Source organism: Silene latifolia, chromosome X, assembly GCF_048544455.1.
Source record: "Silene latifolia isolate original U9 population chromosome X, ASM4854445v1, whole genome shotgun sequence".
Lineage (NCBI taxonomy): Eukaryota > Viridiplantae > Streptophyta > Magnoliopsida > Caryophyllales > Caryophyllaceae > Silene > Silene latifolia.
Genome location: NC_133537.1, coordinates 100,877,468 through 101,021,646, shown reverse-complemented (window position 1 = coordinate 101,021,646; position 144,179 = coordinate 100,877,468). Strand labels below are relative to the sequence as shown.

Sequence of the window (144,179 nt, the reverse complement as noted above, 5' to 3'; positions counted from 1 at the left end):
ATAAAGGTTGATTTTGATAACTTTGGCTTTGGTTGTAAAAGGGTCTTTGAGCTTGATTTCTCATTGGAGGTGGGGTGTATGTTGGTTGAGGGTTTTGAACATTTTGGCTTTTGTATAAAAGATTAGGATGGAATTTAGTATTCTCATTGTAATAGTTGGAATAAGGGGTGCCACGCTTGTATGCTTGGAAAGCATTCACTTGTTCACTTGTTTCCCTATATTCACTTTGGTCATGTCCCAAAGTTCCACAACTCTCACATACTCCACTCGGAATTGAGGATGATGCCACCATAGCATTATCATTTTGTTTGGGTGATTTGGAAGCTTCATCAAGCTTAGTCAGGGCCTTCTCAAACTTCAAATTGATGGTGTCAATATGAGCACTTAGTTGAGCACCAAATTGTGTGATGGAATCTACCTCATGCTTTCCTCCTCTAGTTGCATTTTGAGGCCTACTATATTGTGAATTATGAACCGCCATCTCTTCGATTTTGGCCCATGTTTGATTGTCATCAACTTCGGTAAACATACCATTGGATCCCATATTGAGAATGTTGCGGGAGTCTTCATATAGACCATTCCAAAATTGTTACACAAGGAACCACTCGCTAAATCCATGGTGTGGACAAGAACGACAAGTGTCCTTAAATCTCTCCAATGCTTCATACAATGACTCCTCATCCCTTTGTTTGAACCCGGTGATTTGGGCTCTCAACATGTTAGTCTTCTCCGGAGGATAGAATTTCTTGTAGAAGGCAAGTGCCAACTTCTTCCATGAGTCAATACCAAGGGTAGCCTTGTCTAGGCTTTTCAACAATTGCTTTGCGGTACCAATCAAGGGGAAAGGAAATCATACCCATCGGATTTGATCTTGAGTAACTCTTGTTTTAGAAATCGCATCACAATAGTCACAAAAAGTCTCCATATGTGAATGAGGGTCTTCACTAGGCATCCCTCCAAATTGACTTCTCTCAACTAGTTGTATGAATGCGGATTTGGAAATGAAATTACCGGTTAAATGTGGTGGTGTAGGAGTACTATTTGGTAGGTTCTCCTCGGTTGGTACGGAATGTGATGAAAATTTAGGCATTGTGGGTTGATTTTGTGGTGGGTTTTGTATTGGGTTGTCCTATCCTTCTCTTGCAAAAGGGATGGTAAACTCAATGTTATTTGGTTGAATGTCCATAATCTCTCCAATACCTACAACTCTCGAAGTACCTCTAGCAACTCTTCTATTGTTGGTTAAGGATCTTTAAATTTCAAGATCAATAGGCAATGGATTACCTTATGATCTACTAGTCATGCAAAATATCAAACAACTTGAAAACAATTAGATCAACCTTAAGGAGATTGACTTCCCCAAGGTAAAGAAAGACACAACTAAAACAATTAATGAAAATCAAATCAATTTAATACCGTCCCCGGCAACGGCGCCATTTTTGGTCCAGTTTAAAACTCGTCGTCAAAAGCTACCAACCAAAATAATATTTATAACTTCACAAACTACTCTTAGCAAAGAGGCAAGTAAAGGTCGGATCCCAAGGGACGGGTATTGATGTAGGATTCTCAATTGCAAATGGTTGTGTCTTAGGGTGTCACAATTTGGGTTGAGATGAAATTGGTCTAAACTAATTAACAAGATAAAAGTAAAGCAATGAAAACAAGCAAGATAATTAAAAGAGGTTGTAAACAATTGATTAAAGGCAATAGGGTGTCATGGGTTCATAGGGGATTCATGGGAGTTAATCATACAAACATGTTCTCAATTATATAGCAAGCACTTATTGTTGTGATAGGATCGAGTTGGTGTATAAGCTTACAATCCCTAAGAAGGTTTGGGTCCCGGAGCCTAGTCGATTAGATTGTATAACACCTACAAGTCGACTTAATCCTTCCTATTCCACTATATGCATGGTCTAATGAGGCTCGAGTTGGTGTATAAGCTTACAAGCCTCATTGAAAAGATAGGTGATGGGTAAAAAATGCAAGGATTCATAGGCTCGCATTTCATCAAACATAACATGTGCATAAGTTGAAATCACAACAAGCAAGCAATTTAATTATGAAAACATATTAGATTAAGCATGAATTATTCCTCGTGTTTGTTTCCCCTAATTCCCCATTAACCCTAGCTAAGGAAACTACTCACTCATCATCAAGTTTAACATGTTAATAAGGTTGTCAATCATACTAACAAGGCAAAACATGATGAATAAATGAAGGTGATTAACAATAATTAAACAAGGTTAAGAGAGAATTATACCTATGAAGATGATTCCAAATAATAAAGCAAAGAATAATAGAAGTACTTGATGATTGATGGAAGGTTGTCAATCCTCCCAATAAACCCAAATAATCTTCTACTTACCCAAAATAAAGGAAGAACAATAGAGAAATTAAGGAAAGATTAAGATGTGTTTAATATTGAGAAATTGTATTACAACTAAATTATGACTAATTTAATGAGATTAAGAGAGTATAAGATATGATTAAGGGTGCATTAAGAAGTTATCATAATCTAGGTAGTACAAAGGGGTATTTATACTAAAGATTAGGTACAAAGATTAGGGTTACTAAGGGCTTAAATGTCCATTAAGACCCTAGGAAAAGTTGAGGAAATGCTCCTCCCGAAGGAAATGAGCGGATTCCCATGCTAGTCTTGCCACGATCCGCTCGTCTTGAGGTAAGGCACGGGCTCTTCTGTCTTAGGATCCATTCGGATCCAGGGGAAGACGCTCGGCTCCTTGCGCTGCAATCCGCTCGTCTTGGGCACAAGACGCCCGGATCTTGCTGTTGTGAGACGCCTGGATCGTGCCTGATCCGCTCGAATTCCTGGGCAGACTGCTTCTCTTCTTTTCCTCCTTAATAATCCGCAAGGATCATTTTGGAGATGCAAGGATCCTTTCATCATTGCCCATTTCACTTTATTATCTACTTAGGCCTCTAGTATTGGTCTTCTCTTTGATGCTTGGTCATTAGATGCGATCAATTTAGCTCCATTTCGCCTTGTAAATGCAAGGTTAGCAATCCTTCCCAACCAAGGAGACAAAACCTCAAAGAATATGCAAAATGGGAAACTAAAGATAGTAAATGACCCAATTATGCACTATAAAGCATAGGAACGAGGTTAATTCGGGGACTAAATGTGCTCAAATATGAGTCACATCATCGACCAGCTGAGTGGCGCAGGAGTAGTTTCTAAGATCGATTTAAGGTCGGGTTATCACCAGTTGAGGATAGCGGATGAGGATTGTTGGACCATATAGATATATGATTAATTTTGATAATGACAAGTGTGTACTATATATTATATACTCTTGCTTGTAATCGTTTGTTTAGTCTTTAGTATATTGATTAATGTTTACAATTTAAGCAAGTAATGTTATAGCAACCTTGGCTATAACATTGATGATTTGTGAAGCATCGTTCAAGTAATGTTATAGCGGCATGAGCTATAACATTGAAGATTCTTAAAGTGTCATAGTAACTGTAACAAGTTTCAAGTATGATGATCACTCAAGCAAAAGGCTTAATCAAGTCTATAACAAGCTCAAGATGAAGAGCTTATGATCAAAATAAAGAGATGATCCTACCACTGAAGATCTCCAGGAAGATTAGCTAGTAAGGACATCGTTTAATAACGGTATTTTAAGAAGTAATTTTGGGAAGGTAAAGTTATAGCTATTTCACCTATAACTTTACTTACTAAACTTAAGGTTATAGCCATTTCTACTATAACTTTGGGTTGCTTTTTAAAGGCACGATTTTAATAATTTTAAAATCAATTTTCAAAAGATAAAATTCTTCAAATATGTTTCGAAATCATGTGTGTATATGATAGCGATGAAATACGGTTTGCTTAGAATGAATAATTTATGTTATCCTATTGGTTAATAAAACGACTTATGAGTCGTCATGCTACCTAGGGTTTGCTAAATTATCTAAACCTATCCCTAATCTACACCTTGATATTTTGACCTAGGGTTTCGGGTAAGATGGGCTTATGAGCCGTGTGGATGCCGAGTTAACTCCCTATGCAAGTAAATATTATTAGGTCAAATCAATAATATACTAGTTTTAAACTTGTGCAAAATTGCACGGGTATGTATTTGGGCCGGTATTAATGTTTTTGGATGTATTTTTTTTTTTTTTTTTTGCATTTCTATTGTAATTATCTAGTTGGTCTAAATCAACGATCTACATAATTAATGTATAAACTTGTTACAAATACGTGTTCACATGCATTGGTTTTAGAGGAAATAACAAAGGATATATTTTTTTAAAAAAAATATATCGTACTATCTAGTTTATAAAAATTATGTATGTAATTTATTCGCATTATATGTAATTCAATCCCGTTATTAAATGTAATTCCTTCTCGTAATTATGTAATTTTATTATTATTTATTTTTTTAAAGAATTATTTAATTCATTTATTTGTAGTTAGTTTCATTTATTCCGATTTGTAATTTATTTCACTTATATGCCATTAATTTCATTTATTCGAAATGTATAAAATTATTTCATAGTATTTCTTCTAAGATGGAATTTGTCGCAAGTTGATGTTTGCATAGCCGGAATTCTGAAGAAATAAATACATTGCACACTAACGGGCCCCACAATAACATGTATTTCCAAACAAAAAGTTGAATTAATGACGTGGCACGCCCTGGATTGAGTATTGTCTTCTGAATTAATAAAGATAAGATTGCTATAAGATATTTTCATATCTTATCAATTATATTAGATTTACTTTATTTACTTAATCAAACTATTTTGGAGATTAAATTAAGAAGAGATAAGATTTGTTTCTTATGAGACAAACTACCATGCCTCGCGGCACACTTAGGGTTTCGACCAAAACCCTTGTTTCTCTCTTCTACTATATATACGCATGATGTTCATTGATTCAAACAAGCTTTTCGAAATATAAATATTCCTTGTAAACAAATTATGTTTAAATTCTAATCGAGTATTTTATTTGTTTTGCATTTGAAATCTTTTACAAAAAGTCGTGCTCTTTAATTTGCGTATTAATTCTTATGGTTACGTTATAAGATAATAGTACTTCATACTGTTTCTACTCGTTCAATTGTGTGAACACCTAGAAGAACACTCAAGTGCTTTCTTAGTAACTTAAGATAGTCAAAATCGATTATCTAGTGATATTCAAATTGAGTTATAGCTAGAGTTAGTTATACGAGTGGGTTGATAATTTTGTAATCCGGAGAAAGGTACTAAAATTATTAATCGAGAGTAGTGGACGTAGGCTTCAACGTGTGAAGCTGAACCACTTCAAATATCGTGTGTCCTTGCAATTTTATTTATCGTTCATTTCATTACGTTTATAAATTGTTTAGTTAATTAGTTATAAAGTTTAATCAATAAAATTTAAGTAATTAATTATTTAGATATAAAATAAAAAGTGGGCATAAGTTTTAAATACTCAATTCACCCCCCTCTCGAGTATTTCGACTTGGAGAGACTCTTCAATTAGTATCAGAGCCTCATGCTCTTGATTGCCTAACCACAAAGAGGCTGATCCGTCTATCTCTTTATCTTTTTATTTTATTCCGCTGCCTTACACGTATGAAATGGATTCCAAGTATCTTAAGTGTCCTATTTTTGATGGGAAAAATTATGGACTATGGAAAAACATGATGACACACTACATAAAAGGACATGAATGAGAGTACTGGAAGATCGTTCAAAACGAACCAAATAGAATTTTGGTCGTTATATCTACTAAAGGCACACTACCTATGAGAAGAATGAAGAAGACTATATTGAGGCTGATTACAAGAAGGCTGAAAAAAACTCGAAAGCAATAAGCCTGTTGCAAAACGGCATGACATCGACTGAATTCGATCATTTTTCTTCTTGCACTTCGGCCAAGGAAATATGGGATGGTCTTGAATTGGCCTATGAAGGGACGTCAGCTGTTAGAAAATATCGTATTGACTTGCTGATTCAAAAATACGAACTTTTTAAAATGGAAAAGAATGAATCACTCAATAGCATGTCAGCACGATTTTCTACTATCATTAATGAGCTCAAAAATCTTGGTAGAACTTTTAACTCCGAGGATATTGCTAGGAAAGTACTTAGGAGTTTGACCAAGAAATGGCGCCCGAAGGTCACGGTTATGGAAGAAGTTAGAGATCTCACCTCTCTACCTTATGCAAAACTAATTGGAGCTCTTATGGCTCATGAACTCGTTCTGGATAACGATGAGGCCAAGTCCAGTAACAATAAGAGCATGGCTTTACAAGCTTCTGCTAAGGAAGATGTCGATGCTGAAATAGAGGACAAAACGGTTTTGTTTGCTAAACGATTCAATAAAAGATTTTTTAGAAATAAGCAAGCAAAATCGTTTAATAACAACAACAAGTCCTATAATAAGAAAACCTCTGAGTCTAAGAATACCTTTGCTAATAGAGGATGCTTTAAATGCAGAGAATCCAGTCATATGATTAAGGATTGTCCCACATGGGAGAAAATTAAAGACAAAACCAAGTGTGAGAAGACTAAGACAGAGTTCAAGCAAGTAATGATGGCATCGTGCTGGAGATCTTGACACGAAGGATGACGAAGGATCAGAAAAAGAAGAAGTTGCTAACCTATGCCTAAGCAACGTAAGCCTTGAGCTATTTTCAGATGATGATAAAGATAGCGTGGACTCCTATTGCTGCTTCCTAGGAGATTCAGAAGAAGAAGAAGAAGAAGAAGAAGAAGAAGAAGAGGTAAGCTATCTTGAACTCAAGAAAAGCGTTAAGAAATTGTCTAAGAATGCTTTAATCGAATACTTTGAGCACTCTCTTGATAAATGTCATGAACAAGATCTAGAGTTCAAAGATTTAAAAGAACAAATTCTTTATATTGCTGAAGAGAATCATCTCCTTAAAGCCAAGGCCAAGAAGCTCAAATCTAAAGTTACAGCCAATTTGGCTACAACTTCAGATGTGACAAATGCTGAGAAAAAGGTTCTTAAGTCTAAAGTTATAGCTAATGAAGCTATAACCTCAGATCTGAAACTCAACATTAAGCATCTTCAAGCCAAGGTTACAGCTAGTGAAGCTATAACCTTAGAATTAAGGAAATTCAAAGAGCTTCTTGAGTCAAAAGCTACAGCTAGAGAAGCTGTGATCTCAGATCAAAAGAAGGAAATTGACTCTCTAACTCAGCAATTGAAGGAATCTAAAACCTTACTATCAAATACAAAAGAATACATACTGAAATGGTACGAGTTCTTGACGAGAGATTCCAAAACTTTCGTGGCAATTATGAAGAGACTCATCCTCCCAAGGTTGTTGAGTCAGACCATTCCAAATGTAATAAAGAGATCCAGTCTTTAAAAGACTTACTCTTACATGCTAGAAAGGTCCACGAAAAGTGGGAAGGTAGCGCACGTGTCCTAAACTTCCTAACTGAGCAATCAGATAATACTATAAAAATGGGATTAGGACATGAGTGCTATGGTCGTAGAGACCACTCCACATGCAAATAAACTCCTTCCGAACGAGATTTTAGGAAGAGAAAATATGTCAATCTACCAGAATATTTGATTTGCAACTACTGTGGTCATACGGGTCATATCCAAGAAAACTGTGTCAAATACGTTCATGATTTAAGAAAAGGAATCAACTTTGTTAAAGCAACAGACACTGTTTTAGAGGATAATGACTTCCCCCCATCTGAACCTAGTACGAGTGAAGAATGCAACAATAATCATCGTTGGTTCTATGATATGATCTTTGACTTTAAGAAGGCTACCGAATCAAAACAATCACCTAAGTCTAAAGAGTCTTTCAAAACTAAGGCTTCCCCAAAACAATCTGAAAGACCACATCAAAAAGAACCTAAAACACAACCAAAGACGGTTCCCAGACAAGCCTATTCGTTTCCAAAACGAAAGTTTATTACATAAGTTTGGGTTAGAAAAGAGTTAGTTTTTAGAGTGACTAACGTCAAAGGACCCAACTTAGCTTGGGTACCTAAGAACTGTATCTAATTATTTTGCAGGTTATGGTGAAAGAAAATAATCTATGGTACCTTGATAGTGGATGTTCATGGCACATGATTAGAGATGTTAATTTATTTCTTTCACTTGAACCCTCCGACGGAGATAAAGTTACATTTGGTGACAATAAGAAGGGTAAGGTTATTGGTATTGGTAAAGTTTGCATATCCTCTTCTCCTTCTATTAGTGATGTTTATCTTGTTAGTGGTCTCAAGCACAATTTACTGAGTATCTCTCAATTATGTGACAAGGAAAATAAAGTTGTTTTTTCATTCAGATTCTTATCGGATAATAATTGAAGGAACAAGTAGTGTTGTGCTTGAAGGACAACGTAAAAGGAATGTTTATATGATTGATTTAAATAACATTCCTACTAACTCGTTTACATGCATGAAAGTTACAAAATGGATGATCCTTGTCTTTGGCACAAAAGATTTGCTCACATTAGTTCAACAATTTTGAATAAATTAAAGAGATGGGATTTGGTTGAAGGACTTCCCTCAATCAAATTTGATCAAGAAACTTTATGTGACTCGTGTGCTCGTTGAAAACATGTGAGATCATCGTTTCAACCTAAGAGAGTGGTAAGCACCAATGAACCACTAGAACTCGTGCATATGGATCTATGTGGCCCAATGAAGGGAAGAAGTAGAGGCGGATCCATGTATGTCTATGTTCTAGTTGATGATTACTCTAGACATGTTTGGCCAATCTTTCTCAATTCAAAAGATGAAACTTTCGAAGAGTTTGCAGTTCTAATGAAGCTTACCCAAAATAAGTATATATCAAAATTAGTCTCTATTCGTACGGATCATGGCACCGAATTTGATAACCATGCCTTTATAAAATATTGTAGCGAGAATGGTGTTGGGCATAACTTTTCAGCACCACGAACCCAACAACAAAACGGTGTAGTTGAGCATATGAATAGAACATTGGAGGACATGGCATGCACTATTTTGTTATGTAGTGGTCTACCTTGTCATTTTTGGGCTGAAAGTATTAGTACTGCATGCTATGTACATAATCGTGCTTTGATTAGACCAATTCTCAAGAAGACTCCTTACGAGCTTCTGAGAGGACGTAAACCCAACATATCACATCTACGTTGCGTCAGTATTAAGTGTTTTGTCCACAATAATGGTAAAAATAGACTAAGCAAATTCGATCCTAGAAGTGACGAGGCTGTATTTGTGGGTTACTCTAATCATAGTAAAGCATATAAGGTTTTCAAAAAGAGAACCTTATGCATAGATGAAAGTGTTCATGTTGTGTTTGATGAGAATTACATGTTTGACAAAGCTGAATAGGATGAAGAAGAGGATATGAACGAACCTGATTTTCGACTATCTAGGGATGATCTTCCAGAATTGGATGAGGAAGATAAAGAAATTGAGGGCACAAATGATGAACAAGGAAGCCCTTCGAATGATAAAGTAAAGATTACCGAGACTATAGTTGATGATACTATAACCTCTTCTCAATCCAAGCAATTAGAAACTGAAGTTATATCTAATGATGTTATAACATCAAATCCAAATCAAAGAACATGATCTAGAGTTATACCTGATTCTGTTATAACTCTAGGATTAGATTCAAGGGGGAACGAGACTTGGACCTCAATCATTCAAAGAAGGTGAGCCATGTTCAGATGACGATGTGCCTCCTGTCTCTGAGAAATGGAGATATAAGGATTCTCATCCAATGGAAACTATCCTGGGTAATTTAAATGAAGGAGTTCAAACTCGTAGAAAGCTTAACAACTTTTGCTCTTTTTACTCCTTCCTCTCCACCAATGAGCCAACAAATATCAAAGAAGCACTTGCAGAACCAGATTGGATCGTGGCCATGGAAGAAGAGCTTCAACAGTTCAAACGGAAAAAAGTTTGGCATTTGGTTCCGAGACCTAAAGACCAAACTGTTATTGGTACAAGATGAGTCTTTAGAAATAAGTTGGACGATACAGGAGTTATTGTACGAAATAAAGCCAGATTGGTTGTACAAGGGTATAACCAACAAGAAGGAATTGACTATGATGAGACCTTCGCTCCCGTGGCCAGACTTGAGGCTATTAGGCTACTAATAGCTTTTGCAGCTCACAAAGGAATTAAATTATTTCAAATGGACGTTAAGATAGCATTTCTTAACGGTTATTTGAATGAAGAGGTTTTTGTTGAACAACCTCCAGGATTTCTCGATAGCAAGTTTCAAAACCATGTTTTCAAATTAAATAAAGCCTTGTAAGGTTTAAAACAAGCTCCCAGGTCTTGGTACGACAGATTGTCAAAATAACTTCTTGAAAGTGGTTTTGAAAGAGGATCCGTCGACAAAACCCTATTCTTGAAATCCGAAAATTCCGATCTATTAGTTGTACAAATTTATGTTGACGATATTATTTTTTGTTCAACTAATAATCATTTGTGTAAGTACTTTTCAGAATTGGTGACCTCTGAATTCGAGATGAGCATGATGGGAGAACTCATGTTCTTCCTTGAGCTTCAAATTCAACAAACTAGTGAAGGAATAATGATACACCAACAGAAATATATCAAAGAGTTGATCAAGACATTTGGTATTGAAAATTCTCATTCTAAGCCAACTCCTATGATTACATACAAAAAGTTAACCAAGGATGAAGACGGTAAGTCTGTCGATGAGATAACTTATCGAGGTATGATTTGCTCACTTCTTTATTTAACTGTAAGTCGTCCTGATATAATGTTTAGTGTATGCGTATGTGCTCGATTTCAATCGTGCCCTAAAGAATCGCATATGATTGCAGTTAAGAGAATTTTGAAGTATTTAATTGGTACATCGAAATTATATCTGTGGTATCCTCTTGGGTGTGATTTCGATCTCATAAGGTATTCAAATGCAGACTATGCAGGTTGTTCACTTGATAGAAAAAAGTACTTCTGGCATAGCTACGTTTGTTGGACCTTGCATTATTACATGGGTCAAAGAAACAAAATTCCGTTGCGTTATCTACAGCTGAAGCCGAGTATATTGCCATTTGTTTAGTATGTTCCCAACTTTTATGGCTTAAGCAACAGTTATGTGATTACGGTATTAACGTTGGGCGTATTCCCTTTTTATGTGATAATACGAGTGCTATAATTATATCTAAAAACCCTGCGCAGCACTCGCGTACTAAGCATATAGACATTAGACACCATTTTCTACGTGACCATCTAGATAAGGGCAACATAAGACAACAATTTTGTAGTACAGAAAAACAATGGGCTGACATTTTCACCAAAGCATTGACTAGAGAACGTTTTGAGATTTTACGGTTGGAAATTGGTTTAATTGGTGGCAACTAAACTTGTCACAAATATTTTACTATCCTTATGACTGACTAGATTTGACGAGATTATATGACTGTGTCCGTATTTCTCGTTTCAAGTATATTTATGTTAATTGTCATATTATATTGTGAGAATATTCCGTTTGCTAGTCATATATATTTTGTGTCTTATTACGAACCATCTTTTCAGCCATAATTTTCCTTATTCTCTTGTTTTGGCCGAAAATCTTATCACTTTTACCAACCAAAATCCTTACCAAATATTAACCATGTGATTTACCTAAAAGTCTCCTACCATATATATGCCATATCTCTTAGAAGATTTACCATAACCTATCTTTCCTAATCTTTTATATATATAATAAAAAAAAGGGAAGAATCCTAAACAAATCAATAGCCGCCTATACCTAGCCTAATTTTACTATAATACAAATTGCTTCTACCACTCATAAATGGCCCACCTCCCTTACGTCTCCATCACCCTCACAACTCTCTAAAAATTAACTTCCTCAAAACTCTCAAACACTCAACCTCTCAAACCGTCATCCCCATGAACCTCAAACCAAAAACCCATTTTCATACACCAACAACTCGGTCATACCGTAATACCGAGACCTTAAAACCCACATGCAATCCCTCCAATCAACCCGAAAACACTCTTTCACCTCCATCAAACCCAAAATCGACCAATTCCGAACATAACCGGGAGGATACGAGAGTCAAGGGCAAGCGTCACAAGCTCAATAAGGGAAAGAAAAAGATGGTAGTAACAGAGGAGTCGGAGGAAAACGTGGAAGTGGTGATAAGTCGAGACGGTCAACAAAGAACCTGGTTTAGGTCTCCTATGCCGAATGATACAGCGGTTGGGTTGGATATGCTTCGTCTCACAACACTTGAGAGACAACGAATTAATAATGTTCTTCGGTATCATATTTATGGAGGCCGTTCTTATCCACCGGCATGGTACGAAAAAATTGAGGCTTTGGGATTTTTCAAGGATTTCTTAAACTTTAAAGAATGGAGAAAGATAAGTGCTTTGACCAGTCCCATCTATCCGATTGAGGTAATCCGGTTTTTCGCTTGTTTCAGTTAGAAAGGGTGTGATGCATACGGTTGTTAATGGGTCAGAAGTGAAAATCTCCGTCGTTGATTTTTGTACTCAGTTTTCGGTCCCTGATGATGGGATCCAAATTAACCCGAGTGCTGAATGGGGAGATGTGTCTGATGAGAAAAAATTGTTAATCAAGAAGTATTTTGATGATGGTGACACCTCACCAATACCTCTCAAATTTCTCCTAGCAAGTCTTCAATTGGTTGTCAAAGTTCTTTCAATTTTACGATCAAAGGGTAACAAGTCACCTTGTGACCTTCTAAACATGCAAAATATCAAACAACTCGAAAACAATTAGAACAAACCTTGAGGAGTTTTACTTCCCCAAGGCAAAGAAAGACACAACTAATAACAATATAAGAAAATCTAAATCAAGTTAACGCCGTCCCCGGCAATGGCGCCATTTTTGGTCGGACTATATCTTTTTGGTAACTTGTCGTTAGGAGCACCTAGACCAAAACACAATTTATAGCTTCACAAACAACTCTACAATTAGTAAAGAGGCAAGTAAAGGTCGGATCCCAAGGAACGGGAATTGAGATGAGATTTCTATTGCAACTAGCGGTGTCTTAGGGGTGTCACAATTGGGTTGATGTAGAAGGTCACTAAACTAAATAACAATGAAAGTAAACAAGCAAGATGAATTAAAAGGGTTGTAAACAATTGATAAAAGACACTAGGGTATCATGGGGTCATAGGGGATTCATGGGAATTGATCATACAAACATGTTCTCAAATCATAAGCAAGAAATTATTGTTGTGATGGATTGAGTTGGGTTATATCTTACAATCCTAGGAAAGTTAAGGTCCCGGAGCCGAATCGATTAGATTATACAACACCTACAAGTCGACTTAGTCTTCCCTACTCAACAACATGCATGGTCTAATGAGACTCGAGTTGGTTTATGTCTTACAAGTCTCATTGAAAAGATAGGTGATGGGTAAAAAATGCAAGGATTCATAGGCTCGCATTTCATCAAACATAACATGTGCATGAGTTGAGATCATAACAAGCAAGCAAATAAACCATGAAAGCATATTAATTTAAGCATGAATCATTCCCCATGTTGGTTTCCCCTAATTACCCATTAACCCTAGCTAAGTGACTACTCACTCATTATCATGTTGAACATGCTAGCAAGGTTGTCAATCATACCAACAAAGTGAAACATGATGAATAAATGAAAGTAATTAGCAATAATTAAAAAGGGATTAAGAAAATTATACCTACTAATGATTCCGATAATAAAGCAAAGAATAAAAGAAGTACTTGATGCTTGATTGAGAGGTTGTCAATCTCCCAATAATAACCCAAATAATCTTCAATTACCCAAAATAAAGGATGAACAAAAGAGAGATTAAGGAAATAAAACTTCTATTAAAACTTGATTAATTGTTGATTACAATATTAAAGAGAGATTTGATTGATATTAACTACACTAAAGATTGCTAAGAAGAACATGCTCTTCTAATTAGACTAATGGGGTATTTATAGTGGGGATTAGGTGTAGGAATTAGGGTTAACTAAGGGTTTAAATGACGATTAAGTCCCTACTTAAGGAAACACCGGTATTTTTGGAAGGATGGGCATCTTTCTTGAAGCTTGAAGAAACGAAATTGTCTGCCTGGGAATCCGTGCGTCTTTAGCATGGGACGGCCGGATTCGTGGGTCTCTGCCCGGGTGTTTTTGGGTGAAGACGGGCGTCTTCTGGGGTTGCTGCCCGGGCGTCTTGGAGTGAAGACGCACGGATTGTGAAGGTGGAAAACGGGCGTCTTCAGGACAATCCGCACGGATTGCTGGACAGTCTCATTTCTTCTTCTTTTCTTCCCTTTTCTTCATAAAATCCTTGGCGATTTCCTCGGGGATGCAAGGATTTTTTCTCATCATTGCCCATTTTTTATAGTATGTACAAAGGTCTTCTAATCTTGTCTCTCCTTGATGCTTGGTCATTAAATTCAATCAATTTAGTCTCGTTTTGCCATGAAAATGCAAGGTTTGTACTCCTTTCCTACCAAGGACACAAAACCTCAAAGAATATGCAAAACAAAGAACTAAAGACAATAAATGACCAAAATAAGCACTAAAAAGCATGGGAACAAGGCTAATTCGGGGACTAAATATGCTCTAATTATGGTCACATCAAATATCCCCAAACCGAACCTTTGCTCGTCCCGAGTAAAGAGGTGACAAAGACTAGGACCATTATTTAAACTAACCTATTAATATAGCCGATATGAGACAATTAGCGGGTCTCACTCCGCCCCTTCAACTCACAACAAGACAATCGTGAGGGAGGATGTCTTCTTGTACGGCAAGGTGGGTCTTGCCAAAATGGCGACACATCAAAACATTAAGCACACAAAATCAAATAATGGATGCATCTACAAAAGAATAACCACATTCCTCATCTAAGTGGCGGAAATTATCTACAAGGGAAGCAATTAAAGGGTACACACTCCTTCATAGATATGGTTTCTTCAAACTACTAAGCCTAGAAGGATACCAATAAATCACCTCCAAATTGTGTCAAGCTAGGGTACCTTTTTCCTCAATCGTTAAATGCTTTTGTCAAGAGTAGACTCCCTATGGTGTTAGAAACACTGGAGGATCGCGGAATTCCCCTCTTGCCTAGACAAGAAGAAGGGTCGTCCCCTCTCTACCATGCACAAAAATGGATACGATGGATAAAGGGATCGATAGATATTTGAGTTTCACTTTGGGAGTTTGCTTTCATTTTTGTTTTTCCCCCCAATTTCATGTGGCATATAACATTTGAGAACACTTTCTTACCATTTCTTTTTGATTTTTGGCATTTCAACACTTGACAACTTTCTTTGCATTTCTTTTGAACATTTTCAAAGTCACCCCATATGTAGTGAGGGTGGCTTATATTCGAAGCTTTAGGAGTTTTATTTTTGCTCCAGTTTTCATTTGATGCATTTTTTTTTTTTGCAATCTTTCTTTCACTTTTCATTTCATTGAACTCATATTAATTTCTTTTTGCGCCCATTCCCTTTGATGACAAAAATATGGTAGAACATGGATGATGGATGGATGTATGCATGGTTTCAAGGGTCACCTTGGAATAAACGGTAGCCAAGGAGTTATCACACCACAAGGTACTCTTGACTAGGCCTTAAACCATGGGTCAAAGGATACTAGCATGAGACATCCTAGGGTGTTTTACAAGTATTCTAACAAGCAAAGTCTTAAGAAGAAAAAGCATCTACTAGGGCCTATATACGCTTGTCAAGCTTCCCAAGTAGACGGTTTCGCAAAATTTTTCTAACATGCAACTACATGCCATGATGCCACTAGCATATATACATACTAATGCAAATGATTCTACCAACTAATATGACATATAAACTAAATGCAAGTCCTAAGTTCACATTGTTATACCGCATCAATCAAAATAAAGCCACATAGTCATTAACATAAAGAGGAAAAAGGAGATTGGAAAGATCATACCATGCGGTCTTCAATATCCTCATGTCTCGGATGTGGCGTAGTCGATCAATGTGAACAAGGGTAAAACAAATACAATATATACAATGATATATACATGACTATACTACAAAGGAAATGAACTTGTTTTTGGTTTTTTCAATTTTTCAAATTTTTATGGTTTTTTGAAATTTTCAGTTTTTTTGGATTTTTGAAATAAAAGTTAAGTTAGAATTCCCCATCCCCACACTAATATGGGAATTGTCCTCAGTGGCCAAAATGATGGGAAATCATGCAAGCATGATGCATGAATTCTACAATAAATGCAAGCTACACTAATCTACACTACATGATGCATGGTTTTTTGTTTATGACGGAGAGGATAATTTAGATTACCTCCCGTTGTGTATGTATGTACTTCCCCAAACCGAGTTAGACATTATTTCTAATGTCCTAAGGTTGGGTGTAGTTCATGCACACACGATGCAATGCATGAAACTAAATTTGTCATTTTGGATTTTCAAAAGTGGGAACAATGAAATAAGAACACCTCAATAGGGCCGAGGTGTTAGTCCTCTATGTTGCTAGGACTACTCCAATCATGATCAAGATAAATAAATAAAACAAAGAAGTAGATAAACCTCAAGAGGGTAGGAGCCTCCAAAGCTTGCCAATCTTCCATCATATCATCACTATCATCATCTTCCTCAATAGAAGTGGACTCATCACCACTTCCCTCTTCACTTTCTTGTTCACTTTGTTCATCATCCTCTTCTTCTTCTTCTTCTTCACTAGCCTCTTCATCAATGCTATCAACAACCGCATCACCGACAACCTCATCGTCACCCGGAATCTCACCCCTAGATGCACTCGGAAAGAAGACTTCCCTATCCGCCCAACTAGGCAAAGGACATAAAGGATCAAGTAGTCCTTGCCTAGCTAAATGAAGGAGGGGTGGATATTGGGCTAAGTAAGAATCTTCCCGATCCTTAAAAGCTTGCTTGTGCATCTCTTGCATAAGAAGAGTCATATAATCTTTGCTTGCTTCAACACCTTCGGGTTTGAACTCTTGGTACTTGAAAGGATAGGGTGGTGTGACAATGGAAGAGAAGGGCATTTCAATTTCATCCCTTTGTTGTCGGATAATGTATTAGGCCTCTTTTGAGAGGGGAAGGAGATAGTTGGTCCGATGGACACTTAAACGACAAATCTTTGAAGGCAAAGTAAAAGATCTAGCCTCACTAGTGAGCCATCCATACTTGGTGTCAAGAGGGTTATGAAAGACCCACTTGTATTTGTTTATCATAGCATCAATATCAATGAGATGACCACCCTTTTTCGCCACATACTTGCTATCCTTGTTGAAGTTCGGATCAAAGTATTTAGCCAAAAGAGTGACTAGACCTCCATTCACAATAACGGTAGTGCCTTGCTTCCCGCAATCAACATTTAGCCATCTATCCACCAAAAGCCTTAGAGAGTTGAAAGGCTTGGTAAATTCCCTTCCAATGTTTAAGGCCGACTCAAGAAGAACAAAATCGAGCTTGGTAAAGTGGTTGGTGTCTTTTCTTGCAATGATGGTATTCCCTATGACCTTGTGCCACACTCTAATGCCCGGATGGTGGACTAATAGAGCACGACTAGCATGATAGTTCTCAAATTTCCTTCCGGAAATCGCCTCCCAAAGAGGAGCGGGGTCTTACTTGCCAACATTCTTGAAATAACTAGGTGAATCACTAAGACCCAAAGCTTTACTCATTTCCTCAAAGGAGATGCACCTACTCACATTAGCTAGGCGGAACTCGATGCTTTCCATAGTCTCAATCTTTGTAACTTTTAAAGAACTCAAGAATTCTAAGGTAAGGGAGGGGTATGTCAATTCTTTTGTTGTAAACAATTTGCCCAACCCCATGGCTTCAAAGAAGGCTCTATTTTGCTCAAGGACACCCAACTTATCTAAGGCATCTTCACAAATAAACTTGGTGGTTAGAAAGGATTTTCTAGAATACTTGGCAAAAGTTTCCCTATGGGAGTTAGAGATGAAAACTACCTCCGGATAGTTCGAAAGTTGAGAAATTTCCGGAGTAGTAGAAGTTGTTGCTTCCAAGGGAGGTTGTTGTTGTTGCACTTCCAAGTTTGAGCTAGCTATCACCATAGCCAATGAGGCTTTCTTTGCTTGAAGGCTCTTTTGCCTTGTTGAGAGTGCCTTTGCCTTTGGTGCCCTTGTTGCTCCTTTTGTCCTTGCTATTGATGCTTGAACCAAGAAAAGAGTGAAAATCTTCAATTTAAAAGTGTACCCAAATCGATTTTAAGAAGAAAGGCTTTGCCTTTATAAATTCAAAAATCGACTCAAAGGTTGAAGATTTTGGTGCTTGGTTTGATTTTTGTTGAAAGAGGAGTGATTATTTTTTTGTTAAAAGGATGTTTTGATTTGATTTTGATGAATGTGGTTGAGGAAATCTTGTTTTTGTGATGGAGAGGATGAGGGTTTTGAGTTTTGGGGTTTATGGGCAGTGTTTTGAATGAAGGAATAAAGAAATGAATGTGGGAGGGGGTTTATAAATGACCCGAAAAATTTGAATTGCAGTGGGAAGACGGGCGGCTTTCCATCGGGACGCCCGGATTCTGTCTGTTTTGGGCTTCAGGAATCTCGCCTAAAGACGGGCGTCATTGTGCAAAGACGGTCGGATTGTTCAGCTGCGAGACGGGCGTCTTTCAGTGAAGACGGGCGGATTCTTTTCCAGGGAATTTTCTTGTTTTTCTCAGCCAAAAAGACGGGCGTCTTCTCTTGCAAAACGGGCGTCTTTTTGAGGACGGGCGGATTCTTTTGCAGGACGCCCGGATTTGCTAACAGTCCTAGAATTTTTAAAATTCAGCTCAGAGGGACGGGCGTTTTGTGACAAATACGCCCGGGTTGCCTGAAGACGGGCGGATTCTCTTGAAAACGCTCGGATTCTGCCCCTTTTACCCGGATTCAGTTCCATCCGTGTACTTGCATATCCCGTGTCATTTTTTCATTCTTCAAAATCTCGTGTTCTTAATTGTGGGGGCACTACTAAGGCATGAATAGCCTAGGCAATTGCTATCCCCACACTAAGCTAAAGCACTACACATCAATTGAAATCATTAGTCCCTCCCTCACTTCTCTCAAAAATGATAATTATCTTGATCAAGGCATAAAAATCCAAAATTGACAAAAATGCAATACGAGAATTAAAATGCGAGTTAGGGAGTTAGAAATATTTACAAATGGTGGTTTAGGGAGGAGTCCACCAAACTCTCATCCTTAGTGAGATGTCATGGGGGCATGTCCAAGGTGTTGTTGATGTTGCTCAACACCTTGAAGAAGTAATCAAAAGCTTGTTCATTGTCATGATAAAGATCTTCAATAGATCTTTGCCCTTGTTGTCGGTCTTGATCGATAGCATTACCAATATAGGGATTGAAAATACCTTCAAACTCATCGTCCCAAAGACCACAAACTTCATCTACTTGATCACTAAAGATCTCTTGAGTTGATAGAGACAACTCTCCCATTTTCTTATCTTGGCCAATGAGGCCATCTTCTTCATTGCTTGACTTTGGTGAGCTTTTCAAGCTCTCTTTGTTATAATTCACTTGCTCTTTGAATGGAGCATCTTCAATTTTCTTCTTCCATTGCAGTTCCGACTTCTTCCTATCATCCTTCCGGCTATAATGATCAATCATAAAACATGGTTCATGTAAATGGGGAGCTCTCATGGTCTTGTCAAGATTGAAAGTTATGCTCTCATCTCCCACTTCTAGAGTGAGCTCCCCATGTTTTACATCAATCACCGCACCCGCGTTGTGTAAGAAAGGTCTTCCTAGAATGATTGAAATGTTGGAGTCTTCTTCCATTTCAACAATGACAAAGTCCACCGGGATGAAAAATTTCCCAATTCGTACGGGAACATCTTCCCATATCCCTAATGGTGTCTTCGTCGATCTATCGGCCATTTGGAGTGTAATATTGGTGCATTTAAGCTCTCCTATCCCCAACCTTTTACTCACCGAGTACGGCATAACACTCACACTAGCCCCTAGATCACATAAGGCTTTGTTGATCGTGGTGTCGCCAATGGTACACGGTATTGAGAAGCTTCCCGGATCCTTGAGTTTTGGAGGTGAACTCCCTTGAAGTATTGCACTACTCACCTTAGTGAAGGCGATAGTCTCAAGCTTCCGGATCGACTTCTTCTTTGTGAGGATGTCTTTCACGTATTTCGCATAGGCCGGCACGTGATTGATTAATTCCATGAAAGGAATTGAGACTTCCAAATTCTTCACAATTTCCATAAATTTTCCAAGTTGGTCATCAAATTTGGGATTGGCTTGACAACTTGGAAAAGAAAGTCTAATCACAATGGGCTCTTTCTCCTTGACCTTGTCTTCATTTTTCTTTGAAATTTCTTCTTTTGATGGTTCTCTATCCTTGGCGTTTTGCATAATTTCTTCTTTATCACTAGCTTCCACAACTTCATCCTCAACTTGCTTCTTCGGTGCTTCATACCTTGTACCACTTCTCAAGTGAATGGCACTAACCGTTTCATGTCTTGGGGGATTACTTTGAGGTGGTAATTGCCCCTTTTGTCTTTGTGAGCTTGAAGATGCTAGTTGAGTCAATTGGGTTTCTAACATTTTGGTGTGAGCTGGGATGTTGTTGATGGTGGTTTTCTTTGCTTGACTATCTTTTTGCATTTGAGTGAAAAACTCTTGTTGATTCTTTTGCATTTGAAGGACCGATTTTTGAACATAAAAACTTTGGTCATTTTGTTGATTGTATGGAGATTGATTTTGGTAGCCTTGGTTTAGGTTGTAAAAAGGTCTTTGGTTTTGGTTTCTCATGGGAGGTGGGGTGTATGTTGTTTGAGGGTTTTGAATATTTTGGCTTTTGTATGAGAGATTTGGATGGAATTTGGTGTTTTCATTGTAATAGTTGGAATAAGGGGTACCATTCTTGTATGCTTGGAAAGCATTCACTTGTTCATTTGTTCCCCTACATTCACTTGGGTCATGTCCCAAAGTTCCACAATTCTCACATATCCCACTTGGGATTGATGAAGATGCCGTCATGGCATTAACATGATGCTTTGGTGATTTTGAGGCTTCTTCAAGTCTAGCCATAGCCTTTTCAAACTTCAAATTGATGGTATTAATGTGAGCACTAAGTTGAGCACCCAATTGAGTAACGGAGTCCACTTCATGCTTTCCTCCTCTAGTAGCCTTGCGAGGTCTACTATATTGTGAGTTATGGACCGCCATTTCCTAAATTTAGTTCCAAGTTTGATTGTCATCAACTTCGGTGAACATTCCATTTGATCCCATGTTGAGAATGTTCCTTGAATCTTCATAAAGACCGTTCCAAAATTGTTGTACCAAGAACCACTCGCTAAGTCCATGGTGAGGACATGAGCGACAAATTCCTTTGAACCGCTCCCAAGCTTCATACAAAGATTCTTCATCCCTTTGCTTAAAACCCGTAATTTGAGCTCTTAGCATGTTAGTCTTTTCCGGTGGATAGAACGTTTTGTAGAAAGCTAGAGCCAACTTCTTCCAAGAATCAATTCCGAGAGTGGCCTTATGAAGGCCCTTCACCCATTGTTTCGCGGTGCCAATTAGAGAAAAAGGAAATAAGTCCCATCCAATTTGGTCTTGAGTTACACCGGTTTGAGAAATCGCATCACAATAGTCACAAAAGGTCTCCATATGAGAATGGGGGTCTTCACTAGGCATCCCCCCAAATTGGCTTCTTTCGACTAATTGGATAAATGCGGATTTGGCAATAAAATTTTCGGTTAGATGTTGTGGTGTGGGAGTACCATTGGGTAGGTTCTCCTCGGTGGGTACGGAATGTGATGAAAACTTAGGCATTGTGGGTTGATTTTGTGTTGTATTTTGTGTTGGATTCTCTTCACCTTCTCTTGCAAAAGGGTTGATGAACTCAATAGTTGGTTGAATATCTACAACCTCACCAATACCTCTCAAATTTCTCCTAGCAAGTCTTCTATTGGTTGTCAAAGTTCTTTCAATTTTACGATCAAAGGGTAACAAGTCACCTTGTGACCTTCTAGACATGCAAAATATCAAACAACTCGAAAACAATTAGAACAAACCTTGAGGAGTTTTACTTCCCCAAGGCAAAGAAAGACACAACTAATAACAATATAAGAAAATCTAAATCAAGTTAACACCGTCCCCGGCAATGGCGCCATTTTTGGTCAGACTATATCTTTTCGGTAACTTGTCGTTAGGAGCACCTAGACCAAAACACAATTTATAGCTTCACAAACAACTCTACAATTAGTAAAGAGGCAAGTAAAGGTCGGATCCCAAGGGACGGGAATTGAGATGAGATTTCTATTGCAACTAGCGGTGTCTTAGGGGTGTCACAATTGGGTTGATTTAGAAGGTCACTAAACTAAATAACAATGAACGTAAACAAGCAAGATGAATTAAAAGGGTTGTAAACAATTGATAAAAGACACTAGGGTATCATGAGGTCATATGAGATTCATGGGAATTGATCATACAAACATGTTCTCAAATCATAAGCAAGAAATTATTGTTGTGATGGATTGAGTTGGGTTATATCTTATAATCCTAGGAAAGTTTGGGTCCCGGAGCCGAATCGATTAGATTGTACAACACCTACAAGTCGACTTAGTCTTCCCTACTCAACAACATGCATGGGCTAATGAGACTCGAGTTGGTTTATGTCTTACAAGTCTCATTGAAAAGATAGGTGATGGGTAAAAAATGCAAGGATTCATAGGCTCGCATTTCATCAAACATAACATGTGCATGAGTTGAGATCATAACAAGCAAGCAAATAAACCATGAAAGCATATTAATTTAAGCATGAATCATTCCCCATGTTGGTTTCCCCTAATTACCCATTACCCCTAGCTAAGTGACTACTCACTCATTATCATGTTGAACATGCTAGCAAGGTTGTCAATCATACCAACAAAGTGAAACATGATGAATAAATGAAAGTAATTAGCAATAATTAAAAAGGGATTAAGAGAATTATACCAACTAATGATTCCGATAATAAAGCAAAGAATAAAAGAAGTACTTGATGCTTGATTGAGAGGTTGAGAGGTTGTCAATCTCCCAATAATAACCCAAATAATCTTCAATTACCCAAAATAAAGGATGAACAAAAGAGAGATTAAGGAAATAAAACTTGTATTAAAACTTGATTAATTGTTGATTACAATATTAAAGAGGGATTTGATTGATATTAACTACACTAAAGATTGCTAATAAGAACATGCTCTTCTAATTAGACTAATGGGGCATTTATAGTGGGGATTAGGTGTAGGAATTAGGGTTAACTAAGGGCTTAAATGACGATTAAGTCCATACTTAAGGAAACGCCGGTATTTTTGGAAGGATGGGCATCTTTCTTGAATGAAGAAACAAAATTATCTGCCTGGGAATCCGTGCGTCTTTAGCACGGGACGGCCGGATTCGTGGGTCTCTGCCCGGGCGTTTTGGGGAGAAGACGGGCGTCTTCTGGGGTTGCTGCCCGGGCGTCTTGGAGTGAAGATGCACGGATTGTGAAGGTGGAAGACGAGCGTCTTCAGGACAATCCGCACGGATTGCTGGACAGTCTCATTTCTTCTTCTTTTCTTCCTTTTTCTTCATAAAATCCTTGGGGATTTTCTCGGGGATGCAAGGATCTTCTCTCATCATTGCCCATTTACTATAGTATGTACAAAGGTCTTCTAATCTTGTCTCTCCTTGATGCTTGTCATTAAATTCAATCAATTTAGTCTCGTTTTGCCATGAAAATGCAAGGTTTGTACTCCTTTCCTATCAAGGACACAAAACCTCAAAGAATATGCAAAACAAAGAACTAAAGACAATAAATGACCCAAATATGCACTAAAAAGCATGGGAACAAGGCTAATTCAGAGACTAAATATGCTCTAATTATGGCCACATCATCTACCTTGGACTAGCCCTATGGTGTTTGGATCTCTCGGTTGTTGGAGCACAAGGGCGTTGTCAGTGGAGAAGGTTATGGTGTTTTAATCATGGATGAAATGAATGACTCGGTGTTGCAAATGATGAAAATAGGCGCAATAGGACCTGATTTGGTGTTCTTGTCGAAAGGGATTGTGGTGGATAAATCATCCGATGTTGTTGTGGCTTTGGAGAAGAAGATGGACTCGTTTATGGCGAGTGTGGATGCTAAGATGGATGTTCAAACCAAGTTGTTGGAGCAATTGGTTTCGGGTATGGCTAAGGAATGGGTTGTGGCTCCTATGGATTTGGGCCGTGGTTATGACGAGGTACTAGCTCGATTGAAGGAGTTAGAGGAGCGTCTTACGGTTGTGGAAAGGGTTGTTGATTCATGCATGCATGAGGCTATTCGCCAATCCACTTCGTTGGCCAATTTGTGTAGTCAAGGAGGAGCGGTGATGCTAGTGGGACGAGCCGTGAGAGCCGAGATGCATGGGGCAAATCTTTAAGGCTACTAAAGCCTTGTCTATGAAGGTGCTCAATTTCGATCGGTGTCTCACAGCCTAAGCAACTCAATTGGGCTCGTGTCTTGATCGTCTTACCTTGCTTGAGTTTCGTACCCGTCCTGGTTATATGAACCCTCACCGTGTCAACCACAACATTCCCTAGACCGTTCTTATCATTGCCTTGCCTTTTGTTTTGCTTCTTAGACGTTTATTTTGGATAATTGTCTAATTCGGCCCATTTTGGCACTCTCTTTTTATTCGGCCCATATTCATTAAACAACTCGGTTTGTATTAGACATATCATATGATGCATGCTTATCGTAGATTAATTTATTGTTTTCTAATATGCGTTTTCATGCTTATTTCTTGTCTCGGTCGATATCACCCTAGCATTTTATGTTTGTTCTCGTCTTTTCGATGATGTCAAGAGGGGGAAGAAAATGACCGTGACTTAAGTATTTGCCTAAGCTTGCTCCTTGTCAGAACCTTTAATCTCTTAAGGTCCTTAGATGCTATACTTTATATATAAGTGGATTGTTCCTGCGTTCAACTGACTATGACTTTTATAGTATTATGTTGAGGGGGAACTTACTTTTAGTCACAACTCGTAAGAGACTTGTCATCATCAAAAAGGGGGAGTTTGTTGGACCATATAGATATATGATTAGTTTTGATAATGCCAAGTGTATACTGTATATTATATATACTCTTGCTCGTATTCGTTTGTTTTGTCTTTAGTAGATTGATTAAAGTTTACAATTTAAGCAAGTAATGTTATAGCAACCTTGGCTTTAACATTGAAGATTTGTGAAACATCGTTCAAGTATTGTTATAGCGGCTTGAGCTATAACATTGAAGATTCTTAAAGCGTCATAGTAACTGTAACAAGTTTCAAGTATGATGATTACTCAAGCAAAAGGCTCGATTAAGTCTATAACAAGCTCAAGATGAAGAGCTTATGATCAAAACAAAGAGATGATCCTACCATTGAAGATCTCCAGGAAGATTAGCTAGTATAAGACATCGTTTAATAACAGTATCTTAAGAAGTAATTTTGGGAAACTAAAGTTATCGCTATTTTACCTATAACATTACTTACCAAACTTAAGGTTATAGCCATTTCTACTATAACTTTGGGTTGCATTTTAAAGGCACGATTTTAATAATTTTAAAATCAATTTTCAAAAGATAATATTCTTGATTTATGTTTCAAAATCATGTCTGTATATGATAGAGATGAAATACGGTTTGCTTAGAATGAATAATTTACGTTATCCTATTGGTTAGTAAAACGACTTATGAGTCGTCATGCTACCTAGGGTTTGCTAAATTATCTAAACCTAACCCTAATATACACCTTGATATTTTGACCTAGGGTTTCGGCTAAGATGGGCTTATGAACCGTGTGGATGCAGAGTTAACTCCCTATGCAAGTAAATATTATTAGGTCAAATCCATAATATATTGCTATAAGATATTTTCATATCTTATCAATTATATTAGAATTACTTTATTTACTTAATCAAAATATTTTGTAGATTAAATTAAGAAGAGATAATATTTATTTCTTATGAGACAAACTACCATGCCTCACGGCACACTTAGGGTTTCGACCAAAATCCTAGTTTCTCTCTTCTACTATATATACGCTTGATGTTCATTGATTTAAACAAGCTTTTCGAAATATAAAAATTCCTTGTAAACAAATTAAGTTTAAATTCTATTCGAGTATTTTATTTGTTTTGGATTTGAAAATCTTTTACAAAAAGTCATGCTCTTTAATTTGCGTATTAATTCTTAAGGTTACGTATAAGATAATAGTACTTCATATTGTTTGTACTCGTTCAATTGTGTGAACACCTAGAAGAACAATCAAATGCTGTCTTAGTAACTTAAGATAGTCAAAACCGATTATCTAATGATATTCAAATTGAATTATAGCTAGAGTTAGTTATACGAGTGGGTTGATAATTTTGTAATCCGGAGAAAGGTACTAAAATTATTAATCGAGAATAGTGGACGTAGGATTCAACGTGTGAAGCTGAACCACTTCAAATATCGTGTGTCCTTGCAATATTCTTTATCGTTCATTTCATAACGTTTATAAATCGTTTAATTAATTAGTTAAAGTTTAAATCAATAAAATTTAATTAATTAATTATTTAGATATAAAATAAAAAGTGGGCATAAATACTAAATTCACCTCCCCCCCCCCCTCTCTCTCGAGTATTTCGACTTGGATAGACTCTTCAAGGATACTCCAAATACAGCTTTCGGTCACGATATGGTCACTATATGAGTATGTGGTGATGCCTTTTGGGTTGACGAATGCACCAACAGTATTCATGGATCTTATGAACTGGATCTTCAGCCCGTTCTTGGATAGGTTTGTGGTCGTCTTTATTGATGACATCTTGGTCTACTCTAAGACTAAGGAGGAGCACGAGGAGCACCTAAGGTTAGTACTACAGACCATGCGAGATAATCAGTTGTATGCCAAGCTATCTAAGTGTAAGTTTTGGTTTGAGAAAGTGAATTTTCTGGGCCATGTGATCTCAAGAGTTTGAGTGTATGTGGATCCTAGTAAGATTGAGACAATGTCCAACTGGGAAGCACCGAAGAATGTTGTTCAGATCATGAGTTTCTTGGGTTTAGCTAGCTATTATAGGAGGTTTGTGAAAGACTTCTCTAAGATCGCTAGGCCTATGACAGCTTTGATGAGAAAGGAGACCAGATTTCGTTGGGATGACAGTTGTGAAACGGCATTCCAAACCATGAAGGAGCGTTGACCACAGCTTCCGTTCTAGCTCTACCTAAGGGAAGTTAGAACTTTGAGGTATATACCGATACTTCAAAGAATGGGTTGGGTTTTGTCTTGATGTAGAATGGCAAAGTTATCGCTTATGCTTTGAGGCAGCTAAAGTCGTACATGAAGAACTATCCTACTCACGATTTGGAACTGGGTGCCGTGGTTTTTGCTCTAAAGATTTGGAGACACTATCTCTATGGGGCGAACTTTATGGTGTTTTCGGATCATAAGAGCTAGAATTACATCTGTACACAGAAAGAGTTGAACATGCCTCAGAGGCGATGGATGGAGTTGATTGGAGACTACGATATGGAAATCATCTATCATGAGCGGAAGGCTAATGTGGTGGTAGATGCTTTAAGTAGAAAGAGTGTGCATTCGTTGTGCATTGTTATGTCTTTGATGAAACTGAGGGATGAGATGACTAAGATGGGGGTCCATATGAATCGAAAGGTTGATGCAATCGGTGACCTGACTATCGAGCCTGATTTGTATGATGACATAAAGGGGAAACAGGAACTTGATCCCAAGATTTAAGAGTGGAAGTCAAGGGTAGAGAGTGGCACAGGTTCAAGGTTTTCTATCCACACAGATGGGAGTGTTCGTTTTGATGTGAGATGTGTGTATCTAGTGACGTGGACTTGAAAACGTTGACCATGACGGAGGCTCGTTGCACTCTTTATTCCATACATCTGGGTGGTGACAAGCTCTATAAGGATTTAAAGAAGACGTTTTGGTAGCCCGGTATGAAGAAAGATGTTGCTGAATTCGTGGCTCGGTGTTTGACTTGTCAGAGGGTAAAGGGAGAGCAACGGAGACCACAAGGTAATATTCAGTCACTTTAGGTGCCGGAATGGAAATCGAAGTCAATCTCTATGGACTTCATTATGGGGTTACCAAGGACTCAGCAAGATAACAACATGATTTGGTTATCGTCGACCGTTTAACAAAGTCAACTCACTTTATTCCAATGAAAGATACTTGGAGTAAGATTCAGCTAGCTTTGGGGTACAGGAAGCATGTGGTTCGGTTACATGGGGTACCAAAGGATATAGTGTCGGATCCAGATGTGCGGTTCATCTCACGGTTTTGGCAAGAGCTGCAGGAATTGATGAGAACTACCTTAAAGATGAGTACGACATTTCATCTTGCGAAAGATGGTCAGAGTGAAAGGACTATCAAGACTCTAGAGAATATGTTATGAGCTTGCGCTATGGAATTTGGTGGAAGTTAGGAGGATAGGCCGGACTTGATAGAGTTCATACAACAAGAGCTATCACTCTAGTATTAAGATGTCACCTTTTGAGGCTTTGTATGGCAGGAAGTGCAGGAGTCCGGTGTGTTGGGATGATAGTGTTGATGCTGTGGTTTTGGGGCCACAGATGGTGCAGGACATGATTGAGCAAGTACACTTGATTCGCCAGAAGATGAAAGCAGCTTAAGATAGGCAATAGAGTTACGCGGACTTGCATCGTAGGGACATTGAGTTTATGGTGGGTGACAAGGTTCTCTTGAAAGTGTCACCTATGCGAGGAGTGTTGAGGTTTAGCAAGCGAGGAAAGTTGAGTCAGAAGTTCATCGGTCCTTATGAGATTTTGGACCGGATAGGTGAAGTAGCCTATCGGCTAGCTTTACCACCATCGCTTGATCGGATTCATGATGTGTTTCATGTATCACAACTCGGGTAGTATGTGAGTGATCCGTCACATGTACTTGAGGTTGAGAATATTGAGTTAGATGAATCTCTAACTTATGCAGAGGTTCCTAAGGGGATCTTGGATTGTAAGGTACGCAAGACAAGGAATGGCGAAACCGTCTTACTTAAGGTACTATGGTATAATCACAATGTGGAAGGGGCCACTTGGGAACCCGAGGATTCTATGAGAGAGCGCTTTCCTCACATTTTTGACCAGGTATGTGTGGTTACGGGGACATAACTGTTGTCTTTTAAGGGGGGTAGGAGATGGTCACATGTTTGTTTTAGGTTAGTTTGAGATCGAGATGGTTTTGTTGTTGATATCTTTGAGCTATAGTTGGGCTGTTTTGTTGGTCATAGTCGGTGTTGTTAGTAGCTTTGAGTATTTGTTGTTGCCCTTGAGTAGTTGGTGTTGCTTTTGGCTTTGGGTATGGTATGAACTTTGGGGACGACGTTCGTTTTTAGGAGTGAAGACTGTAATACCACGGTTTTCTGATCCTAGTCTACTCGGCCGAACAGGGGGAACTCGGTCGAGTAGATTGTCGTGTGACTTCTGGTCAGGCTACTGCCCAGGAGCTCTCGGCCGAGTAAGTCGTACACGGCCAAGTACCCCAGGTACTCGATCGGGTATCCTGTCTGACTGGATTTATTTCAGCGGTTTGATTAAGGTGATTACAGGATATAAATAGTTCGTTTAACTGTTACTAATCCTTTTTATCAAAACCTAATCAACGTACATAACCTCTCTAATCACCCTAATCATTCCTAAGGCAAATGCGATCAATCGTGAGTCTAACTTCCGTCTTTTTGTCCCGATTTTGTTGGTAAGTTTTGTAGACACAGCCGTCCGTGCCGCGCGCACCCGCACGTTGATCGAAACAAGTGAAAGGTTTGACAAGCATGCATTTGTGGAGTCGCCATCAATTTTTATGGAAAATTGGAACCGTTCGAATACTTCACGTCATGTCGAGACACAAAGTAGTGACATGAATACTAATAAATTCGTTACGCTTAGCATTCTATGTCTAGAATGACTCTCGTGATGCCAATGAACACAGAGAGAGATCTTGAGTAAGGGGTGAGGGTACATATTAGGAAGCTCTTTTATTCGAACACCTAATCCCGCCCGCCTCGATACCAGCCTCTACTAATGATCAGGGAAGTTATTTATATTCGATATGTTGTCAATTGTATGCATGGAATTCAAAAAAAAATTGATTAATCCTAGCATGTGAAATTAGACTATGTCGGTTAACAAAAAATTTAGCACTCGATTGGGTCGAAGTTGAAATTAGATTTGTTACATTTGAATATGCCAAGTAAATCATACAAGATAAATATGAAAATACGATGATATAAATTACAATGGACTAATTACATTAGATTAACTTGAATTTATATCATAAATACGCTCAAAAAGGATTTGAAGAGGAAAAGAAAAGAAGAAATTAAGAGTTTAAATTATGAAAATATGTCGAATTAAGAGTGATAATAAGGATAATAGTCGATTAGAAACCTAATAGAAAGCCTATATTAAAACGAGACGAGTTCAGAGGCAGAAACCAACCCAGAACAGACGCAATAACAATTGCTTCCTCTGGAAGAGGCGCATCAAACCATGCGTTTTTTCTTGGGCTGGGTTCTGACTGTGAAAGTCAGACCCGTTGATTAGTCATTGTTCGTTGGTTAATTTATAATGATTATTGATGTACGACTCGAATAGAAGTGATTTAGCATGTTTATGTATTGAAGATCGTCGTAAAGCGAGAAAAGGGAATTAAAACGAGATATTACAACGATTTTTCGAGTTTTGGTTATTTATGACGTCGGATTTTACGAAGGTTGAAACTTAAACTATAAAGAGATGAGAACAGAGTTAAAGGTTAATGAAACTGAAAAAATAAAATAAAGTATGTACAAAAGACGAATTCTAAAGACTCGATATGGAAGAATCGAACCTATAAAATCGAGGTTTGTTTTAAGATGACGAAAACCCGCAAATATTAATTATAAGGGATTTAAGTCCAAAAAAAGATTTTAGGAAAGGATTTTACAAAATAAACTTTAGAAACAGAAACTCGAAAAAAGGTTTGGAGAAATAAAGAAGAAAAAATGAAACAACAGAAACCCGAGGAAGAAGAAGAAGTGCAGCAACTGAAGGTAGCCTCTGGAAGAAGCGTAGTAGATGTTGCGGCCTTTCCAGAAGGCGTATCAGTTGATGTGATTCTTCCCCACGTCAGATCTCTACTGTTTCCGTCAAAAGGTTTTAAAAAAGACGATTTGAAAGACGGTCTTGAGCATACTTATGGTATAAATTCTTACATATATAATATACAGAAAACTAAAATAAATAAAATTGGTATTTACACCCCCAGACTTACATGTTTGACGAAACGAGATTGACTAAATTGTCGTTTAGTGATTGCCCGACTTGATGTATGAATGAAAGTGCCCTTAAAAAGGATTTGAAACAGGTTGATTTGATTGATTATGTGGAGTTGGTCAAATTGATCGGTCTATGCAACGTGACTGGTACTCAGAATAATCTGAACTTACATGGTCGCGTAGAGCAAGCACGTAAGCGTCGAAAAGCAAGAGCGCGGTCTTGGAATGCAAATGAAGAAGAGAAGGGCGGACACTCGCGTGAAAAATATTGAGGCGGAGGCCTCTATTTATACTAATCACGTGGAGGAATTTAGGTAAAAGAAGGATTAGGAAAGAAATCCGGAAGAAACCTAGAAACTAGAAAAAAAACTAGCCCGGGAAGTGGCGCAGCAGGAACTGTGACCTTTCCAAGAGGCGCAACTCTTGCTGTGTTTTCTCTCGGATGGTTTCCTCCTAAGCAAGAAAAATTTATGCGGTTTATAATTAGGAATTAGGGAAGATGTATTCTTCCTTCTTCCGCAAAGAAGATATTTTCGTGATAAAAGATAAAATTTAGGAAAAAACAATGTAGAAAATTCTAGAACATTCCGACTCGGTTTTAAGACGGTTTTAGAAAATGGAAACGGTATTTGACCCAGACTCCATATGTACTCTAATTACTGTCAAAACGACCGTACCAGCACGTTGATGACGACCATGAGGTCGACTCGACTGTTTGAGCTATCACGTGTCGACGAACTTACGAAATGTCATAAATTGCTTAGCGTGGTTAAAGATACGGCCCAATCATCATTGAGTGGTTGGCGGGAGGTGCAGAAACGAGGTGTCTACAGAGCCGCCACTTTGACTGAGGCTTGGACAAGGCAAAAGTCAAAGTATAGCCCTCAAGTTAATCAAAGATTACAACTTGAAGACTATGGTAACGCAAGGCGGCTCAAGGGGTCTGAGCCAAGGACCTGTCGTCGGGAACATTTTAGAGTCTGTCGACTATCTAGAAGGGTCATTTAAAGTCCATTAGACTACGTAAGGAAGCTCGCCAGCCATAAGAAGAAACCATATCTGGGCCTTCATAGGCACGAAAACATCTTATGTCGACAGCATACGTTTAGAAGAAAACTGCTGGGATAGAGGTAGGACTTTCTGAGAACCGCCGAATAGAAGGGCAAGACTTTCTGAGAATCGCCGGTGACGAAGGCAGTGATTTCTGAGAACCGCCGAATAGAAGGGCAAGATTTTTTGAGAACCGCCAGATAAAATAATCAATCTTCATAGAAGGCGTGGCTTTCCGAGTGCTGCTGGAGAATAATAAGGTAGGACTTTTTTAGAACGTCTGATAAATAATCAAATTGGGTAGAATGCGGGACTTTCCGAGAACCGCTGATAAATAATCAACTTGGTAGAAGGTGGGACTTTCTGAGAACCACTGAAAAATAATCAACTTGGCAGAAGGCGGGACTTTCCGAGAACCGCTTAAAAAAATTTGCTTGCATCATCTCAAGCAAATCGTACTTTATTCAAGAAATATACGGGCTGTATAGTGACAATAAACTCTCGCTAGGGAATAAAATATTGCAACCGCGCGGGAAAATGTAGACTGACTGGGTGAAGAAATACACCCGTAGAAAATATACGGAGTAAATGCACTCTAAGCACTAGAGGAAATATCCAAAAGCGGGAAAATATAGGGCATGGGCCCACCAATAACGAACTTGTTTAACGAATTGAAAGCATGAGCTGGTATGAAATATGTTGCAGAATAGGCGCAGTAGGCATATGGGTTGGGGAAGAGGCACAACAAATCATGCGTTTTTTCCCGAGCTCGTTCATACTGTTGGGAAATGTGTCCTCAACAATAGTGCGATCACATGATTTAAATATCATTATTAAATCTCATTACAAGAATACGGAAGGGATGATACATAATATATATAGTCAACTGGTCCACACATATCGGTAATGATTGGCTGGCTAGAGTTTGACATTACTGTCGTGCGACGGTGGTGATCAGTTGATCCCTTGAGGTCACACCTAAAGGACGATTCCCTTAATTGAAAAGGTTAATTAATTGTATACCGATACAGATTAATTAATTCCTTAAAATTGAACAATTCAATTTGTGAGAGAGAATATTGATATCTTATTGTAATAGGATTAAATAAGATATATTTTAGTAAATAAAATGCTTTATTGCTAAAATTGTTTATTGTTTGAGAAACAATAAAGATAAGAATGAATGGTTGATTATAATTACAAGATATTGTGAATTATAATTATATGACCCATTTTATTTATGTGATCAAGTATCACTAGTCAATTTGTTGAATGTAATTTAATTAATTTATAAAATGATATTTATGTGATAAATAGGCATTTAATTAATTAGTAACATGTATCATACTACATGTGACTTATTGTGTGACAAATGACAAATTGACAAAATAAAATGGTAGTCCATTTTATGCATATATGGACCGAAATATGGAAAGAGTTAGTGGTTTAGGTTGTTTTATTTTATTTAATAAAATGGCATGATGATGCCTACCTACAACTAGCCTTACACCTACTCTTACACATCTATTTCTTGTAAAGACAAAAAGTGAAAATAGATGCCCTATTTCTCTTTATTCCAACCGTGAAAATGAGAGGGGAAATGGGATTAATTCACTCATCATTCATTCTAATAAATCACATGCAAGTTGTTCATGTATTTTCCTCTCTTCTCTCTCTTTTATCTTCATCAAAAAGATGAGATTTTAATTGAAATTGTTCATGTAAGATTACTAAAATTATCAAAGTAATATATGAGTATTAGTAATCAAATTTAAGGTAAACCACAATATAAACATCTAGTACATGTTAGTTTGTGGGATTAAGGGATTGTCTTGGGTGCTACTAATTGGAGAATCTCTACTTTGAGATTTTGTATGTTCATCCATTATTGGAAAGCTCAAGAACTAACAAGAAGGAGATCTTGTTGGTGCCCATATGATGACCGAAATTTATATGGTGAGAATATGATTTCTTCATTTAATTTTTTTAGTTTGCATGCATAAGATTTGTAATTTATTTTATGACTAAATAAATTTGAAACATATAAGAATATGTTAAGAATGAGATATAGATTTCCAACAAGCGGTATCATGAGCACAAGGTTGTTTGCATGCAAATCGGTTATTGTTTTTCCGAGTTATATGATTAACAAACAAAACTTGTAAATTTGTGATATTATGATATATCACGAAAATAATTTATGCATGTTAAAGTTTCTGATCCTAAAATGTATTTAGGATATTTTGGTTAATTTATGGATTTTATTGTTCATTTTATATAATATTGACATTAAAATGTGATTTTTATGATAAAAATGTCATTTTTGGACGAAAATTAGCTAAACTTCGAATTTTCCAGTGGTTTTTGGATATGTTTTCACACATATTATTTTTAGATGATCTGGAAATTTTCATAATTTTATGAGTTCTTATGCTCGAAAAATGGATTTTTCATGATAAAAATCGGATTTAGATGAAAAATAGGTTAATATGAGAAATATTTCGAATCTGGTCATAGAAATTTAGTATGTTGTCACATGCAATTTTAAACGATGTGTGTAAAATAATTGGCTATAATGAAGTCTTTATGCATGATTTATGGATTTTTGATGAAAAATAGCATAAATAGTGACTTAATTAGTGAATAATTGCTAAAACATACTTCATGACTAAGGAAAAACGTCACATGTTGCATTTTATTATCTTTTTCAGATCTAAAATTGAAAAGTTGATGAATATAATTTTTCTCATATTTTTATGATTTTTATTGATAAATCCGATAAACCGCAACATAGTTTTTCCGATAATTTTACGAAATTTTAACCTAAGTTTTTTGAACATTATGAGTGTCATGGTATTTTTCCAGAATGTTCATAAGTTTAAATTTTGAATTTTGAGTTTATTTGGAATTTTTGTGATTTATTTGAAGTTTATAGCATTTTATTGTATTTTTTAAGTCCATTAATGAACAATTTTAAGAAATATGAGTTAATTATAGTCAAGTAATTAGTTAAGACTAATTTTGAGTCCTAAGAGGTTAGGGTAATTAACTTGTGCATAAATATGAATTTATGTAATTTTTGTGATTATAAAACGTTGAATCACGCAAATCCGTAAAAACCGTGTAATATACGATATTGGCTCCTTAAAGGCGATTTAGCATAAAATTGGGCATGTTCATACATATTATAATGCTGCATTTTCTTTATGATTTTCATAATTTTATTTTATGTAATTTTTGAATTATGTAATTTTTACTTAGTATGACCTTAGTTTTTAATTGGTATTACCCGAAATGTATGGGAATATCGATTCGGTTGTAATTTTATTGCGATCTCGTATCACCGTCTTGTAATTTAATAGATTTATTTTATTATAGTTACAAATGTATAATAGGAAATTATGTAATTTATTATGCAATTTTATTCTTTTCGGAGTTCCCAAAGACGGATTTCTTCAAGATGGCGATACATAAAGACGGTGTTACCTCGAGATGCGTGCCTCAACCGAAGATCAAGGGACCAATGGAGTTGGTTTCCGAATATGTAATAGTTAAATAGTTTTTCTATTTTAGGAAGGCCATACTAGGATTATTTTATTTATGCTTTGCATTTTATTTTTATGTCGCATGCATCGCTAAATCGCCATAACTAAAACATGCATTATCTTTTTAATCGAGTTTATCGACCGTGTCAATTACAATTATCGTAGTTCACCGCTTTAGTTCACTTAAAATGTGATAGATAATAAATTGACATGACCTCTCGCTAAAATAAACAATTGAGACATAGCCTTACCAAATAGTAGAAACCATGAAAACCTATTTCGCGAGGGAGTGCACTCGGCTACCCCGGGGTACAAACCTTGTTACGTAGGGGAAGTGGGTGATAAATGTATATCCACCGAATTCATGTTGATGAGGGTTTCATCGGCTACCCCGTGCCCAAGTTAATATGGGTTTGGATCATGGACACATTTATTCGAAATTTGGATTGAACTCAACAAAAGTTTTTTGATAAGGGTTTCATCGGCTACCCCGTGCCCTTGTCGAATGTGTTTTGGGCTATAGATAAATATTAGAGTAATTTTATCGACCGAGAGTTCTAAAAGTAGAATCGATTAAAGAGTTAATCCACCGAGTTATATTGATAAGGGTTTCATCGGCTACCCCGTGCCCAAGTTAATATGAATTTGGATCTTGGAATCATTTATCATAGTTGGGTAGAGGTCACTATGTAAATGCTATACTTGTTTACAAGTATTATTATAACGATGAATGTTTTGTTTTCATTATTCCGTTATCATATTGTTCTATTTCTTTACCACAATTCATATACGATATCATTTCGATTTTTTATTCAAATCTCCATTAAAACATCGTAACTAAAGACAAATATGAATTTTCTTCTAAAAACCTCATTTTATCCATTGGAAGGATCTCTTGTAAAGAGTATAGATAAAAGTTATTCATTATCAAACAGGTTTTTGATTCTTGATTAACACATCTACTTACAATGGATTGTTTTTCATGTACTTAAATGAATTAAGTACATTGAAGCGATAAATTGTTTTGGTAATTAGTTTTGTCAAGAATTCGTAATTGACCAAAATAACGCAACCACTTCAATGAAAGTTTTAAGACTAAAACGAACAAATGAAGAGTAATCTTCATGAATTCAATTTTGCTTCTCAAATCAAAGATTCATTGAATTGAGTGGGAGCATTATCTTAAACCGTTAAGATGAGGACGAGGTTCAAGAAGTAAAGATTATAATGGAATTGATACAAGGTAATGTTAAAGGTAAAGTTGTTGAGAATGACGATACTAAACCTATCAATCCCGACCGATAAAGTTTCCATTGTCTTAAATGTTAGACACGAGAAAGGAAACTACCCCAAATTATTGAAGAATCAACAAGTTAGTTGTGGGACATCTAATGGGACCTTCTTCGTTAAATGTTTATTTGATTAAACATAAATTTTGCTAGTATTACTTAAATCAATATTAGAAACCGGTGGTGGTTTTCATCATTATGTTTGATACATAGGATGATTAGAATATGACGACTAGCAACAATGAAGTCAAGAGATAGAGTCATTGTGTACTAAATCTAGTTTTCGGGTTTGGAGTTGTACTTAATTGTGACTATTAAGTACATAAACTCAAAATAAGAATACAATTTGTTAAAGATACAAAAGAGGTTTCACTTTTGTGACCCTATACACCATGATTTGATGTATGGCTAGCCCATCATCAAGGTGATTATATTCTAAACCAAACTAGAATGATATATCATGAAGATGATGCAAGACTCAAATTGGTAACCCAAGATTAAACCTTAAATTTTGGAATGATGAACGCAAAGAGTTATCGAGTACTCTTGAAACCATTAGATTGTTAATGGTATATGCGTATCTTGTATTCAAAGCAAGATATCTCGTACCTTTTGCTTTAAAAGGAGATCGAGGTTATAAATCATCGATCCAAAATAGGTTGATCATCATCTTTTACCAACGATTTAAGTTGACACTAGTGTGTTCACTTAATAAGGTAAATAGAGAAATCTTTGAAGAAGTTCAAGAGTTCAAGGAATCACGATTTAGTCATGATGGGATTATCAAAGTGAAAACTTTGATATAAGCCAAATGAATTGTGATATAGTATCACAAATTAATCTCTCTTAACACGCATTATGGGATAATGTATGATTGGATAAGAATTCAAACGCTATTCGATAAGGTTTGGACTTCGATCAAGTTACTTTGAGTTACTTGATCCTTTTAGGTATTTAATCATTTTGTCTAGATTATTTTTCCACTAAATCGAATCATATGAGATATGAAATGGTAAGGGTACCATGCTTGTAAGTTTTTACAAGAAACAAATGCTCATTTTTCCCTTTTCAATTATCACGAGTACACCGGGTTTGTGGCTCGTGAAGCTGTCTTTCTAAAATACAAGTTTATTTCTAGAAGACAGAGTGGGAGAAAATTATTCAAGAGCCACAAAGAATGTTATGTCGCAAGAAACTGGTATTTCTTGGCTACATGAGACGTTTTGTGTAAAATATTGTTTCTTTAAAACCTAGGAGGTTAAATTCATCACTTGTTAAAAATGATGAATTCATGCTACTTTTAAGAAAGTAAAGAGCTTATAACTTACAAAAGAAATTGTTTGATTCAAGTTGATTACTTCTAGAAAGTAATGAACATATGACTTACATAAGAGTGTTTAAGTCACAACTCAATATAAGGCTTAGAGCCATGAAAATCCGAAACAAAAGGGCTTGATTAGTGACAAAGGGTTTTGCACTAATAAAGAGATATTTCAAAGCAAGATTGGTTGCAAAGGGTTTTGCACTAATTGAAATGATTAAGTCTATTTGGATCTTCTTAGGGATTGTGTTTCATTATGAGGATATGCATACAGCAAGTGAATCTAAAACCCAGTTCTTCAATAGAAGGAATGTATTCAATACATGTCATGAGTTTTATAGATTCTTGCAATCCTAAGATAATGTGAAACTTAAGAGAGGATCTTAAGTAGGACATCAATGAGTTGGAATCAACATTTTGATCATATGATAAAACATTTCTCGATAAGTCGAGAAGTTGTGTTTATACATGGAGTTTAGTGGGAGTTACGGAATTTTTAATTAGTCCGATATGTGGATGACATATTGATCATTGAGAATGATTTAAGACTTTTGGAGTATTATAATACATCTTGAATATCCGGATTTATGAAGATAAATCCACATGATATTAGCGTCAGTAAGAAGTCTTATGTTGATAAGATTCATGACTAGTTCAATTAAATTGAACATATTTGATTGATTTCATTTGCTTCCGTTGCTGAATCAATTAAAAAGAAATGATGTATAACACTTCATATGCTTTGAGTATGATGAATTGTTTTCAAAATCGAATTTAAGTAATCTTTACCAAGTAAGCCATAAAGATTACCCTTAAGTGCTTGCAGAAGCATTAAGGCTATGATGCAAAGTGTTTATGATGCAATTTTGTGTAAAGGTGTTACACAAGTGACAATTGACAATTGAGATTGCGCATGGTTTCCGACAAAACCATAATCAAAACACATTAGGATGGTTAAGATACCATTGTGGCAATGTTAATTAAGAAGTAGATTTTCTAGAATCGTTCTAGGCAATAAAGAACAATGAGAGATATTTATAACGGAAATTGAGTACACTTGAAATCATGAGATGTGCAAGAAGGATGAGTCCCGCACACTGTGAAAACAGTGGGAGCTATTCTTAGGCTAGAGGGCCTATGTCTTGATTGGATCTCGACACGTACTCAGAAAGTTTTGTAATGCAAATGTATACATTACAAAGGAAAACGAGTATGTAGTAAGGTTGAGTAAGGTACAAGAAGTTGATAAAACCTACTAACCAAAGCCTTCTCATAGGCTTAACATGATGAGTCATGTCATTTCAACTAAATTGAGATGAACAACTACATTCAAGATCAAATTAGATTATAGAATATGAAGTAGTAATCAGGCATTGACTATTCATATGTGATAATCGCATTTGTCGTTCGAGTTTTTACTTTAAAACTCTTTTATTATACTTTGTTACATCCAAATGGGTTATAGAGACAACATTGAACCCCGTTAAAGTGAACACGGATTAGCATTGTATTCGCCCATAGTCACTTGTATGAGGTGACGTCTCGAAGTGACTAGAGTGTGATGCGATTGATGGCAAGTTCAAGTGCCATAGAGTCATGTGAGATGACTAGTCGATCACATAGGCAGACTGTTAGGAACACTTTGTCGGGCAGTGACCGCTTATAGAGTTCTGGCAAATTTATAAAGCCTGGTCGTGGCGAGAGCTACTATAGTATTCCAATGAGTCGATTCTTTTGACTAAAGACTGTTCGCCTAAGATGGCACAGTTTCAGATTAGCTTTGATTTATGTTACTACGACCTTCGTAAATGGGGTCAAATGGGCATATTTTGGGTTATGATGGCTGTGGCTAGTCGAAGGGAATAAGTGCGATAGGAATTGTCCACCCCCTTGTCAGGGTTAAAACAATATCTCAGGGCCACTCGAGGAGTAATGAACTGGAAATGCGTGGCCACGCTCGGAAGGTATCTATGATAGATAAATCCGGTCAATCAGTTATTCTCCAGATCGAGGAAACCACTCTCGATATGATCACTTGCAAGTACGACCCGAAAGACACCTTGCATTGAGTGGGAGATAGTAATAGGACAAGAGAATTGGTGACGCACAACTTGTCGAGGACAAGTGGGAGATTGTTGGGAAATGTGTCCTCAACAATAGTGCGATCACATGATTTAAATATCATTATTAAATCTCATTACAAGAATACGGAAGGGATGATACATAATATATATAGTCAACTGGTCCACACATATCGGTAATGATTGGCTGGCTAGAGTTTGACATTACTGTCGTGCGACGGTGGTGATCGATTGATCCTTGAGGTCACACCTAAAGGACGATTCCCTTAATTAAAAAGGTTAATTAATTGTATACCGATACAGATTAATTAATTCCTTAAAATTGAACAATTCAATTTGTGAGAGAGAATATTAATATCTTATTGTAATGGGATTAAATAAGATATATTTTAGTAAATAAAATGCTTTATTGCTAAAATTGTTTATTGTTTGAGAAACAATAAAGATAAGAATGAATGGTTGATTATAATTACAAGATATTGTGAATTATAATTATATGACCCATTTTATTTATGTGATCAAGTATCACTAGTCAATTTGTTGAATGTAATTTAATTAATTTATAAAATGATATTTATGTGATAAATAGGCATTTAATTAATTAGTAACATGTATCATACTACATGTGACATATTGTGTGACAAATGACAAATTGACAAAATAAAATGGTAGTCCATTTTATGCATATATGGACCGAAATATGGAAAGAGTTAGTGGTTTAGGTTGTTTTATTTTATTTAATAAAATGGCATGATGATGCCTACCTACAACTAGCCTTACACCTACTCTTACACATCTATTTCTTGTAAAGACAAAAAGTGAAAATAGATGCCCTATTTCTCTTTATTCCAACCGTGAAAATGAGAGGGGAAATGGGATTAATTCACTCATCATTCATTCTAATAAATCACATGCAAGTTGTTCATGTATTTTCCTCTCTTCTCTCTCTTTTATCTTCATCAAAAAGATGAGATTTTAATTGAAATTGTTCATGTAAGATTACTAAAATTATCAAAGTAATATATGAGTATTAGTAATCAAATTTAAGGTAAACCACAATATAAACATCTAGTACATGTTAGTTTGTGGGATTAAGGGATTGTCTTGGGTGCTACTATTTGGAGAATCTCTACTTTGAGATTTTGTATGTTCATCCATTATTGGAAAGCTCAAGAACTAACAAGAAGGAGATCTTGTTGGTGCCCATATGATGACCGAAATTTATATGGTGAGAATATGATTTCTTCATTTAATTATTTTAGTTTGCATGCATAAGATTTGTAATTTATTTTATGACTAAATAAATTTGAAACATATAAGAATATGTTAAGAATGAGATATAGATTTCCAACACATACCCGAGTAAAATAGAACTCAGCGCGAGTTCTATGTTTATTTCAACATAAACTATTCTTCTTCTTCTTCTTCTTCTTCTTCTTCTTCTTCTTCGACATAAACACAAAACCCAATAAAATTTCATTAAAATTTGATCAAAACTCACCATAAATCATGACTAATCCAGGTATGCATCTCTTCTTTGCTTTAAACTTGCATTTGTAGCTTGAATTAGTGGTAGAAAATTAGGGTTTTTGCCCAAAAATGTCAAAAAATTGGGGATTTCATCCCAAATGAATTTGTCCCTTTAAATTGACATTAGAAATGTGCAATTGAACATGCTAAGATCATAACCATGTATTCATTTTGAATTTTTGTTGAGTATTGATGAAATGAGACAATCTTGTACTATGCCGCTTAAAATGGCTCGAAAATGGTCTTATACTAGTCGGTTTTTATAAAACGTGATGTTTTGAAACCCTTGGATAATGGGTAAACTTGCTATCATATCAGAATTTCCGTTTGTGACAGGTCTTTCGGGACACTTTTTGCATGGGTTTATGCTATAGTAACGAAATACTGTCGAAATTTCGGCTCGTGGCTATGACTAGGCTTAATTTAGGCACGTAGGAACGCAACTTTATTACATTTGTTGACTTGCCCGATAATAGTGAAAGAATAGCTCGAACAAACGGCTTAAATAGCCTCTAAATGCCTTGGTTTTCTCCTTTTTTTGCAGAAGACGTGCCTTCTACTTCGAGGAGAGACCCCATTGAGGTGGATATTGATCCCCTTTCGGCCATAGTGGTTCACACAGGGGTCGCGGAGGAGATGGAGGAAGACGAAAAGGTTCCTAATAGGGTCACCGTGAGGAGGAGGGGCGTGAGCTTGTGCCTGCGCCTCAGTGGGCCGATAACTGAGATGACCGACATCTCATTTGGGCAGCAAAGAGGCACTTGTCGTTCTGTACGGCAAGAAGTATGGTGAACTTTTGATCTGGCTTTGCATTGAGTCATTTCTTTATATTCTATCTGCTTTACTTATCTTAGGAGCTAATAAATCTTTGAAATGCAGGAGGCGGGAAATATGAGGTCATTTTCTGGGTAAACGACCATGATGGAGGCCTTCAAGAAGTTTTCGGAGGAGGAAAAAGTGATCATCGAGCGTGGGGCTTTCAGAGCTTTGGTGAGGGGTTGGCGTGAGATCAAGAGAAAGAAGATTTGGGCCAACATGTGCGTGATTCGAGCCTTCCTGGATCATTTCTGGGATACAACCTCGACTTTATATATGCCTTTTGGAGAGTTTGGGGTCACCTTGGAAGACTATGACATAATCTCCGGCTTGCCTTGTGGAGAGGAGCCGATAGTGTGGCCTACGACGCCCATGAGAGTAGATTCAGCTGAGGCTAGGGGTTTGATCGGTTGGAACCTGGCCAGAGCCGCGGCTAGGGTACCCGACCTAGTTCCGAGTTCTTACGTCAATGATTACTTTGATGGTATGGTTCCGGCGAGGGTGCACACGACTGCAGATGGTGGAATGGTGCCTCCTCCACCGTTGTACAACTGAGCAGCTAGCCCGTATGTGGCTCTGGTGGTTTCTGTCTTCGATTTACTTCGGAGACAAGGGGGAGAGTCTATCGATGAAGCTTATTCCGCTCCTTGCTGACTTGAGTAGACTGGGTCATCTGGACTGGGTTACTCCTAGCTTTGCGGTTCTCACGCAGTACATGAGGGCCATGGTTCGTCCTGAGCTGATGGAGAAGTGGATTTCTCCTGCTACTGTCGGTCCAGGTCTCATTTTATAGGTATGAACCTTCCTTTATTTCTCTTTTAATTTTTTAGAGATGATAGATCACTTTATAAATGAAAGATCCTTTAGAAATGAAATGAATGATCAATTGAATATATTTCCAAAATAGACAATGAAGGATTATTTGAAATGAATTTGAATTTTGAAAAATATGAAATATGAAAGATCATGACTTTTTGAATCAAATAAAGGATTATTTTTAGCGGAATGAAAGATCATTTTGAATAAAATGAAGGATCATTTTGAGTGATTTATTCTTTTTCGACATGGTTGTACACGTACTTCCCTGGCTTTGCTCCTACAAGGGCCGCGGATGTGGCGAGAGAGTACCCCGTGGTCAGATACTGGATCATGTGTCGGCAAAAGAGTCAGCGGTCTTCCTACGACTTTTGCAGGAGGGGTGTCAATATCGTGCAGCTTAACCGTGTAAGCACTCTTGTTTGCTATCAATTTTATTCGATTTTCTTGATTAATAGTGATCATATAAATGACCCCTAGTATCCATTTTAGTGGGTGTCGAGACCCTGGTAGAACTACTCTGGCACTCCAGCCTTCGTAGCCGACGTTCTTCACCCTAGGAGTTCGAGTAGGCTGCTTTTGACGACGCCCATGGGACCTGTGTGGTACCTGGGTGAGCAGTTGGCTCGGCAGTGCCTCCATGACGTCTTCGTGGTTCTTATTGACCCTCCACAGATGATATTTAGGGAGCCTTCGGAGGCCGAGAGGACGGATGACCTGGCCGGAGCGAGTGGTAACACTCTTTTCCTCCCCGAGCTCGAGTACTCGGCACTTGTGCGGAGGAGCCTGGCGTACTTGTCGATCGTGGTGAGTATACTTCTTTCTTGGCTGTTTGAAATGATGAATTATTTTGAAAAATAGCTGGTAAAAACAAACTTTATTTGGCAGGAGATCGAGGTGGTGGGCGTCGTGCCCCCAGTTTTTCCCGAGATGTTGGAGTACCCGGGCCCAGCTGGTACGACGGTGCCCATGGAGATCCCATCTTTCACTAAGGCGGTGAAAGAGGATGGACTCGACAAGTGGCAACATGTCGTGAGGATGGAAATCCCCCAGTTTAGACTTGTCTTATCTTCTTTTTGAAGTGATCGTGTAAGAACACGATATTATGTCTTTGTTTTTTAAAATGGAAATGCAGGTGGCACCGTCGAGGCATGTGGAGCTGTGGAGGATGGCCAATCGGCTATGAGCGACGGCTGTGGAGGCTCTTTCGGGTGGCCGAGTCTGCAGGTATGAACCTCCCTTTCTTTCTTTCTTGATAAACATGAGATGTTTGAGATACTTTCAGAGTACTTGTCTTTCTATGCTTTGTCATTTATAAGTTTTCTTCATTTCCGAGGGAGTGTGAGCTGGAGAAGTCGCGAGAGGAGACGACCCGCCTGTCCAGGGAGCTGGAGGTTTGAGATGCTGATATCGCAATTATCGAGGCAACGGTGGCAGAGTTGAGGGGTCGTCTGGCTGATCGTCGCAGGTAGACTTGTATTTTGTACATTTTACTTTGCTTTCAGGCATGAGCTCAAGTTTCGTTGTATATATTTACATTTTGCTCTGTATATATGGTGGCCTGAGAGCCATTTACTGCTGCTGGGTGTAAAATCCATCGTACGTGCAGGTTAGCTTGGAAACATGTTTGGCATAATGACGATTTACGCCGTCATGCTGCCGAATTTCAGGTAGAAAGACGCAAACAAAAGCGTATGTATGAGTTGAGAGGTCCCGAGTTCGACTACCAGTTAGGGCGATGATCACTTGGCCACTGCATCCTCCGAAGGGGGTGGCTTACATGGTCCATGTGGTGGTGCAGGAATGCATGGACCCGGGGGGATTCAACCCCTCGTCATCAAAAAAAAAGCGTATGTAGCAAAATAAAACTGGCCTAAACAGTACAAAATGTAATTTGACCAAGTCGAAAAGAATGTAAAAAAAAAAAAAAGTAAAAAAAAAAGTGCCACATAGTGAGCAAAAAACTGACTCGACGTGCGACGGACAACGGGAGTGCTTCCCCCTAAAAAAATAATAAATGAAAAAAAAGTAAGTGTAAGGAAGTTGAAAATAATAAAAAGGTGAGGGAGCGAAAGGATTCCCCAAAAATAAAAAAAGAAATGAAATGAGTAAATGTGCTTGTGATGAACTGTGAAATGATGATATCGTCTCGAAAAGCGAACCCGCGTTGGAATTGGATTCTACGGCGAAAAAGGAGTTGAAATTTGGTAAGTATAGAAAATTTCCGAATTTACGAAATATATCCCTATAGGAATAGGAAATAATAGCTAAAACCGTAATAGAAAAGATCCCACGGGAATTAACAAAGAATAAAGCTGGGGAAGAGGCGCAGCTGTTGCTGCGTTTTTTCTTGAGTTGGTCTCTTCCTGAGTAGAGTTAGGAAAGGCCGAATAGTATAAATAGAAGCCTCGGGTTAGTTTCTATTCTCACAATTCTCCCTTTTATTACTCCGTAGCTCATCAAATATGTATAAGTTCTCTCAAAAATAATTCCAAAAAAGATGGATGCTCTTGAATCCCGACTCAAAGAATGGACTAACGAATTTTCTAATGTGGAGAAGCATGATATGGGCATTTTCGGATCGATCATCAGTTTTAAACAAGTAAAAGTAATAAGACCGTTTCTTAATGCTTGTCTTGAATATTGGAACCCAGATTATCACGTATTTGCCTTTCCCGGAGGCGAAATTTGTCTTTTTCCCGAAGAATTTGCAGCGATTGGAGGATGGGATATAGAAAATCTTCCGGCCTTACCATCTAGCTCCCAAGGATATAAAAATTAATTTAGGGACCTTCTAGTACTGACCAAAGCTGAGGTGGACCGTCTTGTAACCTCTAAGAGTGTACGAATGTTTGACTTTGAAGACCGTTTCATAGATAGCGAAGACACTTCCATTTCCTATGCTGCGAGGCGCAGAGCCTTTGGATTTTGTCTTCTTCACTGCTTTGTTTTAAAGGGCCATATTCATGCGGAAATTAAAGGTGACCCGCGATTCTTGGGCATTATCGAGCAAATAGAACCGTGCAAGACCCTAGCTTGCTTGGTATTAGGAGAGACCATCTTAGGGTTGGATAACCGAAAGGCGAACCGTGAGCTCCTGTATCTAGGAAGTCCAATCATTTTATCGGTAAAACGATCTCGTCTTCTTTCTTTTCGTTTTTTTTTTCGTTTTTTTTATATTTTTTTTTTTGATGTGAACATGTGAGACGGAGGGGCATTAATACTTGTCCCCTTTTTGCAGGTTTGGCTGATGGAGAGGCTGCGATTGATCGAGCCCCCAGTTGATGTTCCTGGATATTGATCACGATCGATCGTGATGAGGACAAGGCTATACATGGTAGATTTTACTCGAGTTTGCAACTACTGGGAGAACAAGCTAAAGAACGAAGGAGGTCCCTTGATTAGATGGATCGTCCCTTGGTTGCACCTCAGAGCATTGACAGGAGTATCATCCCTTGATCCTACACGATCTGTTCGTGTCCCAGGCTTGGAGTTCATGCTCAACATATTCCTGGAGAGGTTGATGAGGCAAGTGGGCATGAAGGAGAAAATTCCGAAGTTTGACACCGTTCCGCAGACAGCACTGGCGCACACCTCTGAGTCATGCCGCGAATGGGCATTGTGTTGGGCCTAAAGGAACATTTGGTATATACGTGTCCCAGTTAGTTCATTGTCAGTGTCGGATTCTTACTTGCAGTAGACGAAGGCTAGCACCTTGGAGGAGCGCGAGAAGCTAAGGGAGCATGAGCCGATTGACTACAAGATCTGTGAAGTCGCGAAAGAGAACCATAAATACTTGACCGAAGGAGAAGAAGAAGCTGGATTCTGAGTCGTCCACCCAAACAAGAAGACAAGGAATGCTCCTATTGAGAAGATGGTTGTGGATCGAAATAGAAAGATTAGGCCTCGAGAAAGACCATTGGTGATTAGGTCAGAGATAACGCAAGAGTGTCCTCCTCGAGGTCGAGACAAGAAGTATGATAAAAATGACAAAGGCAAAGGGAAGATGGAAGAATAGGAATAGCCTAAGTATTTATTAGAATTCATTATTTATTGTTGTTGTAATAAACGACAGGATTTTTAGAATTCTAACATAGCATTTATTTCAGCATTTTTTATTGGATGTATTATTTGGCGTATTATTAGTATATGAATAAATTGGTCATTTTTAGTTGGAAACTTAAAATCACGTCCCTTTATTTATTCTTTCGAATTTCAAGTGTCAAAGAAAATGTCCTGCTATTTACATTTTGATTAGAGATAAATTGGGTTGTATCCGGTGAAGAATTGCCTATGTATTCATTGAAAATGAAATCAAACCCAGAACGTAGTTCGAAATAGAAAATGTAAAGGAATAAATGTTCGAAGCAAGAGTTTGTAATGAACTCAAGGAATAAGCACGGTGCTTTACTTACTCTTAAGAATGCAATTAAGTTATTTTGATGATACTTAGGATAAAAAAAAAAAGATGTCAAAATGCAAGAGCGAGGTGACATGTATTTCAAGGTCGGCCGGGGCCGTGTATTACGTGTCGCAAGAGCGGCATGTAGATCCCGCGTGTCGCGTTTTTGAGGTCTATTCTAAGGGTAATATCGCTTGAGTTGGTCTAGATTTGTCGAATTTGAAAACTTATTCCCTTCTAAATCTGTAATTCTAACTGCACCCCCTGAGAGTATAGATGTGCCTAGATAAGGTCCGCCTCAATTAGGCTTTAATTTTCCCCTTGGGTCGACTGGTAGAAGAGCTCAGACATATTTAAGCACTAGATCTCCCTCTTTAATGTTTCGGGGTTTAACTTTCTTGTTGAAGGATCTCCTAATCCGTGCTTGATATGTCTTGACATTATGCAAGGCATGAAATCTTAGTTCGTCCAAGAGGACGAGTTCTTTGTACCTATCCCTATTCCATTCTACTTCTGGGATTTGGCTTTCTAGTAGAATGCGAAGAGACGGGATCTCTAACTCTACTGGTTGTACGACTTCAATGCCATATGTTAGATAGAAAGGAGTGGCCCTAGTAGGCGTCTTGACTGACGTTCGATATCCCCATAATGTGAAGGGTATCTTGCTAGGCCAGTCTCGATAATTGTCGATCATTTTCTTGAGAATCATGAAGACATTTTTGTTTTCTGCCTCTACTGCACCATTGCTCTGAGGTCGATAGGGTGAAGAGTGATTATGCTTGATTTTGTACTTGGCCAACAACTGTTCAGCTTCAGCTTGGAAATAGGACCCGTTATCGCTGATTATCTCGTGTGGGCACCCATATCGACATATGATATTGGTTTGTATAAATTTAGCCACATGTTTGGATGTAAGAGCAGTATAGGACGCTGCTTCAACCCAGTGTCTGAAGTAATCGATGGCTACCAAAATGAAACAATGACAACCCGTTCCACCTGGAGTGATATTCCCGATGATGTCAATTCCCAAGTAGAAAATGGCCAAGGCGATGTCATCGTGTATAGCAGAGATCGTGGGGCGTGTTATACATTCCCCAAGATTTGGCAGTTGTGGCAATGCCTTACGTATTTGATGCAATCTGTCTCCATCGTTGTCCAACAGTATCCTAGACGCATGATTTTCTTTTCCATCATCGGTCCACTCATATGAGGACCGCATTCTCCGTCATGGACTTCTTCCATAACTTTCTTTGCTTTTGAATGATCAAGGCAAAGAAAAATGACGCCTTGTGGCGTTCTCTTATATAACTCTCCTTGATTTAGGACATATTGAGATGCTAGTAAACGAATCGCTCGTTGTCCCCTCTTATCCATATCGGGTGGGTATCCACCGTTGAGCTTGTAATTCAAAATGGCTTGGTACCAAGGCTCTTCCTGATTTTCGTTTTCATCGGTAAGTAAATTATTTGTTATTTCTTTTAAATAATTAAAGTGTTTACTAAATGATTTAATCATTTGTTGCGTAATATAGCTTTTGCATTGTTATGACGATATGAATCATGTTGAGTACTTAGTTGGGTTGAATTTGTATGGTGTTGTATGGTGTTGAATTTGGTTGGTAAAATGGAAGTAATAGTTTCTACCTATGTATTTTAATCTTTTGTATCTATGTATCTTTTCGGTTGTTAACATTTGGATGATGACTCGTGATGAAGTTAGGTTGTGATAGTTATATTCGCGACAAATGATAATGATGATTAGTCGGCATGGGAGGTTAGGTAGTATGTTCCGGGTATGCTTATAGTGGTTCTTGTCGGGCTGGGTTGTTGTTAGTTATCTTGGCTTAGGATATGCTTTCGGGTCGTAGGAGGCGATGAGTTGAATTTAGGGGATGAAGTTCTTTTTAAGGGAGGAAGACTGTAACACCCGCCCTATTAGAGACCCGTTGACTGCCCGTTGACTGACCTTAGACACATGTTAGACATCTGGGAACTTTTACTCTTTCAGCCTTACGTCATAGTAACCTTTGCGATGGGGGAACTTGGTCTAGTTTAGGCTACTCGATCGAGTAGTCTAGTGACTCGATCGTGTAGAGGCCACTCAATCGAGTAGGCTACATACTCGATCGAGTGTGGCGAGTCCAGCATTAAGTTATAAATCGTGAGTCGTAACCCAAATCAGTTTCTTTTTCATTTCTCCCAAAGCCTAATCGACGACACACCTTCTCCGTCACCGTCCTTCAACCTTTTTAGATCCCTTACACTTGGAGACGCCATGGGGACGGATACTTGAGTCGAGTCGCGGTCTTATCGCCGGAATGCCGAGCATAGGTAAGTCATCATCATCATCATCATCATCCTTGGGTTTTGTTGTGGTTAGGGTTGTTAGTAATAGGGTTTTTCCTACTAGTTATGATAGGTGTGGATAGAGGTTGCCTTGTCTTCGTATGGATGTTTACGATGTTGCTGCTGTTTGCTAAAGATAGGTTTTTCAACTCAGTACTGTCGCTTGGTTGTCATGTGTGGTGCGTGGTATCTCCGTTTGTGTAATAGTATCATTGTGTTTGCGTGCGGGGTGCGTCTCAAGCTGAGTGGAGTCATCGTCGGGAATGGCTTCACGCCCTTGATTTGCCCCTTGTGGTTCCCGTTACTAGGGGTATGTGCACATTAATGGTCATTGGGTAATTTGCTCTATGGTGTTGGGCGGGGCTTAGGTGCTAAGGTTGCGGTCCCCACTGACCGTGTGGATTACCGATTGCGATTGGTAATCTGGCATGACTATACCTTTGTGTTAGTCAGATGATTAGTGGAGTATTGGCGTTGGAGGTTTATGCTTGTGTTGTACGATGTTTTGTATGTTGTTCTTCAGTTACTGACCTAGTGTGGTTTTTTCTATGTTTCTTTCTTGTTATATGTCTGCAGTGATCCATTATGGTGAGCAGTCAGTCTTAGCAGGTGTTGATATGTACAGATTATCTGAGTGCGTTGGAGGGACGAGTCTTTCACCGAGTCCTGGCATGAATAGTATCACCGTAGTTGGTTGTTTATCAGTTGTATCTTTCTTTTGAGTTAAAGCTTGTAATAAACTGTAATAGTTCTTTTATTGACGTCACGATATACTAAACCTTGGGCAACCAAGATGGTAATGCCCGTATATGCTATGGAAGGTATTGTTAAGACTCCTTGGTAAATGGGGGTGTTACAAAGTAGTATCAGAGCGGCGATTTTGGAACCTGTAACTAATGAACATAATGAACGTAGTGAGTCAAATAAAATGAACTTGGTGTATCTATGTTAGGAGCTCCTTTCGTAATTGATTTTGGCTGAGAAGACGCCCTCATTCCAAAATACTGGCCCCAATGTGCTTAAGCCAGCCACTTTGAATGGGAATATTGAGTCGGGGATTATATGAGCATATGTGTGTATTGTCCAAGATATATGTATTAAGGTAATGTCATGTGTGTACAGGATAGCATATGTGATGCGTAATTGTTTTCGTAATTGTATATGTGAGTATGCGGATGGACAAGTAGGGTGTACTACAAGTATACATGAGGATATCTGGTGACAAGTAAGTTGGTAACTGGTTTACAAGTTTGCAATATTTGATGAAATTGTGTGAGCATGTTGTGTTGTATAATTTCATATAAATGGGAATAAAATAGAACATCATTATCGCTATATGTGAACTAAGGTACATAAAAACAAGTTTGTATGTTATGTGGGACGCAAAAGAGTAGTGTATAATGTTGTGGTTTCCATAGTTTTGTTATATGTAAAGTGATGAAAGTCGATAGTATTAGAATAAAGAGATAACTAGTGACGAGTTCTAAGTATGCCTTAGACTCCGAACCATTTGTTATTTTGCAGGAATGACCAATCATTTCATGATCATACGTTGGTTATTTTGACTTACTCGAGCGAGTACGAGGAAGTACTCGACCGACTAGGCCTTACTCGACCGAGTAGGTGGGTAACTCGATCGAGTTCGCTGAAAAATAAAATCGATGTAATTCTTCCTTATATCAAAACTCGACCGAGCACCCCTAACTCGGTCAAGTAGAGGCTACTCAATCGAGTACCTCAACTACTCGATCGAGTATTGCTGCTACAGAACACGGGTTTCCTTAAAAAATTTCAGGGCTTATATCTTTCATTCTTCTCATTCTTTACTTTTATCACTTCTTTCTTAACATAAAAACTTTCATAGACCTTCCTCTGTACAAAAACTTGGTGTAATTGTGCTTGATTTCTTCCAAACCATCTTAAGTTTATCCATCAAATTCGATTGCAAACTAATTCAAAGTAACTTTTTACTTTTTCTTTGACTTTGAACAATTTGAAGCATATAGTAGTGTTGTAATTTCTGAAAATTCAATTTTTATGCCTTCGTATTGTGTAATAATTGCTAGATATTGATAAAACTTCCTTGAATCCTAGTTATTTGATGTTAGAAATAATAATTTTGAGCCCAAATTTTGATATAATTGGACCCGGATTTTTCTAAGGTTTGCCCCAAATATTCGATTTTGTTCATCTTATTCATCTTTAAAGGTTGGAAAAGGGTGAGGAATGCTATTGTTGTCATAGTTAGTACTTGATTTTTGTCAATCTCATCGAAAATTCCTTCTTAAAGCTCCATCTTTTAAGTATACAAGTCTGAACTTTTGTCCCAAATTTGCCTACAAGAGTCGAATTGTTAAGCTTAATTTCGGTATTTTGATATTTTAATCGAACCCGAAATACTTCTATAACTTGTTTTAACTTTGTATTTTGAAATTTTAGTCCATCTTTTATGATTTGCAAAGAGTAAAGGAGGTTAGTAAGACCATCTTTTGCTTCCAATTTCACATGTTTTTGGCAAAAGAAATCCATCTAAGCATCGTCTTTTTCATATATGACAATTGAAAGTTTTCACTTTAAGTTTGTAAAACCCGATGTTTGGCTAACTATGTTGAAACAGATCCCAAGAACAGCTGCCACATGGCAGACCAAGAGAACCCGAGCGAACACTGCTGCCGTGGAGGAGGTATGAGAGGGAAGTCCAGGGCCCGTTGTTTCGCCGGTACCCGAGTATCCGACGATAATCTTTGCGGATTTCAAACAAAGGGATGCCTTTGTTAGCTTGCTAGGCCCACCTTGAAACCAACAAGGTGTGTAGATCCGAGTGTTTTGGAGGAGTTAAAGATTGAGGTGGATGTTCGTCATATCTTTGAGATCTGGGTTTGAAGGGGTTGTATCGGTTGAGGAAGCATGCTTATGCTTTTATGACCCTTGAGTTTATGAGTTCCTTTACTTATGACGTAGTTGGGAAGATGGTGGGTTTTCGGTTGATGAACACCAGCTTTTATCTGACCTTGGACAAGTTTGCTGACCACTTGAGGCTTACCCGACCCAAGAAGGCATATCTTAGTGATGTCCTGACTTAGTGTGGAGCTAGTAGTTGATACGGTCGTTCTGTACCAAAAATAAAATACCTAAGTACTACTAACAGAAGTCAGCGGTAAGTAGGGTCGATCTCCACAGGGAGGCGGTTTACTATCTACTTGTCTATTCTAACTGTCTAATGTCACTAATGGGAGTTTAAATTGTTTTACTAAACTATAAAGAGATTAAAAGAGAGAAATGAATGCAAGAAATTAACAATAAGAGAAGGGAATATGCTAGGAGTCGGTCTACCGTGGCAGCTACACTATCGGGTCAATTGAGTCGATTAAACTATTGATAAGAAGAGCTATGGTCGTCACCTTTCGGTCCTTAAACCGCCCTAGGGTCTCCTAACTTAGCTTTCGCCCTAATTAGGTATTACCTATTGTAATTAAGCAAACTTTCCCTTCCAATCTTTCGATCCAGGTCGGGGTTAACTAGATAAATTGGTCTCCTGCATGCATTCATTCAACCTAATAACAATTATATTGCTTAATACAACTCTTATCTCAAGACTAATCTAATCAAGTCGATCCTAACATATTACTACCAGGGCTTCCCTAATCCTAGCATACTAAGAGAATTAGCTAGACATGATTAAGGGGAAAACAAGAAATAAAGGAAGAACAAATAACATAAGCATGAATTAAAGAGGAAAAGAAAGGGAAAGAAAGAAATACTGAATTAGATCCGGAAGAAAGTAACAGTAGCAAAGTAACAGTAACAAAGTGTTAAGAATATAATTAGAGAGGAGAAGCCCCCTTATTATGTCGAAATCCCTCCTATTTATAAGAAAAATAAGATTATTAACTAACCTAATGACGGAAATAAGCTTAAAAGGCCCAGCCCATAGCAAATCCACTCGATCGTGTGATTTAAAACCACTCGATCGAGTAACTAAAGCTTAAACCACTCGATCGAGTAGAAAAAGGACTCGATCGAGCAAAATTCTACTCGATCGAGTACTTTCCAGCAACAGTTTCCTACTTTGCGCACTAAAATTCAAACGGCTGCCATTTCTTCGTTACTTGGGCAAACAGGGTGATTCCGGTGGCGTTGGAAAGCTAAGAGGACAAGCTTTCATTTCCAATTAGAATCACCTGAATATCTGTTGTAGAAATCGAGATATAGCTCTTCAAAATAGGCACTAGCAATTTGAAGTTCTTCCTTTGCTCGCCTAGCTATCCATCTTCTTTGCGCATCTCAAAATAGCTACATTACCGCTCCAAATTCACTCTTCTTACAAATGCATGCTAAACGGACGGTAAAAGGCTTGATTTCACTACTTTCCAGTTCATTCCTGCAATTAGGACAAAACAAGCCAAAGTAGCATATTCGGGGCATTTCGTAGCATAAAACCACGATAAAAGCATAGAAATACGTGCATAAAATAGGCTAAAAATACTATATAAAATGCACGTATCAAATCTCCCCAAACCAAACCTTTACACGTCCCCGAGTAAACTAAAATGCAACTAATGGAACGGAAAAACATAACTCAAAGCTAGCTACAAATGCCCACCTAATCCAATTTAATGCAAGCAAACTAGCACTTATAGCAAACAGTCAAATGCAAACGAGTTATAGGATGTTTATGAAAGTAGCTGAACCGTCGACCTTGCAAGACCTTTAACAATGGACTCTCACGGGTCACTCTTCTCTCATGAAGCAAAGGGTGAACATATATATGTAAGAGAGAAAGAAAAATAGTCGCTCACCTAGACTACGACCCACATAAACATGCATGCAACTAATATGATAAACAATTCTAGCTACCGTACACACATTCCAACCCAACAAGGTCCTGTCACAGCTGAGGGCTTACAAAAATATGGTAAAGTGAGGCAATGGGTAAGAAAAGGCAAAACAATTATGGGAATGTGGAGGTATAGGCGGCCAAGCTAGTACCTAAACAGAACCATATGAAACATATCCATTTCCAACTCAATTATGAATTAAGCACATGCCCTTCATTTGGCACAAAACCTCACCAAACCGAACTGCAAAAACTCCTCAAATGATATAAGATAGAACATAGGAGCAGAAACCGACTACAACCATTTTTTCTCATTTTTCTTTTCTTTTTCTATTCTTTTTTCGGTTTCTTCTTTTCTTCTATTTCGAATTTTTCTCTTTTTCATTTTCGAATTCCTTTTTTTTCAACTTTTTTTTTTCTTTTTCACGTCTTTTTCATCCTCCTCCTTTTCTTCATAAGTTACCAACTCCGAATCAATAGATACAAGCCAAACTTGATATAATAGACAATATACCGCAGAACAATCTAAACTAGCTTGACAAGGCAGGCTAAATTTGGAATGTAGCTAAGGGTCAACAGGAAAATTTGGCTAATGTGGAGTTTAATGGGTGAAAATGAAAGAAAGGGAAAATGTAAGCACCTCCCTGCATGTGACACCAACCACTAACCCGAATGTATGAAGGCAAAAAGCAATTGAATTTCATATACGTGCAAATTGATGATACATGTTATGCAAGGAGTAACTACTCACAATCCTACATGAAACAGGTCATAAATGACACCAGTTTATAAGGCTCTAATTCCTTAGAAATTATAAGTAGATTGCCAAAAATTCAGGTCAAGTCTATTCGTTCAGCTAAATTAAACATTAACTCGTAGATATGCAATAAGACAAAGCTAACAAGATAATAGTTCAATGCAAGGCTCAAGCAAAAAGACAGATATAGTGCAATTTCATCATTGAAATCTACCTTTCCGACTCAACTTATATGCAAAAATAAACATGAAATTTTTTGAATTTTTAACAATTTTTCAATTTTTAGGGAATTTGAATTTTATGGAAATAACAATGCAATGCATACAGAAATTAAACGTGATAACAGAAATGCAATAAAAACAACATGCAGACACAGATATGGATGCATAACCTCCCCAAACCAAACTGTGCAATGCCCCCATTGTACCAAAACATGGAAAGGAAATGCAAACTGAAGGAGAAAGAGAGTAAATACGGAAAAACTTACAAAATGCGCGAATAAAGGGACCTCCCCAAACCAGCCAGCAACGTGGGAGGTCACTAATAGCTCCGAAACATCGTCACAAGAAGCTATCCAAGCAATGGGCGTCCAAAACAGCTCGATCGAGAGGAATGGTGGTCGATCGAGTAGAAAAGTGGTCGATCGAGTAAAAGTTTTTTTTGTTTTGTTTTTTTTTTTTACTCGATCGAGTAACTCGTCTTTCTGCAGCTTAAGGATCGAGTAGAATTTCTGCAAAGACGCAATGAAAAACAGCCCGCAAACTAACTAAGCAAGCATACTGATATAGGTTTATGGTACAAAGACCATTTATTACAACTGAAATAAAATAAGAAATTAAAAACAAATCTTCGGGTTGCTTCCCGGGTAGCACTAGCTTCAGACAGGTCCCAGCTCGACCTTTTTTTTTTCTTCGAGCCTCTCTAAACAGTCATAATCAAAACAGCTCAAAGCGCGCAGCATTAAATCATAAATCTGCGCATGTGCTACACAGAAATGTAAGTAGCACCACAGTGGAATAAAGAAATAGGAAATAAAATTAAACAACCGTTTAAGTCGAACAAATTTCCTATGCGAGCTCCTAAATTTATCCACAAAATAAAGGAGCGCGGGAGCAATAGATGATAAATTAAGGTCCCGAATTAGATTAACAATTTTAAGATGACATGTACGGTGAAAGCCATTCAATTTATATGTCCACATGGGAGGGGATATAGCATTAAAAGAAATAGCTCGAGTCAAACGAGGCAATATACTAATAAAACAAACAATAATAAAATTATCGTTTACTACCTCAGGTTGGTTGCTCTCAACAATGGAATCACTGACAAAAGAATGTAATACCTCATCCGTGCTAGGAGCAAATACCGACTCAGCTGTCCTTTCGTCGCCCTCAGTGGAATTCGTCCCGTAAATCTCAGCCTCAAGTGCATCTAACTCGGCTTTGAATAAGGGGGATTCACCGTAACCGTTATCATCGTCAAAATCGCCATCTAAATCAAACCCACATGAAGAATCATAGCTCCCAATGGCCAACTCACTCGATCGAGTAGAATTATTACTCGATCGAGCACTTTCCTCTTGATTTCACTCGATCGAGTGATTTGAACTACTCGATCGACTGATTCTTCTGAAATTTCACTTGATCGACTAATATAAGTCACTCGATCGAGTGATATTTCCTGGACAGGGCTGAAATCTTCGCGTAAGGCATTGAAATATGATAGAAACTCGTCATCCGAGTCATAGAGGTCATCCTCAGCATTGGGCAACACGGTTTCCTCAGGGGTAAAACTGCTCTCAGTAAGGTATACCTCTTCTTCTTGCATCTCAGCTACTAACTGAGCAATGTCAGTTTCGAGCTTATCAAGTAGCGAAAAAGTGCATTTATCATAATCTTGCCTCACTTGCATTTGAGATGCAAGTGTCTCCAATAGGGATTTCACTCATGAATTTCTTCTTCTTGTATATCAGGAGGATCTTGTTGCGGTGGCCATTGATAGGGTGGATGTGGCGGCACTACAGTTGCTTGACTAGCTCGACTACGCTGTTGGAACGCGTAAACTTCGTCATTCTCTGTCAAACAAAAAACTGCATTATGCCCTAGCAGCACCACATCTCCCGCAGTAAATCACCTGATGTGCCATATAATGGGACATAGGTGACGGGTCAAAGGTACACAAGCCTTCCCTTTGACGATCTTTCACCTAGAACTGTCTAGGTAGAACCTGTAAGGCCTATCAAAACAGCACTCAAGGAAAAAGATTAGAACGACCTCAAGGGAAAAATCCCCTGAGGCTAAAAACAGACAAAATTTAAACAAGTAAATAATTATTTGCCTCCCCGGCAACGGCGCCAAAATTTGATACGGTCGTTCTGTACCAAAAATAAAATACCTAAGTACTACTAACAGAAGTCAGCGGTAAGTAGGGTCGATCTCCACAGGGAGGCGGTTTACTATCTACTTGTCTATTCTAACTGTCTAATATCACTAATGGGAGTTTAAATTGTTTTACTAAACTATAAAGAGATTAAAAGAGAGAAATGAATGCTAGAAATTAACAATAAGAGAAGGGAATATGCTAGGAGTCGGTCTACCGTGGCAGCTACACTATCAGGTCAACTGAGTTTGCTCGACCTGGCATTAGATAGCACTCTGAACAGGAGATAATCGATCGAGTACCTTCAACTCGATCGAGTACCACGTATGTTGCATTTGAATAAGCATTCTGACCTGCACATACTCGATTGAGTATGTCTAACTCGATCGAGTACCTTACTCTGCACTCGATCGAGTATATCTAACTCGATCAAGTGCCCCTGCATGTATTTAGAGACCGTGTTCTAATTCCACTTGGGACCATGTGTTATTTTGGATAACTCATATGTTGTTATTAAGATCCTTAATAGTCACCTTTATGCTTTCTACTTCTGTAAGAATGGTATCAATCAGTATGCAGTAATTATAGCTTTATGTGGTTATTAATTTTTGCTAGTTGTCGTTCTATGGGTTATGTTGACATGGCATTGGCCGCAATGATACCATGTTGTCACATAGGTGAGCTAATTTTCCAAATTCTATTTATCACAAGTGGTATTTGTGGGCATGATGGATTCGTTGTTATGTTGATTAATTTCCACCATATATGTTAAATGTATATATCCATTTTTAGTTTCGTAATGTCAAAGGATAGGTTGTGATGTCCATTTCATTATCATATAGCTCATCTTAAAGGTGAACTTCGGGGGCAAAGTTTGTTTCAAGAGGGAAAGAATAATGTCGCGCGTGAAAATGACCAAAAATGTCGTCTTTTAAGTAAATTATTAGTAAATTATTTGTTATTTCTTTTAAATAATTAAAGTGTTGTCTAAATGATTTAATCATTTGTTGAGTAATATAGCTTTTGCATTGTTATGACGATATGAATCATGTTGAGTAATTAATTGTGTTGAATTTGTATGGTGTTTTTTGATGTTGAATTTGCTTGGTAAAATGGAAGTAATAGTTTCTACCTATGCATCTTAATCGTTAGTATCTATGTATGTTTTCGGTTGTTAACATTTGGATGATGACTCGTGATGGAGTTGGGTTGTGATAGTTATATTCGCGACAAAGGATGATGATGATTAGTCGGCATGGGAGGTTGGGTAGTGTGTTCCGGGTATGGTTATAGTGGTTCTTGTCGGGTTGGGTTGTTGTTAGTTATCTTGGCTTAGGATATGCTTTCGGGTTGTGGGAGGCGATGAGTTGAACTTCGGGGACAACGTTTTATTTAAGGGGGGAAGACTCTAATACCCGCCCTGTTACAAACCCGTTGACTACCTGTTGACTAACCTTAGACACATGTTAGACATCTTGGAACTTTTACTCTTTCGGCCTTACGTCATTGTAACCTTTGGGATAGGGGAACTCGGTCTAGTGTAGGCTACTCGATCGAATAGTCTAGTGACACGATCGTGTAGAGGCCACTCGATCGAGTAGGCTACATATTCGCTCGAGTGCGGCGAGTTCAGCGTTAAGTTATAAATCGCGAGTCGTAAACCCAAATTAATTTCTTTTTCATTTCTCCCAAAACCTAATCGACGACACGCCTTCTCCGTCACCATCCTTTTACCTTTTTAGATCCCTTACACTTGGAGACACCATGGGGACGGAGACTTGAGTCTAGTGAAGCTATAACCTTAGAATTGAGGAAATTCAAAGAGCTTCTTGAATCAAAAGCTACAGCTAGAGAAGCTGTGATCTCAGATCAAAAGAAGGAAATTGACTCTCTAACTCAGCAATTGAAGGAATCTAAAACCGTACTATTAAATACAAAAGAATACATACTGAAACGGTACGAGTTCTTGACGAGAGATTCCAAAACTTTCGTGGCAATTATGAAGAGACTCATCCTCCCAAGGTTGTTGAGTCAGACCATTCCAAGTGCAATAAAGAGATCCAGTCTTTAAAAGACATACTCTTACATGCTAGAAAGGTCCACGAAAAGTGGGAAGGTAGCACACGTGTCCTAAACTTCCTAACTGAGCAATCAGATAATACTATGAAAATGGGATTAGGACATGCGTGCTATGGTCATAGAGACCACTCCACATGCAAATAAACTCCTTCCGAACGAGATTTCAGGAAAAGAAAATATGTCAATCTACCAGAATATTTGATTTGCAACTACTGTGGTCATACGGGTCATATCCAAGAAAACTGTGTCAAATACATTCATGATTTAAGAAAAGGAATCAACTTTGTTAAAGAAACAGACACTGTTTTAGAGGATAATGACTTCCCCCCATCTGAACCTAGTACGAGTGAAGAACGCAACAATAATCATCAGTGGTTCTATGATATGAGCTTTGACTTTAAGAAGGCTACCGAATCAAAACAATCACCTAAGTCTAAAGAGTCTTTCAAAACTAAGGCTTCCCCAAAACAATCTGAAAGACCACATCAAGAAGAACCTAAAACACAACCAAAGACGGTTCCCAGACAAGCCTATTCGTTTCCAAAACGAAAGTTTATTAGATAAGTTTGGGTTAGAAAAGAGTTAGTTTTTAGTGTGACTAACGTCAAAGGACCCAACTTAGCTTGGGTACCTAAGAACTGTATCTAATTATTTTGCAGGTTATGGTGAAAGAAAATAATCTATGGTATCTTGATAGTGGATGTTCATGGCACATGATTGGATATGTTAATTTATTTCTTTCACTTGAACCCTTCGACGGAGATAAAGTTACATTTGGTGACAATAAGAAGGGTAAGGTTATTGGTATTAGTAAAGTTGGCTATTCCTCTTCTCCTTCTATTAGTGATGTTTATCTTGTTAGTGGTCTCAAGCACAATTTACTGAGTATCTCTCAATTATGTGACAAGGAAAATAAAGTTGTTTTTCATTCAGATTCTTGTCGGATAATAATTGAAGGAACAAGTAGTGTTGTGCTTGAAGGACAACGTAAAAGGAATGTTTATATGATTGATTAAAATAACACTCCTACTAACTCGTTTACATGCATGAAAGTTACAGCGGATGATCCTTGTCTTTGGCACAAAAGATTTGCTCACATTAGTTCAACAATTTTGAATAAATTAAAGAGATGGGATTTGGTTGAAGGACTTCCCTCAATCAAATTTGATCAAGAAACTTTATGTGACTCGTGTGCTCGTTGAAAACATGTGAGATCATCGTTTAAACCTAAGAGAGTGGTAAGCACCAATGAACCACTAGAACTCGTGCATATGGATCTATGTGGCCCAATGAAGGGAAGAAGTAGAGGCGGATCCAGGTATGTCTTTGTTCTAGTTGATGATTACTCTAGATATGTTTGGCCAATCTTTCTCAATTCAAAAGATGAAACTTTCGAAGAGGTTGTAGTTCTAATGAAACTTACCCAAAATAAGTATATATCAAAATTAGTCTCTATTCGTACGGATCATGGCACCGAATTTGATAACCATGCATTTATAAAATATTGTAGGGAGAATGGTGTTGGGCATAACTTCTCAGCACCACGAACGGAACAACAAAACGGTGTTGTTGAGGGTATGAATAGAACATTGGAGGACATGGCATGCACTATGTTGTTATGTAGTGGTCTACCTCGTAATTTTTGGGCTGAAAGTATTAGTACTGCATGCTATGTACATAATCGTGCTTTGATTAGACCAATTGTCAAGAAGACTCCTTACGAGCTTCTGAGAGGACGTAAACCCAACATATCACATCTACGTTGCTTCGGGATTAAGTGTTTTGTCCACAATAATGGTAAAAATAGACTAAGCAAATTCGATCCTAGAAGTGACGAGGCTGTATTTGTGGGTTACTCTAATCATAGTAAAGCATATAAGGTTTTCAATAAGAGAACTCTATGCATAGATGAAAGTGTTCATGTTGTGTTTGATGAGAATTACATGTTTGACAAAGCTGAATAGGATGAAGAAGAGGATATGAACAAACCTGATTTTCGACTATCTAGGGATGATCTTCCAGAATTGGATGAGGAAGATAAAGAAACTGAGGGCACAAAAGATGAACAAGGAAGCCCTTCGAATGATAAAGGAAAGAGAACCGAGACTATAGTTGATGATACTATAACCTCTTCTCAATCAAAGCAATTAGAAACTGAAGTTATATCTGATGATGCTATAACATCAAATCCAAATCAAAGAACATGATCTAGAGTTATACCTGATTCTGTTATAACCCTAGGATTGGATTCAGGGGGGAACGAGACTTGGACCTCAATCATTCGAAGAAGGTGAGCCAAGTTCAGATGACGATGTGCCTCCTTCCTCTGAGAAATGGAGATATAAGGATTCTCATCCAATGGAAACTATCCTGGGTAATTTAAATGAAGGAGTTCAAACTCGTAGAAAGCTTAACAACTTTTGCTCTTTTTACTCCATCCTCTCCACCAATGAGCCAACAAATTTCAAAGAAGCACTTGCAGAACCATATTGGATCGTGGCCATGGAAGAAGAACTTCAATAGTTCAAACAGAAAAAAGTTTGGCATTTGGTTCCGAGACCTAGACCGAACTGTTATTTGTACAAGATGAGTCTTTAGAAATAAGTTGGACGATACATGAGTTATTGTACGAAATAAAGCCAGATTGGTTGTACAAGGGTATAATCAACAAGAAGGAATTGACTATGATGAGACCTTCGCTCCCGTGGCCAGACTTGAGGCTATTAGGCTACAAATAGCTTTTGCAGCTCGAATTAAATTATTTCAAATGGACGTTAAGATAGCATTTCTTAACGGTTATTTGAATGAAGAGGTTTTTGTTGAACAACCTCCGGGATTTCTCGATAGCAAGTTTCAAAACCATGTTTTTAAATTAAATAAAGCCTTGTAAGGTTTAAAACAAGCACTCAGGTCTTGGTACGACAGATTGTCAAAATATCTTCTTGAAAGTGGTTTTAAAAGAGGATCTGTCGACAAAACCCTATTCTTGACATCCGAAAATTCCGATCTATTAGTTGTACAAATTTATGTTGACGATATTATTTTTTGTTCAACTAATAATCGTTTGTGTAAGTACTTTTCAGAATTGGTGACCTCTGAATTCGAGATGAGCATGATGGGAGAACTCAAGTTCATCCTTGAGCTTCAAATTTAACAAACTAGTGAAGGAATAATGATACACCAACAGAAATACATCAATGAGTTGATCAAGAAATTTGGTATGGAAAATTCTCATTCTAAGCCAACTCCTATGATTACATACAAAAAGTTAACCAAGGATGAAGACGGTAAGTCTGTCGATAAGACAACTTATCGAGGTATGATTGGCTCACTTCTTTATTTAACTGCAAGTCGTCCTGATATAATGTTTAGTGTATGCGTATGTGCTCGATTTTAATCGTGCCCTAAAGAATCGCATATGATTGCAGTTAAGAGAATTTTGAAGTATTTAATTGGTACATCGAAATTATATATGTGGTATCCTCTTGAGTGTAATTTCGATCTCATAAGGTATTCAGATGCAGACTATACATGTTGTTCACTTGATAGAAAAAAGTACTTCTGGCATAGCTACGTTTGTTGGACCTTGCATTATTACATGGGTCAAAGAAACAAAATTCCGTTGCGTTATCTACAGCTGAAGCCGAGTATATTGCCACTTGTTTAGTATGTTCCCAACTTTTATGGCTTAAGTAACAGTTATGTGATTACGGTGTTAACATTGGGCGTATTCCCTTTTTATGTGATAATATGAGTGCTATAATTATATCTAAGAACCCTGCGCATCACTCGCGTACTAAGCATATAGACATTAGACCCCATTTTCTACGTGACCATCTAGATAAGGGCAACATAAGACTGGAATTTTGTAGTACAGAAAAACAATGGGCTGACATTTTCACCAAAGCATTGACTAGAGAACGTTTTGAGATTTTACGGTTGGAAATTGGTTTAATTGGTGGCAACTAAACTTGTCACAAATATTTTACTATCCTTATGAGTGACTAGATTTGACGAGATTATATGACTGTGTCCGTATTTCTCATATCAAGTATATTTATGTTAATTGTCATATTATATTGTGAGAATATTCCGTTTGCTAGTCATATATATTTTGTATCTTATTACGAACCATCTTTTCGGCCATAATTTTCCTTATCCTCTTGTTTTGGCCGAAAATCTTATCACTTTTACCAACCAAAATCCTTACCAAATATTAACCATGTGATTTACCTAAAAGTCTCCTACCATATATATGCCATATCTTTTAGAAGATTTACCATAACCTATCTTTCCTAATCTTTTATATATATAATAAAAAAAGGGAAGAATCGTAAACAAATCAATAGCCGCCTATACCTAGCCTAATTTTACTATAATACAAATTGCTTCTACCACTCATAAATGGCCCACCTCCCTCACGTCTCCATCACCCTCACAACTCTCTAAAAATTAACTTTCTCAAAACTCTCAAACACTCAACCTCTCAAACCGTCATCACCATGAACCTCAAACCAAAAACCCATTTTCATACACCAACAACTCGGTCATACCGTAAGACCGAGACCTTAAAACCCACATGCAATCCCTCCAATCAACCCGAAAACACTCTTTCACCTCCATCAAACCCAAAATCGACCAATTCCGAACATAACCGGGAGGATACGAGAGTCAAGGGCAAGCGTCACAAGCTCAATAAGGGAAAGAAAAAGATGGTAGTAACAGAGGAGTCGGAGGAAAACGTGGAAGTGGTGATAAGTCGAGACGGTCAACAAAGAACCTTGTTTAGGTCTCCTATGCCGAATGATACGGCGGTTGGGTTAGATATGCTTCGTCTCACAACACTTGAGAAACAACGAATTAATAATGTTCTTCGGTATCATATTCATGGAGGCCGTTCTTATCCACCGGCATGGTACGAAAAAATCGAGGCTTTGGGATTTTTAAAGGATTTCTTGAACTTTAAAGAATGGAGAAAGATAAGTGCTTTGACCAGTCCCATCTATCCGATTGAGGTAATTCGGTTTTTCGCTTGTTTCAGTTAGAAAGGGTGTGATGCATACGGTTGTTAATGGGTCAGAAGTGAAAATCTCCGTCGTTGATTTTTGTACTCTGTTTTCGGTCCCTGATGATGGGATCGAAATTAACCCGAGTGCTGAATGGGGAGATGTGTCTGATGAGAAAAAATTGTTAATCAAGAAGTCTTTTGATGATGGTGACACTGGAACTAGTAACATGCTTGCGGGACTCTTCTTGCCAAAAATTAAAATTTTCTTAAACTTTATGTGGAATACGGTGGTTCCTCGCCATGGTGGTGGAGATAAGTTGTCAAGTTATGAGATAGTAGTTGTGTATAGATGGTTGGAGGGGCAAAAGGTGTATCTTTTTATGGTTGTTTGTCATCGTATCCTTCAAACGAGTGTCCTAGTTACCGAGGACAAGTTCTACTCTACCTTGGACTAGCCCTATGGTGTTTGGATCTCTCGGTTGTTGGAGCACAAGGGCGTTTTCAGTGGAGAAAGTTATGGTGTTTTAATCAAGGATGAAATGAATGACTCGGTGTTGCAAATGATGAAAATAGACGCAATAGGGCCTGATTTGGTGTTCTTGTCGAAAGGGATTGTGGTGGATAAATCATCCGATGTTGTTGTGGCTTTGGAGAAGAAGATGGACTCGTTTATGGCGAGTGTGGATGCTAAGATGGATGTTCAAACCAAGTTGTTGGAGCAATTGGTTTCGGGTATGGCTAAGGAACGGGTTGTGGCTCCTATGGATTTGGGCCGTGGTTATGACGAGGTACTAGCTCTATTAAAGGAGTTAGAGGAGCGTCTTACGGTTGTGGAAAGGGTTGCTGATTCGTGCATGCATGAGGCTATTCGCCAATCCACTTCGTTGGCCAATTTGTGCAGTCAAGGAGGAGCGGTGATGCTAGCGGGACGAGCTATGAGAGCCGAGATGCATGGGGCCAATCTTTGAGGCTACTAAAGCCTTGTATATGAAGGTGCTCAATTTCGATCGGTGTCTCACAGCCCAAGCAACTCAAGTGGGTTCGTGTCTTGATCGTCTTACCTCGCTTGAGTTTCGTACCCGTCCTGGTTATATGAACCCTCACCGTGTCAACCACAACATTCCCTAGACCGTTCTTATCATTGCCTTGCCTTTTGTTTTGCTTCTTAGACGTTTTTTTGGATAATTGTCTAATTCGGCCCATTTTGGCACTTTCTCTTTATTCGGCCCATATGCATTAAACAACTCGGTTTGTATTAGACATATCATATGATGCATGCTTATCGTAGATTAATTTATTGTTTTCTAATATGCGTTTTCATGCTTATTTCTTGTCTCGGTCGATATCACCCTAGCATATTATGTTTGTTCTCGTCTTTTCGATGATGTCAAAAGGGGGAAGAAAATGACCGTTACTTAAGTATTAGCCTAAGCTTTCTCCTTGTCAGAACCTTTAATCTCTTAAGGTCCTTAGATGCTATACTTTGTATATAAGTGGATTGTTCTTGCGTTCAACTGACTATGACTTTTATAGTATTATGTTGAGGGGGAACTTACTTTTAGTCACAAATCGTAAGAGACTTGTCATCACCAAAAAGGGGGAATTTGTTGGATCATATATATATATATGATTAGTTTTGATAATGCCAAGTGTGTACTGTATATTATATATACTCTTGCTCGTAATCGTTTGTTTAGTCTTTAGTATATTGATTAAAGTTTACAATTTAAGCAAGTATTGTTATAGCAACCTTGGCTCTAACAGTGAAGATTTGTGAAACATCGTTCAAGTAATGTTATAGCGGCTTGAGCTATAACATTGAAGATTCTTAAAGCATCATAATAACTGTAACAAGTTTCAAGTATGATGATTACTTAAGCAAAAGGCTCGATTAAGTCTATAACAAACTCAAGATTAAGAGCTTATGATCAAAACAAAGAGATGATCCTACCATTGAAGATCTCCAGGAAGATTAGCTAGTATAGGACATCGTTTAATAACAGTATCTTAAGAAGTAATTTTGGGAAGCTAAAGTTATCGCTATTTCACCTATAACTTTACTTACCAAACTTAAGGTTATAGCCATTTCTACTATAACTTTGGGTTGCATTTTAAAGGCACGATTTTAATAATTTTAAAATCAAATTTCAAAAGATAATATTCTTGATTTATGTTTCAAAATCATATCTGTATATGATAGAGATGAAATACGGTTTGCTTAGAATGAATAATTTACGTTATCCTATTGGTTAGTAAAACGACTTATGAGTCGTCATGCTACCTAGGGTTTGCTAAATTATCTAAACCTAACCCTAATATACACCTTGATATTTTGACCTAGGATTTCGGCTAAGATGGACTTATGAACTGTGTGGATGCCGAGTTAACTCCCTATGCAAGTAAATATTATTAGGTCAAATCCTTAATATATTGCTAAAAGATATTTTCATATCTTATCAATTATATTAGATTTACTTTATTTACTTAATCAAAATATTTTGTAGATTAAATTAAGAAGAGATAATATTTATTTCTTATGAGACAAACTACCATGCCTCACGGCACACTTAGGGTTTCGACCAAAACCCTAGTTTCTCTCTTCTACTATATATACGCATGATGTTCATTGATTTAAACAAGCTTTTCGAAATATAAAAATTCCTTGTAAACAAATTAAGTTTAAATTTTATTCGAGTATTTTATTTGTTTTGGATTTGAAAATCTTTTACGAAAAGTCATGCTCTTTAATTTGCGTATTAATTCTTAAGGTTACGTTATAAGATAATAGTACTTCATATTGTTTGTACTCGTTCAATTGTGTGAACACCTAGAAGAACAATCAAATGCTTTCTTAGTAACTTAAGATAGTCAAAACCGATTATCTAATGATATTCAAATTGAGTTATAGCTAGAGTTAGTTATACGAGTGGGTTGATAATTTTGTAATCCGGAGAAAGGTACTAAAATTATTAATCGAGAATAGTGGACGTAGGATTCAACGTGTGAAGCTGAACCACTTCAAATATCGTGTGTCCTTGCAATATTCTTTATCGTTCATTTCATAACGTTTATAAATCGTTTAGTTAATTAGTTAAAGTTTAATCAATAAACTTTAAGTAATTAATTATTTAGATATAAAATAAAAAGTGGGCATAAGTTTTAAATACTAAATTCACCCCCCCCTCTCTCGAGTATTTCGACTTGGATAGACTCTGCAAGGATACACCAAATACAGCTTTCGGTCACGATATGGTCACTATATGAGTATGTGGTGATGCCTTTTGGGTTGACGAATGCACCAACAGTATTCATGGATCTTATGAACCAGATCTTCACCCCGTTCTTGGATTGGTTTGTGGTCGTCTTTATTGATGACATCTTGGTCTACTCTAAGACTAAGGAGGAGCATGAGGAGCACCTAAGGTTAGTACTACAGACCTTGCGAGATAATCAGTTGTATGCCAAGCTATCTAAGTGTGAGTTTTGGTTAGAGAAAGTGATTTTTCTAGGCCATGTGATCTCGAGAGATAGAGTGTCTATGGATCCTAGTAAGATTGAGGCAGTGTCAAACTGGGAAGCACCGAAAAATGTTGTTTAGATCATGAGTTTCTTGGGTTTAGCTGGCTACTATAGGAGGTTTGTGAAAGACTTCTCTAAGATCACTAGGCCTATGACAACTTTGATGAGAAAGGAGACCAGATTTCGTTGAGATGAGAGTTGTGAAATGGCATTCCAAACCATGAAGGAGCGTTGACCACAGCTTCCGTTCTAGCTCTACCTAAGGGAAGTTAGAACTTTGAGGTATATACCGATACTTCAAAGAATGAGTTGGGTTTTGTCTTGATGTAGAATGGGAAAGTTATCGCTTATGCTTCGAGGCAGCTGAAGTCATACAAGAAGAACTATCCTACTCACGATTTGGAACTAGGTGCCGTGGTTTTTGCTCTAAAGATTTGGAGACACTATCTCTATGGGGCGAACTTTATGGTGTTTTCGGATGACAAGAGCTAGAAGTACATCTGTACACAGAAAGAGTTGAACATGCCTCAGAGGCGATGGATGGAGTTGATTGGAGACTACGATATGGAAATCATCTATCATGAGCGGAAGGCTAATGTGGTGGTAGATGCTTTAAGTAGAAAGAGTGTGCATTCGTTATGTATTGCTTTGTCTTTGATGAAATTGAGGGATGAGATGACTAAGATGGGGGTCCATATGAATCGAAAGGTTGATGCCATCGGTGACCTGACTATCGAGCCTGATTTGTATGATGACATAAATGGGAAACAGGAACTTGATCCCAAGATTTAAGAGTGGAAGTCAAGGGTAGACAGTGGCACAGGTTCGAGGTTTTCTATCCACACAGATAGGAGTGTTCGTTTTGATGTGAGATGTGTGTATCTAGTGACGTGGACTTGAAAAAGTTGATCATGACGGAGGCTCGTTGCACTCTTTATTCCGTACATCTGGGTGGTGACAAGCTCTATAAGTATTTAAAGAAGACGTTTTGGTGGCCCGGTATGAAGAAAGATGTTGCTGAATTCGTGGCTCGGTGTTTGACTTGTCAGAGGGTAAAGGGAGAGCAACGGAGACCACAAGGTAATATTCAGTCACTTTAGGTGCCGGAATGGAAATCGGAGTTAATCTCTATGGACTTCATTATGGGTTACCAAGGACTCAACAAGATAACAACATGATTTGGATATCGTCGACCGTTTAACAAAGTCAAATCACTTTATTCCAATGAAAGATACTTGGAGTAAGATTCAACTAGCTTTGGGGTACAGGAAGCATGTGGTTCGGTTACATGGGGTACCAAAGGATATAGTGTCGGATCCAGATGTGCGGTTCATCTCACGGTTTTGGCAAGAGCTGCAGGAATTGATGAGAACTACCTTAAAGATGAGTACGACATTTCATCTTGCGAAAGATGGCCAGAGTGAAAGGACTATCAAGACTCTAGAGGATATGTTATGAGCTTGCGCTATTGAATTTGGTGGAAGTTAGGAGGATAGGCCGGACTTGATAAAGTTCATACAACAAGAGTTATCACTCTAGTATTAGGATGTCACCTTTTGAGGCTTTGTATGGCAGGAAGTGCAGGAGTACGGTGTGTTGGGATGATAGTGTTGAGGCTGTGGTTTTGGGGCCACAGATGGTGCAGGACATGATTGAGTAAGTACACTTGATTCGCCAGAAGATGAAAGCAGCTTAAGATAGGCAAAAGAGTTACGCGGACTTGCATCGTAGGGACATTGAGTTTATGGTGGGTGACAAGGTTCTCTTGAAAGTGTCACCTATGCGAGGAGTGTTGAGGTTTGGCAACCGAGGAAAGTTGAGTCAGAAGTTCATCGGTCCTTATGAGATTTTGGACCGGATAGGTGAAGTAGCCTATCGGCTAGCATTACCACCATCGCTTGATCGGGTTCATAATGTGTTTCATGTATCACAACTCCGATAGTATGTGAGTGATCCGTCACATGTACTTGAGGTTGAGAATATTGAGTTAGATGAATCTCTAACTTATGCAGAGGTTCCTAAGGGGATCTTGGATTGTAAGGTACGCAAGACAAGGAATGGCAAAACCGTCTTACTTAAGGTACTATGGTATAATCACAATGTGGAAGGGGCCACTTGGGAACCCGAGGATTCTATGAAAGAGCGCTTTCCTCACATTTTTGACCAGGTATGTGTGGTTACGGGGACATAACTGTTGTCTTTTAAGGGGGGTAGGAGATGGTCACATGTTTGTTTTAGGTTAGTTTGAGGTCGAGATGGTTTTGTTGTTGATATCTTTCAGCTATAGTTGGGCTGTTTTGTTGGTCATAGTCGGTGTTGTTAGTACCTTAGAGTAGTTGTTGTTGCCCTTGAGTAGTTGGTGTTGCTTTTGGCTTTAGGTATGATATGAACTTTGGGGACGACGTACGTTTTAAGGAGTGAAGAGTGTAATACCACGGTTTTCTGATCCTAGTCTACTCGGCCGAATAGGGGGAACTCGGTCGAGTAGAATTTCGTGTGACTTCTGGTCAGGCTACTGCGCAGGAGGTCTCGGCCGAGTAAGTCGTACTCGGCCAAGTACCCCAGGTACTCAATCGGGTATCCTGTCTGAGTGGATTTATTTCCGCGGTTTGATTAAGGTGATTACAGGATATAAATAGTTCGTTTAACAGTTACTAATCCTTTTTATCAAAACCTAAACTACGTACATAACCTCTCTAATCACCCCAATCATTCCTAAGGCAAATGCGATCAATCGTGAGTCTAACTTCCGTCTTTTTGTCCCGATTTTGTTGGTAAGTTTTGTAGACACAACCGCCCGTGCCGCGTGCACCCGCACGTTGATTGAAACAAGTGAAAGGTTTGACAAGCATGCATTTGTGGAGTCGCCATCAATTTTTATGGAAAATTGGAACCGTTCGAATACTTCACGTCATGTCGAGACACAAAGTAGTGACATGAATACTAATAAATTCGTTACGCTTAGCATTCTATGTCTAGAATGACTCTCGTGATGCCAATGAACACAGAGAGATCTTGAGTAAGGGGTGAGGGTATGTATTAGGAAGCTCTTTTATTCGAACACCTAATCCCGCCCGCCTCGATTCCGGCCTCTACTAATGATCAGGGAAGTTATTTATATTCGATATGTTGTCAATTATATGCATGGAATGCAAAAAAAAATTGATTAATCCTAGCATGTGAAATTAGACTATGTAGGTTAACAAAAAATTTAGCACTCGATTGGGTCGAAGTTGAAATTATATTTGTTACATTTGAATATGCCAAGTAAATCATACAAGATAAATATGAAAATACGATGATATAAATTATAATGGACTAATTACAATAGATTAACTTGAATTTATATCATAAATATGCTCAAAAAGGATTTGAAGAGGAAAAGAAAAGAAGAAATTAAGAGTTTAAATTATGAAAATATGTCGAATTAAGAGGGATAATAACGATAATAGTCGATTAGAAACCTAATAGAAATCCTACGTTAAAACGAGACGAGTTCAGAGGCAGAAACCAACCCAGAACAGACGCAATAACAATTGGTTCCTCTGGAAGAGGCGCATCAAACCATGCTTTTTTTCTTGAGCTGGGTTCTGACTGTGAATGTCAGACCCGTTGATTAGTCATTGTTCGTTGGTTAATTTGCATTGATTATAGATGTACGACTCGAATAGAAGTGATTTAGCATGTTTATGTATTGAAGATCGTCGTAAAGCGAGAAAAGGGAATTAAAACGAGATATTACAACGGTTTTCGAGTTTTGGTTATTTACGACGTCGGATTTTACGAAGGTTGAAACTTAAACTATAAAGAGACGAGAACAGAGTTAAAGGTTAATGAAACTGAAAAAATAAAATAAAGTATGTACAAAAGACGAATTCTAAAGACTCGATATGGAAGAATCGAACCTATAAAATCCAGGTTTGTTTTAAGATGACGAAAACCCGCAAATATTAATTATAAGGGATTTAAGTCCAAAAAAAGATTCTAGGAAACGATTTTACAAAATAAACTTTAGAAACAGAAACTCGAAAAAAGGTTTGGAGAAATAAAGAAGAAAAAACGAAACAACAGAAACCCGAGGAAGAAGAAGAAGTGCAGCAACTGAAGGCAGCATCTGGAAGAGGCGTAGTAGATGTTGCGGCCTTTCCAGAAGGCGTATCAGTTGATGTGATTCTTCCCCACGTCAGATCTCTACTGTTTCCGTCAAAAGGTTTTAAAAAAGAAGATTTTAAAGACGGTCTTGAGCATACTTATGATATAAATTCTTACATATATTATATACAAAAAACTAAAATAAATAAAATTGGTATTTACACCCCCAGACTTACATGTTTGACGAAACGAGATTGACTAAATTGTCGTTTAGTGATTGCCCGACTTGATATATGAATGAAAGTGCCCTTAAAAAGGATTTGAAACAGATTGATTTGATTGATTAGGTGGATTTGGTCAAATTGATCGGTCTATGCAACGTGACTGGTACTCAGAATGATCTGAGCTTACATGGTCGCGTAGAGCAAGCACGTAAGCGTCAAAAAGCAAGAGCGCGGTCTTGGAATGCAAAGGAATAAGAGAAGGGCAGACACTCGCGTGAAAAATATTGAGACGGAGGCCTCTATTTATACTAATCACGTGGAGGAATTTAGGTAAAAGAAGGATTAGGGAAGAAATCCGGAAGAAATCTAGAAACTAGAAAAAAACTAGCCCGGGAAGTGGCGCAGCAGGAACTGTGACCTTTCCAAGAGGCGCAGCTCTTGCTGCGTTTTCTCTCGGGTGGTTTCCTCCTCAGCAAGAAAGATTTATGCGGTTTATAGTTAGGAATTAGGGAAGATGTATGCTTCCTTCTTCCGCAAAGAAGATATTTTCGTGATAAAAGATAAAATTTAGGAAAAAACAATGTAGAAAATTCTAGAACATTCCGACTCGGTTTTAAGACGGTTTTAGAAAATGGAAACGGTATTTGACCCAGACTCCATATGTACTCTAATAACTATTAAAACGTCCGTACCGGCACGTAGATGACGACTATGAGGTCGACTCGATTGTTTGAGCTATCACGTGTCGACGAACTTACGAAATGTCATAAATTGCTTAGCGTGGTTAAACATGCGGCCCAATCATCACTGAGTGGTTGGCGGGAGGTGCAGAAACGAGGTGTCTACAGAGCCGCCACTTTGACTGAGGCTTGGACAAGGCAAAAGTCAAAGTATAGCCCTCAAGTCAATCAAAGATTATAACTTGAAGACTATGGTGACGCAAGGCGGCTCAAGGGGTCTGAGCCAAGGACCTGTCGTCGGGAACATTTTAGAGTATGTCGACTATCTAGGAGGGTCGTTTAAAGTCCATTAGACTACGTAAGGAAGCTCGCCAGCCATAAGAAGAAACCATATATGGGCCTTCATAGGCACGCAAACATCTTATGTCGACAACATACGTTTAGAAGAAAACTGCTGGGATAGAGGCAGGACTTTCTGAGAACTGCCGAATAGAAGGGCAAGACTTTCTGAGAATCGCCGGAGACGAAGGCAGGGATTTCTGAGAACCTCCGAATAGAAGGGCAAGATTTTTTGAGAACCGTCAGATAAAATAATCAATCTTCATAGAAGGCGTGACTTTCTGAGTGCTGCTGGAGAATAATAAGGCAGGACATTTTGAGAACCTCTGATAAATAATCAAATTGGGTAGAATGCGGGACTTTCTGAGAACCGCTGATAAATAATCAACTTGGTAGAAGGTGGGACTTTCTGAGAACCACTGAAAAATAATCAACTTGGCAGAAGGCGGGACTTTCCGAGAACCGCTTAAAAAAAAATTGCTTGCATCATCTCAAGCAAATGGTACTTTATTCGAGAAATATACGGGCTGTATAGTGACAATAAACTCTCGTTGGGGAATAATATATTGCAACCCCTCAGGAAAATGTAGACTGACTGGGTGAAGAAATACACCCGTAGGAAATATACGGAGTAAATGCACTCTAATCACTAGAGGAAATATCCAAAATCGGGAAAATATAGGGCATGGGCCCACCAATAACGAACTTGTTTAACGAATTGAAACCATGAGCTGGTATGAAACATGTTGCAGAATAGGCGCAGCAGGCATATGGCTTGGGGAAGAGGAGGGTTAGAAACAAATATGGCCTTATGGCCGATAATTAGAAACAATAATTTTGAGCCCATCTTTTAAGTATACAAATATGGCCTTATGGCCGATTACATACCGAAGGAGGGTTTGGAGGAGGCACGTCAGGAGCTGGCACTTCAGGAGCTGGAGGTGGTGACAAGATGGAGTCAGATCGTGGCGGTGTCCTTGAGTGATCGTTCTTTGTTGACATGCTTGTTCTAATGAACTTGTGTATGACTGTTATCTTTTGATTTGGTATTTGGATTTCCATTCGGTATGTAATCGGCCATAAGGCCATATTTGTGATTGGATTTTCTAGATTTGTTGTGTAGGTACAATGATGGCGGGAGTAAAATCCCAAAAATTTATATATCTTTGCTCGACATGGCATTAGAGAGCACTCTGAACAGGAGATAATCGATCGAGTACCTTCAACTCGATCGAGTACCACGTATGTTGCATTTGAATAAGCATTCTGACCTGCACATACTCGATCGAGTATGTCTAACTCGATCGAGTACCTTACTGTCATACTCGATCGAGTGCCCCAGCATGTATTTAGAGACCGTTTTATAATTCCACTTTGGACCATGGGGTATTTTGGTTAACTCATATGTTGTTATTAAGATCATTGATAGTTACCTTTATGCTTTCTACTTCTGTAAGAATGGTATCAAGACGGTATGCAGTAATTATAGCTTTATGGGGTTACTAATTTTTGCTAGTTGTCGTTCTATGGGTTATGTTGACATGGCATTGGTCGCAATGATATCATGTTGTCACATAGGTGAGCTAATTTTCCAAATTCTATTTATCACAAGTGGTATTTGTGGGCATGATGGATTCATTATTGTGTTGATTAATTTCCACCGTATATGTTAATGTATATATCCATGTTTAGTTTCGTAATGTTAAAGAATAGGTTGTGATGTCCGTTTCATCATCATATAGCTCATCTTAAAGGTGAACTTTGGGGACGAAGTTCTTTTTAAGAGGGGAAAAGTAATGTCACGCGTGAAAATGTCCAAAAAAAGTCGTCTTTTAAGTAAATTATTAGTAATTTATTTGTTATTTCTTTTGAATAATTAATGTGTTTTCTACATGATTTAATCTTTTGTTGAGTAATATAGCTTTTGCATTGTTATGACGATATAAATCATGTTGAGTAATTAATAGTGTTGAATTTGTATGGTGTTGTATGATGTTGAATTTGCTTGGTAAAATGGAAGTAATAGTTTATATCTATGTATCTTAATCGTTTAAATCTATGTATCTTTTCGGTTGTTAACATTTGGATGATGACTCGTGATGGAGTTAGGTTGTGATAGTCATATTCACAACAAAGGATGATGATGATTAGTCGGCATGAGAGATTGGGTGGTATGTTCCGGGTATGGTTATAGTGGTTCTTGTCGGGTTGGTGTAGATACCCAGTATCCGTTGAATCCCCAACAAACACCCGATGATTATCGGACTACAACCTGCTTAGGAATCGCTACGTTTAATCGACGGTTTGTATAACTATACGTTGGAAAACTCAAAACGAATAAAACATTTTAAAAACTTTTAAAAAGTACCTGGAGTGTTTTATGCACGACGACGGGGTCGCAATGACACTAACTAGAGTCAAAACCGACACTAGACCAAAAACCGACTCAAAATTCAAATCCCGACTCCAACAACGAGTCAAACTGAGTTAAACACAAAAAACAAACATCACAAAACTTCCATGTTAAGTATAAACGGTATACCTGATGGTCAAGTACAACAATCATGTCATCCAAAACCTAGAAAAACAAATCATGATACCAAATGCGTGATAGTGACAAGACAGCTTGAAGACCCGCGAAATGGCTCGCGCCTCTTCGAGTAGCCCAAGTGGCCACATCGCTCAAAATGCACACAACCACATAATCCTCTGCAAATACCCCTCAAATTCCACAATTTGAAGGTACACGATTGTCCGCCCCCTCATTTGTCCCTCAAAATTCTAGACTCGACTTCTCAAGTCACAAACCGACACGTGTTTTCGACCTACAGATCAAAAATCCAAGCCATACACATTGTTTGGTGCCGTCACCGTGCATTAAATCACTTGACTGACCATTTCAACCAACTACAAAATCACTAAACAAAGCAACAGTCTTTACATTGCTAAAACGGTATTCAACCGAGTTTTCCGGCCTAACAAGTTTTTACACTTCCGTCGATTTCTCGCCAATAACCTAGCATGTAAGTATGAGGGTGTAAATAATCCTCTTCTTTCATGTCTTTTTATCTGTTTTTATGACCTTAACATGTTAAAACATTCATAACATGGTCCAAAATACGGATCGAATGAGCCAAAACCGAGTTTTGACCAGAAACGGAAGCCTCTAGTCACAACTAGGTGGCTCGCACCTAAACGGGCTATCCATGTCAGAACTCAAACGTGTTTGAGTTTATTCTTTCCATTTTCATTTCATTTTACAATCGGTTTTACCATTTCAAATCATTTTTATGATAAATATTTTTAACCATGAATTATGTTCACCCTTGGTTCTTTATACCGTGACGGTTTAATCCGTGTTTCAGTGATAATATTTAGTTAATTACATTTTTAAGAGGTATTTTAAAACCTTTTATTCATTTGTTTACATTTTTAAAACCATCATATTAGTCATACATGCATAATCATCCTTGGTTCTACATACCATGTCGGTTTAGTCCGAGTACGATGATGAACATTGACTAATTACAAAACAATGAACTTAACACAATTAGTTCATAATAAACATTTTTCAAAACTATTCATGTCAAGCTTGCATAACCGAACCCGACATCGAATATTATCAACACAATGATGATTATTCAAGTTCCGCTCTTCATATTAGCACAAAAGCTGTCTAAACGACCTTTTCAACAAAGACGAGTTCAAATACCTTTTTACAAACAATTTCATAAACATTTTCAACAACCAGGAGACACCTCTTTGGGTCTACTGCTGCCTCGCGCCTAAACAGGCCCACTGATTTCCAGTTTTCGAACCTGGACAGGCATTTATGCATTGCCCTAAGGCTCCTGCCTCAATAGGCTATCTGATGCAGGTCCTGTTACCTTTCCAGCACTTGTCTAGGACGATCCCGACTTCGGTTAACCCAAATACAGGACGTATTAGATTGATAAGTCCACGTTTTACTTTATATTTGCAAAACGCCTTTCTAAGACAAATGGATCACGTTATGCACCATAAACCTAACTCGGTAAATGGATGTTTAATTTCCATCTTGCATGCAAATCAACATTAAATCCAACTTGACATCAATTACTTGATATTTGGATAAACAACCGACATAGCAAACTTCACATGTTAGGTTAAAACTTGTGTATGCGCATTCATGCATTTTCCCGTTTTATCAACTTTTGCATTCAACCAACCAAGATCGATCAGTAGAAGCCGCTAACGCGGGCTGGATTATATGTCCGATTAAAAGGCTTCCCAATACGTAGCTTCAACTCTTACTCAGAAACTTTAGATAGTGGACGACCTTATTCAGGGCGAACGAGTGTCATTCTAGAGATAGGATGCTAAAGAGGGACGACTCCTTATCTTTAGTACCTATGTCAAACACCGCTTTTTGCCTTGGTTGACCTAGGTATAAAGTGGATTCGAACGGTTTCCAAGCATCCCACAATTGCTTGGTGGCGACTACGAACATCTCTAACATCGTTTTGAGACAATTGTCGAACGAAGCCGACCGATCTAAAACGATCCGGTCGAAAGCATTTAATACACCACCGAGCGTGGCTTTCCGATCGCCAAATGTCCACAGATTGGCCTGGCGTCACGGGTGGCCTTTGTCCATAGATTGGCGACTCCGTTGGGGAAAACTACGGCACTTTTGTCTCTGCGATCCATAGATGGTGAGACTCGAACGAGGTCTTTGTTGAAATGTATTAATTGATATTACGGTCATAAGTCGGGTTCCTTGTCCGGGCCCACAACCTAACCTTTTTCGACCAATTTGCTCGTCCCATCGGCGTGAGTTTTCTCATCCTCGTGTTTTGAATCCCAATTGAGTCAAGCATACCATTAACGTTAGACATTTCTGTTTCGTCAAAGAGCTTTCATTTCCTTCGTGCACGAGGCTAGGGCTGTTGGAGTAAGTGTCCTCAACAATAGTGCGATCACATGTTTAAATCTCATGATAAGAATACATAAGGGATGATTCAATTATATAGTCAACTGATCAACATTAATTGATAATGATTGGCTAACTAGAGTTTGAGATTACTGTCGTTTGACGATAGTGATTAGTTGATTCCTTAAGGTCACACCTATAGGACAATTCCCTTAATAGATAAGTTGATTAATTGTATATCGATACAAGTTAATCAATTCCTTATATTTGAACAATTCATTTGTGAGTGAGAATAATTGTATCTTATTGTAATTTGATTAAATAAGATTTATTTTAGTAATTAAAAGATTTCATTACTAAAATTCATTATTGTTTGTGAAACAATTAAATTAACAATGATTGAATAATTATAATTGAAAAATGTTGTGAATTATATTTATATGACCATTTTAATAATTATAATCATGTATTACTAGTTAATTTATCACAAGTAATTTATTTGTTGTAAAATGATAATATTTAAGGGGTTAAATATACATTAAAATGACATGTGACTTATTATATGTCACATTTCACACAATGATATAAATGACAAAGTTGACAAAATAAAATGGACTCCATTTTATAAATGGACCGAAAAATGGAGGGTTTATAGGACAGTGGATGTTTTATTTAATTGTTAAATAAAACACCATCATAACCTATTTGTAAGTAGCCTAGTTTCTTGTGAAGAACAAAAGAAAAAGAAGAGGGCATGCATTAGCCTTCTCCTGGCCATCCAAAACCGGCACCCTCCCTATACAATAAGGGTTTACCTCTTATTTTTATTCATTTCATTCTTACAATATTTGAGTGTGTGGTTTTCTTTCTCATCTCTCTAAAAATAGTTTTAGAATCTCTAAATATTGTTCAATCACTTTCTAATATCGCATAATATTGATAGTGTAGTAATATATATATATATATATATATATATATATATTATATATACATATATATATATACATATATATATATATATATACATATATATATATACATATATATATATACATATATATATATATATACATATATATATATATATACATACATATATATATATATATATATATATATATATATATATATATATATATATATATATATATATTATTAGAATCATTTTAAGGGTAACTAGTATATTAATCTAGTTAATTAATATATTAGTTTTAAGGGAAAGTCTTGGGTGCAATTTTTAAGGACTATCTCTATACTTGAGGTTGGAGGATCATCCATAATATTTAAGCGCAAGAACAAATAAGGAAGGTGTCCTTATTTGTGCCCATTATTTCGATCCAACAACAATGTAAGAACCATTGTTTTCTTCTTTTATCTCTACTTTAGTTATGCATGCACTAGATCTTAACAACTCATATTAAAATGTTAATTAGTTCACCATTAGAAAAAAGCACCTTTTTAGGCACCTATTTAGGCCGTCGTAATGACGATTTTCACACCCGGTTTCTACAAACCATTTCAAAAAGCACCTTTTTAGGCCGTCGTAATGACGATTTTCAAACCCGCTTTTCACAAACCGTTTCAAAAACACCTTTTTACGCCGTTATAATCGCCGCGTCAAGACACGGATTTTAAACCGTCTCGCGCAGACACAATGGCTCTTTCAAAACCCGAAAATGAAGCACACCCTTTTTCGAGGCTTTTCAAATCCCGAGGACCACACACAGTTCTCGAGGCCACAACAATTTCAAACCTTTCAAATATCTATTTTCAAAACGCACGATTTTGGATTTCAAAAGCCGTCTCCGGAAACAACACATTGTTTTCAGAGCCGCCGCAACTCAAACTCAAACCGTCTTTTGAAAACAAAACTAAAACAACCCTTTTCAACTGGCCGACCTTTTCAAGATCTCTACTCATCGGAAGCCGTCCATAAAACAACAAATGAATCTTTTTGAAAATTTCTATATTCGAAAATTCAATACACCATTCCAATTTCGCCTCGTGTCTACCGAGTCGAAGCAAACGTACTTATGGGTCTTTACTTATGAGTCGTCTCACCTCGAGAATCGTTCAACGGCATCACTCCCTTAGGTTGAACGCGAGCCAAAGTCCGGTCAACACCGTCACACCATAAATCGAGTCAGCACCGAGGCACCACACACGGTCGCTGACGTGACCATAATTAGCGCATATTTAGCCCCCGAATTAGCCTTGTTCCCATGCTTTTTAGTGCATATTTGGGTCATTTCTTATCTTTAGTTCTTTGTTTTGCATATTCTTTGAGATTTTGATCACTTGGTAGAAAAGGAGTAAGAATCTTGCATTTTCATGGCAAAACGAGACTAAATTGATCGAATTCAATGACCAAGCATCAAGGAGAGACAAGATTAGAAGGCCTTTGTACATATTATAGTAGAAGAGCAATGTTGAGAAAGGATCCTTGAGTCCCCAAGGAAATCTCCAAGGAATTTATGAAGAAAAGGGAAGAAAAGAAGAAGATGTCTTGCTGAGTGACAATCCGTGCGGATTGTCACCAATCCGGCTGTCCCCCAGCTGCACAATCCGTGCGGCTTTCCTCTAATCCGCTCGGATTTCACCTCCACAATCCGCCCGGATTCCCTCGAATCAGCTCGGACCCTATCGCCAGAATCAGCCCGTCCCTACCTTATTCCGCCCGGATTCCAGCACAACACGATTTCCTCTTCTCCAAGTTAAAAAGAAAGAAGCCCTTCATTCGAAAAATACCGGCTCCTCCTTGCTCAATTTAAAAAGTGTAATTACTAGTTTAGCTCTTAGTTAACCCTAATGCATCCTCCCTAATTTTCACTATAAATACCCCATTAGTCTAATTAGAGGAGCATGTTCTTCTTATCAATAATTAGAGTAGTTAATATCAATCAAATCTCTCTTTAGTTTTGTAATCAACAATTAATCAAGTTCTAATACAAGTTTTATTTCCTTAATCTCTCTTTTGTTCATCCTTTATTTTGGGTAATTGAAGATTATTTGGGTTATTGTTGGGAGATTGACAACCTCTCAATCAAGCATCAAGTACTTCTTTTATCTTTCCTTTATTATTGGAATCATTAGTAGGTATAATTCTCTTAATCCCTTTTAATTATTGTTAATTACTTTCATTTATTCATCATGTTTCATATTGTTGGTATGATTGACAACCTTCCTAGCAAAATCAACATGATAATGAGTGAGTAGTCTCTTAGCTAGGGTTAATGGATGATTAGGGGAAACCAACATGGGGAATGATTCATGCTTAAATTAATATGCTTTCATGTTTTATTTGCTTGCTTGTTTTGATCTCAACTCATGTGGCCTGTTACTTGTAATACGGTTTCTGAAAAGAAATCGTACTTTGTGCTTCCTGAATTGCCTGTCTCTATTACTACTCCTATGCTAACCCCTCCGCCCCGATTGGGAGCGAAAAGAAGGAAGAATCATTGTTTTAGACATTGCGGAGCTGGTTTGGTTTGGGAAGGATGAGTCACAGTCACTCTAGTCTGCGACAAAGCCTATCATTCAAAGAGGAGGTCTTGGTTGCCTGAGCTATGGAATTGATGAGATAGTTGATGACGAGCCAGTCAAAGCAAAGGAGTCCGACTTGGATTCCGATGAGCCCAAAGAGACCCTTGACTGGGGAGATGATGAGAATGCTGATCCGTTGAGCCATACGGATGAGGAAGCTAAGAAGGGTGCAAAAAGCTCGATTAGCACCATTGAGGCTACCTCTAGTAGCCAGAAGCCGACGAAATGGGCCATACCATGGTCCTTCTTGATCAACTATTAGTTGATCGAGCTTGTTATAAACTTCATTTTATTTGCTTTGTTAAGACATTATGTATTGCTTTTGTGTGCGCGAAAACTTCGCATTTTATTTCGCTTGTTTAGGATTCTTAAGTACTTTAGACTTTATTCTGGGTTTTGCGAAATTTTGGGCGCGTATTATTGTGCACTTGCAGGTAGTTAGAGCTTGTTAGCTCAAATCATTGAGCAATTACGAAGAAATATGAGGTTGCAAAGTGTTTTCGATCGATCGATCGTTCCGTGGTCGATCGATCGATCTGCGGTTCCAGGAGACACTGTTCATGTTTACCTGGTCGATCGACTGGGTTAAGTGGTCGATCGACCGCTCCTGCTGCTGTACTTATTCACGACCTCTCCCCTGCTGTGTTTGGTCGATATGCGGACTTAAGGGAGTTTTCTACTCCGCTTTCTTTTCCGTCCAATTATTTATTTCTTCTAGTTTTCTCATTTGTGCACATATTTACCGCTTCAAAATTGTTTTCTCAGTCTTATGCGTGGTAATTTTTGTCTTTCAGGCACTCTTGTTAGTAGCACTGCTTGCTACTGAAACCTCCTAGCTCACGCTGGTTTGGGGAGGTTTCCTTTGTCGCGCTTAAAGTCTTGTAAGTTCCCGAATTTCACTTCACGTCATGTTTATTTATTTAAATATACGCAAATTCCCATTTCTCTTTTCTTCATTACATGATTTTGCACAATGGGGACATTGTGCGATTTGGTTTGGGGAAGGGTTTTGCGTCGCATATCACTTGTTTGCATTCACGTTTAATTCTGTTTTGCATTGTTTTATTCCATTTCATCCATTTATACAAAAATTCAAAAAAAAAAATTTGAAAAATTTCAAAAATTTCCATAAAATGCACGTTTATTTTCGCATATAGGTCGAGTCGGATCGGTAGTATTTCCATGATGATTTTGCATTTGCACCTGTTTTGCCTGAGCCTTGCTAGATTAACATTTTATTAGTAGAATCGTTTATGCATACCTACGAGTTTTCGTTGAATTACTTGCTGAACTTGAGACTTGACTTAGAAAATTGGCAAGCTACATCATATTTCTGAGATTTAGAGCCTATAACTGGTGACATTCATGACCAGTTCATTTAGGAATGTGAGTAGTACTCTTTATGAGACATGTTTCCTTAATTTGCATAAATATGAACTTGATCTGCTTAATACCTGTATGCATTCGGTCTGTGGTTAGTTGACACATGTGGTAGAGGTTTCCCTTTATTCATTTTGCCCATAAACTCCACACTGCCAAAAATATCCCTTTTTGTCCCATTTACTACATCCTACATTTAGCCTGTCCTTTGTCAAGCTAGTAGTCTGTGTTCTTGGGGTTGTTACTCATTTTTGGTGGCATATGCTCTGTTGAGACGTTATTGGGAAGATGAAATAAAGGAAGGAAAGAAACAAAGTGAAAAGAAACGAAAAAAAAAGATAAAAAAAGATTCGAAAAAGAAAAAAAAAAAGAAAAAAAAGAGTTCTCAGACTTTGTTCAAAGCAACGATCGACTGCCAATTATAGTCGATCGACTGAAGATCCGAGAAAGAAATCAATTCGCATAATTTAATCCTTATCTTTTGGCGACTTTTGCTCCCATGTTTCATTTATTTTTTATGGGGAGTTTATTGATTTAGTATTTTGGAGATTGTGAGTTTTGTGCTTGCTATAGCACCGTTTCGTTTGATTATGAGCAAGAAGTTGGATGTTGCCATTGGGTTCCGTTTTGGTACTAGCTTGATCACCTGTACCTCCACTTTTCCATAATTGTTTTGCCTCTTCTTACACATACCTCACATATCCCATATATACCTCGGCATGTGTCATTGGTCATCTGTTTGGTTGGAATGCATATGTACGGTCATAGAGATTTCTTTCATATTTTATTGCTGGCATGTCTTCATAGGTCGTAGTTAGGTGAGAGTCACTACAAAATGAATTCTTTCTATCTTACATATATTCACCTGTATTTATTGAGTGATTTGAGCGACTCGTGAGAGTCCAATTTGATAAGTCTCTATAGTTGGCGGTTCAGCATGTTTTTAACGACTACATAACTCGTTTGCATGATTCATTTGCTAGTTGATTGTTGGTTGTGCATTAAATTGGTTTAGGCTTAACAAGTTGCATTTCGCTCTGAGATTGAACTCGTTCCATTAGGTAATTAGATCGAGTCTAGTTCTTGCTTGGGGACAAGCAAGGGTTTGGTTTGGGGAAGTTTGATGCGTGTCTTTTATATGATGTTTTACATCCCATTTTACACGCATTTCAGAGCTCATTCATGTAGTTTATGCTACATTTCTCCCTATTTCCGTCTACTTCCGTATTTTTGTACATTATTGCGAAAATGTGAAGAATCCAGCAAATGGAAATCGAGCTAAATCCGTCCCGAGTATCCCGCATTGCATGTGACGAGAAGTATTTGCTTAAGGAACGAGCTTGGCGCGCATTTCAAGGCCCAAAAGACAAATCCACGAGTTTATAAGAGGCAAGTAGCGACTCATCCTGTCGATCGACCACCTCCTTGATCGATCGACCAACTATCGGTTCCGTAAGCTCTATGTTTCTTTGAGGACCGATCGATCGACCAGTCCCATCGATCGATCGACCCAATCGCTATTTCGACGAGAATTACAAGACTGAGGAAGCGCAAGCCCATGATGCTAGGTTTAGGAAATAAGAAGTTACGTTAATTGCTATATAACGTAACCTAGAAACATTCAGTTTGAATTGAGTTTTTACCTAAGTTTTATCATCAGTTTTACATTAAGTTTTCGCATACGGTTCTTGACAGTTAGTTAGGGTTTGGGATTGTTGAGCATTGGATTTTCGGTTCTTAATAACTAATCTTTCCTCTGCAACTCGGTATTCTTCTGCCCTACTTTTAGTTCATCTTTATTTTATCAATAGTTTAGAATTGATAGTAGATTCCCGCAACCGTTATCATTGTTTATGTTAATTGTTTGTTCTACTGTTTTTAGCATGAATTCCTTTGTTTACTTTATTAGTTTTGTTATTGTTTTCACCCTTAGCATGAGTAGCTAAGTAGTTTGTGCTAGGATGTAGGCGAGTTTTAGCATAGGCGGCAAAGTATTGAACACGGCCTGATTCGCATGTCAGTCGATCGACTGGCATTATCGGTCGATCGACTGACCTCGTGAGGTTACCCTTCGTTTTAATTTATTTTAATCTTGTATTTGACGAATCGAATGCATGCGACCAGTTAGATGCTTATTTTATGACCGACCCATTAGATCGAAAGATAGGGAAAGTTATTTGATCACCAATTAAATCGACTAATCTGTGCTAAGATCGAAAGATAGGTATAGTTTAGACCGTTAGTCACTTTTCAGGACGAGAGTCAGTATTAGTGATATTAGGGGCCTATAGCGAGATCGAAAGATGCTATTTGTTAAGAGTGGACCGAGAGGACCTCTTGTTTCCCGCCTCACTTGTGTTCGATTTAGACTGTTTAGTATCTTTGCCCCAAGCTTTAATAAACCGATCATCCTAGTACCCCTTCTTTATCTGTTAAACCGTCTTTTTAGTTTATTATCTTTATTTGTTCTTAGCTATAGACCATCTCAACTCAACCCCCACAATTGTTACCTTAGACTGAATATAAATCAACTAGAATTTACATCTGCCTCCTTGTGGTTCGACCCTGTTACCACTAGCCTAGGTTAGTCTTAATAGGAAATTATAAATCTTATTTTTGGTACTCACAACGACGGGTATCAGATCCCATTGTTCCTGACTGATGGTGGGACACTTGTTTTTCGGTGGGCTCTTACGCATCTCCCCCGTTGCCTTGTACACATACAACCAATCCCTAGCAACGTCACACCTCCACTTCCTGTGGACATCCGCTGCCTTATGCATTAAATACTTATCATGGCTTTCATCGGGTATAATAAAGCTTTCCTTTACACGAGCCAAGTATAACTCCGCCAATTTTGGATTCAAAGTTCTAACATCATCTAAATGGATAGGCACAAACTGTCTTGTGCAAGTACCAATCCAACTGGAGAAATAACCCGCATTTGGACCAGTAGGGAAACCCTTCTCACTCCATGTTATTTCCAACTACTGTTTAGCTATATAGTCGCAAGGACTTTCTGGTACTTCGTAGCACCCCTCTCACCAGGCTTATTATCCTCAGGCTTATTATTCTTTTGACTTCTTTTACGTTTTTCACCCATGATAATCCTAAAACCCAAATATGAATGATATTGGAAATGAACAACTTAACAACGTACATGCAGAGTATTATCTAAAACCCTAAACCCTAATAGGAATGAAAATTTAAAACAACAGATTGAGCTTCTAAAATCCTAAACCCTAATAAGAGGAGTGAAGTAGATGATGCGGGATGATAAAGATAATAAAGAAGACGAAAAACAAACAGATGCATGAAAAAGAAAAAAGATGATCGTCTTAAAACCCTAATGACGAAACACAAAATTAAAGTGAACATACCTGATGATGATGATGATAAAGAGAACGAGCAGGATGATAAGGGAAGGCAACGGAATCTGGGCGTCGGAAATTGGGCGACGGCCGGCAACGAGAATGTAGAAAGCGAGGAAGAGAGAAGAATTAACTCAGGATACCAACAGTTGAACTAATGTTGTGTGTGTGTTTGTGTATGGTATGCTGTATGGGTTTGTAAATTAGTTTTTTATTAAGACAAACTATTGACAACGGGTGCTCAAAGAAAAACCGTTGTTATATGTTAATAACAACGGGTCAATAAAAGTCAACCGTTGTCAAAACTTTATTACAACGGTTAAAATATACCCGTTGTAATATATTTTCACCAAATTTACGCCAAAATGAAATATGTCAAAAAAATCATTGACAACGGGTAGAGGTACTACACCCGTTGTTGAAAGTATTACGAACGGGTAATTTAAATATAACCGTTGTTATTGTTGAACCTTTTTTTTTTAAATTACTGTAATTCCATTACAGTCCAAACCTGTAACAATACATACTGTAACAACAGAAGCACCACATACTTTGCAACATTATTCAAAATTTCAACACCAAAGATCCACATCTAATAATAAGATCAAGAAAATAAGACAACACCAAAGCAAGCATGCATCTTTGCATATCTAAGCTACAGGATTTACCATGCCATGCAAATTTGGGAATTTTTATTTAACAATGACCATTATTGATTTACCAATAAATTAAACCATCAAATTATTGGTCTGAAAATGACTCAAAATGTTGGTCGTCCATATCACCGTGTCCCGATGAACTATCTCAGGATCGGGACGTTTCTTGATGTCATAGTTTCTTCGTTAACCCAAATACCTTCACCATGGTCATCACGCATATAGATGCTTTCAGTGTCCTCATGATCAGTGTCAACATCGTCGAAATAAGATACAGTGGTAGACTGATCCATTCCCTCAAAAACGACATCCTGATCATCATCACCATTATCGGATGGACTACTCCTTCTACTCCTTATAGACAGACAATGCAGACCACTTCTTATCCATAGGATCGGTGACATAGAACACTTGTTTAGCTTGGGATGCCATTATGAAAGGATCATCCTTATTATTGCCAACCTTACCCAGATTGACCAACGTAAATCCCATCTTATCCTTTCGGACACAATGGATGTTCGTTATCAACCCAGTTACATCGAAACAAAGGCATTGTGAAATCAATGTAATCTAATACCAATATTTCTTGAATAACACCATAATAAAGGCATTTTCCCCAAATAGGCTTTTTATCTTTTGAAGTAGCAAAGTGCATTGCCTCAAATTCAGAACTCACACCACTATTTTGTATTGTGCTCAACTCATCTTGCTCGCGGGTGTAGAAAGTATATCCATTAATAGCAAAACTGTTGTTAAAGGTGACCCTGGCATTTGGACCTAAACCAAGACGTAGTAACCTAGGAGAGATGTCATCACCAGTTTGATCAGTACACTCTAAGACAATATTCCTAAACCACTCTGCAAACGTCTTCGTATGCTCGTTCGCAATCCACTTCTCGGTCTTGTTTGGGTGATCGTATTTGAGCTCATCTTTGTGTTGTTGAATTTAAGGTTGCACCTCATCTTCGTTGTTTAGCACATACGTGTGTGCTAAATGCAACATTTCACGTGTCACAATTTTTTCAACCCGGCCCCTAATACCTTTTCCGGTCATCCAGTCACTATGACGATTCTTTGGAACGCCAATCAACTCCTCAGGGGAGAGATGAGCGTAACAATATGAAAGAGCTTCGTCTAAAATAACGCGTTCAGCAATACAACCTTCCAGACGATACTGATTAGATGTATAGTCCTTGTAGACTTTCATCAATCTTTCGAAAGGATATTGGTATCTCAAGTACACGGGCCCAAGGTACAAAATTTCCCTAACCAAGTGAATGGTCAGATGAATCATGATAGTGAAGAAAGAGGGTGGAAAATACATTTCCAACTGACAAAGAGAGGTTACAACGAGGTCCTGCAATGAATCCGCGTCATCGGGATCGATGACTTTCTCGCATATGGACTGGAAGAAGAGACATAATCTAGTTATAGCATATCTTACCTTTTCAGGTAAAATGGAACGAATAGCCACAGGAAGTAATTGTTGCATCAAAGTGTGACAATCATGTGACTTTACCCGGTGAGTTTTAGGTCTTGCATCGACACTAGGCTTTTGATGTTCGACGAATAACCATGTGGCACTTTAATTCCATTCAAGCATGCACATAACTCTTTTTTCTCATTCCGTGAAAGGGTATAAGCTGCTGGCGGTAAAAATGTACGATTACCTCTCTTCTGTGGTGTCAACTCTAGCCTAATACCCATCATTTTCATATCTTCCCTAGCTGCGGCGTTATCCTTTGTTTTACCAGGAACATTCAGAAGGGTATTGATAATATTATCACAGACATTTTTCTCAATGTGCATGAAATCGAGGCAATGCATGACCTCCAGGTCAGGCCAATATGGAAGTTTATCAAAAAATATGGATCTTTTCTTATACCCACGAGTAGACAATTTAGAGCCGCTCTTCTTCCCATAATCTATCTCAATATGCTTTACTTTCTGATAAACTTCATGCCCACTCAAAATTCTAGGAGGTTGACGAAGGTCTTGTTTTCCATTGAATGCTTTCTGCATCTTGCGATAACAATGGTCATGATACAAGAACCTCCTATTTCCCATATACACATACTTACGAGAAGACTTCAAGTATTCAGACTCGATATCCTCCCCACACAATGGACAAGCCTCTTTCCCATGAACTGTGTGCCCAAAAAGGTCGCCATAAGCCGGATAGTCAGATATTGTACACAATAACATCGCTCTCAAATTGAAAATTTTGTTCTTATATGCATCAAATACTTCTATCCCACTATCCCACAACAATCGCAAATCATCTAGAAGAGGTTCCAAATATACATCTATATCATTTCCAGGTTGTTTAGGGCCGGAAATTAACAACGACAACATCAAATACTTTCTTTTCATGCACACATATGGAGGTAAGTTATAAATAGCCAACACTACTGGCCAAGTACTATGTTGGCTACTCATGTTTCCGTGTGGGTTCATTCCATCAGTGGACAGCGCTAGACGTAAGTTTCTAGGTTCATTGCCGAACTCAGGATACTTAGCGTCGAACAATTTCATTGCTTACCATCTGCCGGGTGTCTTAGCTTTCCATCATTTATTCTTCCTGTTTCATGCCAAGTTAACATTTTTGCATCATCGGGATTCGCATAAATCCTTATGACTCTTGGTATCAATGGAAAATACCACAACACCTTAGCCGGGATCCCTTCCTTATCCTTATAACGCCACTCCAAACATTTAGGGCAATTGGTTAAGTTTTGATATAATTTCCGATACAATATGCAATCATTTGGACATGCATGTATTTTCTCATATTTCATACCCACTCCTCTTATTAGTTTTTTCGCCTCATATGTCTTAACAGGTAGAACATTACCATCAGGAAGCAACTCCTTTATCAAGGCTAAAAAAGTAGTGAAACACGTGTCACTCACCCCATTTGCCCCCTTGATATTATACAACTTCACCACAGCTGACATTTTTGTGAACTTACAACCAGGATACAGAGGTGCTTCAGACTCACACAACTTCTCATACATGTTGTTAAGGTCATCCCAATTACTAGTGTCATCACCTACATCTTCAAAAGCAATGGACTCATCATCATTCTCTTCATTATCTATAGACCCAACATTCAACTTCGCTACTTTCAGCTCTTCCAACTCAAAAAACTCGGCAAACTCAGGATCATCAGTTAGCCTTTCGTGTACCTCAACATTATCTTCTTCAGAGTTATTCTCTTCCTCTAATGATTCCCCATGAAAAATCCAACGTGTATAGGATCGACTAAATCTCCACTTTTCTAGGTGTATTTTAACGACCGGAAAAGCCATATAGCTAATATTACCACATCTTTCACAAGGACATGCAATACTAGAAGAACCTTTCAAATTGTTCGAAACGAATTCATAAAATTCAGCTAAACCATCCTTGTAGCTGTGGTCACTCATATTTGCATCAATCAACCAAGTTCGAGTCATTATTCTACATTCGTAATAATAGGCAACTAATTCAGAAAATACAATAATAGGCAAACAAATAAACGAAATTCAGGAAAGCAATTAAGCTAAATTATCAACAAATTATATAATAACCCAAAAAATCCTATATCTATAAGCATTGCTAAGAAACATATATATACCTGATTGATAAACACGATGAGGGAGAGAAGACGGTGACAACAGTGACGGAGATGAAGACAGAGAGACGATCAGGGAGGAATGGAGGATGATATAGAAGCAGTATTAGCTTGTGTTTGTGTTTTGTAGCGTATAGCAGAATAAAGCAATCTGTTGTTCTTAAGATTTTCATAACATTAATAACAACGGTTATTGAGTCTACAACCGTTGTTAAAAAGTATTAAAAACGGGTTCTAATATAACCGTTGTGATTACTTTTCACTAATTTGGCGCCAAACCATTAACAACGGTTAAAATTTAACCGTTGTTATTAGTTTTTTCATTAACAACGGTTTATCAAGTATGACCCGTTGTTAAAACCAATAACAACGGTTAACAACACAGAACCGTTGTAATTAAGTTTGGTAAAATTCGCGGAATCAATTCTACAACGTGTTTTGATGATTTTCGTGAATAAGCGTTGTTAAAGGGCCGTTGTGGTTGCCTGTATTTGTAGTAGTGCCTATTTTGCTTTTTTTCTTATTTTGTGAATTTTACAGCATATTTTGTGAAACTAAAAGGCAATATTATAAAAATTATTCATAAGTGGTTGAAATTACGTATTTTGCTCTTTTTTGTGAATCTCAGACCTTGTTTTGTGAATCGTAGAGCTTGTTTTGTGAAACTAGAAGATAATATTCCGAAACTTGGTCATAAATGGTTGAAATCACCTAATTGCTCTTTTTCTTATTCTGTGAATCTCAGACCTTATTTTGTGAATCTTAGAGCTTGTTTTGTGAAACTAGAAGAAAATATTCCGAAACTTGGTCGTAAGTGGTTGAAATCACCTATTTTGCTCTTTTTCTTATTCTGTGAATCATAAATCTTATTTTGTGAATTTTACAGCATATTTTGTGAAACAAAAAGGCAATATTATAAAAATTATTCATAAATGGTTGAAATTACGTATTTTGTTCTTTTTTGTGAATCTCAGACCTTGTTTTGTGAATCGTAGAGCTTGTTTTGTGAACTTGGAAGATAATATTCCGAAACTTGGTCATAAATGGTTGAAATCACCTAATTGCTCTTTTTCTTATTTTGTGAATCTCTGACCTTGTTTTGTGAATCTTAGAGCTTGTTTTGTGAAATTAGAAGATAATATTCCGAAACTTGGTCATAAGTGGTTGTTTTGTGAATCTTAGAGCTTGTTTTGTGAGTCTTATTATTGTACTCTTTTCTTTAAATTTCACTTGCTGCAATTTGAAGGAAATGTCTATGCAGAAGCAGCAAACTATATGAGAAGCAGGAAATATATGAATCCTCTCTGATACACATGTAGTATATTAACCAAGGCCATAATCCATTTGTCAATTAATTTTATGGTCAAAATCTTCTTCGAGTTTTGAAGCAAGTTCTTTTTTTTCCTTTTTTAAAAATTGATTTAGTTAAGTCCGTTTTACGTGAATTTTCACATGGCAATCTCATTCTTTATGTCCCTTTTTAATATTAATTATGTATATTCGTAGAAACTATAATTTTTCCAAAAAAGTATCTAATTTAAGGTTTAACTCTTCACAGGGAGATACATCGGAAGAAGAGGAAGAAATAGAAGAAGTAGAGAATGGAGAATGATGTACGTGTGAGGATGATGACGATGGAAGATGCTCAAGTTTTAAATATGTTTTATTCTTTTCTACGTTTGATTTATTTTGGTAATATTGTGAAATTTGGTCATAAATTGGTTGAAATCACCTATTTTGCTCTTGTTCTTATTTTGTGAATCCTAGAGCCTGTTTTGTGAATCCTAAAGCTTGTTTTGTGAAACTTGGTCATAAGTGGGTGGCATGAAGCTTATTTTTCCTATTTTGTGAAACTTGGCCCTTATTGTGTGAAACTTGAGCCTCAATTTGTTCGAGGTGTTCACCCTCATTGTGTCTATACCTGATTTAATGAAACACTAAATCAATGACGGAGATATCAAACTGAAATCATTCAGGGACCAGGTTGAGTAATGAATCTGTAAGTGCTTAATACTTGGTTTGAAAAGAATGTTTAGAGTAGCGAGTAGCGGCATCTCGTATTTCTTATTTTGTGATTCCTAGATCTTGTTTTGTGAATCCTTGAGCTTATATTGTGAAACTAGAAGTTGATTTTGTGAAACTTGGTTATAAATGGTTGAAGTCAGGTAGGGCGCTCTTAATTATGGCAAAGCAGTCTGCCTCACCTGAGTTTAGACCTGATTTGTGAAACTTGGACCTTATTTTGTGAAACTTAGACCTTATTTTGTGAACCTTAACCTTATTTTGTAAATATAAGAACTTATTGAGTGGTTGTTGACGTATATTAGCATTACCAAAGTAAATAAAAATCCTATATTTATATTTGTTCATCTATATGAGACTCGAACTCACATCTTGCGCAATAGCACAATGCTCTACCTTTTGAGCTAATAGATGATATTAGTCAAAAAATTATTTATGTATTAACAAATAACAAACCTATTTATATTGTTCTCATTTGATTCTCGTCATGCACAAATGTAGACTACCGTAGCCAATATCTTCAAATATATCGAACTGTGTACAACAATATATCTGTCAAAGTTCACGCCATTTTACCAGTGTCCAAATAGTGATGTAAATAGGATAGAGGGAGTAATCTAGATAATAAAGAAAAATTGAAACCTTTGTCGATGTAATTATGACAGGGACTGCGGAAGTGTCGTCGACCTGTAGAAATTCGTCATCACTGACATCGATTTCTGATGCCTTTCTTGCTGATCTCACTTGAAGAACTAGCATCAGCAGTAATGACCTGAGCTATTTCATAGAATTTTCTAGAAGTCATCTTGAAGATTTTTGGGGTCATTTTAAAAAGTCACTGCTGCAATGCTGTATTTGACATGGGAGCATTAAGACAATGCCGATAAAAGCAGGAAATAATCCGACATATGGGTTCCTAACTTCATACAATAATGGACATATTGTTAGCGTCCAACCCTGACATCCCTCAGACTAAACCCATAATTCCAAAACCAAACTGTCTGTCGAATACACCAATTAAACAGAAGTATCCCACTAAACTTATAAACAATTAAACATGTATCATCTACCTCAAATCTTCGAAACTTGTCACAACAAACTCACACAAGAATCCTTACAACATTCAGGTACAAACTAGTTAAAACCAAATGCCCAAGTCATGATAGCAAATTGTATTAGTTGCCATACACACTAATGAGATATCCTTGTGTATGAGACTTAACTCATCGTACGATAGGTCTCATAATTAAACTATCTCATCTCAAGTACAAGCCTTTTCTCTCATCTTGCACAGCAAAAAACTACTCCATTCCCTAATTAGCCATAGAGAAATGAAAGGTGTCTTAACCAAACACATGAAAATGGGTAATCAAAGTAACTTTTCCATTTCAAGTGGAGGATCGCAATTTGTGATCCGTCACAAGAGAGACCAACTGAAAATGGGTAATCAAAGTAACTTTTTCATTTCAAGTGGAGCCAAAGACCGGTTTTGTATCACGATGGAATAAAGCAAAATGACTCCCTAAATTGGCCACTTTTCTTTTTATCATAAATTTGCGAGAGCACTGAGGCACTGGGTAATCAAAGATAACATAATTAAGATGAATCAGATGATTAAAATGTAAAGACAAGTTAGAAAGTTGAAGAGTTACAGTGAGGAGGTAAGTGTGCAGTGGAAAGGGAAACAGAATGATCCCTGAAAGTTTCAGAGTAAAAACCACCTTACATGTGTGGTTGTAGATTCAGTTTCTTGGCTATCTCTGTTGCTCCCATCATTTTTTTGTTTCTTTGATCTAACAAAGACTTGGAATTTGGAATGATGAATCACTATAAAGATAGCCAAATGATTGAGACAAGGGAGGGAGGGAGGGAGTTATAAAACAAAGAGGTTTGTATGAAAAGGGAAGACAGAATGAAACTGACATATGAATTTCAAGCAAACAGCTCAAAACGAACACATCTGAAACACACAGCAGCACACCACAACTACATTTCACATCAAAATTAATTTATCCAACATTTCAACTAGGATTAATGTAATACCAGTACAATAACTCTGAATATTCTCCATTAATAATTCAATAATGTTGATCGAAAATGTATTAAATTAAATTGAATCGGTATAAATCGAAAGCAATTAATTGATAGAAATAACCTAATTTTGGATGATAATGGTGAACGAAGCTTGGTGATAATGGTGGTCAGAAGCTGAATGAGAAGATGGCAAGCGAAGTGTGAAGATGAAGACAGAGCTGAGCTGAAGATGGAGACGAGATGAAGAACGAGCTGAAGAATGAGACGAGCTAAAGATGGGTTGAAGAGAGAGAAAGAGAAGTGAGTAAATGATAGAGTAACATGAATTCAAGGTCAAATATCCCAAGTTTAATACAACATCAAATATCCCTAGTTTCAGTGATACACTAATAGAACTTGAGCTCTATTCTATAAATTACAGCACTCAACAAGCCCTCATAAAGATCAATCTCTGAACTAAATTACCTCCTTTGCCGAAAGATCTATAGCCAGAAGTCCCTGTAGAATTGGTCGCCGTCGGCCATTCTCTACTTAGTGAGTATATCGAGCAGCAACATATGCCCGAGGACGAAACACTGCTGGACCTGCAGTGAAAATCGAACAAGGCTTCTGAATAACATTTAGTCATACAGAAGAATAAACCACAAGTAGAGACTGAGAGTAGACAATGTCATCTGTAATATGTTGAAGGCTTATTGCCTAATAGCTGTTACCCGAGCCTTCAAGAGAGTCATTGGCTTAATTTGGATAAGATTAATTGGAGAAGACGGAAGGAAAAGTACGGATAAATTGAAACCACAAACTATTGAATCGAAAGTACCTGAGTGAATGGCGGATGGCGATTGACGAAGTGAAGCTCACTATTAATGGCGACTGAAAGCTCACCTTTCTTACCTATTTAAGTACCTGAGTTAATGTCGGAGAAGTGATACAAATATTATTCCGACGAAATCCAGTACATTAAACACGAAATTGAAAGACGAAATCAATCGAAAACTGATTAAAATCATAATAAAATAAGAGATAGAAATTAACTTACTTTACGATATAGAAGACCGCCATTGTTGGAAAGAGGAGTGATGTAACGCCTCGAAAATTGCTACGGATTATGGAGATTGATGATGATCGGTAAATTAGAACGAAATATGAGAAGAATTGGGGGAAATTGAAGAATTAGGTCATAAACGTATAATGGATGAAATTGAGATTAATTTGTTACGAACTAGGAATTGCAAGTACGACAATACTTAAGTTGAGGAGGATAATGGCGGATGAAAAAGCTTAGTAGCAATGGTGGTCGGAAGTACAGTGTTAATGGCGACTGACGAGATGAAGATGATGGAGCTGAGTTGAAGAGAGAGAAGGAGACGCACTAAAATGAATTGAGTAAATGAGCTGTTAGCTGTGCAGGTGGTGGATAATATAGGGGGATACGTGGCATCATCTGGTGAGTCTATAGTTATTAGATCCGACGGTTTAGGGTGGGTACAGCTGCCTTCCTCTAAGAAGGGTGCCTCACATGATTCAATTTATATATATATATATATATATATATATATATATATATATAGAGAGAGAGAGAGAGAGAGAGAGAGAGAGAGAGAGAGGAGATCTAATGAGTCCCTTACCTCATTTGAGTCTTTAAGTCCTTATAAGGACCCTTAGATGGACAACATCTAAGGTGAAGATTTTTTTACAAAATGTAGGCAAAAAAAAAAGGGAAAATCTTGGGTAGAAAAGAGGACAACATTTCCGGCAAATTGTCCTTACCAATGATCAAAACTGGCGGACAAAAAGATATATCCTTTGTACTACGTTTACACTCCCATATTCTTCCTTCCTTAACACACTTATTTCCAACTTTATTCTTTCTTTCTTCTCTCTAAAACTGGGTTCTTCCATCTGAAAACGAAGTTTTCAGCTAAAGTTCTCTCTAAATCCTGCAAATCAACGTAAACATGCAAATAATAGATGGCATCAATGGTATTTCTTCATTTTATTCATTGTTTTCAATCACGTTTTAATATTTTCAGTTGAATAGGATGGATGAAGGTAATGATAAAATTTGCATGTCATCAAATTTGTTCATTTTTGTTATTATTATTTGTTACTGGGTTTGAAATAAAGATTGTTAGAAGTAAATCTTCATGCTGGGTTTTCATTAATTTGAGTTTTGAGTAGCATCAACGCATTCTGACAACATTTACATGAACACTTTTGCTATAGTTTTACATTTACACTTTTTAATTGTTATTATTATAGCTTTAATTTGAGTTAGCATTCTGACAACATTTACACTTTTGCTGACATTTACACTTTTAAACCATCACATTTACATCGCATTTCACGACATTTACACTTACACATTTGTATGTTTACTTTTGCTATAGTTTTACATTTACACTTTTTAATTGTTATAGTCACCTTTTAATTGTTATTATTATAGTTTTAATTTTAGTTAGCATTCTGACAACATTTACACTTTTGTTGATATTTACACTTTTAAAGCATCACATTTACACTGCATTTCTGCTGACATTTACACTTTTGGTGTACTTTTACATTTACACTTTTTAATTGTTATAGTCAACTTTGCATTTTTACTGTTATATTTTTTATGTGAGTTAGCATTCTGACAACATTTACACTTTTGCTGACATTTACACTTTCAGATAGACCATCACATTTACACTTCGTTTCTGCTGACATTTACACTTACACATTTGGATGTTTACTTTTGCTATAGTTTTACATTTACACTTTTTAATTGTTATAGTCACCTTTTAATTGTTATTATTATAGTTTTAATTTGAGTTAGCATTCTGACAACATTTACACTTTTGTTGACATTTACACTTTTAAAGCATCACATTTACACTACATTTCTGCTGACATTTACACTTTTGCTGACATTTACACTTTCAGAACAACACATTTACACTTCGTTTCTGCTGACATTTACACTTACACTTTTGGATGTTTACATTTACACTTACACTTTTGGGACATCATAATTTGGACATTTACACTTTTGGAATATTTACATTTATGGAACATTCCCTTTACATTTACACTTTACTTCAACTTACGTTTACACTTACACTTCATATCTGATGACATTTACACTTAAACTCTATGGACATTACACTTACACTTCATATCTGATGACATTTACATTTACACTTACACTCTATGCACATTTACAGACTTGCTAAAACAGAATGGAGTTCAACCTGACAGGCAGGAGCTGTGTAGGGAGGTCGAGAAGAGGTTTACACCGTACATCGGCCAGGAGTTTGGGGGGTTGAGGACGCGGTGACTTTTTATAAGATATACGCCATTGCTTATGGGTTTTATGTACGTAGGTACACAACAAAAAAATGGCGTGGCGGTGAGATCAAGTCAAAGCTCGTCGTCTGCAATCGAGAAGGTTTCGCTCACAAGACACCCAGTAAAGATCGGGATGACGGACTGGTTGGGGAGAAGTCACAGAGGATATTCAGGGTCACTAGAGTGGGGTGCAAAGCGAGGATACGACTATATATGAAGAATGGTCTTTTAATAATTGACCGGTTCCACGAGGCTCACAATCACGAGCTTATCTCACTTAAGGACAGAGAGTTCCAGAAATTGTCGCGTAACATAATAGATTATCACAAGATGATATATTTGTTAATAATCGTTTCGAACTCAAGGGTTTGTAATATATAATCACTCTCTATACTAAATAAATAATTCCATTCATGTTATATTTATATGACGTATCTGTTAATGATTGATTGGCAGCTGAAGATAGGAGAAACAAAGACATACAGAATCTGCAAAGAACAAGTGAATGGATTCGAAAACATTGGAGTAAGCTTAAATGATTTTAAGAACTTCCATAGGGATGTTAAATGTTTCATTCACGAACGGGATGGTCAGTTGTTTGTTGACCATTTCAAGGAAATGACTGAAACAAGAATAGGATTCTACTTTGACTATGACCTTGACGATGATGGTAGCCTACGTAGGGCCATATGGGCGGACGGTACTGCCCGAGATAATTACAAAATTTTTGGTGATGCGGTGTCATTCGACCCAACTTACTCCACCAATAAGTATTCTATGTTATTTACACCATTCACAGGTGTTGACCACCATAAAAGATTTATGACGTTCTATGGGGCTCTAATTGCAAGGGATGAATATGAGTCGTTTAATTGGGTTTTCAGCCGGTTTTTACAAGCAATAGGGGGTAAGGAACCCGAGTACATAATTACAGATCAGGACCCAGGTATTATCAAATCTGTCCCTCTTGTTTTCAAGACAGCGCGCCATCGGTTCTGTATGTGGCATATAATGAACAAAATGCCCAGTAAGTTTGGCGTCTCTAGGAGTGATTATAATGACTTCATGTGTAAAATTAATGACATTATATGGGACGATGAGCTTGAGGCAGCAGAATTTGATGGTATCTGGGAGCAAATAATTGTAGATCATGGTGTTGGCGTAAATGATTTGTTTGCAGATACGTATGCTATAAGGGGACAGTGGGTGATGGCGCATTGCAGAGACTTGAGGATGGCGTCGATTATGAGGACGACTCAAAGATCAGAGAGCGAAAATAGCTTTTTCAAGAGGTTTGAGCATAAGTCAGGAACATTGGTTGAGTTTTGGATGCGTTTTGAGAGCGCTATGGACCAACAAAGACATACACAGAAGCAGCTTGACAACAAGGATAAGCACTCGTCCGCAGCGGCGTCAACACATCTGGCATTAGAGATTCATGCTGCAAAGGTGTAGACCTATTCAACTTTCCAGAAATTCAAACAAGAAGTCATCTTCTCAATTGATACATGTAGAACAGGAGGTTTCACTAAGAGAGGCGAGCTAGAGGTAACTACTGTCAAAGATTCATCCAGAAAGAAGAATTTTGAAGTTGCATACAGTCCAGGTAGTTTACACTTCCTATGACATTTACACTTTATGTTTTTATCTCATTTAAATTCCTATAACTTAACATTTACATTTCTAATAACTTAACATTTACACTTTACAGTTCATGACATTTACACTTCCTATTAGTTTACATTTACACTTTTAATAACTTAACATTTACACTTTACAATTCATGACATTTACACTTTACATCATATGACATTTACACTTCCTATATCTTAACATTTACACTTTTCCACTTAATGACATTTACACTTTACAGTTCATGACATTTACACTTTACCTCATATGACATTTACACTTTCTGTTTTTATCTCATTTAAATCCCTATAACTTAACATTTACACTTCTAATAACTTAACATTTACACTTTACAGTTCATGACATTTACACTTCCTATTAGTTTACATTTACACTTCTAATAACTTAGCATTTACACTTTACAATTCATGACATTTACACTTTACATCATATGACATTTACACTTTCTGTTTTTATCTCATTTAAATTCCTATAACTTAACTTTTACACTTCTAATAACTTAACATTTACACTTTACAGTTCATGACATTTACACTTCCTATTAGTTTACATTTACACTTCTAATAACTTAACATTTACACTTTACAATTCATGACATTTACACTTTACATCAGTGACACTATTTTTAACGTTCACACTTACATGCTAGCTTTAACTGATGACAAAGGTACACGTAAAGCAAGCCGCAGTTGTACGATGTTTGAAAGAACCGGAATCCTATGCCGCCATATAATATGGATTTTTTCAGCAAGTGGGATAAAGACTAAACCAGAAGATTATGTTGTAAATAGATGGATGAAAGAGTATCTCCGATTAAGGATTTTCAATACTAATGGCGAAGGGACAGAAAACATGCAAATCATAGATGAAAAACAAATTGCAATGTCAATAATGTGGTCAGAAGTTCATGAAGATGTAGGGCTTCTTCGAGACAAAGGAGTAGCTGATGTTGACAGCTTTTCCGCTGTAATTAGGGCATTTAAACAGTCCCTCTCACCATTAGGGGAAGTGTTGAATAAAAATCAACAAATGGAGAAATTTCTGAATTGTACGCCATGTGAGGTAGTGACGATACTGCCACCAAAGAATTCGAAAAACAAGGGTACCGGAAAAAGATTGCTGTCAGCTAAAACAAAAGCAATGGTTTTGGCTAGGAAACCCAAACGTAAGTGTAAGAATTGCAAGAGAATGACAAATCACGACAAGAGGAACTGCCCTAACCCCTTCTCAGCACACACGCCATTGTGCGAAGGGTCGTCTGAACCAGAAGAGAATGAAGGAGAGGAGGAGGAAGAGCTAGAATCAGAACAAGAATAGACGTCAGATCAGTGACAAATGTTGCTCTATATATTTTGAGTGTGTAACTTAAAACTTTGATGTGCTATAACTGGAGCGGGCGATTAGGAATTGGTCTCATGGCAACGTAACTTTGAACTGCAGTTGGTGTAACTTTTAGTAACACCAACGTTAGAGTTACACTGTCATAAGACCAAAATCTCTCTGTTTTATTAGATAGCCAAACATTATGTTACTTGAACTTATTTTGGATTACTTATGTTATTTGAAGTAACAGTTACACTTATTTTCAAATAACTGGTGTTAACATTTACACTTGCCATGTCAGCACATTTACACTTCCAGTATCTTCACATTTACATTTCCAATTTAGTCAGATTTACACTTTGTGTTCACATTTACACTTAATCTATCCTCACATTTACACTTTGAATATCTTCACATTTACACTTCCAATTTAGTCAGATTTACACTTTATTTGTTCACATTTACACTTCTCCTATATTCACATTTACACTTTCTATTTGTTCACATTTACACTTTTTTTTGGGTTCACATTTACACTTGGGTTGTCCTCACATTCACAGTCCCAATTACATTTACACTTGCCATGTCACCACATTTACACTGAAATTCAATTTCAGTGTGTTTACATTCACACTTTCAGTATGATAAAGTTGACACTGACAATGTTAAAATTTACACTTTAAGTGTGTTAACAGTTGCACTTAAAGTGTAAATGTGACTAAATTGCAACTGTGTTAACAGTTACACTTGCAATTTAGTCACATTTACACTTTGAAGAAATTATTCAATTTCAGTGTTAACATTTACACTTTAAGTGTGTTAACAGTTACACTTAAAGTGTAAATGTGACTAAATTACAAGTGTGTTAATAGTTACACTTGAAATTTAGTCACATTTACACTTTGAAAAAACTATGATTATAACTGCCAAAAAATAGTCAACCATTACTTCATTAGTGTAATTTACCATTACACTTCATTACTGTAATGATTACACTTGCAATTTAAAAATTACACATTTGTGTAAACATTGCCAACCAAAATACAAAACATTCTTTTCAAACTTCAACATTGCCAAATAAAATACATTTCATTCAAAAATATGTCCACAAATTGTTTACTTTTTCGATAATACAGCCTTAATTTTGCGCTTCTTTTGTAACTTGGCCCATAAATCTTCTTTTCCAGCGATAAACCCATTCAACTTTGCTTCAAAAATGTCTCTGTTGACATTTATGTCAGCTAGAACAAGCGTCGCCACCCACTCGACTACCAAGTACCGTCAATTCCTCTTCCTCTCCAAGTTTGGATGCTCAAAAGGTTGACCCTCGTACATCAGCATATACATCATACAGAAAATCTTTGATTCTGTTATGTTAGGAAGGGGTGTTTGGCGCCTGAACGGGATTTGCCGATGCTCAAAGCTAGTAATCTCGTATCCCCTGTCCGTTCTGACATCTAAATAATCGCTAACAGCTGATGCCTGCCATTAAAGCACTAACAATTAAATAAACCATCTACTGTTCATCTCTTCGAAAATGATTTATTGGCATCAGACTTACCACTTGGCGAGTAACATTGCACATTTCAGACTGATCCCAGTTGGCATGATGTTGGTAGTCAAGGAGATCAACAGTTTGTTGTCCAAAATTTATACATACGCATGCAAAGTGCCCACCAATATTGACAGGTACGAAGATGAACTCGGCATTCAGGTTGAAAGTTTTATCACAATCCTGGATGAAGGTATCCCAAATGTGATACAGCCGATCAGTGATGTCATTAGACTGTGAGCTTGCTTCACGTATATCCAAAAGCTGCATGATACATTCCTGTTCAGAGAAGTGAGTGAGCCTACATAATAAAAGTAAAAATAATGTATAACTTTTAGGCTTTGTGAGGGGGGGGGTACCATATGACGTATCCCAAAGAAGGCCATCCTAGGAAGTAAGTATTCAGCAGACTCCAAATGGTTCAGCAAAACAGGCCAGGACTCAATGACAACAGGCGACATTACAACCTCAGGAAGCATAGACATGATGCCGGACCGGCGTAGCGCGGCATGCCTACTGTACCAAGAGATTGATTCGCTGCAATAAAACACACATATAGTAGTAAGAAATTGAGAAGTAGTTATAAATTAAATATCGTAACTAATTGGCCCTGTTATAAGAGTCTTGCAGATACTAACGAATTTTCAAAGTTGTAGTCATCTAACAAGCAATAGTCCACCGCATGCTTTCGACGTGATCGAACACCCCTGACCAAAGTTTGATTGTTCCGTAAGAAGGTCGAGACAACAAGAGTCTACGTACCAGCAGCCTCACAGTCAATTGAGCATCCCAAGCCATCCCCCCGCCCCGGGGACGGCTCCTTACGGCTGACAAAGGTTGGCTACTCAAGATCTGGCAACACGCTTGAACAACAACGGGGCTGCTTTCTGCCGGTATGGCTACAGGATTGACCACATGGCTTCCTTCTACGCGATTAGGGGGTGGGTCTGCAACACGGGGACGTTTACTGTATGTAATCTCTTCCTCATCATCTAGACTCCGCTTCTGTGCAGCATTGGAGACCGAATTCAGACCTTGACCATACTTTTGCCTGAATTGGGTTATCCTTGCGCGAACGCTCTCCCTCACTTTGTTATGGTCACTCAGGATAAGGATCGACACCACTTTAGCCCGGATGAGGTTGATAACGTCCATCTCACCTAAGACGCAGTCAAAAAGCTTCCCATAGAAAAGCAGCATGTGTATCATCATGTACACCTCGCAATCAAACGCAGAATACCCCCTACCTTGCCATTTAAATTCGACATTGACAAATTTAAACCCGGCGACCTTTGAACCTCTGACAAACCCTTTAGACTCCAGATACTCGCCCATTAAATCAGACTGTAAAAGGAATTTCAAAAAAATAGTCAATTTAAAAACAGTGTTTACAATTCCAGAATACATATACACTAAAGAACAAATTAAGGTATGCTATTTATAATTATTACCGCAATACACGAAATTCCAAAATGTGGAAGCTTCTCAAAATCATCGTTGTAGCGACAATTGTCCAAATACTCTATCAGCTCAGATACGAAGTTTATGCATGCACAACTGTAATGATCATTATTGCAAGATAAGACCGGGATGAAGACCTGGCGGATGTGACAACAAAGACATAAAAGATACACTCAGTCCAATTTCACATTTACACTTTCAATAATTCGTCACATTTACAGACCATGTGTCATGACATTTACACTTTCCATATATTCACATTTACACTTTATATGTCATGACATTTACACTTCCTATTTAGTCACCTTTACACTCCCTATGTCATGACATTTACACTTTCTATATAATCACATTTACACTTTATATGTCATGACATTTACACTTCCTATTTAGTCACCTTTACACTCCCTATGTCATTATATTACACTTTCTATATAATCACATTTACACTATACATCATGACATTTACACTTCACTATGTCTCACATTTACACTCCCTATGTCATGACATTTAAACTTTCCATATATTCACATTTACACTTTATATGTGCTGACATTTACACTTCCTGTTTAGTCACCTTTACACTCCCTATGTCCTCACATTTACACTTTCTATATAATCACATTTACACTATACATCATGTCATTTACACTTCACTATGTCCCACATTTACACTTCATATGTCATGACATTTACATTCACAATATCTCACGACATTTATAGTTCACTATGTCTCACGTTTACACTTCATATGTCATGACATTTACACTTTCTTCTTAATCACATCCAGGCATTTACACTTTCTGTGAAAATCACATATACACTTTCTGTGTGATGACATTTACACTTTCTGTGTGATTACATTTACACTTCACAATAGGTCACATTTACACTTACCATATCAGATCCAAGTTGAAATGGAGAAAAACAGATTGAATCCAAGCACCCACCCACCCGACCCAGTTTCGTCCTTTTTGTCAAGAACAATTCCTTTCTTCTTGGCTTTCCAAATATCCAGCGCAACACTCTGTTCAAACGAAGGGCAGCGCTATTAAATTTAGACACTTACGTTACAATTAAATTGGAACTATACAAATTGCATTGAGTGAGGATAGGACTAGTACGGTGTGACTAAGCCCGAAGAAAGAACGAGAAGATGCAACTGGTGCAGTTTGGTCATACATCATCTTATTGATTAGTAGGCACCAACAATCGATAAAAGAAGACATAACTTCCTGTCCAGGTTCAAGGGTTAACATGTCTTCCCGTGACACGAAGAAAAAGTCTGAAAAAACTGCCAATTCTTCCCTACAAAAAAAGAAATAATTATATAAGGCGAACATGATTACGACAACATATAAGTATTAATATGTTTGACATAGAAATTAATCGACTCACCCTTTCAACCAAGCTTCTGATTTGTTAAATACGTAGTCCAGGACGTATTTCCTTTCCTTAAAAACATTCCTAAATAATTTCTTATTCAGCTGCAGGTCTAGAGTAACAAAGCCCTGCTCGGGCATGGGTTCCCCACAATCCATGGTGCAAGTCAGATTCTCATGGACCACTTCCATGCACTGTAAGGGCTCAGTTGAATGAAATAGGAAAGGGTGGTAATCTAGGTTACTCCGGGGGACATAAATTTACCGACCATCCGCAGGAACGGCTGGTTCAGAAGGGCCTGCCGCATCAGTCGTTCCAAAATCTTCACCTGGAACCCCCTTAAATGCCTCAGCTAGCTCTGCAGTAGATATAAATGTACACTGAAATTCCGGCAACTTAAACTCGGAGGAGGGTGCTTCAACAACCACCTTATCTGCTCCCTCTACAACATCCATGGGCTTGTCATCATTCTGAAATGAACCAGGACAAGGGGGTTGTACAGTAGGGCGTTCACCTTTCTCGTTGACCATGCCACTACCACTCTCTAACCCTTCTTGTGATGCATCTTCACGGACTGTGGTCGAAACAACGCCAGGCTCACCATCCGGTACTTTCGTACCACTAAATTGGGGTCGGTCAACGGGCTGTTCCACTCCCGGTGCACCTCTAACATCCACATCCACGCCAGGCACTAGTCCAACCACCAGTGATTCGAGCCCATGGTAGGGCCCCTGATCTTGAGGCGGCTCCATATCCATTCCCTGCACAGCCTCGTCCTGTTCTCTCGGTGCACCACCCTGTGCCACTTCACTGTCACCGCTGTCTGATAACTTATTCATCGCGTTATCAATATCAGCTGTCACTATAAATTTCAACTGAAATGAAGATGAACCATCTTCAATTGACGGGACTACCACATCCGCATCCACCTTGTTCGCTACTTTTGAATAAGACACTTCCCCTTCACCAGTAACAGGCCCCTGTTCTTGAGCCAACTCCATATCCATACCCTGCACAAACTCATCCTCACCTCTCTGTACGCAGCCCTCTGCCGCTTCACCACCACCATCACCAATATCTGTCAAACCTTGCAGCGCGTTCTCAATATCAGCAGTCGAAATAAATTTTAGTTGAACTGAAGATGAACCATCTTCAGTTGACTGACCTACCACATCCGCATAAACCTTATTCGTTGCTTCTGACTTACACTTCTCAACAACATGTTCAACTTTCTCAGGGGCACCACTAGTGTCAGGCACTTCCCCTCCCAAACTTTCCTGCTCCTCGTTCAATGAGGGCTTTTTGTAAGTGATACGTGCATTTGATATAGTCTTTTTAGGCCTTTTCATGCACGTATTTCCATGCTTTTATCGTAATTTATGCTACGAAATGCCCCAAATATGCTACTTTGGTTTGTTTTGTCTTATTTGCAGGAATGAACCAGAAAGTAGTGAAATCAAGCCTTTTACCGTCCGTTTAGCATGCATTTGGAGGAAGAGTGAATTTGGAGCGGGAATGTAGCTATTTTGAGATGCGCAAGGAAGAAAGATAGCTAGGCGAGCAAAGGAATAACTTCAAATTGCTAGTGCCTAATTTGAAGAGCCATATCTCGAGTTCTAGAACATATATTAAGGTGATTCCAATTAGAGATGAAAGCTTGTCCTCTTAGCTTTCCAACGCCACTGGAATCACCCTGTTTGCCCAAGTAACGAAGAAATGGCAGCTGTTTGAAGTTCAGTCATAAAAGCGGAAATCATTCTTTGGAAAGTACTCGATCGAGTAGAATTTTGTTCGATCGAGTCCTTTTTCTACTTGATCGAGTAGTTGCATTTATTGATTTACTCGATCGAGTAGATTTTCTACTCGATCGAGTGGTTTAAGCTTTAGTTTACTCGATCGAGTGGTTTTAAATCACTCGATCGAGTGGATTCTCTTATGGGGTTGGTCTTTTTAGTTTATTTCCGTCATTAGGTTAAATAATTCCTATTTTCTTATAAATAGGAAGTTAGGACGTCAGTTTTAGGGGCTTCTCCTCTAGAATTTTATCACATACGTTACTTTTTCCCTTTTCCACTTTGTTGAATATTACTTTCTCATTTCCGATATTTCTACTTGTAACTCTTTCTCTCCCTTTTTCTCCTTAATTATTTAATGTTTATTATTCTTCCCTTATTCTTTCTTCCTCTTTTATTCATGTTTAGCTAATTACTCTGCTAGGATTAGGTGATTCATTAGACTAATGTTAATTGCTAATTAGTTTATAGATTGGTCGTTGTTGTTTTAGTCTATGTTGATAATCGCTGCTTTAACTGTATCCTGCTAGTTGAGTCGACACAATTAGCCTTTTAATATTGGTAAACCTTGACCTGGACCGAAAGGTTGGAATAGGTGAGACCTGCAGTGAACAATAGGATGCTTTAGTGAGGGCAAAAGTTAAGCTAATAGCATTTTAGGGCGAATTGAGACCGAAAGGAGATATTCGTTGCCCCTTAGACCGACACATCGACTGATCTGTGACCTTAGCTGCAATTGACTGACGTTTATTGATGACCCGAAATCCTAGTTCCCTTCTCCTTCTGTTAATTTCCCTTAATTATTTCTCTCTTGCCTTAATCTCTTAGTTTAGTCAGAAATCATATTCAAACCCCCACATTGTGACCCGTTACTCATAGACTAAAATTAGACAGATAAATCTCATTTTTGCCTCCCTGTGGAGATTGACCCTACTTACCGCTAGCTTCTGTTAGTAGTACTTAGGTTTATTTTTGATACTGCGACGACCGGTATCAAATTTTGGCGCCGTTGTCTTGGGAGGCAAATGCAGCTTTTATCTGTTTTTTTTTTTTTTAGTTTATTTCTTGTCTCAGGGAACTTCAGTTCCTTGAGACCGTTCTTATGTCTTCCGTTCTCAGATTTCCGCAGGATGAGAACGAAAGCATTGGTGCTTATATAGACAGGTTGGAGGAATTTCTCGAACCAAGACGAGGAAGGTTTTCGGGACTCCAAATATGCCAGTCTATCATCCAGGGAATTAATGCCCCTACGCGAGCATACCTCGAGGCTAATGGTAAGTGGGATTTCGAAGGAATCCCCGTAAAAGAGGTATTAGAATTTTTTGATTGGTTTGAGGGCTTTGTGTAAGCTTCTTCAACTTCATCTAGGCTATAAATTTTATCTAGAATCTGTCGATCCGTTAATTGAGTCAAGTCGTCGGTTAAATCTAGCCCGCATTCCTCTTCCTCTCGTCGACAGGCTTCGTTAAGTTCAGCGGTGTTGTAGAAATCATCGGTCTCCATTACCTGTGACATCGCCACATCACCTACTTTATCACCCAAATCAGAATCTTCTGCAAGTGATACATGTTCTATAGTAGGCGTAAACTCGAACTTAGGAACCTTGGTCTTTTTTTTTCTTGCTTGCCTTTGTTTTTTTCTTGGCCACCTTCCCAACATCTGACAATGAGGGAGCGTTATCATTATATTTCTTCATTTGGGAAGCTAAATTTCCAACTTCTTCAACATATTCCTTCACCTTTGCACCTTCAAAAAAAGCTTGCGTCACTTGTGACGGAACAAGATCAGTTGAAGAAGTAGCACCTGTTGTTAAATTCTTAAGCATTGCAGCTGCATCCGCATACCAGGAATAGAAGGCCACAGCGTTCATTTGAATCTTCAAGTACAGCTCGTGTACACCCTACAGTTGGTAACAAAAAAAGATTTAAGAGTCTAGATACACAAAATATACCTGCTCAATATATATATATATATATATATATATATATATATATATATATATATTAAAAAAAGTATGCCATTAATTAAACATTCATAACATAAAACGTACATCTACAGCCCTAGCTTTCAACTCATCGTCATCTTCAACACCGGGGGGGATTTCAATCTGAATAAACTTCTTATCGGGTGTTGTACCCGACGTTGAAATCTGAAGAGGCGTAGGGCTTGCCAATGGCGCCTTGGGCGCGCCATCTATGGCCAACATCGTATTACCAGCGTCCTTCTCATCAGGGGTCTTGTTTTGACATCGGGGGTACTTCACCTTCGACAAAGTTAGTCGACCCAATGGACCCACGTCCATCTCATCCTTTAACCTCTTCGATAGAGTTTTCATATCCCAATTCTGAATAAGTGGAAGGCCATCTGGGCAACTCATACCACGGTAATCATACCGCTGAAAATAAGTAATCATAAGGAAAGGGATACAACCAAGCATATGTGACTGCACGCTGCGAGCCTCAGCTGCAGCATTAGCTAAACATTCTAATACATACGAGCACCAGTCATACTCCGGTATGGCACTCACATCTTCAACCACTTTCAAAAGTTTGATTTTAATTTCGTTGTTCAATGTTGGCACAAGGAATGATGAAATGCTAAGAAGCACAAACAGGCGGCAGAATTCATCATCTCCATCTTTGAATTGCTCTGAATCAATATAATTGAAGACGTCTCCTAAAGGAATAGAATCAGAATTTGATTTCACTTTGAACTTTTTGCGGCACAGTTGTTTTATGCGCACATATTTTTCATCTTTAGCACCAGGCATATGTCCAGTAGGTACAATTTCCATCTCTCTCTCACCAACAGGTAACATGAAACAGTCATAGACATCATACTTAGTAACCATAAACTCCTTCAACTCCGACGCCCTGAAAACATAAGAACCATCGCTGAAAGCCTCGAGAAATTCAGGAACATGTGAAAGGGGGAAAGTTCTGAGTTTAAGATGAAGCAGCCCCCCAAATCCAATCCTCTATACAGCGGCTCGTTGAGCAATGTTAAGCTTACTAATAAGCTTGTGAAGCCTATTGGGGCGACACTTAACGGAAATACTAGGGGTAACTTGAGGTTGTTCTTCAATTTCAGGTAGTTCTCCATCAGATACCATCTGAATCAGGAAAAAAAAGTACATAAGAAATGCACAATATCAGTCAACCTATAACAATCTACACATTTACATTTACACTTACTCTATCCTCACATTTACACTTCCAGTATCTTCACATTTACACATCCAATTTAGTCAGATTTACACTTTATTTGTTCACATTTACACTTCTCCTATCCTCACATTTACACATCCAGTATCTTCACATTTACACAACCAATTTAGTCAGATTTACACTTTATTTGTTCACATTTACACTTCTCATATCCTCACATTTACACTTCCAGTATCTTCACATTTACACTTCCAATTTAGTCAGATTTACCCTTTATTTGTTCACATTTACAATTCTCCTACCCTCACATTTACACTTCCATTATCTTCACATTTACACTTCCAATTTAGTCAGATTTACAGTTTTAGTGTTCACATTTACACTTACTCTATCCTCACATTTACACTTCCAGTATCTTCACATTTACACTTCCAATTTAGTCAGATTTACACTTTGTGTCCACATTTACACTTACGCTATCCTCACATTTACACTTTGAATATCTTCACATTTACACTTCCAATTTGTTCACATTTACACTTTATTTGTTCACATTTACACTTCTCCTATATTCACGTTTACACTTTCTATTTGTTCACATTTACACTTTTTTTTGGTTCACATTTACACTTGGACTATCCTCACATTCACTTTCCCAATTACATCACATTTTCAATCCCCAAAAACAGGCTCGATTGAAATCCTAACAAATACATTCACACTACCCATCAGTTCAGATTTACACTATCAATTTAATTAGCAATTCAAAGACTATAATATTTACACTACCCACTTAAAATTAAATTCAAACATGCTAATGAATCAAAATGTTTATGGATAAGTCTACATAACTCTTTTGTCGATCCTGGGCCGCTTTCATCTTTTGTCTGATCATCTTAACCTATTCTACCATCTCCTGTACCATCTGTGGTCCTAAAACCACTGCCTCAGCTTTGTCATCCCAGCAAATCGGGCTCCTACACCTCCTCCCATACAAAGCCTCAAACGGTGTCATCCAAATACTCGTGTGATAGCTGTTATTGTAAGAAACTCAATCAGATCCAACCTATCTTCCCAGATACCCCCAAACTCCATCACACACGACCTCAACATATCCTCCAAGGTCTTGATAGTCCTCTATGCCTACCCATCTATCGCACGATGAAAAGCAGTACTCATCTTTAAAGTAGTTCCCATCAGCTCCTGCAACTCTTGCCAAAACCGTGATATGAATCTCGAATCTCTATCTGACACTATGTCCTTAGGCACCGCATGCAAACGAACCACATGCTTCCTATAAGCTAAAGCTAACTGTATCTTGGTCCAAGTATCTTTCATCGGCACAAAGTGAGCTGACTTGGTCAAACGGTCAACTATTACCCATATCATGTTATTACCCTGTTGACTCCTCGACAAACCCACTATGAAGTCCATAGCGATAGACTCCCATATCTATTCAGGTACCTCAAGAGACTGAATCTTACCTTGTGGTCGTCGCTGCTCTCCCTTAACTCTCTGATATGTCAAACATCGAGCCACAAACTCAGTTGTTTCCTTTTTCATCCCAGGCCACCAAAAAGTCTTCTTCAAATCTTTATACAACTTGTCACCACCTGGATGTACACCATGATCATATTTTTCAACTCCTCATCACCAGGAACACACCATCTCCCATCAAATCTCACACTGCCATCTGTATGAATAGAGAACTGAGACACTGTCCCTTTCTCCACTCCAACTCTCCACTACTCAATCTTAGGATCCAAAGCCTATTTCCTGCGAATGTCATCATAAAGATCTGGCTCAACTGTCAAGTCCCCTCTAGCATCCCCTTTCTGTATCATATGTATCCCCATCTTCCCCACCTCATCTCTCAACCTCATCAAAGACATAGATGTGCATAGAGAATGCACACTCTTCCTGCTCAGCGCATCAGTAACCACGTTTGCCTTCCCTTCATGGTATATAATATCCATGTCATAGTCCCCTATCAGCTCCATCCACCTCCTATGTCTTATGTTCAACTCTTTTTGAGTGAAGATGTACTTGAGACTCTTGTGATCTGAAAACACCTTAAAGGTCGCACCATAAAGATAGTGCCTCTAAATCTTGAGGGCAAACACAACTGCACCCAACTCCAGATCATGTGTAGGATAGTTCTCCTCATAAGGCTTCAACTGCCTAGAAACATAGGCAATTACTTTCCCGTTTTCCAACTACACATATCCCAAACTATTCTTTGAAGCATCTGTATATACCTCAAAGTTCTCACACCCTTCAGGTAATGCTGAGACTGGAGCTGCCGTCTCACAACTTTCATCCCAACAAAACCTATTCTCTTTCCTCATCAACGCTGTCATAGGTCTGGCTATCTTGGAGAAGTCTTTCACAAACCGACGGTTGTGCCCTGCCAAACCCAAGAAACTCATGATCTCTGCCACATTCTTCGGTGCTTCCCACCGAGTGACTGCCTCAATCTTTGCCGGATCCACAGCTACACCCTTCTTTGAAATCACATATCCCAGAATGGCAACTTCCTCGAGCCAGAACTCACACTTTGACAACTTTGCATATAGCTGATTGTCACGCAAAGTCTGCAGCACCAACCTCAAGTGCTCCTCATGCTCCTCTTTAGTCTTAGAATAGACTAATATATCATCGATGAAGACCACCACAAACCGATCCAAAAACTGAATGAAGACCCAGTTCATAAAATCCATAAACACTGCAGGTGCATTAGATAACCAAAACGGCATCACAACATACTCATAGTGACCATACCTCGATGTAAAAGCTGTCTTCAGTATGTCCTCATCCCGAAAAATAGGTTTCGCCCGGTATTAAAATTTCCTTCTTTTTTGAAAATAGGTTTCTCCCGAAATTAACATTTTTAAAGAAACTATGAATTTTCATCAATTCCACTGGAATGACGATTAAATATATTTCGAGTTTACGACTCCGAAAGCTGACCCGTAAATAATATGGGCAAGACATACCCCGTAAAACATAAAAAACATCCGAAAGTGTGTACGGGTTTTTAATTCTAATATTGACTTGCTGGGGGATAGAAATGTAGATTAGCCATTCTGGCCCGCGAAGCATAACTAAAATCCGCGAAAACAAGCTTTGGTGTAAAAATTAACACAAGTCGATGGGGGAAGCCCGGAGGCCCGCGTCCCAAGGCCTAATCGGCCTACCTTGCACGACAAGTCAAGGGTTTCCTAAACTCTAGCGGAAAACTCTCTCCTTATTTTCCTATATAAGGAGATCATAATAAGAGGCAAACCATAAATTATTATTCTTTTCTTCATACAAACTTCTTGTCAAACATGAATTCTCTTCGAAAAGCAATGACATCTTGGGCCTCTGATTTCAAAGGATTGGAATCTCAAATACTTGTTGATACGGGATTACAACAACTAGTCCCGCTGAGGCAGGTCTTGCCTGAAATTGTTTTTCTTAATGAGTGCTTAAAATTCTGGGACCCTATCCATCATGTTTTTAACTTTCCTGAAGGAGAGATTTGTCCCATTCCGGAAGAAATTCCTATTTTAGGAGGCTGGAAGATTGAACGAACCCCCGTTATACCCGACTTTCAGCGAGGATGGGCTAATAAATATTGAGATTTCCTCGGCCTGTCACGAGAGGAGGCACATGCCTTCATCTATGGAGAGCGAGTAGACTTACTCGCTATTGCTCACAAATTTCGCCATTCTTATGACCCTACAGTATTTCGTCGCAGGGCTTTTGGACTGATCATGCTTCATCTCTATGCTTTTGAAGGGAATATCGAAGTACCTACTTGTCGTGGTAAGGCAAAATTCATTAGAATTGTAGAGCAAATTGAGAATCGTCGGAGCCCGGCTTCGCTCATTCTGGCCGAAACCATCAATGGGTTAGATGCTTGGAAGGCTAACCCAAATCTTCCTTATACTGAATCAACCCGTCTTCTACAAGTATGCCCTTTTTTTTCCTTTTTTTCTTTTTTCTTCTCTTTTCTTTTTTCCGTTTTTTCTTTCTTTTTTCATTTTTTTCATTTTTTTTGCCCACCTTCTTTCTTTTCAGTGCGTTTGACATCATTTCCTATAGTCTAACTTGATTTCTCGGTCCTTTTCACAGATTTGGCTTTATGAGAGACTCGATTTAGTTGACCACCGAAGGTTCCGGATACATATGAAGTGAGAAGCTTCTTTTCTCATCATCGTCAGTTTGCTTCTTGGCAGAGAGAGCCTTTCTGGCGGCATCGGCTTTCTGCCAATGTTGGGTTATATGTTCGATGGGCTTGCGTTGGCTTCGCCTAACATCAGTCACTGGTCTGTCTGACAGTGATAGAACTACACATCTCACTTTATTGGGCATGAGGCGATCTACCCATATTTACCCGGATCGTGTACTTCGGCAGGTCGGCCGTCAACAGCGGTTTCCTGCCGTTGAGCCCACTCACGACCGTGCTGAAGAGGTGACACTTGCAAGGTGCAACCCGTGGTTGAAATCTTGGACTCGGTGGACAATTTGGCATATCACTGGGCCATTTGCTTCTACTTGTGTGTCACCCGCTTACTTGCCGTGGACTATTGAGCTTTCTTTTAAGGCCCAAAGGGAACTTTATAAGAATGAAGCCATTGACTACAAATATCGTGAGAAAGCGATGAAGAACCGAGAATTCTTTACTGGGACGACTCCGATTTCATCTAGGTCCGAAACAAAGACTAACTCGACTCTTAGGACTGACTCTTTGGTTTCAGATGTGTGGAAGAGGTTGGGTCCGAGGAGTGGAAGTGGGTTGAGACTTGCAGAAAGACTTGGTCTTCGAACTAGTGTGAAAGACAGATTGGGCCCTCGTGAAGAATTGATGATTCCTCCGAAGAAAAGAGCCCGAGTGATGATGGGTGAGACTTCGTCTCGTCGTGGTGGGGCGTGCGGCCCAGCTGAGGGTCTGACACTCCCATACTCCCAGTGCCTTACCAGGACCACTTAGGTATAAGGACGTTACCATCTCGGTTTGCCGAGGCAATGATAATCATAAGACAATAACGAAACATACTTAAAAGTAAATAATATTTAAAGTGAGTACATGCGAAAACCAAAACTGTTAAAAGAAATACAAGTTCTCAAAACTATCTACTGTCAAAATACTATCAAGTGTCAGACACAGCGGAAGACTTCTAAACTGCAACGTGGTGACTCATCCCAGCTATCCCATACGCATCGTCTCATACCTGCTCAATAACTGCTCACCACTCCCGAATGGATCACCACAGTTTTACAAAACAAACAACGGGGTCAGTACTAATTACACAATACAAATCACAATAAACAAATGCCAAACAGCTCAATCGTCACATCAAACCCCAGTCTCCATAATCAATCTCCACACAACTGACTACACACTAAAGTGTGTAGTCCTGCCAGAATGCCCATCGCAACAGATACTCCACACCGCCAGTGGGGGACCGCAGCCGTTCCCACCTAAGCCACGCTCATCTCCATCGAGCGATAAACCCAAGTCCATTAATGTGCACATCCCTTCTGTGGCGGGTTCCACAGAAGGCGAATCAAGGGCGTGAAGCCACTCCTACAAGTGACTCCACTCAGCCAGGGACGCACCCCGAAGATCACAGACAGATACAACAACAACAACAATCAACGATAATAGACAACAACCGTCACAACCACCAACAATATACTTTAACAACAATCATAATGAAACCACCAATCACATCATGTAATTAATACTGAGTAGGGAAACCCTATCTGGAATAGCAATCGCTAAGATCGTCACAATCAGCTAATCAAAATCGTTCTTCAATTAAATCACTTCCTATCAAACATACAATCATATAATCACAATCTAACATCAACAATACTCCCAAAAACCCCAAATTACCCAATTAAGGTTTCAACAAAAATCAATGAAACGATATAAAAATCATACTAGGAGCTTACCCACAACGCGACGGTCTCACAGGCGTAAAGAACTCAACGATCCGACGACTCTAGCCCTTAGGATTTGCCAACAACGCGACGAGAGAGAACTACGTAACTTCTTTTTGTTTTGAAAGGTTTAGAAAGATGAAAAAGTGATTGAAGAAAATGACGGAAGCCTTTTATATTAATCTCGCGCTATTAGCAAAACTCGTCAAAACAAACCCGTAAAACATACTTACTCGATCGAGTAAGTCACTTACTCGATCGAGTGACCCTTACTCGATCGAGTGCCACACATACTCGATCGAGTACCCATCAGACAGACTACTGTTTCGTATAAAAATATACTTACTCGACAGAGTAAGCCACACTCGATAGAGTACCCATAGACATAGAAAACCGTAGTATTACAGTCTTCCCTCCTTAAAAAGAACTTCGTCCCCGAAGATCAACCCATACTCAAAACAAACATATAAACTCGATCAAGACACAACAACGCAACTAAGAACTCAAAACAAAACCCCAACCTATAAAACATGAACTCTTAACACCAGCTCCACCAACTATGTCTACCTCCACAACATGACTCACGATATCATATCCAACACATTATAGCCTCTCTCAGCACTAACTCCGTACATTACCAACTACCATCCACAAATGCCACTAGCTCCGTTTCACTAACATATTATCCACTAGAAAATCCAGTATCATGACACTCATAAACATCAAACGGAATGTTACATTCTACCACCCTTAAAAGGAACTTCGTCCTCGAGGTTTACACACACTCATAACCTCATCCTCCAACTGTCAACACTATAGAACTCATATACATCATCGTCCAACTGTCAGCACTATCGAAATATTCTCACACTCCTAAGCATCACACTACTACAAGCACGGTCATGACCTTTAATAAAATGAATCACAACAAATATCCATCCTTTATGCTACACCAACACTCTACTTTCAAATATACTACAACATGTACAACCAACAAACTCTCTTGTATCGCATCCTACTTCTCCTAAGATAAATGTTACGTCCTCGTAACTCACTATACTAGATCTTTAGCTACATCTTCTAATTATCCACATCACCCTGACATGTCAAAGATAACCGTCTATAATCTAAACACTTACAATTCCTATATCCAAGGCCCTCTTACTTAAACATTTTTCATACCCCAACTCCTTCTGCACTCCATCTAAACAATACCACAAAATCCTTAGCATAAACAACACTCCAACTCTTCCACATTACCATAACACGACATACCTCTCTAGATAAAACACCTATCGTCAAAACATAACTCACGATCCATACTTGTTACGCACACTCATACTAGATCCTCAATTTATTTTCTTTTATTACCGCAAAACCCATTCATCCCTTAACATGATACTAATTTCCAACACCCTATACTCAATGTCCCAATAAGAGATTATGAACCACTTACAACTTCCATATCAGTACAACACATGTTCCACAAATCACGAAACATTATTATGTAAACCAATGCCTCCTCTAAAAGAAGATCACAAGTACTCCAACAACCTCTCGCAACTGTGTCCCACCAACAGAATGTTACTATATCATAACAACAACGGAAACATACACAACTCTCTTCCACATCATACTCTACCCTCACTCCCAAGCTGAAACTAGCAAGAAGCATCAACAAACAAAACAACAGTCTATATGCTCAACAGAAACTCACAAGGACCAACAGTAAACAAAATGACAATCTATGCATAACTGGTATGTACTTTCGAAACTCGAATTGTAACCATCCCGCCTACTCCACCACAACCAATGTCGGCATCGCAACACCGCCACCAACAGTCGCACCGCAGCGTGAAAATACTCGCATCACAACACGAAGTACCATGCCCCGATCACCACCCGAGGCACAACAATCACATAGATAGACATCACAACCATATACAATTCCCATAAGCACTGACTCAGTATAACTTTCCGGACAAGAAGACTTACTCAAAACTGCTTTACTCGTTAATAACACAACATAGTATACAGAATAAACAGATAAGAATCTCATGAACATCATCCTTACCATTTTACACCATAAACATGTACCATCAATACGCATACAAGTATACTAGCCATGCAAGATCACTATCACTTTTGAACATCATTCCATTAGTTTACCGTATCCAACATAAATCACAAAACATTCATATACCAACTTTATAACTATCACAGCATACCATTTCTCGTGAGGTCCGAACCTCACACAAACATTTATACACGTCATAAACCCATAATCACATCCAACTAGGCAATCCTGATCACGTAAGTTACCACCTGATAAAAGTTACCTCTCACCCGAGCTTAACTCGTATGCCCCTCATAACATATTCTCCCATTCGCATATCCATTACCCCCAGCCAAATGTAACCATACCATTAATATTCAACTACTAACAACCGCCTCATATAACCACATCTTATACTCTCTCACAACCATACATATCAATCTGGTCTCTACAAAATCAACCTCTTTAGAATTGTTATCTTTCTTATCTATCATCACCCTTAACCACTAGTGACAATACCACAATACCACCACAGCTCGTATAGCAATCTCTCACACTCACATATAAATATAACAGTTCATTTTCTATCTTCGGTTAACATCCCAAATAACTAACATCGAATCCATCAACAAAATTACCTCAACATTATTTTTAATTTCATCCTTAATTGTATCGTCACCTAGTTCGCCGCCAAGATCTCATGTCGTGCAAATCCTTTACCCAACTTTTACTTTCCTTAATTCCTCGAAACTCAGATTAACATGTCATTCTGGAACTCCAATATAACCGTAACTCAAATCCCCATGATAGTATCATACATCTCAACGATTCCTTACTTTTATATCACATAACTCCGGTCAACATTTTTCTCAGCTTACTTTTATCCTTCTTTTCTTTTTACACTCAACAATACCAATTAACAATTCAACTCCTTAATACTTCTACCTAACTCCTTTGTGCTCCGGTTACCTTATCATTGCTCCAAAACTCAAATCTCATTATTTCATATTAGTACCATCTCAATCTTTCTTACCATCGATCTTTTCTTATCCTTCTATTACTCACATGTATCACAAATCAGTCCAGACCATCTCATGCTATCACTCACACTGATCTCGCTCCATTCACTTTTTTTTTCTTTGAATCCCAAAACTCATTTCATACCGTTACTTGCCCAAGGAAATCACACATTAGTTTCACTTCTCGATAATACAAATTCCCAAACTCACTCACTATCTGCAAATTCACGTCGCGACATGTCTCCACTAAGTTCACTATATACCACTCTTCTCCATCCCTCTACAACGATCTTTCACTAGATATATTCTTAACTCACACGATTCCTAACCATCTCTCTCCATAATTCCTTACACACCTCAAGTTGCTACTATCCACATCCTTACTTTCAATCTTTTCATTCTCACGTGCCTTAGACTCATACCATTCCTTGCCCATATTCCGTTACTTTTATATTACTCATCACACCATCATATCACTCATCCCATTTCAAAAAACATGCTCCATGACTCAATAAGCCATACCAATCTTCCTTTTTCTTTTTCCACTATCTATCACGACCACATATAACTCATGTCCTCCCCTTCGAACTCATACTCACCATAGGTGCCACTCGTTACATCACAAGATTGGGTAACTTACGCATCAAGACTAACACATACGTAAAACAATGCATAATGAAGCAATATAACACCTTTGAATTAAACATAATATGCAACAAAGTCAAAAGATAAGCATATGACCCAAAACAGGGGTCATTAGATCGAGTACAGGTCACTCGATCGAGTGAGTGACTTACTCGATCGAGTAGGTGAAGGTCAGAAGCACGTCAAACAAATTATCAGGGCTACTCGATCGAGTAAGGGTTACTCGATCGAGTAACAAGAGGTGCACTCGATCGAGTGAGGGCCACTCGATCGAGTACCCTAAGCATTTCTCAGCACTGTTCAATTTTTGTAAAACGGTCATAACTCACTCGTTTCTTGGTCGTTTTGGGCGTGTGACCTATCGTTAGAATCGTAAAAGAACAAGCTATCACCTCCAATTGGAATCAGATTAAAATCATTTATACATATAAAGTTATAACAGTTAAAAGACAACTTCGTTGTAATCAGACGACATAACTATTTGATTTTTTTACTTCCAAACAACTTAAACAACAACAAGGTAAACAAAAACAACTCAATACTCATAAAACCAGTATCCCTAACCACATGTTACTATCTTCAAAAGCCAAGCAACAACATCCATCATGCACATAAATCATTCAACTTACCAAGCATGTATTACCTGCATGTTTTTATTCTATATCTTTACGTAAACAAAATCACAAATATATAACATCAAGTCCCCTATTCACATGTTACTAGCATAACAACATTATAAAATCACTTCCATCATACAACATGTTTTATCATAAATTATATTATCATAGAACGATCATTCATCTTTTTCCACCAATTCATCCATCATACCACCAATTCATCCACCATATTCGTTCAATATATTCACCCAACACATCCATCCAACTTATTCACCCAACATATTCATCCAATATATTCACCCAACATAGGCATATGAAACAGCAGTAAACAAATATATAACTTCATTATATGACTTTACGCAAACACAATATACGTATACGACACAACATTCCTATTCACATGTTCCTTATTATGCCAGATCATAAATCATCCATCATGCCATTTATATTCATCCAACAATATATATAATCATATCATCAACTTCCTTCACTACACATATCCTATCCTCCACATAGATGCATCCACCGATTCATACAACACCTTACTATATAGATACATAACACACAAGGTAAACACATAGCGATCCCGACTCATATCCCATGGTGACCGGTTCAAAATTGTAGGGCGAGTTCCCGACTTTAGGACGTCTCCCAAGTCTTTGCATTAGCTCCTACAACTTTTACCCGGGTTCATTTTAATTTGACTCCCTATGTTCATTAGATTCATTGGTTACAGGTTTCAGGATCGTCGCTCTGATACCACTTTGTGACACCCTCATATTCCCAGTGCCTTACCAGGACCACTTAGGTATAAGGACGTCACCATCTCGGTTTCCCGAGGCAATGATAATCATAAGACAATAACGAAACATACTTAAAAGTAAATAATATTTAAAGTGAGTACATGCGAAAACCAAAACTGTTAAAAGAAATACAAGTTCTCAAAACTGTCTACTGTCAAAATACTATCAAGTGTCAGACACAGCGGAAGACTTGTAAAATGCAAGGTGGTGACTCATCCCAGCTATCCCATACGCATTGTCTCATACCTGCTCAATAACTGCTCACCACCCCCGAATGGATCACCACAGTTTTACAAAACAAACAACGGGGTCAGTACTAATTACACAATACAAATCACAATAAACAAATGCCAAACAACTCAATCGTCACATAAAACCCCAGTCTCCATAATCAATCTCCACACAACTGACTACACACTAAAGTGTGTAGTCCAGCCAGAGTACCCATCGCAACAGATACTCCACACCGCCAGTGGGGGACCGCAGCCGTCCCCACCTAAGCCCCGTTCATCTCCATCGAGCGATAAACCCAAGTCCATTAATGTGCACATCCCTTCTGTGGCAGGTTCCACAGAAGGCGCATCAAGGGTGTGAAGCCACTCCCGCAAGTGACTCTACTCAGCCAGGGACGCACCCCGAAGATCACAGGCAGATACAACAACAACAACAATCAACGATAATAGACAACAACCGTCACAACCACCAACAATATACATTAACAACAATCACAATATAACCACCAATCACAGCATGTAATTAATACAGAGTAGGGAAACCGTACCTGGAATAGCAATCGCTAAGATCATCACAATCAGCTAATCAAAATCGTTCTTCAATGAAATCACTTCCTATCAAACATACAATCATATAATCACAATCTAACATCAACAATACTCCCCAAAACCCCAAATTACCCAATTAAGGTTTCAACAAAAATCAATGAAACGATATAAAAATCATACTAGGAGCTTACCCACAACAAGACAGTCTCACAGGCGTAAACAACTCAACGATCCGACGACTCTAGCCCTTAGGATTTGCCAACAACGCGACGAGAGAGAACTACGTAACTTCTTTTTCTTTTGAAAGGTTTAGAAAGATGAAAAAGTGATTGAAGAAAATGACGGAAGCCTTTTATATTAATCTCACGCTATTAGCAAAACCCGTCAAAACAAACCCGTAAAACATACTTACTCGATCGAGTGACCCTTACTCGATCGAGTGCCACACATACTCGATCGAGTACCCATCAGACAGACTATTGTTTCGTATAAAAACATACTTAATCGACAGAGTAAGCCACACTTGATAGAGTACCCATAGACATAGAAAACCGTAGTATTATAGAGGGTGGCAAAGAGTAGTCTTCGACATTACTATTTACTATTACAACTACTGTTTGTGTGTTTTCCTTTTTTAGTTGTGTGTGATGGGCTTCGCCCGGAATAAAATTTTGTAACGGGTTTCGCCCGGAATTTAGAATAAATAAAAACTTTTTATTTATTAGAAATCCCCAGTTTTCTGCATTAAAAATTTCATTTTTGTTTTACATGTTTCTGTTGTACTCTTAACTAAGAGTTGCCTACGTATCTGCTTTGCAATAGAATCAAACCGAGTCTGTAGTTCTCACATAAAATATTTTATGAAGTGTTGACAAGAAACTCACAACTTGTTCTAAAAACATTTGCAATTCAAAAATTATTTCATAACATTTTAGAATGAGGTCATCAAGGATAGTATTTCTTCAGCTGGTCCAAATTCGTAGGATTTGTGAAGTCATTCCCATCCAAATCTATTAATCGAATAGCGCCTCCTGAAAAAATCTTCTTTACCAAATAAGGGCTTGCCCAATTTGGTTTAAACTTACCCCTCGGGTCAATAGGTAACAGAGCTCTAACTGACTTGAGAACCAGATCACCCTCACTAATTCACTTGGTTTCACCTTTTTGTTGAAAGATCTCTCTATCCTTTTTTGGTAGAGTTGGACGTGGTATAATGCGTTCAAACACCTCTCGTCGAGTATGACTAGTGAATCATACCTTGCTCGAACCCAATATGCTTCGGGAACCTGGCTTTCCAGTAGGATCCTCAGAGATGGCACCTCTAATTCAACAGGTTGGACTGCTTTCATCCCATAAACTAAGTAGTACGGGGTTGCACTCGTTGCTGTTCTAATCGAAGTTCTATACCCCCATAATGCGAAGGGTAACTTCTGAGGCCACTCCTTATAATTGTCAGACATTTTCTTTAAGATGGCCGTGATTATTTTATTAGCAGCGATGACTTGTGGTGTTTGATCTTATACTTTTCAAGTATAACCGCGGTCTCGGCTTGGAAATAAGTCTCGTGATCACTGATGAATTTATGCGGCACCCCGTACGAACATATGATGTCATTTTGAATAAACTTGAATACATGCTTCGCATTCAACACCTTATAAGACTTGGCTTCTACCCACTTCGTGATATAGTCAATTGCGACAAGGATAAAACAGTGCCCTCCCATTCCAGATGGGTTTATTTTTCCAATGATGTCGATTCCCCAGGTTGAAAATGGCCAGGGTGATGTCATGGTGTATAACATAGAAGGTGGTACGTGCTGAAAATTTGTGAAAATCTGGCAATTGTGACAATGTTTGACGTACTTGCGACAATCTGTTTCCATTGTCGTCCAATAATAGCCAAGTCTCGTGATCTTACGGACTAGTGCGTGGGCATTCATGTGTGGCCCACACTCAACGTCATGGACTTTTTCCATAACCTTTTCTACAGTTGGCTTGTCAATGCAAGGTAACAGAACATCTTGCACTGTTCTTTTGTATAACTGCGCACCCATTGTTAGTCTTAACGAATTGGGCTGATAGCATTCGTGGGGCACACTTCCCTCGCGGTTCAAGGTCGGGAGGATACTCGCTTGTTTCTTTGTACTTCAAAATGGATGTATACCAAGGCTTCGTTTCACTTTCCTCGGCATCGTTAATTACGTTCACGTAGGAGGGTGAAGATCTTTGCTCGACACATATCGGCATATTGCCTATATGGTCAGGGATGTTGATTAGAGCTGCTAGTTTTGACAGTGCATCGGCAAATTGGTTTTCCTCCCTAGGGAGGTGGACATATTTAACTTCATCAAAGTATGCTTCCAATTCCTCAATTCTCATTTGATACGGAGCCAGATTGCTACTCTTGACTTTCCATGACCCAACCACTTAATTGATCACCAGAGACGAGTCTCTATGTACTAACAACTTTATTATGCCTAACTCGAGGGCGCTACGCAAACCGAGTAAACATGCTTCATACTCAGCAGCGTTATTTGGGACGTTGAAGTCTAATTTGATTGACACGGGCACATGTTCACCTTCTGGCGAAATGATAAGAATTCCTACTCCGTATCCCATATAACTCGATGCTCCATCGACATATAGGTCCCATAAATCGGTTTCTATATAGATAATATCTTCATTAGGAAACGACTAGGTGTCAACTTTCTCAGTTTCCTCAATTAAGTTGTCAGCGAGGAAATCAGCAACTGCTTTTCCCTTGATCACCTTCAAGGGTACATACTTAAGGTCAAACTCAGATAACATAAGAGTCCACCTTGACATTCTGCCATTTAGCACCGGTTTTTCAAACAAGTACTTGATCGGATCCATTTTTGAATAGATACACACACTATAACTGAGCATGTAATGCCTTAACTTCTTTGTAGCCCAGACTAGGGCCAAACACGTCTTTTCAAGAGGCGTATACTTCGCTTCATACTCCAAGAACTTTTTACTGATGTATTAAATAGTTCTTTCTTCTTATCAATGGTTTGGGCCAGCATTGCCCCCATTGCGGTATCCGTAACAGTTAGGTACAAAGGTAATGGCAACCCGGCAACTGGCGGGTTCAAGACTGGTGGAGAAGACAACACTTATTTGATTTTATCAAATGCAACTTGACACTGGTCATCCCACATTTCATGTTCTCCGACCTTGAGTTTCTTAAACATTGGTTCACAAATCATTGACAACCTTGCAATAAAATGGCTCATATACTGGACTTGTCCTAAGAAGCTTCAAATTTCTTTCTCGGTCATGGGATGGGGCATTTCCATGATGGCGTTTATCTTTGATGGGTCTACTTCGATGCAACGGTGGCTAACGATATGACCCAGCAGTTTGCCAGAGGTGACCTCGAAAGCACACTTATGCGGATTCAATCTCATGTTATATTTTCGTAACCTTTCAAAGAATTTTCGTAGTGCTTTGAAATGTCCGTTACGTTCTTTTGACTTCACGATCATGTCATCGACATAGACCTCTACTTCCTTGTGTCTCATATCATTTAGCAACGTCGTTGCCGTTCTTTGGTATGTTGCCCCAGCATTTATCAATCTGAAGGTCATTACTGTGCAATAATAGGTTCCCCATTGTGTAGTAAACGTAGTTTTGTGCATATCTTCCTCAACCATCTTAATCTGATTGTAACCGGCATACCCATCCATGGACGATAACAGGGCATGGCTCGCGGTATTGTCAACAAAGATATCATGGTAAGGTAATGGAAAATCATCCTTTGGGCTGGCCTTATTCAAATCACGAAAGTCCACGCATACCCGGACCTTTCCTCCTTTCTTCGGTACCGGCACTACATTGGCTACCCAATCTGAGTATTCTGACACTTTGATGAATCCAGCTTTGAACTGTTTATCGATTTCTTCTTTGACCTTTAAGGACCATTCGGTTCGCATTCTGCGTAGCTTCTGCTTTACTGGTTTGAACCCTGGTTTGATCGGAATCCTGTGCTCTACAATTTCCCTATCAATTCTCGGCATGCCTTTAAACTCAATCAGCAGGTCAATGAATCCTTGTCTCTCTATGGGATCTAAGGTAGTTCCTATCTTAAGCTCATGTGGTTCTAGGGTGGTTCCCACATTGATAGTTTTGGTATCTTCGATCACCGAGTTTCTTTGGTCATATTCTTCTAACCCTCCAACCAATTGTGGAGGTGGTTCTACCTCCTCTTGTTCTTCTTCAACCTTCTCACCTTCGGCCTCATTCTCAATGTCACTACTAAAACAATTATTTTCAAAAATTGAATTGCAGTGTAAATAAAACAAGTCGTAAGCAAACTGGTTCATCTTATTATTATTAATTTGAAACTGCGCGAGATGCGCTAACATTTGAGCCAACTAATCATAGGTCAGTGGCGAGACTGCAGAGGTACCCGAGACAGGCCCCAAGATACCAGAATTAGGAAGGGGTGCATTGAAAGAAAAGACTTGGGAGGGGGTGGCTTCGACACCTGACTCCTTAGACTCAAACTTAAGACTCTTATCAGACTCGGACTCGGACTCAAATTCAGACTCGGGACCATTATCCAGCTTTAACATTTCTCCTTCTCCCGTAGTCAACTTCAAGAGGAGTCCCCTATTGTCATTCCATTTAACAGTTTTCCGCCATCCAGAGATAGTCCTCTCAGAATCTACATAAGTGATGAGGATAGATGGATCGAACCTGTCACTTCGAAGGATTGTGTTAACCAAGTCTTCGCTTGGTGTTACCCTCATTCTTTCTTCTCCGAAAAGGAGACCCAATGCCATCTCATCTTCGATAGGGGTCGAATCGCTTCTTTTTGGTACTACAACTGTGGGGTAATATCCGTATAAGACCCTTTAAATTTAGGACTATAACGTAAATTTAACATGTGAAATATGGTCATAAACGAAATACAACGATGAAACGATAAAGATAAAGAATCAACCTCGGGTCCTTTGATGCACGGCGTAAAGAACAGAAATCAACAGAGATTCCCTCCTAATTGTTGCACCCAAGACCGTCCGAGAAATGCCCTTGTGCTAGAACGTGTTCTCCGATTGCCTTGCAATATTGGGAGAACTTGATGTGAGTTTTTCTCGAGATGTGAGATCTCGGTTTCAGAGAAAACTTAATCTCCAAAACCCTAATTCTTTTTCACTAAATGATGATTAGGTTAAACAAGAGGAGGAGCTCTCCTTTTGTTCTCCTAATTTCGGTTTGGCCGAGTGGATCAAGGAGGGAATGGGCTTCCGTTTTCTCCTTACGTTCAACTCGTGGTCCGAGGCTAAAATGTATACGACGCGTATATGTTATAAATCGTCATCGGTTATCGGATATTAAAACATCAACTAATAACACGGATTAGTTGAATTATTAATACATGTCCGACAAAGACAATATTGTATAATTATATTCAATATACATTTAATTAAATATAAAACGCTTATATTCAATTTTACGAATTAACCGTTTAATTCGTCTTAGCCATTATTATTTAATCCGTATTAAATAACATATCTCAACATCACATTTTGACTAAATATTAGTCAAATAACTCGACTAACCGGTTAGTCAAAATTGGCATCTACATGACTTGTATTTTCATACTTCACGTCTCTCAAACGTATCCTATAGGTGTGACTTTTAGGGACCAGTTGATCACCGCCATCCGTATGACAATAACGTCAAACTTATCTAGCAAGCCAACCGTTATTGATAAACGTGGATCAACTGATAATAATACCAAAAGTATGCCCTTTGATCCTTTTAGAGGTTTATAAGTCCTTGCACTAACTGTTAAGGACACCAACCCCAACAAGCTCCCACTTGTCCGTACAAGTGTATGTGCAATGACGTTATCCGCACTAACGGAGGACACAAGCTCCAACAAACTCCCACTTGTCCGTACAAGTGTATGTGCGATAACCGATTCTCATATTCATTTAAAATTTCTCCCACTCAATGTAAAACAATTTGCAGATCCGGATCCGCAAAGGTCGTATTTTACAATCGATCTGTATCTAGAGTGGTTTCCCCGACTAGAGAGTAACTTAACCGATAAAACGAATCCGTATCCGAGCATGGCCATGAATTTCGATTCTGACTCCTCGAGTGGCCCTGAGAAATATCGAGTACCTGATAAAGGCTGAATATTTCCTTCAACTCAACTCCTTCCGATCTAAGCACAGCATGAAATGACCCAGAAAAAAATCTACTTGCCCCCTGTTACGGATGACCGTGAGAAAGAAACCAAAGTCACCCAAAATCCGCCTTAGTCTCAAGAGACAATCGATAGTCAAAAGAATCGACTCTTAGGATCACCATGGAAGTCCTATCCACGACCGGGCACCGAATGTTATAAAACATTTAGGACTCCACGTCGATGTCACAATTGTGTCCTACGAGAGATATCCGTATAAATCGCCTCTCGTGATTGGTCGATCAAATCGGTTGACTTATGGCTCGTTGAACCCACCATCAACCAACGTCACAAAATAATTGCCGAGTTATCACTCATGTGGGCAATTAAGGACTGAAAAATATAATGTTCGTTCAGTTCACTTTGTGGTGTTCAAAAATTGTCGTACAATTCCACATGAAAAAACAAAATATGTATAAAATATCAAAACGATGATGTCGTATAGAGTACAAAAGGGAATGAATCTAATCCATAAAAAGTACTACAACTTAGGAACACGTTTAATTCCCATGGAATTAACATGCCCTTCATGCTTATCTTGTCGTAATGCTTTAGTGAGAGGATCTCGCTATGTTATCATCTCGTAGCAATCTTTTCTATCACTACTTCCTTTTGCTCCACGTAATCCCGGATTAGATGAGCTTTCCGTTGTACATGTCTAGACTTGTTGCTAGACTTAGGCTCCTTAGCTTGGAAGATGGCACCACTATTGTCGCAATAGATGGTGATCGGGTCATTCGAACTAGGCACTACAGATAGTCCATGTAAGAATTGACGCATCCATATCGCTTCCTTTGTAGCTTCGGACGCGGCATAGTACTCGGACTCGGTCGTAGAATCTCTTTGTAACAGTTTGTTTCGAACTCTTCCAGTGACTGCAGCGCCATTAAGAGTAAAAACGAATCCAGGACGAGATTTCGAGTCATCACGATCCGTTTGGAAGCTAGCATCTGCGTAACCGGTTGCGCATAGCTTTTGTTCGCCTCCATAAGTCAATGCCCAATCTTTAGTCCTCCGGAGGTACTTAAGAATGTTCTTGACAGCTAACCAATGTGATTCACCTGGATCTTTGTTGGAATCGACTTGTCATACTCAATGCATATGCCACGTCTGGACGTGTGCATATCATGGCATACATGATTGATCCTATAGCCGAAGCATAAGGAATCCGTGTCATGCGCTCTTTCTCTTCCGGTGTCTCTGGTGCCTGAGATTTGCTCAAATGCACCCCTGGAGCCATAGGAAGAAAACCCTTCTTGGAGTTAGTCATCTTTGAATCTCTCTAGGACTTTGTCTATGTAAGATCAGCGATCGAGAGATAACATCCGTCGTGATCTATCTCGATAGATACGGATGCCTAGAATTCTTTTCGCCTCTCCCAGATCTTTCATCTGGAAATGGTTTTTCAACCATACTTTCACCGAAGTTAAGAGAGGTATGTCATTCCCAATCAGGAGTATGTCGTCAACATACAATATTAGGAAAACAATCTTTCTCCCACTCGACTTGATATATAAACATGGTTCCTCGACCGATCGAGTAAATCCATTTTCTTTAATCACTTGGTCGAAGCGATGATTCCAACTCCGAGATGCTTGCTTAAGTCCATAAATGGAACGCTTAAGTTTGCATACTTTCTTAGGATGTTGTGGATCAATGAAACCTTCGGGTTGTACCATGTACAAATCTTCCTCCAAAAAGCCGTTTAAGAAGGCGGTTTTCACATCCATTTGCCAAATTTCATAGTCATGAAAAGCGGCGATCGCTAAGATAATCCGAATGGAACGCAGCATGACTACGGGTGCAAAAATTTCATCGTAGTGCAAACCTGGCACTTGGGTGAAACCTTTAGCAACTAGTCGTGCTTTATAAATATCTTGTTGACCTTCCACAGAATGCTTTATCTTGTAAAGCCATTTGCATTGAAGGGGACGAACCTTAGCAGGTAAGTCAACAAGATCCCATACGTTGTTCTCATACATAGAGTCCATCTCGGATTGCATGGCCTCAAGCCATAGCTTTGAGTCGGAACTAGTCATGGCACCTTTATAGGTTGCGGGTTCACTACTCGTTAAGAGTAGAACGTCATCTATGTCATGTTCCTCGACCATACCAATGTATCTGTCCGGAGGAATAGAGACTCTTCCCGACCTCCTAGGTTCCTCAGGAATATTCACCACAGCCGGGATTGAAGGAATAGGTTCCTCCAATGGTTGCTCGGTATTTGGTTCTGGAATCTCCGACAGGTCGAAGGTTCTATCACTCTTTGCATTCTCGAGAAATTCCTTCTCTAAGAATGTCGCACTAGCCGCAACAAAAACACGTTGTTCGGTTGGCGAATAGAAGTAATGACCAAGTGTTCCTTTAGGATAACCTATAAAGTATGTCTTGACCGATCGCGGGCCGAGCTTATCTTCAGGTCTCCACTTGACATAAGCCTCGCAGCCCCAAACCCGTATAAAGGACAAGTTAGGGACCGTTCCCTTCCATAGTTCATATGGAGTCTTGTCAACAGCTTTAGACGGACTTCGGTTAAGTATTAGAGCAGCTGACATAAGAGCATAACCCCATAATGAGTCAGGCAACACGGTGTGACTCATCATGGATCGAACCATATCAATTAGTTTTCGATTTCTCCGTTCGGACACACCATTCAATTGAGGTGTTCCAGGTGGAGTTAACTGTAGGGCAATCCCACAGTCTTTAAGGTGTTGATCAAACTCGTGAGAAAGATACTCGCCACCACGATCTGAACGCAGTGTTTTAATCTTCCTACCTAATAGGTTCTGCACCCTATTCTGGTATTCCTTGAATTTCTCAAAGGATTCACTTTTGTGCTTCATTAAGTAGACATATCCATATCTACTTAAATCGTCCGTGAAAGTGATGAAATACCTATAGCCTTCTCGTGCGGTGATTGACATAGGTCCACATACATCCGTGTGTATGAGTCCTAATAGGTCAGCAGCGCGCATTCCAACACCTTTGAAGGAAATTCGAGTCATCTTACCGATGAGACATGATTCACACGTGCCAAATGATTGAAAATCAAAGGCCGAGATAGCTCCATGTTTAATGAGCTATTTTACGCGTTTCTCATTAATGTGTCCCATACGGCAGTGCCATAGATCTGTCTGATCTTTGTCACCAACCTTTAACCTTTTATTCATTACGTGTAATATTTTGGTTGTCTGATCTAAAACATAAATTCCATTCATGGAGACTGCCTTGCCATAAATCATATCGTGTAATGAGAAAATGCAAGTATTATTCTCTATTACAAATGAAAAACCAAGTTTGTCAAGTGCGAAATGAAATAATGTTTTTGGAAAGACTGGATACATAATAGCAATCATATAATGATAACTCAAATCCGCTAGGAAGCTGGATCACATATGTTCCCTTCGAGACGGCAGCCACTCTTGTTCCATTCCCGACACGCAGGTCAACCTCACCCTTTACGAGAGGCTCGAGATTTCGGAGGCCCCGCACATGATTACACAGATGAGAACCACAACCAGTATCAAGTACCCAAGTTCCGTAACTTGCGTGGTTAATCTCAATCATATGAATAAAAGTAGAAGAAGAAGACATACCAACAGGTTTAACGCGACCTGCTTTTATGTCCTCATGATAAACAGGACATGTGCGCCTCCAATGCCGAGTCTTGTGGCAGTGATGGCATTCCATGTTTTCGGTTTTGCTCTTTGTCGCGCCTGATGAGGTGCTCGACTCACCAGGTCCACTCTTACCTGAACCCGACTTCTTGAACTTCGCCTTACCTCTTTAGGTTTGCCTGAGCTTTGCCCTTACCCTTTCCCTTGTTTGTCACAACGAGAACATCCTGTTTCATGCTCCCACTGAACTTCATGTCCTTCTCGGTCTGTACGAGGAGGGAGTGCAGTTCATGGGGAGTTTTCTTCAAATCATTCATATAGTAATTCGCTCTAAATTGCGAATAACCATCGTGGAGTGAGTGAAGTATGCGGTCGATCACAATGTTCTCGCCGATCTTACAATCAAAGGTCTCCGACTTTTCGACATTCTCAATCATGCTGAGAATGTGTGGGCTAACTGGTTGGCCCTTCTGGAGTCTCGCATCAAAGAAGCGAGTGGTATGCTCATAGGTCACGATTCTCGGTGCTTTCGAGAATTCCTTGGTGAGCGTGGTGAAAATTTTGTTCGCACCATGGGCTATGAAGCGTTTCTGCAAATTGGGTTCCATTGCAAAAATGAGTACGTTTTTAATCGCACCCGCTTCCATACAAAAATCATTAAACTTGGTGATTTCAAAGAAAAGCTCTAGCCGTGGGACCTGGGTTTGCCGGGATGGGCTCCAATAGATATTTGAGCTTCCGTCGGCGGCGCCGGCATTCCGTAATGCCGCCTCCCGATCCGCGAAGTTTGATCCATCATTCTTCAGTCGAGTAGACTGATTCATCTGATTCATGAAGATCCGAAGCCAGGACTCACGGTCCAATGTGGCACTTGGCATTGGGTTATCAGTAAAACCAGCCATTTGATATTAGCAGTTTAAAAGTTCGTGATCTACACTGAAAAAGAAAGAAAAACAAAAACGAAATAAGCAACTCATCGAGGTGATTTAAGTCTATTTAAAAATTCGTTTTAACGTGTAGACTCTCGCACTTGCATGATTGATCTCCCTCAAGAATGATACAAGTGATCCCAAGACTCAATTTCCGTAAATTGATAAGCCAACTGTTTAGCTAGTTCTTCCGTAAAAACTCTTGGTCGATAGATTTCTGGAAATCCTATCTATAGTCCACCATAGTCACAGGATCGTACGAGTGACCATAGTGTTGAGATAAAATAGGTCAATCGGTTCCAACTTACCCGACGTAGAAGGGGTCATATTATGCCTACCGACGAAGAAGGGACTCATTGGAGTTTGACCTATAAAGGCCGTTCTCAATTTTTGATTATACGAGGAAGATCCCATCAACTAAATTATAATTCATATTAAGTGAACGAATAACTAGCGTCTGCGTGAATGAATTAATTTAGGTGATGGCTTAGCATGGATCGTGTGACATGAGAATGTCAAAGAAAACTAACTCGTGACCTCTATATGTGTCAGTTTTCATGCAATAATTAGGTGGTTTGGTTTTTAGGCGGAAAATGATGCATACTATCGTTACGATAAAATAAAAATTGAATGCAATACGTAAATAAAAATTCCTAGTGTGGCCTATCCTAGTAAAATAAAACATAAAACAACTTTGGAATCCACCGTTGGACCCGACAAGCTTGTCTTGATGTTCCATCTTGATCCATGTAGCGGGAGTGAGCATCCGATCTTCATCTTTGGTCTTCTCAAAAATTACAATTTAAAATTACAAATATAAACCTATTTACATTCTAATTAAAACTGTAATTACAAGTGAAAAATCCAAAACGGAGATACGAGATCTCAAAATACAACCAAGACCGTGTTCCATCATTACGGTAACACGTTCTACTAAGGCCACACTAAGTTACAACTGTTTGCAAAAATAAATAAATAAATACGTAATAAAAAGCATTCAAAAACATTCATAATTAACGATAAATAAAATGCATCAACTAAAAACAAGTTCATTCGTGACATAATTCCGTAATTATGTGAAATTTATCCAAACCACCTTTTAATGATTAAAATTCATGTGATAAAACCGCTTCTATCAATTTAATTTTAATCTAATACAGTCCGTTACTTTAAATACGCTTTAAAATAACTTAATGGTACGTGTGTGAACCGTTTCACAATCATAGCGAGTGTACAATATCCGTATAAAGTACATATTAAGGCCAAAAGAAAATTTAAAACAAAAGAATAAATTTTCAAAGTCGCGAAACAAAAATCCCTCGATCCAGGGACAATAGTGCTCGATCGAGGAACAAAGGGCTCGATCGATCAACTGCAAGTCGATCGAGAGGATTGCCAATTAGAAAGTGCTCGATCGACAAGATCGAGGTCGATCGAGGGCTTTTATCAAGAAATCTGCTCGATCGAGTACGAGGACTTCTCGATCGAGCAAAGGGGGTTTTAAACAGTGGTCGATCGAGTGCTGCAAGGACTCGATCGAACAAAAACAAGACAGAAAAAGCTCGATCGAGTAGAAATCCATTCGATCGAGACCGGATGTTCTCAAAACTTAAAACCCTCGTGAAAACAGCTTTTTGAAAACAAAACAACTTCAATTTAGATCAAAACGGCATCAAAACAATTTAACAATTTGATAAAACTTGACATATTGTTATAATCTCCGTATAAAACAACAATATGCATGAAAACAAATCGAAAACAAGATGATATAACCGTGTAAAACATGTCACGGTTTCAAAAAAAAAAAAAATTGCAAATGCCAAAATAATTCTGAGAGGATAAAAACGTTCTTTGCCGCACGAATTTCAAGACAATAAAAATCGTTTCGAGATCGTTTGATGAAAAATCACAAAGAAAATTTACGTGGCCTCGCTCTGATACCACTTGTGGGGTAATATCCGTATAAGACCCTTTAAATTTAGGACTATAACGTAAATTTAACATGTGAAATATGGTCATAAACGAAATACAACGATGAAACGATAAAGATAAAGAATCAACCTCGGGTCCTTTGATGCACGGCGTAAAGAACAGAAATCAACAGAGATTCCCTCCTAATTGTTGCACCCAAGACCGTCCGAGAAATGCCCTTGTGCTAGAACGTGTTCTCCGATTGCCTTGCAATATTGGGAGAACTTGATGTGAGTTTTTCTCGAGATGTGAGATCTCGGTTTCAGAGAAAACTTAATCTCCAAAACCCTAATTCTTTTTCACTAAATGATGATTAGGTTAAACAAGAGGAGGAGCTCTCCTTTTGTTCTCCTAATCTCGGTTTGGCCGAGTGGATCAAGGAGGGAATGGGCTTCCGTTTTCTCCTTACGTTCAACTCGTGGTCCGAGGCTAAAATGTATACGACGCGGTATATGTTATAAACTGTCATCGGTTATCGGATATTAAAACATCAACTAATAACACGGATTAGTTGAATTATTAATACATGTCCGACAAAGACAATATTGTATAATTATATTCAATATACATTTAATTAAATATAAAACGCTTATATTCAATTTTACGAATTAACCGTTTAATTCGTCTTAGCCATTATTATTTAATCCGTATTAAATAACATATCTCAACATCACATTTTGACTAAATATTAGTCAAATAACTCGACTAATCGGTTAGTCAAAATTGGCATCTACATGATCAGTTTTTTTCATCTTGTCACGCCTCTCAAACGTATCCTATAGGTGTGACTTTTAGGGACCAGTTGATCACCGCCATCTGTATGACAATAACGTCAAACTTATCTAGCAAGCCAACCGTTATTGATAAACGTGGATCAACTAATAATAATACCAAAAGTATGCCCTTTGATCCTTTTAGAGGTTTATAAGTCCTTGCACTAACTGTTAAGGACACCAACCCCAACAACAACAAGCATGTCTTCGGGGATATAGTAACAGTCTTGGAATATTTAAATTCCAGGAACCATCCTTTTATTCCTCCAATGGTAAATAGGTTCACGAAAGTCCAAACATCGTTCATCTTCTCCGTGTTGGAGTAGTGTCCTCCACAATAAGTGCGTTTACATAATAAATCTCGTAAAAGGAATATCAGGGTTTATTTATTTATTTGTCAGCTGGTCATCGTTAATCGGTAATGATTGGCTGACTAGAGTTTGACATTACTGTCGTGTGATGGCGGTGATCAGCTGATCCCTTTAGGTCACACCTATTGGATGACGCCCAAATAGGATAAATTAATTATTTGTATGGGATACGAGATAATTAATTCTTTGTATTATTTGACTTTTAGTTAGTCACGTAAATGTATTATTTGATGACGGGTTACGAACTCAGGATAAGGAGATTAATTAAATAATTATGTGATATTAAATAATAAATATATATATATATATATATTAGAATTTATTAATTAATTTTTAATTAATTAATTTTATACGATATGTGTATTTGTTTTGAGATGGAATTAATTAGCTATTTAATTTTACAAGAGGTTGTAATATTAGCTAAGTGTGTTGATAAAATGGTCTTATGATTACTTAATGGTTAAGTAGTCATTGGTAGTTAATTTGTATTATTTAAGTGTTAAATAATTAAATTAATATTTAATTATGTAAGATAATTAAATTAATATTTAATTATGTAAGATAATTAAATTAATATTTATTTATGTAAGATAATTAAATATAAGACTTATAAGCATTTGTGGGGTAAATGTCGAAAACCAAAATGGACCCATATAAGTCCACTATGACCGGTTTTTTGAGAGGACAACAAGTGTCCATTAAGTGGCAATTTCCACTTAGTTTTGTTTCCATCTTTGCCTATAAATACCCACCTAATCACACCATTTCATAAGTTTGGAAAAATTTGAAGAAAATTTGGTCTTTGTAGTGTGCTTTGGCCGGACCATTCACAACACCAAGAGACCAACTTTTCTTCTTATTTTGTTCATCATAGTTCAACAAAAACACATATAAATATCAACTAATAATATTATCAAAGTAATAATATTAATTAGTACACCAAATATACATATTACAAAGTTACTACTACTATTAACTAGTTATTAATTTTAGTAGTATTTTGGGCTAATTTCGGGTGCCACCTTAGGAGATTACCTATTTTGGTAATTGTGGTGTATTTGGAGGATCATCCATATTCCTATAGCTCAAGAACTACAAAGGTAGGAGACCTTTGTAGTGCTCTTACTTGCCTTAAACCATTGTAAGGATTTTTTGTCTTAAGATGGTTTTATACCATTTTTTTTATATTTTTATTTGCATGCATGTAGATTTAGACCATATTAAATTAATTTATAATTTTAATATTATAATATGAGTATTAACATGGTCTAAATAACTAACAAGTGGTATCAGAGCATTGTTAAATACATGCATGTTGTCTTAAGACGATTTTAGTAATTTATGAGATAAATTAATAAAATTGATATTATGTTACTAAAATTAGTTTTATCATATAATATTGTCTTGCATGTAAATAATCTGGTCTTAGGATGATATGGGACGAAAATTTGATTTTTGTTAAATTTTTCCACTTTTTATAACTTAAAATGGCATAAAATTGAGTAAAAATGCATTAAAATTAATTAAGAGTTAATTAAAATTGATTGCATGTTAATTTTATGCATATTTATTTAGAAATAACCACATGCATGTTCTATTTATGAGATAAGTAGATACTTTAAATTAATGTGATTAATTTAGGTAGTTTATTGATTTTTATTTGATAAAAATGGGTAAATAATGGTTATTTTGTAAATAAATATTGATTTAATTTTAGGGCTCGAAATTTCTGAATTTTTAGCTCCTGGAAATTGTTCCAAAATGTATAAAATTTTATTTTAACTCGTTTCAATTTTTATGGTTTGATTTAGAATTAAATCGTAAAAATTGTCGCTTTACCGATTAAATTGTGAAATCGTTTTAAATAAATTTTAAAAACAAACATTTTCACTTTCATGGGATTTTTGGTGTAAGACCAGAATGTTCATTGCTTTTAAATTTATTTTTCCATAAATTTTTATATTAAATGGAATTTTTGTATGATAATTGTGAATTATCATATCATTTTTGTCATAATTGTGTTTTAATTCCCATATAAATTCAAGATAATTGTTGAGAATAATTATTTTGATATATGACCAGATTAGTATGATGAGTAAGTCTTAAATTGTTTTAAGAATTGATTATGAATTTTTATTGGTAAAAATTCCGTCAAAGCAAGCTCAAATGATCGTTGTTGGTAAGTTAGACGATTTGGCATGTCATTTTCCATAATGCATTTTATTATTCATTTGGATGAATGATTTTTTTTTTGCATTATAATAATGTAATTTTTCCTAATATGGCCATAGGTAGAAGTTGGTATTTCCCGTAATGTAAGAGAATATCGACTTGTTTTGTAATTAATTGCGATTTCGTATCGCCTAATTTTTAATTAATTAATAGTTTTTATTTTAATTTTATTACAAATTGTATAATAGGGTATTGTTATGTAATTTAATTATTAGTAATTAGATGAAGCATCTAAATACGGAGTTTTCATGAAGACGGTATTTTCGGAAAGGCGTTCCGAAATCCTAAAGAAGGAGGCCAATTTATGAAGACTCAAGGGACCAAGGAGTTGGTTTACGAAGTGTAATAATTTTAGTTAATTAGATTAACTAGGTGGCCATATTAGGACTTGTTTTTTTTAATTCATTTATGCATTCATGCCAAATCGTCACTGCATGTTTAATTTTTGTTGTTATCGATTTAATTGTCTAGCATTCATCAATTTAGTTCACTTAAAAGTGATAGACAATTAAATTGATAAGATCTCTCACATTTTTTTAAAATTGAGATTAAGCCTTACCAAATAATAGCACCTATGAATCTCTTCTTCATTAGAGGTAGGTTCGGATCACCAAGGTACTCTCTTTTTATGTTGGGTAAGTAGGGTAATAAAAGTTATTACGAGTGAAAATTGGTTGGACTCAACGGGATAAATATGGGTTGAATCAGTCCACCGTGCCCATATTTATTCTGGGGCTAAAAGATAGATTTTAAGAAAATCCGTCAACCAAGAGTTCTAGTAGTAGAATCAGTCAAAGTTGTTGACTCACCAAATTTATATAAATGTGGGTTGAATCGGTCCTCCGTGCCAGTGTTTATATAAAATTGGATCTTAGAATCATTTATATAATTCAGTGGGAGATCATTATATAAATGGGAACTTGTTAAATTGTTTCACAAGTTAAATATTTCTAGACGATAAATGTTAATCTTTCCTTTATTTCCTTTGTAGTAATCACGATGACTTCTACTAGTGAAACCGTCACCATAGCTAGAGATTCATGGCTACGTTATTTTATGGACAAATATGTTTTAAAAGCCGACGGTAGTAATTTTAAAGATTGGGAGGAACAACTTCGATTAGCTGCCGCAGGTGATGGCAAATTACGCTACCTTGTCGATCCCTCTCCCCCTTCGCCTAGTACTAGGGCCACTGCCGATGTAAGGGAGGCTTTTTCAAATTATCAAAAGGAATCCGCTGCAATAAAAAATGTTTTGATTTTTTCAATGGATCCTCCTTTACAAAGGCAATGTGTCAAGTTTCGTGATGCACATGAAGTATTCTCGAGGCTTTCAACTATGTTTTCTCAAGCCCCGAGAATAATTCAGTATGACACCGCTGTTCGTTTCTTTGAGGCTAACCTCAAAGATGGTCAACCTGTAAGTTCACATGTACTTAAAATGATTGAGTACGTGGAAACTTTAGAGGGGTTGGGATGTAAGATCCCCGATGAACTAGTGGTGGACCGAGTGCTCCACTCTCTCTCTCACGTCAAATGATTTACCCAATTTAGGGTAAGTTATAATATGACAAACATGAGAAAGAGTTTACATGAGCTCCATTCTCTGCTTGTACAAGCAGAGAAAGACATGGGATTGAGTGGGAGTACAAGGAAAGATGTGCTTGCGATTAACGTGAAGGGGAAGAAGCAGTTTAAGAGGAATGCAGGTAAGAAGCCCGTTCAGGTGGAGGGCAAAGGTAAAGCAATTGCGAATTGCTCTACCAAGCCAAAACCTATAAAGGGTAATCCTCTTAAAGATACTTGTAATTATTGTAATAACAAGGGACATTGGAGACGTAATTGTACAAAGTACCTGGATGACATAAAAGCTGGCATTGTGAAGCCGACATGTAATTTCTCAACTGAATCTTTTATGATAGACATAAATTATGCTTCAAATACAACTTGGGTATTAGATACTGGTTGTGGATCTCACTTGTGTAATCATTTGCAGGGCCTAAAAAGCATAAGAAAGTTAAACAAGGGTGATGTCGATCTCCGAATGGGAAACGGGTCTAAAGTAGCTGCCGTCTCAGTAGAAACTTATGTACTTAGTTTAGCTTCGGGGTTGGAGTTACATCTTAATAATTGTTATTTTTTACCAACGCTATCTAGAAATATAATATCCGTATCTGTGTTAGACACAGAAGATTTTTCCTTTGTAATTAAAGACAAGTGTTGTACTTTTCCCCTTAATGGGATTGTATATAGTCAAGCTATTTCAATCAATGGTATTTATATTCTAGATACTTGCAACGATGTTTATCATTTAGTTAATAAAAGACTCAAAACAGGTGATCCTGATCAATCTTATTTATGGCATTGTCGATTAGGACACGTCAACGAGAAGCGTATTAAAAGACTAGTGTCGACTGGTGTAATTAAACCTTTTGATTTCGAATCATTTGGTACATGAGAATCTTGTCTTCTTGGCAAGATGACTCATTCACCTTTTCTAGGAAAAGGATCTCGAGCTAGTGAGTTATTGGGTTTAATACATACCGATGTATGTGGCCTAATGACAGTCACTGCTAGAGGTAATTATGACTATTTCATTACTTTTACCGATGACATGAGTAGATATGGGTATATCTACTTAATGAGGTATAAAAGTGAAGCTTTTGATAAGTTCAAAGAGTTTCAGAATGAAGTAGAAAACCAATTAAATAAGAAGATTAAAGCATTACGATCAGATCGTGGTGGGGAATATTTAAGCAATGACTTTAAAGATCACCTTAAAAACTGCGGTATTGTATCTCAGTTAACTCCTCCTGGCACACCACAATTAAATGGTGTGGCTGAAAGGAGGAATCGAACTTTATTAGATATGGTTCGATCGATGATGAGTCAAACAGACTTACCTAAGTCATTCTGGGGTTTTGCCATTTTATCTGCTGTACAATCACTTAATAAAAGTCCCACTAAAGCAACTGACAAAACTTCATATGAGATATGGAAAGGGAAAGTCCCGAATCTGCGATACATGAAAGTATGGGGTTGTGATGCTTATGTCAAGAGAAAGTCTGACGATAAGCTTGCACCTCGCTCTGAAAAGTGTATTTTTGTAGGCTACCCTAAGGAAACTTGTGGATATTAATTCTACAATAATAACGAGAACAAAGTGTTTGTGGCTCGTGAAGCTGTCTTTCTAGAAAAAGAGTTTATTTCTAGAAGACAGAGTGGGAGAAAATTTGAACTTGACGAAGTTCAAGAGCCACAAACTGATTTGACGATACAGGAAGATGTTCCTTCTACGTCTGAATCAGTTATTGTTCCCTCTGAACCTAGGAGGTCAGAAAGGGTTAGTCGCCAGCCTGATAGATACCTTGGTATTATCGAGGAAGATGGTGACTATGAGGTTTTACTTTTAGAAAGTGATGAACCCAAGACCTATAAAGCAGCTATTATGAGTTCTGACTCTAAGCTATGGCTCGAGGCCATGCAATCCGAAATGGATTCCATGTACGATAATCAGGTATGGGACCTTGTTGACTTACCTAAAGATGTTCGGCCTCTTCAGTGTAAGTGGATATTCAAGATTAAAATCGGTATGGATGGACACAAAAATGTCTACAAAGCTCGATTGGTTGCAAAAGGTTTCACTCAGGTTCATGGTTTACACTATGATAAAACTTTTGCACTAGTTGCTATGCTTAGATCTGTTCGGATAATGTTAGCGATTGCTGCATTTCATGATTATGAGATATGGCAAATGGATGTCAAAACCGCTTTCCTGAACGGGTTTCAGGAAGAGGAAGTGTTCATGACACAACCTGAGGGTTTTGTAGATCCTAAAAATCCTAACAAAGTATGCAAACTTAAGAGATCCATTTATGGTCTTAAGCAAGCATCAAGGAGTTGGAATCATTGTTTTGATCATGTTATTAAACAGAATGGTTTTCTCGAAGTGTTGAGGAACCATGTTTATACATGAAGTTTAGTGGGAGTAAAGTTGTTTTCTTACTTCTTTATGTGGACGACATATTACTCATTGGGAATGATGTTGATATGCTTGCTTCTGTCAAGAAGTGGTTGGGAAATCACTTCCAAATGAAAGATTTGGGAGAAGCTCGTCGCATCTTGGGTATCCGGATCTATAGGGATAGATCCAAAAGGATATTAGCATTGAATCAAGAAGCCTATATCGATAAGATTCTTGACCGATTCAATATGAAAAACTCCAAGAGAGGTTTTCTACCTATGGGCAGTGGGATCACTTTGAGTAAGTCACAGTGTCCTACTGAGCCTAAGGATATTGAACGCATGAAATCGATTCCCTATGCTTCCACTGTTGGATCGATCATGTATGCTATGATGTGTTCTTGTCTTGACGTCTCGTATGCTTTGAGTATGACGAGTCGTTTTCAGAAAACTCCAGGTGAGAGTCACAGGATAACCATCAAGAATATTCTAAAGTACTTAAGAAGGGCTAAAGATTCATTCTTAGTGTTTGGAGGAGAATCTGAATTACGTATAAGAGGTTATACGGATGCCAGTTTCCAAACCGATAGGGATGATTTGAAATCCCAGGCTGGTTTTGTCTTTTTGTTGAACGGAGGGGTGGTTTGCTGGAGAAGTTTCAAA

General features: G+C 38.0%; 2 protein-coding genes and 2 non-coding genes across 4 annotated transcripts; 3 read left to right on the top strand and 1 right to left on the bottom strand.

Annotated features, from left to right (window-relative positions):
• Positions 1-611: 611 nt before the first annotated feature.
• Positions 612-718, top strand: LOC141625488 (small nucleolar RNA R71). The gene has a single exon (XR_012535267.1). It is a non-coding gene; the product is annotated as a small nucleolar RNA R71 (small nucleolar RNA).
• A 20,581-nt stretch (positions 719-21,299) lies between these two features.
• On the top strand, positions 21,300-21,406 carry LOC141624058 (small nucleolar RNA R71). Its single transcript, XR_012533870.1, has one exon. It is a non-coding gene; the product is annotated as a small nucleolar RNA R71 (small nucleolar RNA).
• Positions 21,407-69,962: 48,556 nt separating this feature from the next.
• On the top strand, positions 69,963-102,220 carry LOC141617958 (protein FAR1-RELATED SEQUENCE 7-like). The gene is made up of 6 exons (XM_074435089.1): positions 69,963-70,131; positions 99,127-99,199; positions 99,286-99,424; positions 99,707-100,434; positions 100,765-100,856; positions 101,553-102,220. The coding sequence occupies exons 1-6, from the start codon at positions 69,963-69,965 to the stop codon at positions 102,218-102,220; spliced, it is 1,869 nt and encodes a 622-aa protein (XP_074291190.1).
• Positions 102,221-125,436: 23,216 nt separating this feature from the next.
• Positions 125,437-125,817, bottom strand: LOC141617957 (uncharacterized). The gene has a single exon (XM_074435088.1). The coding sequence runs from the start codon at positions 125,815-125,817 to the stop codon at positions 125,437-125,439; it is 381 nt and encodes a 126-aa protein (XP_074291189.1).
• Between the last annotated feature and the right edge of the window lie 18,362 nt (positions 125,818-144,179).

What these genes read in the sequence shown, in the direction of transcription:
- LOC141617957 (XM_074435088.1), bottom strand. Translation starts at nt 125,817, where the DNA reads ATGAGAATTGAGGAATTGGAAGCATACTTTGATGAAGTTAAATATGTC.
- LOC141617958 (XM_074435089.1), top strand. Translation starts at nt 69,963, where the DNA reads ATGACGGAGGCTCGTTGCACTCTTTATTCCGTACATCTGGGTGGTGAC. An exon ending in AGAGCAACGGAGACCACAAG is followed by an intron (nt 70,132 to 99,126) that starts GTAATATTCAGT and finishes GCACATTTACAG; the next exon opens with ACTTGCTAAAACAGAATGGA. An exon ending in GTCGAGAAGAGGTTTACACC is followed by an intron (nt 99,200 to 99,285) that starts GTACATCGGCCA and finishes TTATGTACGTAG; the next exon opens with GTACACAACAAAAAAATGGC.